The 107,768-nt window shown below is 39.2% G+C and overlaps 2 protein-coding genes across 12 annotated transcripts; one reads left to right on the forward strand and one right to left on the reverse strand.

Moving 5' to 3' along the window:
* The first annotated feature begins 3,985 nt into the window (after nt 1–3,985).
* apbb2b (amyloid beta (A4) precursor protein-binding, family B, member 2b) lies at nt 3,986–69,094 on the forward strand. Of its 11 annotated transcripts, XM_036582915.1 has the most exons (21): nt 3,986–4,001; nt 4,202–4,272; nt 22,622–22,689; nt 28,627–28,720; nt 30,638–30,691; nt 31,314–32,315; nt 41,502–41,719; nt 43,037–43,225; nt 44,774–44,848; nt 46,752–46,805; nt 48,972–49,057; nt 49,165–49,225; nt 51,959–52,105; nt 53,740–53,867; nt 59,086–59,091; nt 59,428–59,542; nt 60,614–60,701; nt 62,399–62,482; nt 62,571–62,686; nt 62,870–63,049; nt 64,758–64,928. In XM_036582915.1, the coding sequence occupies exons 6-21, from the start codon at nt 31,316–31,318 to the stop codon at nt 64,926–64,928; spliced, it is 2,718 nt and encodes a 905-aa protein (XP_036438808.1). In that variant the 5' UTR covers nt 3,986–4,001; nt 4,202–4,272; nt 22,622–22,689; nt 28,627–28,720; nt 30,638–30,691; nt 31,314–31,315. The 11 variants fall into 11 exon arrangements, with proteins under 11 accessions (XP_036438808.1, XP_036438807.1, XP_036438810.1 ...); XM_036582914.1 differs by lacking the exon at nt 3,986–4,001 and having other exon boundaries at nt 4,103–4,272; nt 64,758–69,094; XM_036582917.1 differs by lacking the exon at nt 3,986–4,001 and having other exon boundaries at nt 4,103–4,272; nt 62,402–62,482; nt 64,758–69,094.
* A 2,667-nt stretch (nt 69,095–71,761) lies between these two features.
* Nucleotides 71,762–104,071, reverse strand: LOC118816805 (putative methyltransferase NSUN7). The gene is made up of 13 exons (XM_036583400.1): nt 103,987–104,071; nt 99,365–99,685; nt 93,154–93,212; nt 92,928–93,064; nt 90,929–91,081; nt 88,908–89,091; nt 85,577–85,790; nt 84,356–84,499; nt 84,159–84,260; nt 82,881–82,998; nt 76,253–76,355; nt 72,474–72,744; nt 71,762–71,832 (listed from the first exon to the last, which is right to left on the reverse strand). The coding sequence occupies exons 1-13, from the start codon at nt 104,069–104,071 to the stop codon at nt 71,762–71,764; spliced, it is 1,962 nt and encodes a 653-aa protein (XP_036439293.1).
* Nucleotides 104,072–107,768: the final 3,697 nt, after the last annotated feature.

Below are 107,768 nucleotides of genomic sequence, written 5' to 3' on the forward strand. Positions count from 1 at the left end.
CATCTCCCATTTGTCCCACAGGGAACCACCTCGCTATTATACATAAATAAATGAGGGAGCTTTGATATAAACTTTGAGCGGATGTTTATTTTCATTTTTTTCAGTGTTGAGTCCTTTGTCTGCAGGGGTAGTTTTAATGATTCTAGGCAAAAGACAGAAATGGCGCCCTCCTGTATGCACATTTTAAATGGGTTTAGACTCTATTCTGCAGAGTGGCTGCAAAAAAGTGGAAGCTTGGCATGAAATTATCTTTAATCTGATTGATGTATCTAATATTTCTCATTTTAAGATTATTATAAGAATATTATAAGATTATTTAACCTATTTCTAGACTTGCTTGTTTAGGAAGTACACTTGAAACTACCAAAATTATCGCCAATAAAAACAGAGATTGAGTGCAGAGTAATGCACAGGTAAAGTAATGAGATGACATTTTCCATTTTGAGTGATTACCCCACCACTGGAGCTGTCTACTGTAGGGACCAAAAGCCTGAGACTGCATTGAAAATCTGGGGCCTTTTTACATTTAAACTTGGAAATAAACAAGGGAGCATTTCAGAATTGAGGAAAATTTAAAACAAATGAACAAGAACAGCTATGACAAATAAAATGAAGAAGAAATATTCATTTCTGTTTCTAGGTCACTACTCACAGTAAATTTGTGACACTGATCATGTTAAGGCGTACGTACAAAAAGGTCAGATTTTTTTGTCTTATCTCGTCCAGTGAAGCTCATGTTCAGACAACTCTCAGGAGGATTTGATCTACTTATCAGAGGCTTTTGCACAAGCTTGTGGGGTCCATGCCAGCTCCAGTGCACACTGTCATTAAAGCAAAAGGAGGACCTATTAAATACTAAGAAATCCTGAAATTCATGTTAAAATTTCATAGATTCTGCTTTTCATTTAAATTGTTATGCTGATAATAGAGTTTGTCATAAAAAGTGTATTAAACTAGAAAGGAATGCAAAAAATAAGCACTTTCACTAATGGCCTCAGCAGTGTTGCTGGAGTTTTTAAACACTGTGTCCACTCACTGTCCACTCTATTAGACACTCCTACCTTGTTGGTCCACCTTGTAGATGTAAAGTCAGAGACAGTAGCTCATCTATTGCTGCACAGATTGAGTTGGTCATCCTTTAGTCCTTCATTAGTGGTCACAGGACACTGTTGGCTGGATATTTTTGGTTGGTGGACTATTCTCAGTCCAGCAGTGACACTGAGGTGTTTAAAACTCCAGCAGCACTGCTGTGTCTGATCCACTCAGACCAGCACAACACACACTAACACACCACCACCACGTCAGTGTTACTGCAGTGCTGAGAATGATCCACCACCCAAATAGTACCTGCTCTGTGGTGGTCCTGGGGGGTCCTGACCACTGAAGAACAGGGTAAAAGGGGACTAACAAAGTATGCAGAGAAACAGATGGACTACAGTCTGTAATTGTAGAACTACAGAGTGCACCTATATAGTAAGTGGAGCTGATAAAATGGACAAAGAGTGTAGAAACAAGGAGTTGGACTGAAGTGACCGCTCAGTGAATAAGTGGAGTCCAATTACGGCCAAGAAGGAGACAGAAAAGAGAAGAACTCATCTAGTCCATCATGAAAAAAAGAAAAGCTGTGGAATAGAGAAATCCTCAGCTATTAATAAGAACATCATTAGAGGAGGCAGATGAATAATATAGTGAAGTATGAGGGTTTATGTAAGTGCAGGAATTCAGTGTACCCCTCAGTGTGAACTGAACTCGCCTCTTGTAGTCTGAGGTCAGGGGTCATACACACACACACTCACACACACACTCACACAAAGTCCTGCTTCAGACCCCCAGCTGTGAACAACCCAGACAGAGCAGAAGTTAAAGAGCACAGATGGTTACTGATACAGACCCCCCCTTGTACACCCCCAAATTCCTTCACTCTCCTACAGTCCAGGAATAGTTCCAGCTCCACAAATCCTTTTTTTAAATGTAATGTTTTTCTCTTGTTTGGTTTTACATACCAAAAAACATCATTTTTACATAAGCATTTCCAACATCTATTTCCTTTAGAAGTAAACAGCTGCTTTTCTGATGAACAGGCTGTTTGATATATTATCAAATAGTCTCTCTTCTGATTGACTGCCTGTACTGAGCCTCGTTCGAAAAGCAGAACAGGCCGAAACACTCCTTACAACTTCAGTGTGAATGGGTGGGGCTAAACTGCTGTATTCTATATAAACGTTTTTGTTGGTTTTCGTGACGTAACAAAAACAGTGAATTCAAAATGAGCTGTTTTTGCAGCTGCGTTTCCTGTATGGTCAGGGGAGTGAATGGTACATTTTAACATTTCTACAATGTTTACATACTATATCAAACAAAAAAGTGAGAACAGAACTTCTGTTTCATGTACACACAAGTTTGTATTCCTATCTTTGTGGGATCTTTCCACTGAGTTATATATTACTGTAGCTAAATGCGGCTCTACGACACCTAAACCTAAACCTAACCCTAAACTTTAACCTCAGGAACCAAAATGAAATTGGCTCTTTTACTGAATTAAAAATTATATAGCACCATAAAGGGTTCTTCTACTGTTATGATGACAAGCATGTAACAATAGAAGAACCCTTTTTGGTGCTATATAGAACCGCTTTCAAAAAGGATCTATATAGAATCATATATAATACATTCTCCATCAATCTGTAGAACCTTTTCACCATGCAACCCTTTAAGCATGCATATGGTTCTTTGGGTATTCATGGTCCTATATAGAACCATTGTCTGTCATTGACCATCTCTCTTTATCTAAATCTATTAACATATACATAAATAAATATATATGCAATAAATATGTATAAATACACACATTTATAATGTACAACCTTCTTTAAAACCTTTTCCCAAAAGAAAAAGATTTTTTTTTATGATCAGAAGTTCAGAAGCTTCCTTAAAACTGTTTAAGAAGTAGATGAAATGATTAGATATGTAATTCCTGATGCCTAAGATGTTGATTTTTGGTAGTTTTGATGGTCTAAAACCTTTTTTATCCATTTACAGCAGAGAGGTACATGCAGGGTGTTCTAAGGCAAAATAGTCACCAAAGAAAACTTTTGCCACTATTTTATCATAAGCATTATTACACATTAGGACTCAGAAGACACGACATTGTGACCTCTGGTTCCCATCACCACCACTGTAAAGAAATCAGTCTGTTCCTCCACAATGAAGCATTTCACATCAGACTGCTCTGAAAGACTCTGTGTTTTGGAAGCTCGTTTCTGCCACTGGAGAAAAGTATAGATTTTTAGTATATTTTATGTAAGTCGTAATGATGAGAAAGATTTACATAATTAAGATATAGCGTCTCATAATTTTGACTTCTTATGTCCCATTAGTGAGGTCATATCTCATAATTATGACGACATCTCAATTATGACTCACTTTCTCATAAGTATGTCTTAGTATTTTAAATATGACTTGCTATCTCATAATTATGACTTAGCATGTCAATTATGACTCAATAATGACTTACTTATTAACTTTCTATCGCAGTATCATAATTATGAGAAAAATGTCTCATTATGAGACAGTAAGTAATTATTATGAGGTATTAAGTCAAAGTTATGAAATAGGATTTCATTATTATGAGATATCAAGTCATACATATGAGAAAGTCATAATAATTTTATGTAATAAAAACGGAACATTTTCTCATGATCATAACTCACTAAATGACTATGAAACGGGTTTCCATATTGTTTACACCCCAGCGTCTGAACTGTGCGGTTTTAAAAAGTGGGCGGAATTCCTCTTTCAGTTTATTATATTCACTCAGCTTCGTCACGCGCTCTCTCCGCTGTGGGAAACAGAGGGGAGCGCGCGCTTCCTGCGGCTCGCGAGCGACATCTGGAATGGGAGGAGAAGACGAGAGAGAGAGAGAGAGAGAGAGGTAGAGAGAGAAGTAGAGGGAGTGGGAGAGAGAGGGAGGTAGAGAGAGAAGTAGAGGGAGTGGGAGAGAGGTAGAGAGAGAAGTAGAGGGAGTGTGTGAGAGAGAGAGAGGTAGAGAGAGAAGTATAGGGAGCGGGAGAGAGAGGGAGGTAGAGAGAGAAGTAGAGGGAGTGGAAGAGAGAGAGAGAGGTAGAGAGAGAAGTATAGGGAGCGGGAGAGAGAGGGAGGTAGAGAGAGAAGTATAGGGAGTGGGAGAGAGAGAGAGAGGTAGAGAGAGAAGTAGAGGGAGTGGGAGAGAGGGAGGTCGAAGAGAAAAAGGGAGCAGCGGCGCCGACACCTGAGGTAAGCGCTGTGGTATGTTACGAATTTCTCTCGAACGTGAGAACGTCGGCGTGTTTTGTAAAACGCCGTTTCGTTCTAAAGCCGTTAACTTTTTGTAACGGTTAAAAAGTGGAGGCCGTTCGGCCGAGGCGAGACCACGCACAGAGGGAGAGATCTGGGGGGCTGTTTAGTTAGTTAGCTCCTGACGAACCGCGGCGACTCCGTGTCCATTCCTGGCTTTCTGTGCTCGTTCATTTCATCTTCACCCCGTTATCGGCTAAAAATGACACAAACAGTGTCTCCACACTGTTTAGTGGCCGGTCCGCTTGGTTTCACTCTCTCTGACAGGAACGTTTAAACCATTTCAATGACCCAAAACCAGCTGGAGTTGCTCGGTCACTTGCTGGTCCGGACGGGTTTGGCTCCTTCGTCTTCAAAAACGGGCTTTAAATGTCGCCTGTGTGACTGGTAATAGTCATATTTCTGTCACATACCACCACATTTCTGTCATATTTCGCGTTTCTTGCTGTTTCTGAGGTAATTTATCACTCAGACCCCCGAGGTTGGCTACGTATTCGCCAGCTTCTTGTTCGAATTATCCCGTTCCACCTTAAATAGTGCAGCAGTTACGTTCTGACCGGAGTGGTTTAAATGTTCCGAGGCGCCAGAATGGAACTGCTGCACCATTTAAGGTGGAACGGGATAATTGGAACTAGACGCTGACTTCAGTTTGGTCGTCCTTCGTCTCGTTGTGGGCGAAGCCTCCAACGTTAGCCCCCCGCCTGAGGCTAAGCTACCGCTGAAGTCAAAGCCAATGGGAATCAATATCTGTTGGCTTCTCCTCTCAAATGCGACGAGGCGATTTTGCGGAGGCTTTTTATGTTAATTATTTGTCATATTTGTGCAGAAATATCAGTGCTGCCGGGTCGCGCAGTTTGTTGTTTGTGTCGTTAGCCTGCCCGAGAGCCGCATTGGCGAGGGAGAGTTTTATTACGCCCCGTGCTGCGGCACCACCATGGCCGCAGTCGCAGACCTATTTTTACTGTATAAATCCCGCTCAGTTTCACTGTTTGCACCTTGTCACCTGCTGCCAGGGCCTCAGTCACATTTCTAATAACGAAACACTGAATGCACTGGCTTTTTAGGCGCCTGGTGCGATAGTGAGGCTCGCAGTCCAGCGCGTTAGCTCCACTCCAGACAGAGTCAGGCTTGTGTGGGCCAGCGTCGCCACTGCACTCATTCTGCAAGACGTTTCTTCTCTTCGTCTTTTCCACGGCCAAATTGCTTCCAGACCGATCAAACTGACCGCTGGCATGTGAGGGTAATCGGTGTGTGTGAGTTGGTGTGCATGTTCAGGCTCATTTAACCGTGTGTTCGCAGTGGTCTGTGAGATAAGGGATGTGTGAGCTTCACTCAGGGGCCTGAATGTAATTCACTGCTCATGAACCACATCAGACCTGTGCACTGGTAGAAGTCATGTAGACCTTATCATCATCATCACTTCGACTGTTAAATTGGCAGCATGTGTTCAGTTATGTTTTTATTTATGCTGATTATAGAATCTGATATCTTTATTCTGGATCTTACTACTGGACTTGACGTTTAAAAGGGGAGCTCCACAGATTTTTCAGAATTTTTACATAGGTAAATGGTTAAGATGTAAACAAAGTCATTCAGAGTGGTTTGATCTGAAATACTCTGGTCTGGAAAAAACTTGCAGAGTCAGAGTTGTTCACAGTGATGGTGATGGGAACCATAAGCTCTTTCTCAGAAAGTTATTACATGAAATGGTTAGATATATTCTACCTGACACATTGTTTTGTGAAATTTATTTTTTGCTTAAAACACATTTTAACCCATTTGTTTAATCCAGGCCATGTGGAGGGGTACATGCAGGGTGTTGTAAGGCAAAAATAGTCCCCAAAGAAAACATTTTTTTCAAATGAATGACTATTTTACCATCATTAACGTTACATATAAAAACTCAGAGGACGTGTAGGTTCACTGGTGGCTTTGGATAGTAAATAAATGGCTGTATTTGTGTTGTAGAGATTGTGACCCCTGGTTCCTATCACCACCACTGGAAAGAAATCAGTACCTGTAGGTTTCCCTACAAAATTTATTTCACATCAGACCACTGTGAGAGACTCTGTTTACATCTCAAGGACTGAATTATTCAGATAATTTTAAAAATTGGTGGAATCCCCCTTTAAGGTGCAAGATTGCCAAGTTAAAACATCAAATGGGAAATGAGTAGGGGTGTAAGAGTCCATCTGATATTCAGTTTAATATTCAATATTTGATGTGTTAAGTTTCTTGATTCTGTAGAGCTCTCACCATGTGTTACACAGATTGGTTTATCTCAAAAGAAATACACATTTTTGTTCAAAACAAAAGGTCTATATATGTTCTACAGTGATAGTCTGATGCTAAGCTTTAACTACAACAAAGTTACTGTTGCATTTTTTTCATGCTGTACTGAAATTGTTATACCTTAGAAGTGAGACCATAACCACGAACCCAGGTGTATAGATTTCTAACAGATGTACCCTTGAAGGGCTTTGTGTCATTTATGTACAGCAGTGTCGAGCTCTTTTTCTTGGAGTCCACATGAAACACATCACTGTGTACACCATCACAGACGAATAACATGGATGTGAAAATATCTGCAGTCACCACAAACAGACATAGCACATAAAGGTAAAGCGAAAATGAAAGAAGCAAAGCAATAACTGAATGAGACAGGACTGGGCACTGATTGTGCATCTTTATGCAGTTATGTTTTGGCTGTGGGACAGTCACTGTGCTCATGGAAACAGGCCTGGGATGATAATTAAGTTTATCCACTGCTGGCCAGTGTTAAAAATCTCTACGAACCACATGAAGATACATAAACACAAGCTGCCCCAAAGCTAGACCTGCAGTACATGTTAATGTAGGACAGAGGTTGACCTATGATCTCACTGTGGGGCATCGGACAGCGGATATAATCGCTGGTGGGTGAGAGAGTGATGTGTGCTTTATTTATAGTATGTTTGTATAATGATATGCAGTAAATCAGAGGCAGTTTTGCACTGTTAAAGGCTGTTGAAAGTTTGCTTGGTGTATTATGATGTGTGCCTTGCAGCCTTGAGCTCTCTCTCTCTTTCTCTCTCTCTCTCTCTCTCTCTCTCTCTCTCTCTCTCTCTCTCGCTCTCTCTTTCTCTTGAAATTTACTGTCTCAGCCCGTTGCGCAACATCCCTACTGGCATGCTGGATTTATTCTTCTTTCCTTTTTGGCCCGGTATTGTGAAAAATAGCGTCTGCGTCCAGGATAAGGCTTTGCTCAAGCTCCATTCAGGACAGTAGATCTGCTGGGACTGCTGGAACACGGGAAGTGTTCTGGAATGTTGGGCCGGGAGCTCTTCTGTCCTAAACGGCTGTTCAGAATTCCGATGATGAACAGTCGGTGTAGTTCAAGTGTCACGGTTTGTGGGTCGTATAAACCGTGCCAGACCAGGAACTTTTTTGAGGAAGGGATTTGTGCAGGCAAGACAGACCTGAATGATGACGATAGCTCGTTAAAAATTGTGCACGTCAGTGCCGTCTCCTAGTCTCAAACTCAGAGATGAGGTCTAAGTCTCAAAGGCAAAAATGGGATCGTGGCTGCTTTTTACAACATTCTTACAGTGTTTGTTTGTAGACAGTTTGTAGGGAGAGAGGAGTGGAGTGGTTGAACTTGTTATATAGTAGTTGTTACATTGGACATGGAACTGAATGATGTTGTGTATGGTGCTGTCAGGCCACTTATTTTTGCTCTTTTTTATTATGTCTTGTAGAGTAAAATTCTCATCTAATCAAGTCATTCCTCATCAATAGTATGAGCTCCTGTGGAAATATTAGTGGTATGTAGATGTTCCGGTTATGTAAAATTGCCATAACAGTAACTTTGACACTGTTTGGCAAAAACTTTGAAGTATGAAAGAATAATTACATTGTTGTTAGCAAGTAGATTTGTGTAAATGTGTTATATTCAGAAAACATAAAATAAAACTATTCTATTCTATTCTATTGTAGACTTATCTGTTCTATTCTATATTGTATTTAAACTATTTTCATTCTTCAGCTAACACAAATATATAGAACTGCTATACAACCAGCAAAGAATGTGTCCAGTGTGTTGAAACAAACTCTGCATCTCTGTTCTTCAGTTGCATGAGTTAAACATTAGCAATGGGATTTGATTCTACAGAACACTTAGAAGTATTTTAGCCCCAGACTTTTGGCAGAATATGTGGGAACATTGTGCAGATTTTAGGCTGTTCAGAGTTCTGATAACATGAAATGTGGCTGTTCTGCAGTGGGCTATTACACATAACATTACATGCCCCTTGGAACAAGTGCTACGTTCTGCAGATGGGAGAGAGCTTCCTACTGAGAGTGTTTCAGAAATGACTGCGGTGGGGGTCATTCAGCACACACCAGTGCAGAGGTAGTGGCCTGTAGAGAATCTACAGATGATGTTGCTGACTGGCACTATTGGCAGTGCAGTAGTGAGTGTATGATTGTGCACTTCCACATTGTCATCTCACTGACATTCTACTCAGCGATCTTTCAAGAGGTTCCAAATGGGGGTTTTCATTATCCTAACCGTTGAGAAACATTGGCTTTGGTTGTCATTGTGGTTGATGGCATACAAAGCCAGACTGTATGTCTGCCTTTTAGGAGATAGCACTGACGCTAACAGGCTAAATTTAAGCATCTTTTCACAAAGATGAATATGTTTGAAAATTATTCATTATTCATTATTATTTAGAAATGGAAAAGGGGAATCATTTAGCCATTATGGGTTAAACCTGTACGTTTTTGTGCTGGATGTTGAGGTTGAAGCTGATGGGCTAATGGGCTAAAACCAGAGCTAACCCGTGCAGCATTAGATGAGGGATTCTTTGCTGTGCTTCCTCAGACTATTCAGTCACAGTTGGCCTTGACAGAAAGTATTTGACAACATTACCTTGACAACACACTGATGTTCTGACTAGTAGGAAGGTAAAGTTTGTTTCTGTTCCTGACTTACCCACATATAATGCCAGCAATGCAGAAGGTCAATTGAAGTAACATTTATTTTTGTACAGAATGTTTTAATCACAAATGCAAGAAAAACCCTCAAACTGCAGCCCTGACAGAGAAATAAAATTTAGTTGTAGTACTATATTGCCTCCAAAGAGATAGGATGAAGGGTTAGATTGCATGCCTGGCAAAGACCTACGAAGGCAGGATTAAATGTTTGTCAGTGTCTGTATTCTATGATATTTCTTTGGAGAAGCTCTGTAAAAGGTTTTGCCGTGAGCACAAGAAGAACGAAAAGCCCAAAACAGTTCTGCCTAGATGTGTTTCTTTTAACGTTAGTTAAAACATGCTTGAACAACAACAGGTTTGGCTCATGAATAGGATGCGTGTTTTGAATTTGGTCAGACTACCCACAGATATCTGGCACAGTACCTTCGTCTTAGTGTTGCTGTGTATGTTTTAGGTAGGGGACATGATGTCATCGCTAATAGCAGCATCCTCTAAGGTTACGGTGTGTGTGTGTGTGTGTGTGTGGTGATGGTTTGTATTCCAGAATGTGCTGTGTGCCATGTCTCCATCTCACTGTTTAAGGGTCTGGAGTTGCTGACTTGGGAAAAAGTGAGTCAGAGAGAGAGAGAGAGAGAGAGTGAGAGAAAGAGAGAGAGAGAGAGAGAGAGAGAAGGAGGAGGGGCTGTGGAAAGACTGCAGTGTTTGGATGAAGGACTAAAACACTATGGTCTGTAATCTTTTAGAGGGACCAAACTCACTGTTGACTGCTTACATTGTTAAGGATTAGGCATAACACTGTTATTACACCACAAGCCTTCAGGGTGTAAATCAGCTGTGGTGCATTTACTCAAGTGTGGAACCTGTTTCCACAGCCCTAATCTTACAGGGGCATTTCAGCCTAATACTAGAGTTTAATATGCTTTTGGCATTTTATGCAGTATTCTGTAGCACAGCATTATATACCCCAGCCTTATAGGTCTGACAGAGTTCATTAATTTATATCGTTTTTCATTCATCAATGTTCTCTCACTACAGTACCCAGCATGCTTTACATAAATACATTGTATAATCCCTGCAGAGCTCACTCAGTCCTGACTGCTGGCCTGGCCACTGATCTATAGGCTAAAAAACAACCAAAATTGTAAAGAAAATAGCAATTCTGCCTTCAGGTAAAATGTCTAGATAGCCTGCTGCCTAGCTAGCTTTGGCTTTTAGCTCGTCCTCCTCATCTGATGAGTAATTTCTGTCCTTCAAGTAATCCCTTCTCTCCACTGTAATAATGATTTGAAGACAGTTACTAGTTTTATGGCTGCAATAAGATATTCAGCATCCTAGCAGTAACATTAGCTATCTTCATTCGTCCTGCATCTAACAGCTACAACAAAAAAATTTAAACAGCCCGTCCCCAGAAATCCACCCTAAGCAGTTCTTGCTTTTCGGTTGTTTCTCCTATCTTCAAAATACATCCTCAGTAAGGGGGATTCTCTCTATAGGGAATAAAGCTGTACCACTGTAGGATGCGAGTAAGCAGGTGTGGTTATCATCAAATTTGTCATGTTGGCCGGAGTGTTTTTTTATTTTTAACCAAGCCACAGGGAGCAGAAATGTAACTTATGATTGGTATAATCAGTAAGATTTACGTCAAAATGTCAGGGTACAGGCCTCCTGCACTGTTACACCTTGTCCTAAGAACAGACATCAAACGTCGTGTTGTGAAACCTTCAGTCTGCACTAGAAACGTCAATGGTGTGTGTCAAGTCAAAACATAAACAAACCATGGACCTCTGAGAGTAGCCACTTCACTGATGGAGCTGTCCAGCTGTGGTTTTGGAATATTGATTTAATAGAGTATGTAATGGGTTGTGTTTCATCCCAACGTTTAAGATCAGTAGTCTAAATAACATAGTTGAAATAGCTCAATACCACCCTGGTGTTGGGCAGCTCGGTAGAGATCTGCTTTCCTGTGAGAGTCCCATGGGACTCACTACAGTATCTTCATATTCAGTGTCACACGTGAGAATGGACAGTTAACCAGCACATTGTGGGCGGGAGCAGGACTACACATACGTGTAAAGAAGTCCCGTAAATGAATGAATGGCCTAAATAAAATAACAATCACTTAGTAATTGTCATATATAAATCATATCTAACAGTAGAATAACACAAAGTAATAAACCAATTTTAAATGGAAGTTCTAAACTAGTTCTATATAGAAGCAGCCAATCATGTGAATTTCTTTCTAGTAGGCTGCAGAAACTGTGGACCTTTATACAGTCAGACAACCACAGTTACAGAAAATCCTCTTAATAAATCAAATACGCCACACTGAAGCTGACTAAAGGCAAGTCTGTCATGTGGCAGTAATTTTCATTCGTGACTAACACAGATGGAGACCAGTTATACAGGTCTGCGGGTGGGAGCGGGAATGGGACAAATGGTGAAGATTTTCTGCAAGAGCGGTGGGAGCAAGACGAAATCGAGCAGGGCTAAAAAATGGTACCATGCAGACCTCTGCAGCTCGAGATGTATCTGCTAACTTCTGCCTGCTAACTAGCTAAGTACCTGTTCACCTCTAATGCTGGCAGTTTCCCTCCAAACTGTTTACTGGAAAGGTTGTAGAGATCCAAGTTTTCTCTCTGAATGAGTTTCTCCTCTTCCATTTCGAGGTGAAATGGCAGAGCAATGTGACGCGTCAAAATTAGAAATGGAGCGCCACATCACAACGCGCTCTGCCGCTCGTAGCTGGTGTTGATTATAATGGGAGCGTTTTGGTTATGTCGCCACTTTATTAAAACCCTTTACCATTCCTCTGCGGTACAGTTACTGTAGCTGAGACTGTAGCTCATCTGTTGAAGCACAGTTTGTGTTAGCCATCCTCTAGACTATATCAGCGGTCAGTTTCTGACCATAGAGCCTCTCTTAGTTGGATATTTGTGAGTGATAGGCTGCTGTCAATAAAGCAGTGACACGAACTCTGGTGTGGTGTGCTGCGGTAGTGAAAGCTATCCGCTTTTGGCGCCTTATGTGGGGTTGCGTGATTGGTTCATTTTGAATTGTAACTGCTTCGACTTATCACGTCACTTGCCTTTTTAAGTTTCATGGTAGCGGGAAAGGGTTGTTGTGGACTAAAAAGTGCTGTTCTTGAGTGTTTGCATCCAAAGAAAATAATAAAAAGCAGCAAAAAGGTGAAGTTAGTACATACCATTCTGCAAACCTGCATGCAGAAAGTGATGTGTAGAATTGCACAACTGATCCACGGTTCGGATGGAATTCTTGTGTGTGAAAGCAAACCTGCGATAGTGAGCCCCTCCCCACAAATGAGCCCAGAATCGGTCATGGGTATGGACTCAGGACAAGTGTAAAAAGAAAAATATGTCCATAGAGGAAGATGCTAGGGTTGGATATTGGAGGGGTAAAAAAAGAGGGAACCTGATTCAATCTGGTAATAAATCTAGCCTGAAATAGCACACATTCACACTGTGTGATGTGATGTTGTTAGCTCTGTATTCCTGTGGGGTCTTTGAGCAGATTGAGCATGATAGCCTGCTTTTAGATGCTCAACTGAACAACACCGTTATCGGAGTCATATCGGAAAAGATGAAGTGGTATCACGTCATCTCTAACCAGCACCACCCACACTGCCGTGCTTCTGCAATGTCGGTATTACTGCAGTGTCATTCAGTTTTTCAGCAATCAGGTTTAAGCCTCTTTCACTGTACGTGGTTATTTTTGCTCCTGTGAGCTCTGAATGTGCAGGGTTAGTGTGTTAATGTATTTTTCATGTAGAAATAATGTACACTTTTGTGACTAATTAATTCAGTGCATTCTTTTTTCAGTTTGATGTAAGATCAGTATTAGTGGTTGCAGATCACTCAATTCAAGGCTCGCAGCTCTGCACGAAGTCTGGTAGTGATTTAGATCATGATGTCATTTCAGCTGTTTGGATTTTACTGCCCTGAGGAGGCTGCTGTCGTCTTCAGAGCTTTGGTCCGTGTGTGTGTGTGTGTGTGTGTGTGTGTGTGTGTGTGTGTGTGTGTGTGTGATCGTCACACTCCGCTCATCTGATCAAGTGTTGCTTCTGGCTTGACTCAGGCTTATGAAACTGCTGTTTCATTCCCTCCGTGTGTGTGTGTGTGTGTGTCTTGCCTGCTGTTTTTTTTTCCCAGCCTAACAATAGGATGGTTGTATTGTCCTGTTCTCTTTCTGTCTCTCGTTTTCTTTGTTTCTCTCTCTTTCTCTGTAGGTTTCTCCCCTTCTCTCTCTCTTTTCTCTGTTCTCTGTGCTAATAGCATTTTAAGTGGTTTAATTCAACACAAAATTTTAGTTTAGAAGTGCAAAAGCAACATTTTACATCAATTCAAACTTTAAACACTTCACATCAACTTCTGATCTGTTCCACTTTATACAGTGTATCTCTCTCTCACTTTCTCTCTCTCTCTCTCTGTTTCTGTGTTTCTCTTTCTCTCTGTGTTGCTATTGGAAGCAGACAACCTTGTGGTCTGTTTTCATAAAGGAAGAAGGAACCTCTTTCATTTGGATCCATGGTGTGTGTGTATGTGTGTGTGCCTGAGCCACATGCAGCATGTGTATGGAGTTTTTGGCTCCAGCTGACTGTAAATAAGTTAGTAGGTTAACAGACATGCTGTCTTTGAAGATGTACACTAAGGATGTACAGTGATATTTGAACAATGACAATGTTTGTTTGGCCTGTTTTAAAGCTCTGATTATTCAATCAATCATTAAAATAATCAGGATAGTGAGAGCCCTAAACACTCTTTTTTATAGGTCTGCTGCACGTCCTCGATTCTGCCTTTTCTCTCTGTGCAGTTTTCACTTATAATTTGTGTTCGGCCTTCTCTCTGCATTATTTCTTTTTCAGGCCTTCTGCACCACTGTCTGTCTCTCTCTGTTTTTCTCGCTGTCTCTCTGTATTTGTCTCTCTCTCTCTCTCTCTCTCTCTCTCTCTCTCTCTCTCTCTCCCCCTCTTACTTTATCCTCAGTTGACCTTCTCTCCGTACTGTAAATAACTGACTGTGTTTGCTTGTTTTTTTTTCAGACCCCATCAACCGTGGAGGTGGGATCTCATTTTCTTCAAACACAAATGCGCACACGCACACACACACACACACACACAGTGACACACTAAACCTTTTTGACAGAAGAGTCGTCCTCGGCCCAGACTCTCCTCTCATCAGCACATTTTCCTCTTCTCGTCTTTTCTTCTTGATCTTCTGCTTCTTGTTTTTTCTCTCTCAGTTTGCATCAGATTGCATCTCATTTTTCCACTGGTGCTGTTTTTTTCTGTGTGTGTGTGTTTCATGGCTGTCAGATATGGTTGGTGATTGCTGGATGTTTATGATAATTTCTCATGTCTCAGAGATGTAGTGTCAAGACAGCTGACAGCTTCAACTTGCAGTCATGAGTGTGTGTGTGTGTGTGTGTGTGTGTTTGTGTGCTTGTGTGTGTGTGTGTCTCTGTATCATGTCTGATAAATATTCATATCCGTCACATACAGAGAGAGGATTTGACAGTCAAACATGCAGCTGAAGATCCAGCTCTTTCAGATCATGTATCTTTTCTGTGTATTATTAACCCCAGTGACTTGGTTTGCGTTTGACAGTGTATTGTTGGAGCGCTCTTTTTTCCAGAGGCTGCCACGTACCATCACATTACACGATACAGAAGCTTCAGCACCGTCTGCCAGACACTGCTTTTCAGAGTCTTATTCAAATGCACTCACAATTAGTCTCTAGGGCTGTCACTAGTGATTAGTAATGAAGTAATCTGTTGCTAAATTTGATGATTATTTCAGTTGTAAAAACAATAAACTGCACTTAAGAATGGACTGAACAATAACAAACCATTCATAGCGTTTCATAGATTCCTGATTCAAAGATAAATAAGGAAGCCTTACAGAAAATGTTACAGAAATGCATATAAATGGGTGTGTCCATAACTTCTTACTGTAAGAAAGAGCAATAGGAGACTTTATTAAAGAGAATATACATTGTCATCATACAAATTGCCAACAAATCATCGCTGATTCGAACCCTTTAATGCCAAAGGCAAAACTCTTGTCTACTGTCCACTAAGACGAATATTCATAGATTCAGATTTTTTTGTTTCACACCCTGGTATTTTGAGAAAGAAAACATAATTTTTCACGTTTGTCATTTGTACATGTCAAAACTAATAGAGAAATGTCAGAAGTGCAGCCCTGCCGATTCAGAATGTAAAGTAGCAGTAATAACTCTCAACTCCGGGTGAAATGGTGTCAGTTAGATTCCTGTCCCAGTCGGTTTTCAGGATTCCGCCCCACTTTCTGCACCAGTCTGAATACAGAAGAGTTGCACGGCCTCCCTCGGAGGAAGGCCAGTGTCTGAGCGCAGTTCACTCAGGTCTGTGTTTGTCAGAGGAAAGGCTGCTAACAATGACCTCGTCCTGTCGTCCTCTATCTTTTTATAGGACTGTCGTATTTGCCACACATTCACACTGTTTCTCTCTGTCTTGTCTCTGTTGATTTTTCTCACCCCTTTTTGTCTCAGCTCTCTGCCTGTTATCTGCATGTGTACAACGAACAGGGGCTGTTTAATTAGTGTACCTTCCGTCCTCTAGTTTGAGCGTGTGTGTGTGTTTGTGCATAAACTTGGCCTATTTGTGTCATGAAAGGCAGAGACTACAGCTCATGTTTACTGCTACAGCGTCCGCTCCATGTATTGTTCAGTGTTCCGGCTCCAGCTTCCAGATCCTGGTTCTGTTTGCTGGTCTGTTGGTTATTTAGCACATGTTTTTTATGGATTATGCCTCTTTCATACAAAAATATTTCACCTGAATGAGCTCCAATGCAAAGATACTCAAGGGCAGCATTGGAATTTGGAGGAATATTAGTGATGATCTTCTGGTAACCTTCAACTGTAGACTTCATTCAGATATTCATCGTAAGACTTATTATTCAGCAATTACTGTAAAATATTCAGTAAATGATATGCATGTTATAGGAGTGAGGAATTGAAGTGTTGACCCACATACAGAGCTTTGCAGTTTAAGGGGGTTAAATTAAAAACCCTGTACTGCACAAATGCCATTACATCATAGCATGGCGTGCAGCGTAAAACAATTAGATTGTGCAGTGTGGATTTGTGAATACTTTGGTGGTTGCACTGAAAAAAAGATGCATTTAATTTATTTGATTAAAATGTGTGCTTTTATTGTATGAATGCAGGAACACATACAGTTTTGTCTTTGATATTACTTTTACTGGCAATTGTGTAATAAATTTTAAGTGGAAAAGCAGCACATTTGACTCAATGCAGTACTTTTTTAATTGTCTCAGTGTCAATTGTTGCTGTAGCACACTGATGCCGAGGGTTGCTTTTGTCTGCTTAAGACTAGTAAGTTGAAGGGTAGCAGTTTTGACCCCATAAAAACAAAACTCTGGCTCATCGTAAACCAGAAGAGTAAAGGCTGCCATACACAGGAAGCATCATCCAAAAAAATTGTTTTTAATGAAGGTACTTTTGTCACTTTTGTCAACATTGAATGCCACCAGTTGACACCCAGCTCTGAAGGCCTCAGAGTGCTAGTCATCAACTTACTATTACTTTGTTATATTAAAGGTTCTGCTTTCAACATTTTAAACATTAACATAGCAACGAAGAACTATTTTCTTTGTAAAGACATAGTAGAGTAATGGTGTCCTGAGCAAAGAAGTCACACCCCATGTGTATGCGTTGTATTTGGTTCAGCCGCGCATGCATGATAGTCTCGCCTTTTAAAAACGTCCCCCGCGTTTTATTTTGCCTTTCCCAAGAAACAAAGACAGTGACTGCCCACATGATTGTATTGTCCATTGTGTATGCAAGATAGCGGAGTGCAAAGGTAAATGTTGAGGTGAAAGCCACCTTCCAAATATTGCTCCACCGAATATTCCTCGAAGCGACAAGGCTGAAGTCAGCTTCCTATTCAAATTTTCCCGTTCCACTTTAAATTGTGCAGCAATTCCATTCTGCGCCTGAGGTGCCTGAATGTAACTGCTGCACCATTTAAAGTAAGACTTCAGCTTCACTGAGAGAGTTGAAAGACATGAAAAGGGATGAGGAGGTTGCTCTGTTTCTGCTTGACAGCTGGGCAACATTATCTTATTTTGGTTGTTTTACAGAACCAGCAGGTCAGTACTGTTTTGTCTGTTCGCTAATGTTTGTGATAGCAACTGTTTAGCTTTGTAACAGCAGTTGTAGCAACAATTTGCTAACCTACAACCTAGCTTATGTTAGTTTTATTACTTGCTGTGTGGTTGTTCACTCTAACGTTATATCACGGTATTTGTCCATACAATGTATGCAGAGGGTTTTATGGCTACGAAGATCTAAAAAAAGAAGTTTGCTAGCTCAGTGTCATTCACCGAGGAGCTTGAGAAGGAGCGCTGAAAGGAGGGATGTATTTGTTTTGCTATTGAGTTCAAATAACAGTCTGATTTTAAATTATGTCTGATTTCAGTCTGAGTTCAAATAACAATCAGATATTCTTAAAGAAACAAGTTTACTTTGTTTAGTTTGTGAGCTTATTTTTTCTTTCATTACACTAAATATCCAGTATATATTTTCATTGATGGTATTGACACTTGTTGGAATAGGCTGAGTCTACACAGGATTCACATTGAACTCCCTCAATGAAGCCAGGAAGCTGATCGATTTAGTAGAAAGAAACACCCAGAGCAGCCTGTATTATTTCATCTTGTATCTTTTAGCTAGAAAACAGTGAGTTTGTGAACAGTTTGTTAGTTGATACCAAACAAAATACCAAGCATATTAAATTTTACAGTGTTAGATGAAAGCTTGAGTTTGAGCTTCAGCTCACATGTAGAACATTTAGTGGTTCTCTCTCTCTGATGTGCTCTGTGTGCTCTAGCTGCGCTGCGTTCTGTCTGCTATGTGATGCTGCTCGGCACTTCCCGTCTGGTATGTTGGAGCCTTAAAGGCCAAAACAGATTTCCTTTACTGTTCCATTTTGCAGTGCGAGCTCATTCAGAGCGCAGTTCTGATCTGTGACCACTTATTATTTTGTTTAATCAGAGTAATGATAAAATATGACTCATCTGTGACTCATATTCCTATTTATGGGGTTTCTTGATGAAAAAGGTAGTTTGTGATGCAAACTAAATAAAAGTCTACATATTTTCATGTTTGTTAAATTGCATTTTTAACATATTTATTGATTAATGGCGAAGAGCAGATTAAACAGCTGAAACAGCCACATTTTTGTGTTGGCCTTAAAGCAGCTGCAGTCACGGCAGATTGTGGAATCTTTTCGTTTCTATCAGAAATCTGGACGCGGCCTGTGATTATAACATCAGCAAGGATTTTATCACTACCTTGGCTCCTGAACAAACAGCAGTAAATTAGTTTTGACAGTGTTGGAACATTAGCTGCGACTTTGCAGAAGAGCCTTGGAAGCAAAGTAAAGAAGCGTGTTTCCTGTGTGTGTGTGTGTGTGTGTGTGTGTGTGTGTGTGTGTGTGTGTGTTTATGTGAGAGAAAGAGGGAGAGACAGACTGCTCCGGACGTTCTTCAGTAGTGACCGTGCTTTAATTAGATCCTTAGTCTTTAACTAACCTCTTTACTGACGCCTGGCCTCTCTCTCTCTCTCTCTTCCTCTCCCTCTCCCTCTCCATCTCTCTCTCGCTGTATTTCACTGGCCAGAATAGGAAATGGCTTTTGGTCTCGTTACCGCTCCTGTGCTGTAGCCTCCGGCTTGGTGTGTGTGTGTGTGTGTGTCTGTCAGTGAGAGAGATTTTTTTCCTTTTTCTTTTGATCTTTTTTCCTTTCAAAATGTCAGCAACAAAGACATCAGTTCATATATGGGCCAAATTTTGTGTCTAAATTTGAGTTACTGTGATCATTGAAATGGCAGCTATTGCAGGATGACTGTCAGCAGTCTGTTTAACATATTGGGATTCTAAGGCCTGATCCCATTTCTTATTTTTACCCCTACCCCTTTTTTATGAGTGTTGGTTTGGCCCTTGGAACTGAGTTACAAGGGCTAGTGGTTGAAACCTTCCTTACGAAATGAGAAAACCCTCAAATAAAGAAGAACATTACTTCATTAACAGGCTACTAGTGCTGCTCTGTAGGCGACCCTGCCAGTCTGCAGTGAGGAGCGGTGAAGTTCAGCAACCTCACTGCTGGGCTTTAGTTAAATTTAGGGAGTCATATGCCTTCAGAGAGGGGGAGGACAATTATTATCGCCCACCTCTAATTCTTTGGTGATATGAAGCCTACTCGCCAGCATAAAGTATAAAACAAACATAAGAAATCTCTAGTAGTGTGCTGATGTCTCAGTAGCTAGCTAGCTAAATTTCCTCTTCCACCTTAAATGGTGCAGCAGTTGTGATGCCTCAGGCACCAGAATGTAACTGCTGCTCTATTTAAGGTGGAACAGGAGATTTAGCTAGCTAGCTATCGAGACATCAGCACACTACTAGCAATTTCTAATGCTTGTTATGAAGAAAAGGACTGTAATACATTGGAACGACATTAAACTAATATAGTACCATGTTTATGGTATCTTATAACAGAGAAAATTCTCACATTTGAGGGTTTTTTTGGTCGCTTGTGCAGCCATCTTGCTTATTTCTCATAACACTCTGTTTGGAGTGAGCCTCTGAAAAAACTTCTGTTTGCCTGTAGCCATGTAGCCCTAACACTTCGCCCTCCCTCTCTATCTCAGCAAAAATCGGGACACCGTACCCCTAGACATGAACACGCAAAACGAAAGGGAAAGGGCTAAGTGGTAGGGGCAAGAGCTGAAATGGGATTGGGCCTAAATCTTCATCAGGATCAGGAACTACTGAAACTGGTTTTACTAAGTATGTAATAAACATCCATTCTGCAGTGCTCTTTTAGTAGGTACCAGTACTGGGCTGTATGTGGCAATACCACCCATACCGGTAGTGCTGCTTCAGATTGTTTTGAAAGAACAGTCCAAAATATAGTAAAACTAAATGAACTCAAAAAAAGTATGAATTATGTCCGGTGAAGGTTAAAATACTGTGTAAGATTCTCTTTTGTGTCATTTTAAGAGCAGAAAACTAAACAAAACAATCCAATCAAAACAAGACATTCTTTGGTCAGAGCAAGGATTTATTAACTTTTTTAAACGCAAACTTAAATATTATCTGTCTTCATACAAGGATACTATCTTAACTTCATATCATACAGTATTACATTGATCAGTATTGCCCAGCACTATTGGATTCTGTCGTACTGTCTCCTGTAAAAGTCTCTGTTGTTGCAGCATGGAAAGCTAGTGTGTCTGTTTAAGTGTTTCCTGATTCCCTTTAAAAGCTTCTACTCAACAGCTGGGCCTCAGCTTTTCTGCCTTCAGCAGCACTTCAAGTTTAGTTGATTTGACTACATTTTACACTCAGAAGGGCCTGAATGTGGGTCGACACCTCAATTCTTCACAAATTAGAAACTTGCATATTGCAAGTATTTATAGCAGTTGTCAAGTCTGTGGTATAATCATCAGCTGATGTTTCTGATGAAACTACAGAGGCAGTAACACTGAATCAGCACAGACTAGAACTTTTTGTAATATGAGGTTTCGTCCTGAAACAGTGAAGAACACTAGGACTGTCACGAGTAAATGATTAAACTCGATTACTCAATTTAAAAAATCACCAGTTAAAATGTACCTTCCTGATAAATGGCTAATGATTAGCTTTGCATGATGAAAATGCACCTCCATACTGATGTAATTGATAGTGGCCTAAAGAACTGCAGTGAGTTGACCATTAGGATGAGGACGTATCATAGCACTGACCTTCACAGGCTCACATTCCAGCTCCAAACACGAGAGCTTATGTCATCGTAAGAAAACAAACAGATCTCTCTCTCTCTCTCTCTCTCTCTCTCTCTCTCTCGCTTTTTGTTGAGTTCAGCACTTTTCTCTCTGATCAGCAGCAGAGCAGAAGAGACCCTCTGCCCCGTTTGGGAGTGTATTGAAGCTCGGCGTTTGTGTGTGAGCGAGGGAGAGAGAGTAGAGGAGACCACCACAGTGTATCCCAACTCACACACGCACGCTGTTTGTACAGATGTGTTGGTTGAAGGCCATAATGCTGTTAGAGTTTCATTCCATTTTTTTCCTTCCATCTCTTCCAGAAACAATTTCTCTCTCTCTCTCTCTCTCTCACTCTCACTCACTCTCTCTCTCTCTCTCTCTCTCTCTCTCTCTCTCTCTGTGTTTGTGAGTCTCGTCTCTGATGCTGATTTGACAGAGTGCCGCAGACCGCGTCTCTGAAATGATCCCCATGTGTGCGTGCTTGGCCTCCGCAGTCTTTCCCTGCATTTTATTTTCACTGCTGTTGCTCTGGAAAAACAAAATGCATTTTATATTTGATATAAAAGAAGAACGAAAAGATGAGTGTTGATAATTCTGTTAGTACAGGTTTCTTCAGTTCAGATTTTGCTGTTGACCTGTCTGTTTCTTTTGGTGTTGTTTGTGCTTCACATTGAAATACAGTGCAATGTGGAAAAATTACTGTGAATTGCTGACAGCAGTTTCTGCAGTAATTCACTGGCTGTGTTTACATGCAATGATTTTTGCCAATCCGATTGAATACATTCCGATTACAGATTAAGACTGAGGTGTTAATATGCTCACTCTATTCAACAATCTGATAGAAAATCTTTGTTTACATGTGCAGTAAGTGAAGTGAAGTAATCCGATCCAAAATGACGCGCATGCGTGGAGTACCACTTAGTGTAAACATTACCATGACAATGAACATCATCACTGTTTATCATTCACACCATGAAATGAACATCACATTACAGCAATTACTGCATATATACCAGTCATTTAGACTACAAAGCCGGAAGTAACTAAATGCATATGAATTATAATATTACAGGATGAATTGAAACACAAAATACCTTCTTGGTTTGAATCTCGAAACATGTCAAATGCATGCAAATGTATCTTATAGAAATAACGTTGAAAGAACGTTGTGAAGTGAACTGTAGAATTAAAAATAAAAGCAAATTATCAAAACTGTTCAAAGTACTGCTGATTTTCCCAATACCAGTCAGTTTCCCAATATGCTATGCAAATGGCAGTTAATTACTATGAAGTCACCATCACTTTGACAAGAAGCTTGGCCTATTTCTCCCAGAATGCACCATTTTTTTACAGCAGTCTGCAGTAGTATATAGTATTTAAGGAATACAGTAGATTACTGCAGTGTTTCTGTTGTAACAGAGACACACACACATTTTGTCTTGATTGACTGAATTGAGCCATAATCTCTCTTTCAGGTCCTTTTCAGTGGCGTAGTGAAGATTTCCAGTGGAGTGGTGACAGACCTTTCAACCTGAAAGTACAGGTGAGCTCTTTTTTTCTACAGATGGGGTGTGTGTGTGTATGTGTGTGTGTGAGAGAGAGAGAGAGAGAGAGAGAGAGAGAGAAAAGCAGAAAGAAAGCTGGAGGCTGGGTGTGTGTGGAGTTTTCTCCCTGTGTAGAGTAATTAAGGCTTTCCAAAACAGACATGCCAGGAATTTTTCAGCTCTGCCTCAAATTCCTGCAGCTTTTTTTTTCCCTGAAGAGAAGTGTGGCTGTGACAAAAGTGCAAACTGCTATTTGTGAGGTATGTGAGTATATGTGTGTGTGTGTGTGTGTGTGTGTGTGTGTGTGTGTGTGTAAGCGTGTTTATGTGTAAAGCAGCGTTATTATCATTAAGGAAAACTATTACAAAAATGAGAACCAGCAGTGAAAAGATGCACGACAGTCTTCAAGAATGGCTAAAGTAGATCTATAATGTCCACTAAAACACAAAAGAAAAAAACAGAATTGCAGCAAAGCTAAAACAGCAGGCGTAATCTGAACGAAACTACAGTCGAATTTGTCTTGGTTTCTGACTAAAGCAGATGTGTACTTGTAGGCAGTGATGTTAAAAGGGAGCAATGCTAAGACTGAATAATGAAACCATGCTGTGATACGCTGACTGCCAGGCATAAAGACACAGGAAACCACCTTTGAGCTTTTAGTGACTCCTTAATGCACTGGTGGAGCCTGTATAACGGTTGTGTTTCCAATGTAATAAATCTAGCTGAGAGTGTTTATATAAAAATTATGCATTTTGATACTTAACCTTGTTAAATACCTGCTCTCACATCTTAAAAGTAAAACTGAAACAAAGTAAAAACAAAACTGAAACTCCTGCTTCTCAGAAAGTTCAACCAAACTGAACCTAATAGTGCAGCCTGAAAATGAACTGAAACTGAAATCAAAAACTGAAATTGAAAAACCAAATCAAAGGGCTCCCGAGTGGCGCAACCGTCTAAGCGTTGGAGATCATCAGGAGATCGCGAGTTCGATCCCTGGTGATGCTACAGCCATCCGTAGCCGGGAGTCCGAGAGAGCACAATTGGCCTCTCTCTCTCTGGGTGGGCGATGCTAGTCAGCGCAGGCGTCTGTTAGCTGACGTAACAGATCTGGCGGTTGGCGCTTTCCTCCGAGCGCGTTCGGCTGTCCAGTGACGTTGCGTGAGCGGCAGTTCGAAAAGAAGCGGTGGTTGGCTTCACAGGTCTCGGAGGAAGCCTGTGTTAGCCTTCACCCTCCTAGCGTTGATAGCATCGTGTGATTGGGGGAGTCCTAACTAGCGGGTGGAATTGGAGACGACTAAATTGGGGAGAAAATCGGGTAAAATTAAAAGAAAAACCAAATCAAAACAAATGAAAAATTCCAAACTACAGTATCTTTTGTTACACAATGCAGTAAAATTCAGTATCATGATTTTTCCAGATATATTGACATTTAAACCTTAATACGGTTTACGGTCCAGTGTGTCTTTACTGCTACTCTATGCTGAAAAGTTTTGCATTTGAATGTTTGAAATGTGGCAAGTGGTTCTATATGAATGTTAGATTAACACAGTTGCTGTGTATATGTACTTCGTTTGACAATAATTGTGCACATGCAGCACATTTTAGTCAAGTGTAACTGAGTGACACATTTAAATCATGTAAATTGAAAGCAGTGTATGCTAAGAGAATGTTTTAATAGGACGGTTTTTGTTTGGTTTTGCTTCTCAAGAAGATGCGCCAAAAATAAATGTTATACAGTACTTAGAATTACATACATGTATTTCATGTCTGAAGCAAAGTAAACGATATTGCAGTTAGTTCTGTCAGTACTGTTAAGAGTACAGATCAGTATTGTGACAGCAGTACTGGTTTAGATTGTGTTTCACCCTCGACTAAAATGGCAGAAGTAAGAAAAGCTTAGTGTGCTTAATTATTCCTGCTGCCCTGCCTTCAAGGCCATCCGGCCTCCTCTGTGGAGCTTTGTCTACGTTCATGTGTTATTACACCCCGAGTCTGTTTTCGATGGACAGTGCAGATAAGCAGTGCAAACAGACATTGGAAATAACATATTTTGAACACTGTGGAAGAATCACCACTGGGCTTGTGCAGCCGTTGCTCAAGTGCTGACCTAGAAAGGATGGAAGCATTCTAAAACTATGGGATTTTTTCTAGTTTATGTCAAACCAAGACTGAAAGTGTGGAAAATATACAACAAGCCTGGCAGTAAACCTAGCAGTGCAAGTAACTGTAGGGTCATTTTAGGCTTTACGTTGAAGTAATTCTTTGAATTTACTTGATTCAAATGTGTACATAATTTCCACAAGAATAAGTACTTCATAATATTGTTTCAGTTTTCTTACTTTTGGCAATAGTCGTGTTGATGTCAATTTTTTATTCACATGAACATGATGTACAGATTTAAACTAAGCACATTCAGTACATCACTGTTTTCAGTGTGTTTGTTGCCCTCAAGAGTGGAAGCAGCTTGTGCTCTTTGTTGGCTGTTATGCAGTTTGGTATAGTTTTGTCAGTGAACTCTGCTTTGACTGAGCAAAGTTACACAATATTTTCAAAGATACAGTAAATTAAATATGCCAGCTTCACTCATAGGTTGCTTATTATTGACTTGTTGCTGGGCCCACGACTTATTACAGCATTATATTAAGTAGCCACAAGTTTCAGCCTACTGACTAGTAGACAGTCCATTTTCTCAGCTCATGTGCTGCATATAGCCTTCATTTCTAGCAATGTTTAAGTAATGCTGAATTCTCAATAGAGTGTTAGATTTTGACAAGCTTAAACAAAGACTTCAGTCAAATGCTGCTAATGTTGCTAACCATGAATAATGTCAGTAGCCACCACTAAGCTTTAGGCAAATGACAGGAAGCTAATTGGTGGCTACTATTACTTCCATTCATTGTCAGCTGTGTTAGCATGTTCAGTCAAGCTGTACCTTTATGGAAAACCTCTATTTAGCGTCTAAGTAATATGGAAATGTTATGTCAGCAGAGAGTTTCATTACAAAGGGATCAGAGTTGTGAAAAGGCTTTGTTCATTTGCAGCTTAACAGCTAACCTGCAAATTTCTGTTGAGTGTGTTAATCTGGCTATATTTCTCTGTAGCTGTTGTCCCCCTCCTCCTTGGAATCTTTTAAAACTCACACACACACTAATTGCAAATGCTCAGCAGTATTTTGCAACTTTCCTCAGGACATTATGTAAAATCTTTAAGCTGTGTTATTTAGGCTGTTCGTTGTTTGAGGCTCAGATCACTGCAGTGCTCATTTGAGAAGAGCAATCAATCGCATTCTTCTCACTGCATCATGCAGTCTTAGCAAAAAGGGTTCTACATAGCAGTGGTTCTCAAACAGATGGTCCATGTTTTTGCTATATCTCTATGCATTGCAGGTTGGGTTGGAGCAAAAATGTGGTCCCTGTCTGGGGGTCCCTAAGGACCAGTTTGAGAACCACTGCTAAATAGAACCCTTTTTGAGGACCACCGCTATATAGTAAAGAAATGTTCTGTAACTTGTAACTAAGCAGAACTTGGCATTTTTAGGTAAACAACAGATATTACATCATTTAGAAGAACTATTTAACCATGCAATGAATCACTTATGCATTCAAATGTTTTTATGAGAGTGGGAAGTAGTTTTGAAATGTAGTTTAAGGTGTAATGGGCATGACCCAATTAAACATCAGATGACCACTATTTACAATAATTATGATCATTTTTTGGATATATCTATCATATCAGTGCTTACACCGTCATAGTAGTAGCCCTTGCTTTATAGATAGAGCCATAGAAATGACACAAAATCAGGTTCAGCTCAGCATTTTAATACTTCAGTGTTCAGGATCAACATGAATATTGTATTGTTTTGAGTCATTAATTAGCAACCAGTACTTCGGGAAGTGAAAGCTTCTGAACCAATCAGATAGTGCTGTGAATTGTGATATGAATTTGATAAAGTTATTGTCATGTGTACAGTCTGTTTTGCAGAGAAAAAAACCTCCATATTTTTGTCATTCTTTGTCAATTGTTTGACATCAAAACAAAAGCAAAAACTCAGAAGAGCAGTCTCAAACCTGTTGATATAGAATAACATCAAATTTAAATGCAATTAATTAGATAATGAACTAGGTAATCAAGTAATTGTGTAGTGGCATTTTAGCAGTAAAGCACTTTAACAAAAAAGCTCCATAGTTTTAAAGCAGAGTTCCACCAATGTTAAAAAATTTCTCCATAATTCAGTGGTTGAAAAAAAAGTCATTCAGAGTGGTTTGATGTGAAGTGATTAACTGTAGAGAAACTTACAGACGCAGAATTCTTTACAGTGGTGCTGATAGGAACCAGGGGTTTTGATGTCTAAACTGCAGACACAGCCATTTTATTGATTATCCAAAATGACAAGTGAACCTACATGTGTCTTTTCATATGTAATGTCGATAAAGGTGAAATAGTTGTAAATCTGAAAAAAGAAGTTTTCTTTGAGGACTATTTTGCCTTACAACACCATGTATAAACATCTCCGCTATGAATGGATTTAAAAAATAAATGTTTTAGGCCAAAATCTTGTCTCAAAACTATGAAAAACTATTAGAGCTAACTATAAAACAAAGTCACAGGCAGCATATTCATATCTGTTTGTGTGCCAACTTTCTTTCAAGTAGCTTTTAGTGAGATTAAATACTTTACACTGTGAACATATCTGATTGGGCAAGTGTCACACCCACTGGCCGTTCCTTCATTCAGAGATCAGCTTCTCCGGAGTATTGAGAGCTGACTCCTCCCGCACTCACACATCTGCCTACAATCTGCTCATCAGCCTCTCTTTATAACCAGGACTCTCACTCTGCCTGCTTGCGAGGTATTGCCACTCTCAGTGACTTTATTGAGCCGTGATCCTGTGTTTTTGGTATTTTCTGTTTTTTTGACTCTTTGCCTGTCTCTACTCTGATTTTTGCTCTGTGGATTCTGTTTATTAAAGATTCTCAGCATTTGCATCTCACTACCCTGTCCGAGTGTTACAAGCAAGTTTCTGTAGAATCCAGCATTTCATCTCTAAATTACTTTGTTTACATCTCAACTATTTAATTACGTGGAAGAATCTGTGAAAAAAAATAAAGATCAGTTCACACACATATGGCACCATCCAGACAAAACAGCATGGGTGATATTGCATTGAATAAACGAGAAAGATAAGAGGGTAGAACAGAAAGAGAACAAGAAACATGTTCTTAAGTTGTACAAGATATGAATACATATTGTATAGAGTGAAGAATGAGAGAGAAGAAGAGAGATATAGGACTGTGAGAAATTAAGACAGGATGACAGAGGCTGAAAGAGGCTGAGAGACGATGGTGAAGGAGGTTAACCACAAGTTGGACATCTCCAATTAAGGTTCACCACACACACACACTAACCTTTGGTCCCGTTTGTTGGCTGCCTCTCTCCTTTTTTCCTTTTTTTCTGGGTTTGTTGACACAGTCTTACTTGAGGACGAGTTAAGAGTATTTGCTTTCAAATAGTTTCAGGCATGGGGCAACTGTTTATTGTTTGAATGTGTTTGAATGTGAATTACAATCCAATTTACCTGCTATTTTATTGTCGCTGAAGTGTGTGTGTGTGTGTGTGTTTATGTGTGTATGTGTGTGTGTGTGTGTGTGTGTGTGTGTGTGTGTGTGTGTGTGTGTATTTCCACCCCAGCTATTTTTGTTTATAATCTCCAGATACATATTCTCACTGCAAGCTGTTTACAGGCACAGTGGGAGATCTCCAAGCACGCACACACACACTTAATGTTTTCTTCCAGTATGTTAAACAGACAAAGCCTGTTGTGCTGCAGTGTTGAAGCCAGCCTGTTTTTTTTTTTCTTTTTTCCTTTTTTTTTTGCTCTTGTTAGCATTTCAGAGCACATTAGCAATAAGACAATTTTCTGCTTGTTCACCAACCAGAGGTGGAGCGTTCTCTTGGCTCGCTGTGATTGGCCGGGACTCTGATGATGGCCCCAGAGGCTCTGTGGAAAGACCCACAATCCTCGGCTCTCTGGTGAGTACGGAAAAGTGACACAGCTTGTTTATCATAAGTGTATGCGTGATGTTAAGTGAGATATGTTGGTCATGGAAACCCCACACACTGCAGATTTCTCTGTTTTGTCTGCTTTGAACAAACCTGTCTCAGATCACGTAACTGTCACGCCCTTCATATCACTGTAACAAAGCCATGTAACTCTGAAATGGTATTTTATTGTAGAAGAAAAAAGGTTCTTAAATTTGCTGCACATGAATGTAACAACGTTTTATTTCACACAATGTTAAGAGCAACTGGCATTTTCAAATGGTGTAAAAAACTGAAAAAATTAGGGGTTTTGTACATGACAAGGACAACCTGATGAAGCCCAAGGAAAAAGATAAAAACATATCAGGTCTTTAGGACTGAGAATGAGAGTTATTGTTGTTGTTGATTCTCAGCCGTGGGTAGTAATGTACTACATTTACACTCAAGTTGTGTTTTGAATATATTACACTTGTACAAGTCAGTTCAATAGAGGAAACTTTATACTCTTGCTTGAGTGTACTTTTAAGGAATAATACTTTTACCCCCTAACCTTCTAGGGATGTACACGGGTACTCAAGTACTTGGTTAACTGTGTGAGGTGCCTGTATTCGAATACTGAAATCACTACTCAGGTGTTCATTGTGTTTTGGCAAAGGGAGACAAAGAAAGTATGCAGGCCAACAATTCAGTGATTTTATTTTTTAAGAGTACTCTAAACTTGACCATTTTGCTTGTATTTGTGAGTAAATGTATACGCTTATATAGGTACTTTTTATATATTCAAGGAAAGTTTTCCATACAAGCTACCAAATCCAAACGTCACATCAGTGTTCAAGGCAGGAAGTGCTTAAGCCTCGAAAAAGACTTTAACTCTCTTGAAAACGATAATATGTAAAGTTTGGGAGGTTACAGATACTGAAAATGAACCATTGTTATATTTATAATGCACTTAATTTCTGGCTCTTCTGCAACAAGACACAAGTGTCGTTTGTTGAGTGTAAAATAAAGGGGCGCATGACTGTGAAATTAAGGAACACACAAGTTGTCCCAGGCGAGTTTGTTTCTGTCTTATGGAAAACATTATTGCTTCTCATGCTGTTGTGTGTATGAGTGTGTTAGTTGGTACATTTTAGTATTTGTTGTTGCTTAGTGGTCAGTTTGGTAGTTGCCTTTGAATTTCATTTTGTAACCATTGCGCACATGCCCTCATGTTTGTTCAGGGCTCTGTACACGTTTGTCCGTTTACTCAAGTAATTACTTAGATGACTACTTTTACTTTTATGGTAATTATTATTTTAAAGTAGCAGTAAATGTGCATGATTGCTGACAGTTGCTGAAGCAACTGCACATCAGAGTAATATTCATCTGATGAGTACAACAGTGTATTTGCTAGCTTCATGCATCATTGGGTTTATAGCCACAGTGCAAACATACCAGCCAAAATTGAGCACTACTGATCTGTGTAATGTAATTTAAGACACTGTACTTATCGAGGCGTGTCTTCAGTCCACCCAAGGGGCGTGTGTTCCCAGGCACAAACATCTGGTTCACTCCTCAGCTTCAAAATATCTCTCTGACACACACACACACACACACACACACACACACATATATAAACATAGACCTAGTTATAGATATAGTACAAAGTCTGAATAACTTGGAGAGAAATTTGGACTGTGCCTCTATATTAAAACAGGACGAAATGAGCAGTTGATGTCCATGTGGCATTTAAAGGGGGTTCAGAAAATTCTCATTTAATATGTAGCACTGTAATAAACCAGAATCCTTGTTTTTGTGCAGTAGGTTTACCCTTATGTGCGTTATTGCACATCTTTTTTAATGTCATAGTCACAGGTACAAACATCTGCAGCAGATATTATACGTTCTTTAATGTTTTCTTTCTCATAGATTTGCAGCAACAGCCTCTGTTGAAAAAACATACCACAACAAAACTCCTCCAAGGTGAGCACACCCTTTCTTTTTCTCTTTGTTCATGCCTCTGTGTCAGTTTCTGTCTGTCTTTATATAGAACTTGCATATGAATTCACTCCAAGCATGCCAATTCATTTGTTCATTTTCTCCTAGCAATTGTATTTCTTTCTGTGAAACTCAGTTTGAATAATTTGTGTAGAACATTCGCAAAATGCCATTGATGTCTCTCCACCACCATGATTCAATTTCAGGTTTGATTTCCATCAAAACCCGTAACATCTGTGCTGTCAATCGGCTTCAGTTCCCTCCAAATAAATTAGATTTTAAGCAGAGTAATTCAGTTTTCTCCTCCCAGATGAAGAGTATTGTGCAGTACAGCAGGACCACTGGCTGTCAGAGTGTTCCATGTATTTACTGTATGAATTGGCTTGTGGCTGGGATCAGAGTTGCTGCATGTTTTTGGCATATTAACTCATCTAAGAACAGCTCTATAGGTTGTTATCTGCTTTAAATGCACTTACACAGTTGTATAGTCTGAGTATTGTTTTGAATGTTATACTTCCAGATCTGCCTCTTTAAGTGATTTATATTTTATAACAAAAAGGTCTTCTTTACATTTAATGTTTACTGATGCTTTTTTCTCTCTCTTCAGCCATGATGTCAGTCTGCGTGCCCTCCCCATGTAACTCCTCCCCTTCTGTGGATGTGGCCAATCACAATGGACCCTCTGCGACTCCGCCCACTTCCCTTAGTCTACTCTCCTCCCACAACCAGCTGCTTAGCGGCGATGTCGTCAAACAGGGCCAGGCCACGCCCCCAAAGTGTCGTAAGAAGTATGCACTGACAAGCATTCAGAGCGCTATGGGCCTGAGTGATGGCCCCGCCCCACCTGCTTCATCATCATCCACCTCCTCCTTCACAGCTTCTGCAGCCAACCTGAAACTGGCGAAAAACGGAGCCAACCAGATGCGCAAAGCAGCCGAACTGCACGACCAAAACAAAAACACGACCAATGAGGACGAGGTTGGAAACACAACAGCAGACTCTGAGCTTATTGTAGACCACGAGCTGCATGCTGACCTGGATTTAAGCATTGACAGCCGAACAGAGCTTGACCACACTCAAACTGATGACTCTGACAGTATTAGCGAGCTAGCTAAAGAGGACACAAGCGACTTTGTTAACGACGATGATGCTATTGAGGAGGATCAAGTTCAGGACTCCAACACAAACCCGTTTGAGGAGGATTCTGACGATCTGCTCATTCTGTCAGAAAAAACGGAGCTCACCCTCGACAGGAAGTCGCCGCAGTTCCGAAAGGCCAAGAGCCTCCTGGAGTCGCATGTTGATGACCTGACACTGGATGAGCCAAGTGCGGAGGATGATGATATCACTGAACCGCTGTTGAAAGAGCAGAAGAACCCCAGTCCTCCGTCACCAAGGAAACAGCGCAGCCCTGAAGACACGCCCCTGCTCTCCGTCGGGTCCTCCTCTGCCTCCTCCTCCCCTGAGACGAAGAAAGACAGGCCTCGGACGGGTGCCAAGACGGACCGTGCTTTGAACCGCATTCAGAACCTTCCACACAGTGACGAAGAGTCCAGCTGGACTACTCTGTCCCAAGACAGCGCATCACTGGGCTCGCCAGAGGAGAACGGTCAGTGCTTAGATTCTGTTGGTGTGATGGTGGTTTTCCTTTTGACTGGAATTTGGTGGTTACTTCAGTCGGTGATAGGGTTGCACAATACATGGTTTGTTAAGTGTTATTGTGATATGCAGAAAGCTGCAACACACAGTTGAGCCCTGTAATCAATCACAGTGTTTTTTCTGTGTGCTGTAAGCATCCTCACCAGTCACAGCTCCAGATGAGTGTTTCTTTTGCCATTTTGATGAATCAAGTTCATGTAATGCAACAGAAGAAAGTGATCTTGGTCAAAAAATGCAAGCCAGTTTTTCACCACCATATTATAAATTTGCCAATATGTTTTTAATGTGAATTACAAGTGACTGTTTTCAGCCCACCTCCCTTAATCACTGTTATTATGTCTGTCAATAGTTCAACTAAGGCCGTCTAGTAGAAGCCAGACCACTTCTGCTAACAGATGAAAAAGTTCAGTACCGCAAAAGAAAATTTACAACCCTGTTTCCAAAAAAATTCGGACACTCTGCAAAATATAAATAAAAACAGAATGCAATGATGTGCCTATATTTAATTACAAATTCCTTTGTTCCTTAAGTATAGGGTTTAAACGATTTGCACATCATTGTGCTCTGTTTTTATTTACATTTTGCAGAGTGTCCCAACTTTTTTGGGAAAAAAAAGAATTGAAAGCATTATTTATTCTTATTCGAAAATAAACTGGCTTAACAAGATGGTTCAGTGTAGACATATAAATATTGGACATTTATTTATCTTTACACTTAATGTCTTATCACAAATCTAAGCACTGCACAGTCCTGTTTAGTCTGTTATCGAATGCTCTTCAGCCATGTTAAGCTGAAGGTAACTAGTTAGCTAACTGATTTTAACATTCTTCAGTGTGATTTATCCTTATTCTTAATACTGAATAAGCCATTCACGTCTGTTGTGTAGATCTGAAGAGTTTTTAATTTTAGGAGGGGGGGTCTCCTGCCCACAGACAATTCTGAGGAAGAATCCCTCCACTCTCCGAAACACAGCACAGCAACAGATCACAGTCATGAGTTGGCCATCCCACAGACATAGTATTTATTTTTTAGATGCCAGTCAGAACTAAGATAACGTTACTGAAAAGTGAAAAGAGAGCCATGTTTTGTGAACAAAAGTCATGTTTTGTATTGATTTTTCCTCAAAAGCTTTTGAATAATGAGTGAAGAAAGTTTAATGTGTAAATTATCATTGCTGCGACTAAGACAATGATTTTGTGTTCAGTTCGTATCTGAAACTGATGTAGAACATGTTGATTTTTGTAGACTTTCATAATGAGAGCTGAGTTACCATCTACAGATTACACTCCAAGTGGCGATCATTGGGGTCCAAGCATGTCATTACATTTTATGGTGGACAGAGTTTTTAGAATGGCCTCTATTTATATTAGATGTTGGGTCTCAAAAGGAGATGTCTGACTGCCATCGCTGTTCTTACCGCAGATTTCGGTGGAGTTTTTCTTTCACTTGGCAGAGGAAGCAGCACTTAGAGACAATTGTGACTGGCTGCAAGGCGTGTCCATCATAATTTTGCCAACGGTCAATTAATAGTAGTAATCACAATATGTAGCAGTATGATCACAATGTGGGTTTTTTGACCAGCTGTAGTTGGTGTGTACAGAACTTTTATTCTTGGATGAACTGTGAGAACTAAAGCACAGCAGGTGGTGTGCATGTGTGTATGTCTTTCCTTACCCTGTGATAGTTTAACTTGTGTCAGATGGTGTGAACCTGAGCATGGTTTACCTCTGTACCTAAGTGTATTTGCCTGGTACTTAGTGAGCTGTTTGGGTTTCACCTTGACCAAAGTATGTGATGTTATAAGATACTCCAGCTTGTGTGAAGATGTATGGTTTTGTCTTTGGATGAACCAGGAGGGCTGTGGCAGTCCAGTTGTTTGCTTAGGCTGACGGATCTCACACCTGCGCTTATCTACAGCCCTGAGTTTACCATTTCTCAGTCTGTATCACCCCACCGCCCCCCTCCCCCCCCCACCGCCCCCCACTCACAAAGAATCTCAGACTGAGAGTGACTGATCTAGGAGCAGGCTTTCGCTGTTTAGCATTTTTTTTCAGTATCACAGCTTTTCTACAGAACTGCCATGTTTTACACAGTTTTTGTTAGATCATCAACAGCTCCAGGTTGTTCCTGGAGACAGAGTTGGAAAAATCATGAACACACAAGTTTTACTGCAAATTATTCCTTCCAGAAAAAAAACTTTTTTCTTTATCTAGTGAAGTTTACACGTCATATATCTCACACCAGTCTTTTTTCAACACTCAAAAAAACACTCAATTCAACACTCAAAAAAATTCTCCTTACTTTTACATATTTATCAAATGCTTATATTTATGAAGTAGACAATCATTCACAACAGTCTTTCCTCTTACATATTTAACAAGTGCTTTTATCCAGAGCACTTTACTGTGGCAGGCAAATCAAATATTAGAAGTCTTATTGGTATGTTAGTTTAGTTTCCCCGTGCTCACAGGTACAGAGCAGATGTGTTATTCAGTGCGCTCCACTGACTCTGCAGAAGCCTTGATCTCACCAGAAATAAGCTATCATGTGCATTAAGACAGAACTGCCAACACTGCTGTTATTTTATATAAATATAAAAATATTATATAATAATAGTATAATAATAGAATATAGATACTTGGGTTATTCTCACAAACATGACAAATATTTCTTTCTTTGAAATACAGCATAAAAAACAGTGATGTTTGGTTTAATAATTAAAAAAAACTTACTGATTTTAATGATTTTAAATTGCTTTTAGCTACATTTTCCAATTTAGGTGAACAATTTCTTATTACCAAAACACAGTAAGCTTTGAGGGAATATCCATAATCTTTTGTGTGCAACCTTTCTTTTTACAAGCTGTATATTCTTGTGAGAAGTATGTCAAAGCTAATATAGTATATATATGCTAGTATATATACACAAGTTAGTACAGATACAGATTGCAAAATACAGTGTTTTGCAATTTTAGCTCATTACTGCAACACATTGACAGCTGTTGAGGTTTTTGATTTTACCTGTTTACAAGGAAATCATTGAAGTTAAGAAATTCAATTGTTGAAAAGAAATAATACAACATTTTTTGGAATCAAAAAAGTGAAACTGATAAATATTGGTAATGAGAAACACATATGGAGACACACTGCAATAATGAGAAATAGGAATAAAAAATAGAAAGACAAAAATGAGCTCCACAAACGTTTTGCGGTGCCATATAGAGCTCCAGTTGAGCTGCTGAATTGTACGAGTGTTGTTTATCTGGGTGATGCTTATGACAATCAAGTATTTATGGACATGTTTTGAGGCACTTTTGCAAGAATGACCTATTTGGGCTTCCTGTATACTTTCTTTATCTAGCCATACTATTTTCAAATCCCAAATTATAAACCCACAGTATAAACTGTACAGATTTTTTTCTCCTAGCCCTAGTCTGGGGCGTGGATATAAATAAACCCTTCGATGCACGCAAAGTAGAATCCTCGTGTTTCCATTATTTAGTCCAGCACCTCTTTATTGAACCTCTTAGACTGCAGGAGTATTATTTAGTTGTTAATCTTAAAGCTTGTTTTTCAGTAACTCATGGATTATTTAGAAATTATTATACAGGTTATGTAGCTACAACACTGAGGTACAGATGGGTGGGCCCACATATGGGACTTCTGCAATTTAAGGGATTTTAACCCACCTAGTACTCATGTTCTTAGTGTCTCCTTTTGAGTCTTGGTTACACTCAGTGTTTGTTTCTCATACTCTTACAGAGTTTTACATTTTGAGATTTGGTTCATCTCAGTGCTTCTTCCTCATGTTCTTAGAGAGTTTTTACCGTAACAAAGGAGAATCCTTGTAAAAGTGTATCAGTAGAGACAGCACGATACCAGTTCTTCATTTCTGATACCAATACTGATATTGAAACTTCGAGTATTGGCCAATACTGATATTCTTCTTAAAAAGTACTAAGCTTTAAAATGAGCTGTTTTTAAATGAAGCACTTCACTTAAAATGTGCATCTAAAGTAGACTATCATACTCAAACTACTCAATCACTCTGCAACCCCGCAGGAAGAACTACACAGTTAACATCACACAATGTAAACCTTTATATTTTCAGGCTAGATTTGTTACAGGATTGAATCAGATTCATTATTTTTCCCTCTAATATCCCACCTAGCATTTTCTGCTGATGTTGGCCTGATATCTGGTATCACATCGGTGTCATGTGTCATTTAAATGTTATGCACTCCAGAGTGGATTCAGTGCTACATTTAAACACTCTTCAATAAGTAAACTTTGCTGTTTGCCAATGTTTGACTGGTATCACTTGCAGCTGCCAGAGGATTTGTGGGTTTCGGGGTGAGCGCCAGGCTGTGGCAGACCAGGTATGGACTCACAGGTGTGTGTCAGGTTGAGAACAGGTGTGAACAGCCCTCACACACAGATGTTAGTCAGTCTTGACAGTGTAGAGAAGTACATCTGGCTGTCTCTCTCTCTCTTAGTCTTGATTTCTGTCTTCCTCTCCCTCTTCTCTCTCTTTCTCTGTCTTTCGTGGTCACATGTCTCTGCACTGGGTGATACTGCAGGGAAGATGATCTTGAGGTTGCCGGGGCGACCAAATGTTCAGAAGGGAGGGGAGGGGTTTGTGTTTCCGGCTCAGCCAATCACACGCCCAGACCAGACAGGAAGCGGCTGTCTGTCTTCCTGCTTGATTTAGAGAGAGAATAAACAACAAACAAGTACAGAGCAGAGACCGACACTTCCCCTCCCTCCCTCTCTCGCTCTCTCTCTCCCTCTCTGTTGCTGTCTTTCCCCTTTTTCAGCCTCCCTCAGTCTACCTTTCCTCTTTCTCTCTCTCCACTCTCTCTCTCTTCGCTCTTTTTCTCTCCACTCTCTCCTCTCTCTCTCTTTTCTCTCTCTCTGCTCTCTCTCTCTCTCTCTCTCTCTCTGATCTTCATGCGGTCTGCTGGTTTTGATGCTGTTCAGTTATTCAGTCATGATGCTGGGTAAAGACTACATGTTGGCTATTGTCATAGTGAATTACGAGGGTAGGTACTGTGTGTGTGTGAGTGTGTGTATAAGAGCGTAGATGATGCTAAGCTTGTGCAGATAGCATCGTCTGTCTTTATGCATGCACAAGGAGTCAGCCAGAGGTGAGGAGAGAGGAGGGGATGAAAAGAGGGAGGACGACAAATGGGTGTCATAAATGTGTGAGCAGAATGCAGAAACTTTGAGCTTCATGTGTGTTCATGATCGTTAGCGTGGTGTGTGTGTGCGGTTTACAGCTGTGGAATAGCTCCCTGATCCCCTCCCCCTCTGGCTCGCGCTTCATAGACTGCAGAGAGAGAGAGAGGGAGAGAGAGATGAAGAAGAAAGGAAAACAGAAAATGGGACGTATGGTGGTGTTTTTCCGCATGCTAAAATATCAAGATCTCTCTATTTTTGTCTGGCTTTCTCTCTGCCTCTCTCTCGATTCAGTGATGGGGCGACAGCTCCGTCTGAGTCAGACTCTAAATCACAGGTCAGCCTGACTCTGTGTGTGTGTTGTTCTCATGTTGTCTTTGAATGTGCTTAATGTGTGAAGGTCATGTTCTCTCTGCGACGTGTGGCCATCAGAATGATGCGTGAGAAAGCAACTATGGTGACCCAGTTATGCACCGGGGACTACAAATCCCATGATGCATCTTATCCCAGCTCACTCCCAGACATACCAGACATATCCCATACTGCACTTGTTCTTTATATTTTACCAGACACTACTGAGATCACAAATAATTGACCTCTATATGATCCACCCACGAATACATAGTGTTGTTGTCGAGACTGTTAGAGGCAAGTCAAGACCAAGACTTGGCAGTAGTCAGGTCCGAGAGCAAGACCAGGAGTGGACGTGACCAAGTCAACACTAAGACCAGATAACTACACACACACAAAAAGAAATTAGTTTGCTATTCATTTATAAATGATAGATATTATTATATTAAAAACATTAGCCTATCAACCAGTCTTAGTCCAATCCTGCATTCCAACTATTTAAAACTTTCTGTATTTGTTTAATACTTCAATATTAAAAAATTAACCGAAACAAAAAAGTTACAAGTCTTCCTCACTCCAAAGCTGAGGCAAGACCTGAGGAAAAAAATAACGTTGACACAGAGTCTGAGACTATTATGATCTCCACATTGGGATCCCATTCAACATAATGAGAAATTGTAGCGAGCAACAGTTTTTGTGAAATTGCCCAAATTTAGAATGTGTTATTAATTTCAAATTATGTTGATTTTGTATGGTGATAATGCATATTTTAAATTCTCCTATTGGTCCCTCTTACAATAAGAAAGCAGACAGACCACCTATGTGTTCATTTTTTATTTTTTAGCCTATTTAAAAAAAATATATATCACTTGATTACTAATATAATCAACAGTGACGTTTCTTCTACAACAATAAAAAGTTCAGCAGATTGCATTTTAAACTGTCAACTCTGAACTCCAATCTAAAGTCATTAGATTGAATGGCAGTGCTCTGCATAGCTTGTCCAATTTTACAGCAGTAGATACGAAAGATACAGTTTGATATTTGAACAATTTCTCATTGGAAATGGAATCATTCTACAAAAAACAAACCATCCTTTGATGTCTTCCCAGCATAAACCACTTGGATGTTCAAAGTCTAAAAGATAAATCAGAATCATCAGGATATATTTTATTAATTCATGTTCTGAGGTCTAAGTTTTGTGCTTATTTTACCAGTTTATGGTTTTTGGCCGACTTATGTTTGTTTATAAGAACTGTTAACTCTCTCTGATACTGATGATGCAGCACTTTGGACTGGGTTAAGCAGACGTTAATTGAGTTATGTGTTCATTTTCTGTTGTGTTTTAGGGAACTCACTGTTTGCTCATTTTCACCTTCTGCTACAGAATCATGTTGTTACAGAAACCAAAATATTAATTGATAACTTTTGAGATCTGTTTGCTCGTAGCTTCAGTGCTGTTTCCATTATTTAGTCCAGCACCTGTTTATTGAACCTCTTAGACTGCAGGAGCATTATTTAGTTGTTAATCTTAAAGCTTATTATTCAGTAACTCATGAATTATTTAGAAATTATTATACAAGTTATGTAGCTACAACACTGAGGGACAGATGGGTGGGCCCACATATGGGTCTCTTGCAGTTTAAGGGATTTTAACCCACCTAGTACTGAGTTGATACTTGGTTCTTCTCAGTAGTTCTTCCTCATGTTCTTAGTTTCTCCTTTTGAAACTTGGTTACACTCAGTGTTTTTTCCTCATACTCTTACAGAGTTTTACATTTTGAGATTTGGTTCATCTCATTGCTTCTTCCTCATGTTCTTAGAGTTTTTACCGTAATGGTCTCCCTTGAAATTTTCGTTAGGGGTCTGGACCCAGATTTCTGTAAAGCTGCTTTGGGACAATGCTGTAAAAAGATAAAATTGTAAAATAAAAATGGATTAAACTTAACAAATAGATCTGATCTGACCTTACATGATGGAACGTAATAAAGACAATGCAATAAATATATTTATTTCACTTGGTTAAATAAGAATGGTGAATAAAATTCCTCTGCTCCTGGATACATGGACCCTCTCAGACATGTTAGTGTTTTTAGTCATTCATATGCTCCTGCCAGGAAACACATCCTCCCTGAGCTTGTCAAGACTAGAGACATTCCTCTTTAGTGTGCGTATCTGATCAAACTGCAGAAGTTTATGTGGTGAGCATAGTGTGTGTGTCATTGTGGTTCGTTAGTAGAGTAGTGCTCATTGTGTGAGTAATACATTTACTAACAAATGAAATCCCTTTGAGAATCCTCAGCTGCTCGTGGGAAGACTGACATGAAGCATATGCATGCTGAGCATGTGAGTGTATAACAGCCACACATTTGCTGATATTTGTGGAAGCCAAATGTTTAAGGCTGACCTTGGCTTTTTAAACCCCTTAAACTCAAACAGAGCCAAATGTGGGCCCACATTTACAGTGTACATTGTCAACGTTCTGCATATTACATGCGATATTACATGGTCACCATGAGTTGTTACACTCCTACGTACTGGATTATTCATCTATCCATGCTCCACCATCCTAAACTTTCATACTTTTCATACAGACACAAATAAACATTTGAACTCAATAACAAACTGAATGATATTTTTGCCATGTTATTCAATATGGCAACAGATTATAAAAGAACATACTACAAAAGAATGTATTTGTGGGCGGAGCATGGATAGGCCAGTTTACAACAGTTACTGAATAATAAGTCTTAAAGTCAACTAGGCCTAGACGATGTCTACAAGTAATAATTACAACATGTACCATTCTAGAGAATCTATTGCTCTCAGTCAGAGTGAATCATAACATATTTTCCTCCTGTGCTGTAGTATGTTTGTGTGCGTAATGCAGTATCAGAGAGTCTCTGCACTAATTGAGCATTTCTCTTGATGTTAGGGGAGGCGAAATATTAATAATTAATAATAATAATTAATAATTAATAATATTGGTTAATATTATTCTCCCTGCCCACTGGTGCACAATGTTGTAAACAAAAAACAGATGTTGATAGAGGATTAAAACAGACTTTGATAGAGGGTTAAGAGCAAAACAATTTTGATTTCTGGGTGACTTTAAAGTTAACACCTTAATAATAAGCATTCAGTTTAAGGTTTCAACCACATGAACCCAACAAATCTGATACTGGGCCCAGAAAAATGAAAGAAAATCACTTTCTATCCCTAGATAAAATGTGCACAAGGCACCCTTTCTTTTTGGATTCACCATGTTTTGTTTAGTTTTTTTTCTCCAGAGCAAGCAGACTCAATCAGAGTGCAGTTCAGATTTGCATATGCTTATTATTGTTTTGTTCAATCAGAAAAACAATAAAGTGTGACTGATGTGTGGCTTACTCATGTACTACCTAAAAATCTCTGAATTTTCAGCCTTGTTAGAGCATATTGTTTACATACACAAATGAACACAACATCATTTAGAAATCACATTATAAACAGCAAAAAGTAGATAGAACTGCATAAATAGCCAGGTTTTTGCATTAGCTTTAAAGGGTTAAAGCAGATATTGGAACCCATTTCAGCTGGTTTCTGACTGTGTGTGTGTATGTTTGCAGATATCTGGGGGGAGCAGTCGTTCCAGACAGATCCTGATCTGCCCCCAGGATGGAAGATGATGACGGACATGGCTGGCATTTATTACTGGCACATTCCCACAGGCACCACACAGTGGGAGAGACCAGGGCCGTGCCACCCTGCACCAACCGGCCCTAATCACGACACACGCAAGCACTCGCTGGGCTCTCTCTCCCCCTCACCCACTCCTGACCATGAGGTCAGACTTTAACACATACATATTGTACACTAGCCATTGTGATTCTGAAGACACCTTGCCATTTTTCTTGCTGTTCAGAAAAAAATTGTTAACATAAAACAGCTACTCGTGAATACTCAATAATATAAGTATATATATGTTTGGGCTTTATGTTGACCAAAGTGTCTATTCTCTATTCTTATCTTACTGATAATGTTTACAGAAGCATGTTGGATGTTAATGTCTGAGGAATCAAAGGTCATGGCCATTCAGCATAGGTTTTTTGGACTTTTTTGGAGATTTCTCCAGATTCTCTGAATCTTTTAATAATGTTGTGGAGTGTAGATGGTGAAATTCCTAAATTCCTTACAATTTGTGTTAAGAAACGTTCTTAAACTGTTGGACTGTTTGCTCACATAGTGGCAACGGAGCCTTTTGTGAATGCTTCTTTATATCCAATCATGATAGCATCACCCATTACCTATTCACTAGTTTACCTGTGAAAAGTTTCAAAACGGATGTTTCGGTAATTCCACAACATCCCAGTCTTACCTTGCCCCTGTCTCAGTTTTTTGGAATGTTTTCCAGGCATCAAATTTGATATGGTAAAATATTAAATATCGCTTTCTGTTTTTATTTCATTTTACCTACTGTCCCACCTTGAAATTGGGATTGTATTTTTGAATCATTGTTGCCTGGTTATTCACATCACAATGGGTGATATGTTTACAAGACGCCAGTAAAAATGTAGCACTGCACTTCCTCACTTTCATAACAACATACATATTACATTCATAGTACACTGTAAAAAAATTAAAAGGTCAGGTCAACTTGAAATTATAAGTCATGCTGCCTTTATAAATAAGAATATGTTCTTAAAAATTAATAAAAGTCATTGTAATACGCATCTTAAGTTAGCTCAGCAAACAGCTTAAATTCTATTTGACTAAAATTTCTAGTTGACCAAACATTTAAAAGGATCTTGTACTATTTTGCAACATTTAACAGGACTTTGTACTATTTTGCAAATATATCATGTTTTGTTTTTTACGTTATTACATGGTGCATGACAAGAAATTTCATTTTTGTAAAAGGAAATGTTCTTGTTTTTCTTAATTTATATAATTTATGTTATTTATTATTACTAATTCTTTGCAGTGTTTATTAATACTACATAAATTTCACATCATGCTGTGTGTCGGTATATTTTGTATTGTGGGATGATCCCAACAGTGTAAGAGTATGCACTGTCTTTTTCTCACATTAAACTAGATACATTTGCCATTTCGTTTTTGTAGCTTTACTCAGTTTTCTCTCTCTTCCTTTGTCTTGTTCCAGGGGTCTCATGCTGAGGTGTTTTTTGGAGCATCCTGTCGTTCTGGAAGCACCACGTCGGACAGCTCAACGGATCCTGTCCCTCTCGCCCCCTCGTCCTGTCTGGACCCAGCACCTCTCCTCTCCTCTAACTCCTCCTCTTCCTCCGAGGCCAACGTTCCTTCCTGTGGATTCGTCAATAGCTGCTATTTTGTGAGTCCATCCTTACACACATACACAGTTACATACTGTATCCCCTTCACATTGCATTACCTCCCGGATCTTTGCAGTCCGCTTTCAGACAGTACTTCCTACTGAAAATCTACCAAGCTCACAGTCTGTCTTCTCAATGCCATTAGAACATTAGGAGAGGATAGCAACTTTGTGTGATGGAGTCATTATAGAATAACCCATAAATCTACAGTGTGTAATCATGAAGATAATCTCATTCGAGAATCCAGTCCTGCAGCCTAAGCGCTCATTTTTTAAACCTCTATTCTAAAAGATATGTTGATGCTGATTTACCAGGTTAATCTCACCAGACAAAAAAGTTTCATCAGTCTTTTGCATCATTTCTTTAATACGTGGTTACAAGTCCTCATGTTTTTTTCACCTCAACCTGTTACATTTGAAGGTTTATGTACTAAAACCAATTATAATTCCTTTTTATATGACCACTTTCCAACTTCAGTTTTTTTCCGTAGCGTTTAAGAGGCTGTTTTTGTTACTTTGCCTTTAAGACTGAAATATGTAAATGACTTCTGTTCTAATAAGGGCTGCCCTGTATTATACCTTTTTCAAAAAGTATTATAGGCTGACACTCCTGAAACTGGGTGGAAATGAATGTATGTAAACATGTTGGTTTTCAAGACTTAACCAAACAGTGAATTCAGTCTGAAATAGGACTGTCTTGAGACTGTGATCTTTACCAGGTAGTGTTTTCATTAAGGCAACTGATGGGTAAACCAAGTGTTAGAGAAGAAATGAAGCATGCAATTAATTTTTCGTCTGGGGATCATATGCTCATTATTGTTAATGACTTCTGGTGACAAAGAAAAAGACTGTTGCTAATGTTCATATTTTACTTCTTATTAAAATATGCAGACATTAGGCAATTAGTATTAGCATTAGTACAACAAAGTACAACATGCACGTCTACATGTCTAAAAGTATCCATATACACTTTATAATTAGCAAATTCAGCTACTTTCAAGTGTACTCAGTGCTAATATAATCTCCATAGGAAAGCCTTGCCAATAGATTGGCACTCTTAAACAGCTGTACATAAGCCTAAAGTCACCATGACCAATGCCATGCGTCAGCTAGACGGGTGTAAAGCCCATCAGCACTCAATCAGTACTTGACCTCACTCATGCTCGTGTCTGAATGCAATCAAATCCTCACAGCAATGTTCCAACATCTAGTGTAAAGTCGTCTCAGAAGAGTAGAGGCTGTTACTGCAGTAAAGGGGGGGCACTAATTCTCTATTAATACTCCCTATTGATTTTTGAAGAAATGTTGGATGAACAGGTGTCTACAAACTGAGACACGCAGTGCACATTTGTGAACTAGCCTAATAAACATTCTTTATAATACTAAATGAACAGAAATCAGGAACGACAGTTGTAGTTGAAAATACCATTGTTTGAAGTCTAATGTGAACCAGTACATTATTTGAGTCAATGTCAGGTCTGCAAGTTAAGGGCTTTGTTGACATATTCCCTCCTTTGATTAAATTAATGAGAAACTGTTTGTGTCTAGCCTCGATCCTCATCGCTGCAGATCCTGCCAGAGAAAGACAGACACACTGAAACACACCATCGAGAGGAGGACAAGGTAATGTCTCTCTCACTTTCTCTCCCCCGCTCTCAAATCTCTGTAAAAAGGATTTTTTAGAGTGGTTCTGCTCTCCTCTCCTTTCCTTTCCTCTCCTCTTGTCTCTTCTCTCTGTTGATGTGTTGTTCAATAGTGGGTAGTTGGATGTAGATTAAGTGCAAAAATGTGTGAATTGAAATCCATCAATAATGTGACTGATCAACCCAGCTAATGGAGCAAGCTGTCTACATCCACACTGCATCTAACCTAATCACAACTATACACACTCGTGCACACTGCATATAACTTAATTATAATAGAGCTGCAATGATTAGTTGACAATATATATATAGCCATATTTTATTTACTATCCAGAACCACCAGTGAACCTACATGTGTCTTCAGAGTTTTATATGTGATGTTGATGACGGAAAAATAGTTGAAAATCTGAAAAAATGGAAAATAGTTTACCTTACAATACCCTGCGTGTCCCTCTTCGCCAGGATGGATTTTAAAATACACATTTTCACCAAAACCTTAGTTCAGATTTATCATAAAGCAATGTCTTCGTATGATGTGAACAATTTTGAATGTGTGCATTCCTCTAGAACAGAGCATTTCACATCAAACTAGTCTAAATGTCTGTTTACATCTTAATGATTTCAGTATGCAGAAATTTTGAGTCGTCAGTGGAGTTCCCCTAATTAGGGAGTGCCTATGGGGTGTCTGTGTATAATGCTATGTAATACGACATTTCTGACGACATAGCGTGACTGATGGAGAAGCATACTATCCATGTTGTTATTTATGGTGCCACCACCTTTTTTTCACAATAACTGTTTCACACCGGTTTCTAAGTAACAACTTACTAAACACAGCAGTTTCTGCTTTAGTATATGTAAAAACAGAATATAAATGCTTTAGATAATTTCTCTAAGTTAATATTTTATCTGCTCGTTTGGTCAGATTCTGAAGAAGAGTGTGACAGCAGGCCTACATCAAATTCCAGCAAGTTTTAAGCAAGTTTTTTGCTTGGCAGCTGTGATGGGGGAACAACTAAACAGAATTGAAATTAACCAGAAAACGAATATAATACAATTCAGCGAACAACATGGGCTGTAAAACACGTTACATACTGACTGGAACAAAATGATATTTAGGCTAATCTGGATAGTACAGAAAAGTGGAGCTGAACCTGATATTGCAACCTGATATTGCATCTCTAACACAAAACGCTACTACTTTTTGGTGAAAAGAACTACCAGTACTAAGCAAATGTTCAGGCCTTTTATGCCTTACTTTTATTCTTTTATTTTTTTTGCAGAACTGTTGTATAAAAGCAATAGAAGACTTAAGAGGTCTTGTTCAAATAACAAAACAGCTCTGATTATCCAGGGTACTTGCCTTCGGCTCATACCTGTGACTGAATCACGGCCATAATGTTATTTGTGATAACACACTCCCGCTCGCGTGCTATTGCTTAAATAGCTGATGGTATTTTACCCAGAGTGTGATATAGAATACAGTCTTTGTAGACTGCCTCAGGGTATACAGGCTTTTAAGCAACACTTGAGTCAGATATGTTTACCTCAGTTCTTTTAAAATACTCAGGGCTTTGAGTATTAGACACAGGTTCTCTCGGTCTGCAGTATAACCTCAAAAATGTGAACTAGACATAGGAACACACACACACACACACACACACACACACACACACCCTTGCTGAGTGATCTAACAGCCCTGTCTTGTCTTTCTTCTGCCCCTCCCCACCTTGCCTCCTCTTCTTTCACTTTTGTGTGTATATATCTGTCTGTGTGTGTCTGTGTGTGTGTGCGTGTGCATGTTGGCATGGGTGTGTGGGTTTGTGTGTTTGTGTGTGTGTGTGTGTGTGTGTGTGTGTGTGTGTTTAAATAACTGTGTGTAGAAACAGCCCTGGAGTGATTTTGCAGTGGGAAAAATTGATAGTGAGATCTGGAAGGTTAGTATAAGAGGCAGCTCCATAGTCACCAGCAGAACACACACACACCACAGCGGCTCCAGCAGCAGAATGGCTCCGAGTGTGACCGACATTACAGAAGATTCCGACACTCAGTTCCAAAATATTTCCAGCATTTAAACAAGCAGACCGCATTCTTTATTTAGCCTGCCTTCAATTCACACACCAATAATAAACTCCAAAGTCCTTAATAACATAGCAAATTGATTCTTAACTGGAAGTTCCTCCGTTTAACTGTTTAAATCGTAATGATCACCGAAATAGTAATGCATTGAATTTACTTGATATATATATATATATATATATATATATATATATATATGCAATGTTAATTATGTTATGTTATAAATTATTATATATATAGATGGATGGATAGATAAATATATTCTGTCCACATGCATAAAATGTATTACACGGTGATCAGTCTTTTTGTTTACTTTTGGCAATAATTGTGTTCATGTAGTATATTTAATTCTTGTGGAAATTATGTATACATTTTATACAAGTTAAAAAAATTAGTGCATTACTCTTTTCAGTATGGGTCCTCACTTCAATTACCGTCTTATAACTAAATAACTTGCATGTTTACTAGTAGTTATCAAATAATTTATAGTAGTTACTGAATAACTGAACAAGTTTTATATTGATAACTAAATAGCAAGTCCTCAGTGTGAAGGAATAACAGAGATATGTGATAGTAATTTTAGTTTTTGAACATAATTAAATCAGTAAAATGTCATGCTGGAGTGACCAGAGTTAGCATTACAAATTATTAATTACTTCTCTTAAACTGTAAGGGAATTACTTTACTTATTACTTCCTGGAAAATGTATTCTCATTAGTTCTTATTTTACTTGTGCTTTACTCCCTAAAACCATGTCAATCTGTACCAGCTGAAAAGTACATGGGAAAAACAGCACTTTCATTACTTATTTCATAAGAAGAAGCTAATCATTGAAAACATCATTTTCAAGGCATGCCACTATCTGGCTTTGAACAAGACACAGCTAGTTATGCTTGATACAATTATGAATTAGAAATGGTGCCAAAACAGCCACTTCCTGCACTGATACACAATTAAATTTACACAGTTGTCAAATTACGTACAAGGACAGGTGTAGATAATCTATATAGATGAAACTTATGATTTAAATGCAGCATGTGTAGTTAATAGGGTTCTCCTAAAGACATACGAGTAAAACAAGTAACTGAGTTAGTAACTATAATGTGATTGTACAGGAAAAAGCTATCACAAACCTGCTTTGATAAGGACCAAGTCCAACCGTATTGCAGTCAGGTGTATTAGGCATTAAGCCATTCTGCTGTTCAGGCTCTGTGGTGTGAAACCATCCTGCTTTGTGGCTTTGTCACTTAATATCCTACCTTTAACCTCTCGCCCCAGCTTCTGCCTGCACCTGCCTGACATGAGCACTCTGGCTTCCATGGAAACGCCCTCGCTCATCCTTTTCTTTTTTATCTTTTTTTCGCCCTATTGGAAGATGAACGTACAGCAGGCTGAGTTCCTTTAGTCCATGCCATCTGTTTTAACCCTTAGAAGTTTTATTATACGATTCAAATGTGAAGTACATACTTAATTATATAGTGAGTTACATTTACATTCAGTGTACATTGTGTCGACAGATTTAAGTCTACACTAATGGCCTTTATCAGTTTGTTTCAGTGTCAACAAATGACAAAAATGTGGCAAAAATATAAAAGATTGTTTTTATTTTGCAAACACAAATGTGGTATCAATTAAAAGCACTTTGCACAAAACATTTTCACTTTTTTCAATGAGCTAGGACTAAAAAATCATTTGTATAAAGTTACAAGTTGCTTTTTATATTAAAGACTTCCAGCAATGCTTTTGTTATAGTAAAAGCCACAACTTCTAAGGGTTAAAGCTTTTCTTCTTTCATGCTTTACGATTCAGTTCGCTCTGTTTCTTATGGCAACTCCTGCAAATTACATGTGTGATTGTTGTAATTACATCTGAAATTAGGTTTTGCTGAGCATGCCCTCAGAATGGACACACACAGAACATTCAGGTCTCTGCACTCAGCATGCTGGCTCTGAGCTCTAACATTAATAAATTTGAAATGTGGGTTTGGATCTTTACTGTTATTTCTGTCTGTCTCTCTCTCTCAGGATCTTCAGGCTGCTACAGTGAACCCTGACCCCAGTCTGAAGGAGTTTGAAGGAGCTACTCTGCGCTACGCCTCCCTCAAGCTACGGTGTGTGTGTGTGTGTGTGGGCACGAAGGTTTGGCCATGTATGCACGACTGCAGTCGTAATTAAGGAAAGAGAGGTGGTTAAAGTGTTGTGTATGTGTGTGTTGTAGACATCCTGCTCCTGTAGAAGAAGAAGACTCCAGCAGCATTAACAGTGACCCCGAAGCCAAGGTGAAACACACATACAGAGACACAGACACACACACGCGCAATAAAGGCTTAACCTCGACTCACACAGGATGAATACTCATAAACAGGATTGAAAATAAACCAGTCTGTAACGCCCTCACTCAGATTTCACTCAGTAACAGCTCATGCTGCCAGTATAAACATAATACAACCAAGCATAAATAGGTCTTGACAAATCTAATTTAGCTGCAAAACAAGAAGACAAATTATCCCTCCTCATTTAAATGTATTTTTCCTGTTACAAGCTCTGATTCTACTTACTTCTCACCCTCTGCCCCAATGAAAAGAATGCTGACCCTTTTTCTGATTGAATATTAACTTCAACTGTGTAGGCGTATGACTTAAATACAGAGTATAAAGGAGATGGCAAGACTTTTCTAATTATAACAGGAAAACACCTACGTCTGCGTTATGAGAGAACATATACTATATCGGCTTTAAACCATTACTTGATGAGATTTACACAACAACGTCTGATTTCCATTTAAAATATGAAATAATATTAAAATGTTTATTGTTATACCTATGTTTTGTAGGTGCTGTGAAATTACAGATTTTACTTACCATGTTAGCATATTAATAAAGAAAAGTACTTAAGCAAGAGTACATTTACAAGTAAGTTGTTAAAAACTAAAGTAATTAATTGGAGTTACTTTTCTGTCTGTTTGCAATCACAGCCTGAGTTGGCCTGGTTGTATGCTTGGAAATAACCTTTGCATTCAAAATGAAAATTTTACAGAAAGAAAAGTCTGAGTCCGAGACAGATCACAGTATCTGCTGTATGTGCAGAGTAGAACCGAAGATTTTTGTGTGCAGTGCATCCTGTAGTTTATCAGATAAATGATTGTTTACTGCCTGTTTGTTCCTGTATGTATACTGATCGTGGTAGATCAGAGCCCAGCCCCTCTTTTCAGAGTCCAAATCAGCACAGAATAGCTGAGAAGATCTACAGGGCCATCTGGTGGCTAAATGAAGATCTGCACAGCAGTTGTGGGAAAATCTGCTTGTGAATATTGTGATGATAATAGTGGAGAATAAAGTGGGGATGTGTATATATTTATGAACATTTATAAAAAAACAAGCTTTTTTAAATGTATAGACGTAACAGAAATACATATTGGTCCTTCAGCCCTAATAGAGACTGTCAATAATGGACAAAGAGGCTAAAATGTGAAAGATTCTTTCAGCCTTTATTGTTCGGTCTTAAGTCTTATTATCTAGTTACTACTATGAATTATTTAGTTACTACTAGAGCATTGATATGTATGTTAATGTAGTTATGAGAGTGAGGAATTAAAGTGTGGCCCCAGATTCAGGGACCTGAAGTTTAAAGGGTTCACGGAAACAAAAAGAGATGTTAATGATGATGATAAATGTGAATTAAATCATTTTTAAGCTAGGGGTGTGTACGACATACGTCATACTAGGAGATTTAAAGGAATTCCACTTATCTTACAATGTACTAAATTCCTCAATTCCAGCCCTCGATTTGTCCCACTTTTCAGTATTACATCACTGTTGGGAAGTCTGCCTTTAAATATTTCACCACTTCCCCCCCTCTCGATCTCTCTCCCTCCTTTCTTTCTGTCTCTTTCACTCAGCCCTGGTGCTCAGTCACAAGCAGTTAGAATCAAGCCGAAACAAGATGACAACCTTCTGCCTATTATTAATCACACTCTCTGTCTGTCCTCCCTCTCTTTCGGTCCCACACACACACAGGCGGTGAGTCAAGCCTGGAGGGGTTTAATCTTGCATCGTGTCAGAAGTGAAGAAAGGATGAAAGATAGATGACTCTCAGGGCTCCAAGTGCAATGAGGAGGGAAGGATAGAATGCTAGGCCAAAGGAGAGCAAGAAGTGCTAAACAAACCATTATATTCCAGAAAAACATCATATGAACCAGAGCCCCCCCCACAGCCCCCACTAATGGTTTATACTTGATACACTGTGAAAAATGATTCAATGTTTTAACTTAAAAAAGCAAGTAACCTGGTTGCCTTACATTTTTGAGATCACTGAACTTCAAATAATAAGTTAACAGAATGTAAAACAGATTATTTTTTCTCTTAACTTGTATAAGAAGTTCAATAACCTCATAATTTTAAGGCAATCAGGTTAATTACTTTTTTAAGTTAAAACACAATCATTTTTTATAATGTGTGATTGGCAAAGGTTTTACACTTCGGTAGATATTATTGAGTATTTCGAGTTTGATTGTGAAGGAATTGCAGCCTTAAGTGGCAGAAATTAGTATTTACTAATGCAATAATAAGGTATTATTTACATACTGAATTTCTGTCACTTTGCTCTTGCAACGTAACATACATATTTCTTTTGCCTAGTATGTAGTGTATAATACAATCCCAATGAAAAAAAAATGGGACAGTTGGTAAAATGTAAATAAAATCAGAAAGCTGTGATTTATAGATTGTGTAAAATACACTTTCACAACTACAACAGTTCTACAACTACATTGTGTTTGTGCAATTAAATTAAAGGTATTGTGTTCTAGTTTGTAAAGCTGCTAATCGTCAACCTGTTTGGTATTTGTTGACACTTATTGTATTTGCTCCCTAAATCACTTTACTGTATTGCTGAATCTGCTTCGATTGTTGCTATAAAATGGAATATATGAGCAGCCTAAGTAGGAACACTTTAATACATATAATGAGAGTGTAGGTGTGCTAAACTAAGAAGTGTGTGTTTGTGTATTGCAGTGTTTTGCAGTGCGCTCTCTGGGCTGGGTTGAGATGGCTGAAGAGGACTTGGCTCCGGGGAAAAGCAGTGTGGCTGTTAATAACTGCATCCGCCAACTTTCCTACTGCAAGAACGATATCAGAGATACAGTCGGCATCTGGGGAGAGGTGACGCACGCACACGCACACGCACACACACACACACACACACACACACACACACACACACACAAATATGCAAATATACCCATACACACACTGTTTTTATACATAGCCAAGAAAATATATGGGGTCATGAATAAACCCTGTATGTAGCACAATAATAATTTGTCCCATATTTATTATATACTGTACTGTACAAATGTATTAGGCACCTAAGCAGAAAACCAATTTGAATTTCAGTTTAAACTGGTCTGTAATTTTGTTTTTAGTTTAGAAAAACTGGGCAGTAAGTTTGTTTTTAGTCTAGAAAAATCACCTTTTAAAAATAGAAAGAATACAAGAACATTAATGCAGTTAAAAGTATTTAATAGCTTATGAACTTGTTAGAATGAGAGATTTCTCATTGATGCCCCTATCTTTCATATTGATTTGTTCAATTTTAATACCAGCTAACATGATTTAATTTAACAAAGCATTAATAAGTCAAACCAGGTATTGGATTATAACTACAGATAATACTGGGCTGCCATGATGAGAGGTTTAGAAGTGGTTAACATGCACATTAACAAACACAGAATTGCTTCTTGGTGTATTGATGTTATTGTATTTATCATAACAATACTGTTTTCCAAAAGAATTAATGCTTTACTACACTGGGCTGGGTTTCCCAAAAGCATCTTAGCACAAAGATGATTCTTAAATGGTAGAGTGAGCATCACAGTGAACAATTTCTCCAACAGTTAAGATGCTTTTAGGAAACTGGGCCCAAATAATAGGTTTTTAATATAGTTGTAAGTTTTAATACTCCCTGTCAAAGTATAAATTTGCCTTGAATTTTGCACAAGCCACATTTTAGATCTTATTTTCCCCAATATATTAAACTCATTAAATAAACAGTGGTGTGTTGTCTGTAGAGGATGGGTCAACTTTTTTTCATCTAGGAAATCAACAAAACAAATAATTTGAGCAGGAGCGTGCAGATAAGACTATAATAGCAGGTGCCTGAAACTGTGTATGTGAGCATCTTCATGCAACAATAATTTGTCCTGTATGTATTGTAGGTATATAAGTACCCCATATGTAATAAGAATTTTCTACATTTAACTGTAAATCTAACCTGACCTCAACCTCAGTAACCAAAAAAGAAATTAATTTGCTATTTCAGTTTCAAGCAATGAAACATAGTTTTTGTAAAAAGACTTTACAAATTCAGGAGCGTTTCGTTGATCCTGTAAGTTGGTCCTGTTTCTCTGGTTCTTCTACAAAGTCAGGACATTTTTGTTCTGACAAGCGCACAAACACACACTTGTTCCTGTGCCCTGTGTTTTGTTCTGGGAAAAAAGAGAACTGCAGAATTACTAAGCAAGAGAAAGCTGGATGAAAGAGGTGGAAAAAAGAGAGAGAAATGAAGGAAAAACAACTATAAAGGGAGCAAGTAGGGAGAGATGAGAGTGTGCGAGACAGAGGAAGAGAGAGAGTGTAATGTGTTGTGACAGTACGGAGGGAGTTCATCTCTCGTCTTCATTAGCTTTTTTCTTTTGTATCACTTATTCAGCATTCGTCACTCACACTAACACATGCATGCACACATACAGGCCTTTCCTGAGACCTTCTCTTTTGCTCTGTGTGCTTGCATGCAGGGGAAGGATATGTATCTGATTCTGGAGAATAACATGCTGAATCTAGTCGACCCAATGGACCGCAGTGTTCTTCACTCTCAGCCAATCGCAAGCATCCGTGTTTGGGGTGTAGGCCGGGACAACGGCAGGTAAGAGATGTCTGGCCCATTACTGACAGTTTTGTGCAGGTGACAGATCAGCAGTAATTCTACTGATCTACTTTCACTTTTTCATTTCCCGCTTTTAAATGTTAAAATATCCAAGATTTTAACTGTTTAAAAAATACCTGCAAGGCTATCAGTATTTAAATGAAAGCTTTTAGGTAATGTTTGAAGTAAAATGTTTGATGGCTACATACATTCCATACCGTCTTCTCAAGTATTAGGGATGTGCATTCTAATTTTGATATTTAAGTATCTGGTTAACCACAGTGAAGGAAGAAACACCAGTTTGCCAGATATAATGTATGGCTGGAGGCTTACAGAAATTGAGTACTACACAGAGAAATACACTTGTTTAAAACATGTTTTATTATTCAAAAACAGCTGAGGGTTGGATGAGTAACGGATGAGTAACGAATTGCTGGATGAGTAACGGATTGTTTTTGGACCAAGTTAACATCAGCTGAAGTAGCTAGCCTATATAGTGATACAGTCACACTGTTTCTGCCTTCTCATTTAGACTTTAACAGCGCGTCCTTGGCAACTCATCCACATTCTGGCGCTTGTGTTTCACAGTAGCAAAGTACCACATAATCACTTGCAAAACAGTTGCTTCACTGAATTGTTAGCCTGTATATTTTCTCTTCCCATGATGAAACTTAGCTAGCTTTCTGCCTAATGTTACATTATTGCAAACTGACAAAGAAAGTGTTTGCATTTATTAAAAACAGTTTGAAAAGGTTGGTGTCCTTAAACTTTTACTTTTAACTGGCATTGTAACAGACGTAATTACCTCCTGGTTTCAGTAATGTTACAGCATAGAAAAAACAGGGGATGGAAAATTCAGTGGGGCAGTTATTTTTGCAAGGAGTAGATCCCCTACCTGTGGAGCACAACAAAGATTATTTATGTTGTTTTCTGTGCCGGTCTAGCTATACATCACACAGATGCAGCATTGTCAGGTACAATTAGGTCAGAAACACACCTCACACCTTATAAGGAGCTGTTTTCTGGTGAATTATAACTAGAATTTTGTAAAATCAGCTTAAACATGTTTTTATACTCTTTGTTAAAACTAGGGATGTATGTATTGTATCAGATATCAGTTTCAGTAGATAATGGCTTTTAAAACATTAAGGGCATTGGACAGATGTTTAGATTTGATTGATATTTCAAACTAATATATATGTGTTTTACTCCAGAAAAGCAGAATGTTTAGGTGACCATGTAAAATTTAGGCTACTTCACTAAATTGTCTGGATTTTACACATTTTACTGCAATTATAACCCTGTAGAAATAAAAGTTATATTTCTCTGCAATGCTGCTCCAGGTGAGTTTAGTCCCAATTTTCTCAGGTGCCCAAAACTTTTGCACAGTACTGAATGTTATTACTGTTATTAAGTGCTGTCAACTCGTTTCTGACTCCTGACAACCATATGGATAGTGTGTCTCCAGAATATCTGGTCTTGAGGCTTCTCAATGGCTGGCTCGTGATTCCTTTAATTTTATCCATCCATCTTGTAGCTGGTCTTTCTCTTTTACCTTTAACTCTTCCAAGCGTAATGGTCTTTTCCAATGAATTGGTTCTTCACTGAATGTGTCTAAAGTAAGAGGTCTCACTTTGGTTATCTGGCCTTGCAGTGAGACTTGATTTGGTCTAGGATCCATTTGTTTGTTTTCTTCGCCGTCCAAGGTACTCTTGAAGGTCTTCGCCAACATAAGAGTTCAAAGGCATCCATATTTTTCCTGAATGTACATGAAACATATTGAATATTGGCCCATGATTCAAATGTTGCTGCATCCCTGTTAAAAAGCTTGGTTTGCATTGTTTTGATCAAAATAATTAACTTTTGTTGGATTATCTGAATATTTTGATTCATCAAGGGTCATTTGCATATTGCAGCCCTCTCTAGTGTTAGAATTACAAAGGCAAATATCACAATAACGGTTAACAAACAGTAGATTAATGAATGAATTAAGCACCCGTGCATTCTACACTATACGGCAAAGGATTTAATCTCAGCGGAAGCTGTTAATGCATACAGATGTCCGTTCTTCACTAAAGGTCACTCTGATGAGCGCAGAGTGCTGGATTCTCCACAGTGAAAGGAGGACACGATAAAAGATTGATGATGGAGAGACGAATGGTTTGATGAAAGTTTAATCCAGTGAAATGGGGAGTGCCTCTGTGTGCACGCTTTTGTGTGTGTGTGTGTGTGTGTGTGTGAGTGTGAGGTTCTCCCAACAGCTCTGTATCGATCTCTCTGACACTCTAGCTGGAGGGGCAGTAACTTTTACCGCTGTAATCCCGGGCTGTGTGTGTGTTTGGTGCGGATGTGGCAGCGTGCTACACTTTATCATCCCTCCTGCTGAATCACACTTTTTTCTCCTCAGCAGCTGCCTGCGGTTCTGCCATCAGGCCAGCAGAGGGGGCTGTTTACACAGTATTTTTATTCTTACAGTAAATCCTGAAATGACCACAGCCACTTTCTGCTTTGTAGAATATCGGATTAGCCTGCACTCCGCAGTGTGTGTGTGTCTGTGTCTGTGTGACATCACCAGACTCTTCTACGATAATACACCCCCAAACCCAATGCATAACATTTTTCCTTCTCAACGTCCTCAGGTTACCGTAGCGACGAGTTGAGCAGCAAGGGGAGGGGACAGGGGAAGCAGGGATTGGACATTAGAGTGGGAGAGAGAGATAGAGAGAGAGAGAATGAGGGAAAGAGAGCAAAAGAGAGATAGAGGAGGAGTGCAGCAAGGTGAAGCATGTTTGCAGAGGAGTGGAAGAGGAAAAGAGGCAGATTAGAATGAATTTAAAACATAGATCGCTCTACAAACGCTTAGATGTAAGTGTTCTGTTTCTGTTCTCTCTCACCCTCTATTTCTCTCTCTCTCTTTGTCCGTCCATCCTTTCGTTCATTCCCTTCATCCCTTTTTCTGTCTCTCTCCCTCTGTCTCACTCACTTGCTGAAATACCTTGTGCTTTAATGAGTGTAGAGTGTCAGCCATTTTTAAACCTACTGAATGAATTGAGTAAACCAAGACAGCAAACTGAAGTTTTTCAGTCACATGGTCAGAGTTTTCTCTTCACTCGTCCAAAAGCCAATAGTGTGGTTTTAGTAAATTGCTCTGTATGAGTGTTGTAGCATGTGTGAGCCGTTTGTGTGTGTGTGTGTGACCGAGCTCGTTCTGCTGAAGATGTGAAGGAGTGTGAGATTTCTCAGGAACAGCAGCATAAGCGAGAGCAGACAGAGAGAAGAAAGACAGAGACTGATAGATATATTTAGAAGAAATGCTTTCTGTATTGTTTTTTCTGCACTAGTATGCATGTGTGCACGTGCCTGTTCATATTTAAAATTGGTCACAGCTGCAAGTGATTTATCATAAAGCCGCCTCAGCTTTAAAGTGCATAGTGTTCATGCAAATAAGCCATTCTGATGTCTCTCTCTCTTTCCCTCTCTTACACACACAGACACAAATGTCATTTGCGTAATCTTTAGGGGTTCCTCAGGGTTCTGTACTTGGCCCTTTTGAGTCATTTTTTGTCACCGAGGCTCAGTTCAGAAAGACATAAGCTCTCCTTGCATAAACTCATCAGCCTCAGTTTTGTGCTTGACAAATAGGATTTGCACAGGGCTGCATTTGGAAGATTTTAAAAGGCATCTTGTTTTCTGAGAAACGTTTTAAGTGCATCTTATCCCCTCTTCAGTCAGCACTCAATGATAGATAAGAGAGACCTTGAGTGAAGTCAAGTAGCACCAAATGTGAATTAATTTATTTATGAATGTTACACCCACTTCTTCATGGTTACATTCTGAATTTGTAACATGATCACATTGTCACCTGGTGTTTACTAAGGCTGAGAGTATCAATTATAGTAATAATGAAGTAATCTGTTGATGGCAACTGATGTACAAATGGACTTACCCCTTAAAGACTCATACAAAAACATTGCTATTTCTGCCATTTATTTTTTTAATCATATGATTTCTTAAAGCTATTGTTGTATTTATTTGATATGTAAAGAACATGATCCAACTAAGGGTGGGTGATATGGCAAAAATATTATCACAATACTTTATATCACAATACTTAAAGACATTTTCACGATACACGATATGCATCACAATGTTTCTGTTTTTTTCGAAGCTAAATCTGCAACATTTATAATAAACCTACTGGGGTTTTTCTTCAGTCTTTTACAAGATGCACTGCACAAAATCTGATTAAACAGGACTAATTATGCTTACTTTGTAACGAAGCATATTTGACAGTATCCACAAAATATATGTTCTTAATGTGTTGTGACGTAATTTATTTAGCTTATGATAAATCTTTGTCATATTACCCACCCTTAGATCTAAAAAGTCAAAAAGATGTAGAAATTTTATTTAGTTTGTCTCACGGACTATATTTTTTTTGAACATGAAAAACTCATAAATAAGACTATGAGTCATGCGAGTCGCATTTCATTGTTATTGTGATTAAACAAAACAATAAGTACTCATGCAAAAGTGAGCTTTTGTGTTTGGTTGGAAATGATCGCAGTTCAACCAGCAATAATGGAAGCCTCGTGCATCTTTTATACTGTGATAGGAAACAAGGTCGATCACAGAAAGTGCTGATTCTACACACTGATACATTTTACTATGACCAGTGTGGATATGCACCAGCTGTAAATCTTTTGGCGGCAGATTTAAAAGGGTTTACGGGGCCGTCGCCAAATTTTCCTACGAAGTGCTCGATTCAATAGGGTTGAATGAACAGTGCATAGTGGACTGTGCATAGTCTTTTCCAGATATTTTATTGGGTAAACAAGGAAGCCTTTAAAAAGACTTAATTGATTATATAAAACAACTTTGTGGCATACAGTGCATCTATGAATTGCATATGATAAATCCCTAATTAGCATGCTGTTATATGTTCAAGGACACGTATCTCTTGCAAACGGCAACCTTGACATTTTAGGGTGTTGGGTACATCATGTGAAATCACATTAATGACATGCTGCTTTTACACACACCCTTATACCCTGAGGCTTGTTCAATAACTGTTTGTTATAAGGTCACTTGGAGTGATTCCCGTTCTACATGTGGGATATAGTAAGTGTATGTGTTATGAGATGGTAGATAGTTCATTGCTCTTCTCTTAAAACCTCGTTCTCCTTTTGTTCACTCTCCACTGCTGTCCTGGACTCAGAGAGAGGTAACGTTTCCTCTGCTGCCCTCAGTTCACTCTTTCCTTATCTCTTTTCATTTGTTTTATCTGCACACATTCAGCTGTTTGGTGTACCCCTTCAAACCACATACATACATACGCAAAATATACCTGCAGAATTTGAGCATGCGTCGTATGTCTATGTGTCTGTGTGTGTATGTGGTGTGGTCTCATGTTTTTGTTGTTGTATTGATTTTTCTCTGCTTGTCCTAAAGGCCAATTCATTTGTCTTTATGGCCTTTGGTTGCTGTTTTGAACCCACACACTGCACCCAGCATCATTCTTTGTTTGTCTAAATCATTGCTGTTGTTTCTTTTTTTCTAGGGATTTTGCATATGTAGCTCGGGATAAGGACACTCGGATATTAAAATGTCATGTTTTCCGCTGTGACACGCCTGCCAAAGCCATCGCCACCAGTCTGCATGAGATCTGCTCTCGGGTGAGACACCGACCCAGACACCTCTACACACACTTCAGGACTCTACAGCTGCTCTACACCAACTCTCATCTTATCCGTCTACACTTAAACCTCCCTTCAGAACTTGAATATTGTTGGTTTTAGAACAAAACCTTGTGTCTCTAAAACGATAGCTTTACAGAAGAGGGAAAAAAACATTCTCATTCTCAAGTACAGGATTTTATTACAAGTTAATTTGGACCTTTTAAATGAACACAGCCATTCATGATGAAATCTTTCACAATGTACAGTTTGGGCACATTTTTTTATTTTTTTCTGCCCTATTCTACCCAAAGTCTGACTCATAGTTAATACAACACAGTTCTAGCCATCTTTTTATGTCTCTGGACTGTACAGAACTCTTTTAAATTCTGCATTTTGCCCAAATCAAGACAGAGACCCATGAGAGTGCCTTGCAGTGGCAAACAGAAGGCTTTTGATTAAAGACATGTATAATTGATGCTGCTCTCTTGTGAATTGAGAGTTAGAGAGAGGCTTATGCCTTTGTCTTTAGCTTTCACTCTGAGTAGATCAAGTCTGTTTTTGTGCTATTTTTTGATCCTGTGTATTAGAGAAGGTCAGATATGCAATTCACTGAGCATACATGAATTGGATCATATGTTGCAGGTCCACTATGAATTAGTCAGGATATGATTTTTTTTTAAATAAGAATTAGAGCATATTTTAGGTCCAGCGTGAATTAGTCAGGTGTGTACTTATTTTACTGTGAATTAAATTGTGTTTGCAGTCCGGTGTAAATTAATTAGGGGTGCACTTATTTCGATGTGAATTGTGTTTTTGTTTTTGTGAATAGTCAGGTGTTTACTTGTTGTGTTGTGTATTAACCCCTTAAATGGCCAGGGCCCACTGGCGTGCCCAAAGTTTTATTACACACTACTGTAACCTAAAAATAGCTCAGCTAGTTTGCAGTGAAGTTCATGTAGTTACTGAATAGTAGACTTAGTATGTAATAAGCCTGGGAATTTAAGCGGTTGTGTTTTGGACCCAGTATGGGTTGTTCAGTTGTGTAATCATGTCAATGATGTGTGTTAGATCATGGCGGAGCGTAAGAATGCCAAAGCTATGGCTGGAGGATCACTGCAGGACAGGAGCCACGCAGGACTTGATGTCCCACTGCAAGGTAACACACCAGAAAACGTTTTGTTTATGAATGTGAGAGTGTAGATGGCAGAGGAATGGAATGATATGAAAATTTCCCATCATGATATCAAAAAGCAGCAGTTTTCAGTTTAATTATGGTATTGTTGAAATTACCTTTTTAAAAAGCATCATTACCCAGATATCACACAGGTGGACTTTGAATTGATTCTTTCACATTTGTTTATAAAGCCCCAGTCACATCAAAAAGCCAATTCACTTCATTTGTAAAGGATACAGGAACACAAAAAGCAATTTAGTTCTGGTAACAGTTCATTTCAGGTGTTTTAAGTTCATGTAGGTGGACTTTTAAAAGAAATTCAAAAATTAAATTCCTGAGTTGTAAATAAAGTCATTCAGAGTGGTGAAATGATGTATTGTAAACTTGCTGACTCAAATTTCTTTACAGTAGTACTAGTGGCAAGTTCCAGGGGTTGCACTGTCTACAGTAGTATAGAATACAACTTTATTGTCCAACAGTGTTGGAAATTTGTCTTGCCACAATTGAAGCATCATACAACATTATTCTGCCACTATACAATCATAGTACAACAAGTACAAACATTCTCAACAAACAATATACACACATCAGTCCTTACATGCTAAGAATAATTCAGAATGATTCAGCAGGTTAATGGCAGTGAGAATAAAAGATTTTTCTTATTTATGGGCACCCTAAAGTGTCGTCCCGAAGGCAACAGCTCAAACTCATTGTGAAGAGGATGGCATGGGACTTGGCACTATAACAAGAGCTTTCCTATATAGAGCCGCCCTTTACAGCTCATCAAGCTGCTTCCGCTGCCTTGCTACAGGTCTGCCAGCCAGTATAATGATCCTGGCAAGCTTGCTTTTATCTGTAGCAGTTAGGTTCCCAAACCAGGCTGTAATATAACAACAAGTTTTATAATATAAAAACAAGAATATCTTCCACCAAACTAATGCAGGAAAGGCGTTTTCACTTATGTTTTTACTCACTTCAAAGCCTTTGAGTCTCCTAATTAAAAACAAACTTGGATTAACTCACTTGAAAATATTGCAAATGGATGCATGAATGGAAGTCCATTTTTGGGCAAAAACCTATCTTAAAACTTTAGTAAAATAATGTGTAAGGCATCAGGCAGCTTATTCACATCCATTTCATGCAATGACATCTTTGTAAGAAACCTTTTAGAGGCATTAAACACTTCCCATGTTTGGTTCCTATCATTTGACTTCAGACCACTTCTGAATGAATGTATCTTAACAATATAATTATGCTGAAACTTTGTCAATGGAATTTAAGTGTGCAAATCTGCATACTGCAAAAATCTGAGCCAAAAGAAAACAAGAGGGTGAGCTACAGGATCTGTTCTCTCAAAAAAACAAATGTGGAGGGAACTACTGCTCAGACAGCAGTTCCAAAAAAAGAATCTAATCCAGTGTTAGCTGTTTTAGATTAGCTGTTAGTTCACCGAGCTATATCTCCGTTCACCTCAGCAGAAGAAGTCAGAGGCAATAGTTTGATGGAACTGCAGCTTAACACCAATAGATTGATTTTAATTTTACAACTTGTCAGCACTGTTTTTTAATCTTTAGATTACTAATGTGTAATTGTGTTTTCCCGCAGTAAAACTAGTAACTGTGCCATCCCTATATGCACGTGTGTTTGTTAGTTAATGGGACATGTTCTGTCTTTCTTAGCAGAGTTTCCCACACCAAAAACCGAACTGGTACAGAAGTTTCAGGTGTTATACATTGGTATGATGCCAGTAGCCAGACCCATAGGTAAGTTACACTCTTAATTGCTCTCTCTCCACACAAAAACAAACATGCACACACTTGCTCACTCCAATCATGTGGCTTGTATTTTTAGGCATGGACGTTCTCAACAGTGCAGTGGATAGTCTGATGACATCATCAGCCCGAGACGAGTGGACTCCAGTGATGCTGAATGTAGCTGATGCGACTGTCACAGTCATCAAGGAGAAGGCAATAACATTATTTATTTAAACATTAAGCCGACTTTCTCACCAAAAAATTGTGTTCATACTTCTGTTATTTTAAATTGTGTATGAATACTTGAACCTTTTGTCCCCAAAGTCATCACAAAGACATTATTCACAACAATAGAAAGGATGTGTATTAGACTAATGACGTCATTTCACATATCAGGAGGAAGAGGAAGTCCTTGTGGAGTGCCGCGTTCGCTTCCTGTCGTTCATGGGCGTGGGCAGAGATGTGCACACCTTTGCCTTCATCATGGACACAGGCAACCAGCATTTTGAGTGTCATGTGTTTTGGTGTGAGCCCAACGCCGGCAGCGTGTCAGAAGCTGTACAGGCTGCATGCATGGTCAGTATCTGGATACTAAGTCAAATCCTGTCTATGCTTTTAACCCCAACCCTTAACCTGAAAATAAGAAAAAAATGTATGTTATATAAGGGAAATATAAGGAATTCATATGGTTCCATTTTTTTGATACAGTACAGTGTTTCCCACAAATTTGATATGTACTTCAGTATAGAGGATGGTGGAGGCATAAATAAATAAATAACAAAATACACAATTTTTTTAACAATGACTGCACTCTACTATTACAAATACTCACAGTTTTTTTACAAGACTGTGTTGATATGTCAGTTACAACAAATATTAACAACACTAAGACTCTTATTTACAGGCTTAGCCCCTTACATAGAGAGGGCTCACCAGAGGGCCCACTTCTATAACCAAAGAATAGCTCAGCCAGTTTGCACCGAAGTCGCTGTAGTTACTGAACAATAAGTCTTAATATGTTATACGCTTGCGATATTAAGGGGTTAATTTATGTCTTTAGAGCAGTGGTCAGCAAACCTTCTCCTGGAGATCTTGTGCAGAGTTTACTTCCAGCTGGCATCTGATGTTCCCTTACCCTAACACTAATGCATCTGATCCAGCCAGTCAAGGGCTTTCTGCTTCAGTAGGTTGCACTACTGCCTATCAGCCATTTTTATATATTCTGGCAGGGGAATAACAGTGAACAGAAGTGTTTTCTGATTGAGAAACAAATCATTATTGCTGGCAAAACGTTTAAATGTCTAAATGAAAACACAATCTAGACTCGAATGATGTCTTTTACTCAAATATTAACCGCTAACGTGACTAAGATGCTCATCTTTAAGATACAGTTATTTCTTCTGACTGTGGCCAAAGTATACCTGGGCACTCCACCAAGGTATAACATACGTGTGGGAAACTGCAGCACTCAGATCAAGTCATGGATGTCAAAGATTAGATTAGTTCAAGATATCCAACTTGTGTTTAGTAATATGTCTTTGAAAAGGCAGAAAACAGCCTTTAGAGAGATGCTATAAAGTGACAGTTTAGCATCAATAAAAAATCTAATTTACACAACTTTCCCCTTAGTCAATCTGCTGAGACATGTTGGGTGTCCAGTTTACCTATTTAGTTTTGCACTGAGTTACATTGAGCTACCCTGCAAAGTCTATTAAGCAAGTCAGTTTGAGATTACTTAAAGAGAATTTTCACGATTTTTTTTTCTGCATACTGCAAATGTCTCATGCAGTCATTGATTTGTAAGCAAAGTCATTCAGAGTGGTTTGATGTGAAATGGATCAATGTAGAGAAAAGTTGATTTTTTATTTACAGTGTTGGTGATTGGAACCAGGGGTCGCACTGCTTACAACACAAATATAACCATTATATTTACTCTCCAAAATATCCAGTGAACCTACACGTGTGTTCTGAGTTGTTCTATATAATATTGATAATGATAAAACTGTAGTAAATCTGTCTGATGATTTAGGCATACAGGTTGCACTGGTTGAGTATGAGCTATCATTACTTGTTAACTACATTAGCTGCGGAGCTCCCGTACAAAACTAAATAGAAAAACTTCACCAGATATGTTTTAACTTATTGAAACAATTTTCGTATTACCCCAAATGTTGTCATTTTGGGTTTTATTCCTTTTAAGAATAGTTTAAATATATCTAAACCACAGTTTGGTCAAAAATCATCCTCTCACCTCCTCTCCTTCTCTCTTCTCTTCACTCTGCAGTTGAGATATCAGAAGTGCTTGGTTGCTCGCCCGCCATCTCAGAAGGCTTGCTCACAGGTACCCCCTTCAGACTCCGTGACGCGTCGCGTCTCCACCAGCGTTAAGCGCGGCGTTTTGTCCCTCATCGACACCCTCAAGCAGAAGAGACCAGTCACTGAGCTGCCTCAATAATCACACACACATTCACAGACACACACACACACATTCTTGCCTACGCTCACATACTCATGCATTCAGTCAACATGCCTGGACCCCCGCAAATGTGCTCTGCATTGGGGAGCTGAAGAGGAAGATTTAACAAAGAATGGAAGATGTCTAACAGAAAATGTGTTGATGCCAAGCAAAGACTCAAAACACACTCTTCTACACGCACACACACACACACACAAGCACACAGACACTTAGGGTTGGTTTTCCAGTTGGAGATTAAGTCCAGTCCAGGGGCTGTATTACAAAAACATCCTAAAACTTTAGTCCTCATTTTCTGCAAGTTCATATTACAGAAGTAAATCTTAATTTGTTTAGAAACATCTCACAACATCTTATCTCAAGTTAGTAGAACTACTCCTATAAGACTCCTTTGTTGTCTGTAGTTAGGAAAAGATATTGAACTTAGGAACTATTACTCTGTAATAGCTACTGTCCTAAATTCAGTCCTAACTGAAGTTGTCATGGTGACTAAACAGAAGAGTTAGGATGTTTCTGTAACGCAGCGTCAGGCCTACATTTTACTTTCAATGGGGAATCTCTATTCAGAATGCTGTGTAGTCCAGGAATAGGCTTAACCCTACATGCACACCTCTGATCCTTCATCATATCTAGCTTGTTGTGGATCCGCCTCCTGTATCATGGACTGTCAGTCATGACCTTAATCTGCATGATTAGCCACACCTCTTCAGCATGACACAGAACAGGCTCCGCCCATCTACAGAAACTGAATACTGGGGCCTTCGTGGATCTGATATTCTAGAAAGATCAAAGTGTGTGTGTGTGTGTGTGTGTGTGTGTATGCGTGGGATTCTCCAGACAGATCAAATCCGACTGCTTAACCTCACTAGAGCTTCCTCTGTACAATCCCAGCTGGCCGTAGTAGGTGCATGAATGCGTGTGTGTGTATGTATATGTGTACTGTATATGTGTAAATTGCTGCTGCTTCATCAGAACTTCTAAAGCATCTTTAGAGGACCTCTGAACTCCTACACAAAGCATGTGTGTGGTTTTTTTTTCTACTTCTTGTGTCACTGCCTTCATCATCATCGGTGAAAGGGTGGACAGTGGTGTGGGGAAGTCCGTTCCCAGCAGGTAGAGGAGAAAAATAATTTTTCCCTTTGTTTCTGGCAGCAGTGTGTCATATTGACTTAGTATCCCAGAACAGTGACTGATATTCTTAAAATTTAGACGTAGTGTCTTGAAATAATGAATTAAATTTTTAAAAAGAAGTTATTTTGGGAGTGATAAACCATTATTAGGAGATACTTAAGTCATTTGACAAAGCAAGTCAGTATTTTGAGATATTAAGTCAATATTTACAGAACATAAGTCACTGTTTTAAGATTATAGGTCAATATTTCAAGAAAATGAGTCATTATTTCAAGATACTAAGTCAATATTTTGTCATATTGGTACCAGAAACACAGGCCAATTTTTCTCCTCTGACTGGCTGGAATGGGCTTCCATACAGAGAGGATGAATGGACGGACGTATTTAAGCGAACAAACGTCAGAAACTTGTGCCGCTGTGATGCTGAGCATTAAATGTGTAAATACAGATCGAAGCTTTCACCAAAAAGACAGAGTAATATAGAGACGCTGTTGTTTTTTTAATGGGACTGTATTGACAGCCCGTTTGCTGGACTCACCTCAGCACTGCTGACTCGGAGCTGTGGAAAGAAATGTGTAACGTACGCCCCCCACTGAACTTGAAACACACACCCACACATAATCCTCTTGATGGATCAGACACCTTGACGCCTACCCAGGCGACAAAAGGGGTCGCCCTGTGGATTTGTCTGATTCGGAATCTGTGGATGTGCTTATTTTATATTTCCACAGTGAAGCTGCCTTCACAATTCCGTTCGAGCAGAGACGGCTTAAAGAATGCTCGAACGGATACTAATATGATGAGGTGAACTACGGAACCCATCTTTGAGCTGGACAGTTTGTTTGCATGGGGATGGACTCAAGCCCAAACATCCTGCGCCCTCCCTTTAACTCCTTATACTTGCTTGGGGCAGATGAGAAATCAGTGAGATCATTGTTGAGGGACAAACACTCTGGATCTAAAGGAACTCCTCAACTGAGCAGTGCTTCCAGGTGAGCGGGCGTGTTGAACTGTGCTCTAAAAGTGGAACTGTGCTAAAACTGTTTCAGCTCTACGCCTTTGTCCTCATTTCGGCCATCGTTTTCATTGTCTGGATCGACCAGCTTCTCACTCAACATACATGCATCTGTGAACTTGCTGCACTCTGGGGTTTGTAGTTTCCTCCTGCCTTGTTGGCTGTAGTCCTAATCTTGTCGCTCCCTCACAGTGGGGTTCCAAGCAGTCATCTGTGTGTGTGTATGTGTGTGTACAGTATCTATATATAACATTTTTGCGAACACTTATCACGTTATAAGCTATCTTTTATTTTTCGAATTTGAGATTCTCTTATTTTGTCATAGTTTCTTTTTTCTGATATTATTTTGCCTTGGCATGTCTTGTGAACACATTCTGGCCAAATGTATAAAATCCATTGTATGTGTTGTAGATAAACCAATGGACAAAAGCAAAGAGATGAAAAAGAGCGAAAGACAGATGAATTTATTTTATGGTTGGCTGTAGGAGAGGAGGTTATGAACCGTAAGTGTCTAATCTATGCATTCTTTTAGCTCTGAGGACAATTAGGGGGAAAGTGAGAAATAAAAAAGACACATTGCCTTGCATGTCCTGGGACAATTTCAGAAGAAGAAGAAAAAGACGTACTGAACAGAAATGATATTTTTTATTTTATTTATTCTATTTTATATCGGTATATACTGGTTTCATTGTAATCTATTCTGTGCTCAGACATTCTCTTCACCGTTGCTCACATTAAACAAATCACTCCATATTTCTGAAGAACAAAAGAAGAAGGAAAAAAAAGACAACCTTAAAATCCACAATCCTTGTACAGTTGCCCTGGTTAATCCTGTGAAAGTTGATGTTCACTTACAGAAGCTGCCACTGTTACCATAAAACCTGTAGGACAAATACACTAATAAGATGCCAATATTTGAGCCATTTTTGCCAACAAATGCAAGAAATTTAAGAAAGTACATTGCCAGATGTTTTCCAGAGGGGGAAAAATGTGAAAATGCCATACAGATGTTTCTCACCTACCTGTTAAAATGTATTGGTTTAAGATCTATATATATATATTAATCTATGACCCTCTTAGACCACCCTACTTCACATTTTCTGAATTGAGGGTGTATTGGAGTATTGTGTATACATTGATTCTGTGTGACTTTAAATTAGGGAAGCACAGATGTGAGAATTGTGGGCCAATGTTGATATCCAAAATTTTTCATATACATATCTGTTGATGCCAAAGCTAATACCGTTACATATTTATAAAAGGTAGAAATTGGCATTACAACTACATAAATTAGTGCTATAGAGAAATATAATATTACTGCAGGATAATGCAGACATTTGTGCACAGCAACCCAAAGTTGCTTGAATATTCTGCTCTTCCAGAGTACAATAAAAACGGCTTCAAATGTCTGCGTGAAATATCAGTGAAACCTAAACATGCTGATAATTTGCTGTTTTTTTTTAAAAACAATTATCTGCCAATACTGTTACCATTACATGTATGCCAACTTTAAATCATTTTCTTTTGTGCATCAAGCACACCCTCAATTCCAGCACTGATGTGAAGGCGAGATTTTTAATCTGTTGATGTTTATAAGAATAAGAATTTTACCTTTTACTTGTACCCCCCCTTTTTTAAGTATTGTTTTATATAGTTCTTGTATGTCAGATTCGTTCAGCCTGTACATTTCAGTGTTATTAATGAGCCTTTTTCCGTTCTTTTTAGTGTACTCTGTAGGCTGAGAGTTGGTCAGGTGCACATGGAGCATGCGAGTACAGAGATCAGGAGAGTCCTGTGCAGATTCATAGGATTATTCCCCTCTTTCAAGGCAGGGCAGTGGCTTTCTTCTTCAAATCTGGTAGAGATCTCAGTTATGGGTCAAACACACAAACACAAACACTTACGTACTTGTGGAAACGTTGGCTTCTTCTGCTCTACACTAATTTGTACACCATATTAAATGTAATCTGTTGTGAGAATAAACGGCATATCAAAATAATCACCCATTCCTTTCACTTTATTCATGTATTGTATTTTCACTGATGTGTGTGTGATAGTAGCATCTTTACTGTACATCTGAGACCAGTGAATAGATTAAATAGATGTGCATACTGAGGCAGCATTAGATTTTTTGCCATCAGATTACAACTGTAGAGCAGTGCAGCCTGTTCTTACCTCCAAGAAATCCAGCATTATTGTATATGAATAACACTGACTGTTATTGTTAACGCTCCACTTAGCACTAGTGAATACAGCTGTGCTTTTCTTATATTCTTGGTTTTACAATGAGGAATCAACTCTATGACCAGAGTATTTTCATTCTTTCTGATGCTCAATTGCACTCATTGCCTCCTGTGGTGATAATGGTTCTATTAAAATGTTCTAGCAGTGCTGCATGTTCTTTCAAGCATCGGTTAATGCTGGTGAGAGCCATCTATTAAACACAGCCTAGATGAACAGGTTCAGAGGCAGAATGGCTGGTATAAGAGACTGAAATGAGTTTTTCTACCTTTATTACCTTTATGATGGAGATATAAACCCAGATATATACCTTCTGTTGTTCAGTTACAAGGTAGCTTTGTGCAGATCTGAAAGGTCCAGAGTTACCCTTGAAGGGCCAGTTTCATAGAAAACCACATTTCCAAAGCTTTTTTGTAATCCTGAACAAGATATTGTCATCTTGGAATTAAAATGTATAATATATCCATAATATATTTATCTGTGTTTGGTGCAGTTTTGAGACAGTTTTGAGGATCAAAATAGCAAAAGCTTGCTGAGCTTGACCACATAGGTAAAACGTGAATTTTGATTGGTTATCCCACATTCATTGGCCGTACCTAATTGCTGATACAGACAGAACCTTATAATGTCATTTTCAATAACGAGCCTTTTACTCTTTTACTTTTGACTTTATGATGCTTGTAGCACCCCAGCAACAACAATCAGCTATAAATGAATAAATATATGTACATAATCTCAACAAAAAATGTGAGAACCTTATAATTCTAAGCCCACTATAGATTTGCTACACCTTTATACTGGTATTGGTGTCACACAACAATAAGTTTTGGCAGTGTAGGTATTTGATAAAAACTAGCTGGGTGTTCTAGATTATTTAAAAAGTTCAAAATACATAAAAATAAACAATCAGTACATTTCCTCTGTTTTCTGTTGTATCAAAATTTACACTATTTTATAAGGATGATTTGGTGTCATTTTAAGGGATGAAAGCAGAACATGACAGTCTAATTAAAACTAGCTGTTTCAGGTTTATGAGGCGTTATTTTAGCCTAGTGTACTCAGGAAACTTTTACTTTATTAATTCAAACTTTAATATTATCTCATATCAAGATTTCCATGAAAATATAATGGAAACTACGCTTCCAAAATGGTCTATTTTGAATGAACGCATTTACATATAACCACACATTCGGTGTAGCTCCACCCATTCACGTTGAAGTGCTGCAGATTGTTGTTACTGCAGACAGTCTGTAACAGAGTTATTGGTGGGGAAATGATTAAATGTTGTGCTGTTCCTGGCTGTCGGGAAATGTATGACTACCGCATTTTAAGACTCCACACATCCAAAATTAGTGGCTAAAGTTTTTTTTTGTCGACATTCAATAGGATTTGTACCTGGCCATTACAGCCTAAACTGCTTTTTGAACATAGTGTGACAAATGTCACTCTCCCAACTTTACTTGTGACTATTTTTGGTATGGGAAACAGCGCACATGTTAAAAGAGTACTTAAGAGAAAATAATAACATACTACCAAAGATGTAGAATATGGGTCAACAAAATTATAGTGTACGCAAAGCAAATGTGTGCAGATCATTTCTGTTCTGCACTTCTAGAGGAGTGTAGAAATGCTTTGGTGTCATTGTGAGTGCATTGAATTAGTTTAGATCAGTGTTACTAAGACTTCTGTGGAATGTCATGGAACCAAACAGTTGTGTTGTATTTGAAGGTACATAGTATATCCTTTCTCAACGCTACACTGCCAAAAAATGATCTCGGCAAGTGAAATTATTTTAAATCTAGTTAATATATCAAATACTTCTCACTTTGAGATATTTGTAATTTCATGGAATTGTATCCCATTGAAATCAAGAAACAATACCTGCAATATGTCTTACAACAAGCAAAATGTCTGCCAATAGAATAAGACAGTTTCTCTAGATAAAATTACGTATAATATTTGCTTTGTTTTCTAACGCTTTGCAAGGTGCATCTGTTCTCAAAGCAAGGAAAAGTACCTTGTAACGTCCTGTGAGGCTTCAGAGCAGGATTTGTATAAAGCACTGTTTGAGCTGAATTAGTTTTACGTTAATTTTGTAAAGTAATTTGTAAGAAGTCTGCCTGGTTTACACAACTATCTGCAGATGAAATGTCAGTTCTTTTAACTGGGTTTATTACCAGGACTTATGAACCAGGCCCGTTGTGTATTCAATTTGTTATTACACCACTGTCTGTTGGAACAGGACTACTATTAATTCGTACTGAATAAAATGATGCATCTTTTTGATAATCATGTAATACACAATAGTAATACCTCCCAAGGTTAATGTAGCTTGAATTGGGCTTAATGTTGGAATTTGTTCTTGGTGAGATCATTTCCTTGAGGTCAGCGTCAAGGTCTCACACCTGACCTTACAGAGTCTCGACTCTCAGAACGGCTGGTGGGCAGCAAGAGCCCGCTGGAGAGATAAGAACCAGTGGACGAGGAAGTGGAAGAGGACTGCAGAAGATGGGAGGATAAATTGGAGGAAAGGAGTGTGCGACCGCTCGCAGAGATGGGTGGAAGTACCCCCCACATTGATCTGACCACTTCCTGCTTTAGTTTAATCACCCCATTCAGGTCCATTGCTGCTGGTTGGGGGCCAAGCAGTTCCTGCAAAGTCTCCTGCTGAGGTCTTCTTCTACTGTGCAGCTTTTGGGGCTCGCTCTTTGACAGTCGGGACTTCAGAGCAACTGGTCTTGTGGCTGGAGGGGGTGCCGGTGTTAGTGGGTGGTCGGTAGTAGCCAGTGGTGCGAGAGTGTGTGTTCTTACACGGGCCTGTCTGTGTGTCACTCGTCTCTTGCGTGATTGCCGTGATCTGTGTGCCTTTGTTGCATGACTGCGAGATTTAGATTTGTTTTTTCTTTGTTTTGTTCTCCGAGCTTTAGATTGATGCCTGTGACCTTTCGTTTGCTTACTTACGGCGTCATTTGTTACAGAGTTGTCCACGTCTGGTTCAGTGCTAAGCTGATTTAGAGCAGTGGAAGCTTGATCTAGAGCAACAGAAGCTTGATTAAGAGTTGTAGAAACTTCATTTACAACAGTGGAAGAGCGACACGAGTCACTGGACTCATCACCTGTTAAGTTACTAAAATACATACTGCCAGTTCTGATGTGGACAGCAGTAGCCATAGGTGACTGTTCATACACTCTGTCAGGGACACTGAGGTCATTTAGAAGTCCAGTGGTGACTGCAATGGCAGGTGGAAGGGGGTAGAGGGGAGGAAGAGGCACTGCTGCTCCTTTTCGTCTCTCTCTCTTTTTTCGCTTGACTTGGTCGGAAGGTTGTGGGGCTATCAGGTCACCCAGTAGCCCTTTGGCCGCTGCACGCGCCAATATGTCCTGCACGGTTTCTGGTTCTGCTGGTTCCTGCTGTTAGAGCATAAACATACAGAGCACTTGTGATTAATTTGTAGTGGAGTTAAGAAGTGGTTAACAGCAGAGGGAGATTCTCAGACTCTTCTAGGCCTTCAGAGAAGTCCTAATGATTTAAACGAACTAAAAAATCCATATCTATGATTTTTTAGTCTTTTATTCAATAGAATCCTGCTTGTATTTGAAAGAGCTAAATTCTTGAAATGCCTGGCGAAGAATTGGCTAATCAAGAATTGTTTTCCTCCATTGAATCTAACAGAAAATCGTTTTATCATAGAACTTGGTTTGTTCCTCACCAACACTTATGGTCCGAATTGAAGGCCCAGCTCAAATAGTTCCAGTTCACTGCTGGTTAACTGGACTGAAAACCGACAACAAACAGCATTTTTCTAGAATGTAAATCTTGCATAAGTTTGATGCACTTTGTCCTGCCCAAGCAGTTTGAACAAAACAAAAAAGCGAGCGAAAGCCGACCTAGCAAGCATATGTCTATTGTTCGGCTCAGCTAGTTTAGAGACCCTCCCTTATAGCATGTTTTCCGAAATGGACCACAGTATGGAAGGATTTACGACTTTAAGCTAAGACATACTTTCTATCTTATTTTTATTTTCATTTGACCTTTCCTGGATTATTAAAGTAACACTCAAACTTGGAACTTTTATTAAACAAATACAATAGTGACTGATTTGGTGCTGCTGTTGTTCTTACAGGTCCGTATAGTAGTGTATCTTAGAAGAATGTTATTAACCCATGTATGTTGGGGGTTAAACCCTGGAGCAAGAACGTTTAGTTTTTTTACTTGTGCCTTGATTCTTTGGAAATTAACTGGTACAAAATAACTGTATGTATCACTTAAAAAAATACTTGATATTTCTGTTTTTTCCTACATTCTGTGAAAGATGCTGTTCAGTTTTCAGTTTTGTTCTCTACCATTTCAAATCCCTGATTCAGAGCCACAAACTGGTGCACATAGTCTTTTTGTGAATGTGGAAGGTTTACTGACAAAGCATAGTAGACTCATATGGTGCTCTTACACACCCATTTTCTCATGTGCATGGCAACTTGTAGGCGGTATGATGGTTATTTTTGGTTTGTGCGTGTGTAGATTCTGATCTGGTCAGACAACAGAATTTATTATTTATAGAGAGGCAGCGCTGCACTTCCAGAATTTAGGACAGCAAGGACTAAACTTGAGCTCCACTTGTATAAGGTGGCCAGATATTCTATAGTCCAATACAGAACAAAGGATGGCCTAGATGTAATGATCTAATATAGCCAAGGCATTATTAGAGATAAAAATAAGTTAAATATATACTAAATCATAATTTATAGGGTCCTTGCTTTGAGAGGTGACCATGCCAAACACTAACCCCTTTTACTGTATTTTTTGTTGCATTTTTTTATTTATTATTTATTTATTTTATTTTTCATTTCTTTTGAAGTGAACCTGAAAGATTTAGATCTACCTTGAGTCTAATGTTTAAGAAACTTTAATAATTTAAATATTTCTAAAAGCCTATAATCAGAAAATGCTGTCCCATGTTTTCATGTCACTACCAAAACAAAGACTCAGTCCATAGGCAGAGCCTTATTTTAGCCACACCCCTGTATTTTAGAACAGGAAGTGAGGCTGAATCCTCTGTCCCACATGGCCACATGGGGAGCAGTTAGATCCCACTGTTTTGAAGCAAATGTGTCCCAAAGTCACTACCGAAACACGTATTTTCTACAATTAAGTAAACTTTTTTTTGTGTTTTAATGAAAAATGTTATGATTTTATGTGTAAACTGTTAAAAGTTGTGTTTGCTAGTCAGGTACTGGCTAGAGTTTTTTAATTCTGTTCAAAATTAGCTAAAATTGTTAATACTGAAACATCTGGTAGTGTTATGATTTTGTTAGCGACAAAATTGAATGTTTCGAGGATTTTAGTCTGAAGTCCAAGTGAGTTCAAGATCTGAAATGTTTTGAATTCAGTAGAATGATCCATATAGAGGAGATGCTATACATGAACACTTAAATAGGCGACCCACTGACATGCCAGTAATCATCTGTAATCAGTAATCACCGTACACCCTGATACAGCCTTTCTGTATCAGAACCCCCGTTCACACTCAGCATTAATGTGTATTGGGTGATCCAATCATAAGTGGACAGTGCTAAGTACACTTGTAATGTACAGGCTAAAGTGCACTGATGCATCCCGGACAGCAATGAACGACCACCTTGATTAACTGCGGCATCACAGCACAGACCTATTGTATCTATGTAATCAAGAGGCAATGATATATAAAATATACATTGATCAGGCATAACATTATGACCACCTCCTTGTTTCTGCGCTCATTGTCCATTTTATCAGCTCCACTTACTATATAGGTGCACTTTGTAGTTCTACAGTTACAGACTGTAGTCCATCTGTTTCTCTGCACACTTTGTTGGCCCCCTTTTACCCTGTTCTTCAGTGGTCAGGACCCCCATGGACCCTCACAGAGCATGTACTATTTGGGTGGTGGATCATTCTCAGCACAGCAGTAACACTGACATGGTGGTGGTGTGTTAGTGTGTGTTGTGCTGGTACGAGTGGATCAGACACAGCAGTGGTGGTGGAGTTTTTAAACACTGTGTCCACTCACTGTCCACTCTATTAGACACTCCTACCTTGTCAGTCCGCCCTGTAGATGTAAAGTCAGAGACGATAGCTCATCTTGTATAGTAGTCCTTGATCAGTGGTCACAGGACGCTGTTGACTGGATATTTTTGGTTGGTGGACTATTCTCAGTCCAGCAGTGACACTGAGGTGTTTAAAAACTCCAGCAGCTCTGCTGTGTCTGATCCACTCAGACCAGCGCAACACCCACTAACACACCACCACCACATCAGTGTTATTGCAGTGCTGAGAATGATACAACACTCAAATAATACCTGCTCTGTGAGGGTCCATGGGGGTCCTGACCACTGAAGAACAGGGTAAAAGGGGGCTAACAAAGTATGCAGAGAAACAGATGGACTACAGTCTGTAATTGTAGAACTACAAAGTGCACCTATATAGTAAGTGGAGCTGATAAAATGGACAACGAGCGTAGAAACAAGATATAATCATAGTGTTATGCCTGATCGGTGTATGTGTAGACGAGTAAACCAGTTCAGTGGGAGATGCTGTTCTGCCATGACAATTGACAGAAAGCTCGCTGGCAGTACAAGACAGCTTGGCTAGGCTTGCACCCCTTGCTGTGACGCTCAGAATGCTGCGCGCACTGTGTTATGATTTGCATCATGACACATTTTAGAATGCAGCAATGCGCAAACCTGTGTTTGCATAACTTGAACCGTTTATATTCTCAAACTTGTGTGAAGTATGTTTCTTAAGTTTTCACTGGAGACCCTGGAAATGCTAGTTAATAAAGAGCTTTACATCTTGCCGCCCTGTCATGATCAGATCACTCAAGATGGATGTCAGTACCAAGTGTGAACTGAGCCTTAGACAAACACATTCACAAACACGTACATCTCGCTTCAGCACACAGATGAAGCAGCCGTCAGTGGAGTCCGACTCCTCCAGTCTGAAGAACTTCTCCTCTGCCTCCTCCCTCCATCCTGTAGACACTATCCTGAAGGATCAGAATACACTCAGTACTAGAGTTTTGTTCCTGTTCTTGAACCACAAAGAGAAACACACAGGCTTACAGAGTACATTAGAATTTTACAACAGTAGGATTTAGTTTTTATCTAGGATTGAGAATTGTTGGCCTGGTGATTTCCATAAGGACCACAGAGAGAAAGGGAAAGGAGGAGGGCTAAAGAATGGCAGTAGGTGGTCCGACGGAAGTTCAGAGTACATCCACCACATCTGTAGTCGATGTTAAGTTACCACAGACAATAAGTCTAACAAATTTACTCTGTATTAAGAAAATAACAGAAAATCTATGTACTCAAAACAGAACCTAGAAGCGAATGGGCCATGGCTGAAGTGCAGTCATTACTTTCTAACAACACAGGTGTGAGAATGAGAGCATGTATTAAAGCTGTTCTTATTCAGTTTTATCCATTTCTCGATAACAGTAACAAAGGTTTTAGAATAATGGAGCAGCATAGCAAAAAAGCAGTTCCAGTTACTTCTGGTTTCCTTAAAGTAATTATTATATTAGCGGTTATATTAATGGTATTATTAGCGGTTATCCATCTACTGGTTTTTTGTGAATTTTAAAAATGTGCAAAAAAAGTGAATGGAAAAAGCCAGAACCCAAATATCGCAGTAGAGTTTTATACTAGGACGAGGTGGGAAAGTCAGAATATGGCTAAAGCTGGAACACGAAACAGAGTAATGGAAAAGGGTTTTTTTCAAATAAACAATGATGTAACAAGCTGTAAGTGAGAAACTACTGGCCCTACAGATGGTCCAGTCATGGTCCATTTGAGGGGTGCTTTCAACTCTCTAAAATTCTTAGTCAAAAGCTCCTTTGAAAAATGACCCTTCACAATGTGCTCCCAGAATTGTGTGGTGCGTTTGTGTTCCCAGATGCAAGGTAGACATCGTTGGGGTGGCACGGAGATTTCAGGCCTCATTAGGTGGGCCATTACAAACAACACGGCCATAAAAAGATGGCAAATGGCTGTAAATTATAGTCGCCTACGTCATCTAAAGTTTCTGCACACAACTGTAGTGGATAGAAACAACTTAATTTGCATTTTTTTCTGCTAAAATTTCATAAATGCGCAGAACACTTAAAACGTTTGAATGAAAACCCGGCCTATGATGATCAGGTAGGACCTGTAAAAAGTCAATCTGTGCCACTACAGTGGCAACATATTACAACAAATTCTTCCCGTTCCACCTTTGAAAGAACAAACTATACAGATTTACCTCTTGATGTACAAATACCTTTGAATGTGGAATTCATGGACGTTTTCTACAAAAACACACATTTTGCATGACTGGTAGAAATGAGCAGCTCTCCCTTACCTTCAATTATAAACTCTTGCAGCCCTCCAATTGGCCACAGCGCTGATAGTTTTTAATAATATATTCAAATAAAAGATTTTTTTAAAGATCTTTATCAGATTAACTAGGACACTGTTACGACACTGTTTTTTATGACTCTGTGTTGAGCTCCTAGCGAGCAATGAGGGGTGAAAGGTGATGGGTGAGGACCCCTGCTTTGAAATCTATCTACGCCTCTCCACATAGACAACTGCAGCGAAATAAAAAGAACTGCAGTTTTCTTAATATCAAACAATTGAATACAACTTCCAGAATAAAAACAGCATTCAAAGGTGTGATTTGTAGTATTTTTAGTGTAAAATTATTTTTAGTTCCAAAATGAACAGATTTACAGTTTCAGAATTAACTAAAATGATCAACATAATATGAAGAAATACCAGTTTTGGTGTTACTTCAAAGATGTCTGTGTATCATGTTGCAAAGATATCAGCACCTCTCTCGTAATACCACTTTGTACTTAAAGAGGCGATAGTGAGTCACTGTAGCATCCAGTAAACACAGTAGCTGCGTTCCAAAGCCAGGGCTGCAACCGAGGTAGGGCGGGTCCTCGGTAGGACCGCCCTATGAAGACTCCACCGTAGTAGTCTAGTGGTCACACAAATGGAACAGAGGCTGTGGGATGACGTCACCAGAAAGGTCCCGCCTCTTGCAATTGCGGTGAGAAACTTGTGAGAGAACCCGCTGCATTGTGTTTGTTGCTATGGTAGCTAATACGGCAACAAGCTTATGTAGTACGATAAACTATACATATATATATATATATATATATATATATATATATATATATATATATATATGATTAAAATATGATATATGGGTGAATGGTTTAATTAATCAATCAGTTTATAAGCTCATAAAGTCAAATTCAAAGTCCTGAACAACTTACATTTTAAAACAAGCTCTGCTCCAGTGGCTTCGTTTTCCGTTGATTTCGTGATGCTGTTTTTTTTTCCTTCGCTTTGTTTGTGCACACAGAACTGTGGGTAACCAAAGACTCGTAAGGATACATCAGATGCATCCTCAAAATCACTCAGAATGTAGGCGCATTTCTAGGCTGTGTACGAAAGGACCTTCACTTTGGAACGGCCTGAGAAATGCAGCCTACCTTGGCTGCAGCCTAGGCTTTGGAATGCAGCTGATGATGGCTGGAGCTCTTGGCAAGCAACCATTATCACCACTGCAATCCACTCTCGGCACAAAACCACTTCTGGCAGCAAATAAAAAACGTAAATAGAGAAAAAAAAAGTATTAATAGCTCTTGATGAGTAAAGGGATGAAATTTGATGCTGAACCTGTAACATTTCTTCTAGACTGGTAGGTAAACATGTTTGAAGGGGGATATGATAGGGGTGGACACCACAACTTTCTGGTGATATGTTGCCCCATTTGTTTGGAGTGTGGAGTATGAATTCGACAGGTTGCGTCATCTTACATATAGTTCACTCCTTTAAACACTTTGACTTACTCAGCTACAAAGACAAAAATACAGTTCTCTTCCAGTTTCATAAATCATACATATTTTATTTCAAAATATATCCCATCAACATTATTAAAGAACTGAGGGATCTCTAAAACCAGCAGAAAATGTATTGTATGGCTACTGCGAGAAGGAGACGTGTGTTTTGAGTTTACAGTTCTTTTCTATGTACAGGATATGTCTCCAAAATGATGCTCATGGTAGTGGACTGTGTGCTACAGACATAGATTAGGTTGTAAAATGCTGGAGTTTTCCTTTGAAGAGATGATGGAGAGGACAGAATGGAGAACAGCCTGCCATACAAAATCATGAATTACACAGCCAACATGAATCTAGCCAAGCCAGCCTGCATATGTGCTCATTAATGACAAACAGATCCTGCTCACTTGCTTTTATCAAAATATGCAAACCTCAAAAGGCAGAGACTTGTAGGAATGGACTCTTTTGGTCCATTATTTGTGGAAACTGTAAGTCACTGTAGTAAGAAGCATAGAGCAAATGCTGGCTTCATCATTACGTCCGCACTTCTCCATGGTGGACATATATATTTATGTGTGTGTGTGTGTGTATTAAATAGGTAGATAATTGCAGTATGGGGTGTTAAAGGCTTGTGGTTAATACAGATCTTTAGAACTGCAACATATTATTTACTGGATTACAGGACTTGCTGTTGCCATGGTTACGGACACTTTTCAATCATTGGAAGTAGTGGTGTGTGACAGGAGGGATTTCGTTCTCAAACAGTGTGTGGAAGCTTTGATAGAGAAGGTTAGAGGAATAGTCTGTTCGAGATAGGCAGGTCTATTTGGGATTACTAAACTATGACCAAGTCGTCACTAAAGCAGCTGTGTGATTTAGATATGCAGTTTTCACAATGTAAATTGGTGAGATATAAACTTCATTAGCTATATTAGCCTCGTAGCTCCAGTGCAAAACTAAAAAGTACTTTAGTCACCATTAGGGGAAAGATCTATGCAAGCCCAGTATGCATTTTTCAAACAAAGACGATTTTATCGCAGTGGAACTTTCACATCAAGTCCAATGTGTTTTTTTTTAAAGGAAAAAGGGAAAGAAGAGAAAGAAAAAAAATATTCCTTGAGTACGATGATTCCCCGGTCTTTCAGCTAAAGTTCACTATAAAGACCTCCCAGGACCACCACAGAGCAGGTACTATTTGGGTGGTGGATCATTCTCAGCACTGCAGTAACACTGATGTGGTGGTGGTGTGTTAGTGTGTGTTGTGCTGGTCTGAGTGGATCAGACACAGCAGTGCTGCTGGAGTTTTAAACACCTCAGTGTCACTGCTGGACTGAGAATAGTCCACCAACCAAAAATATCCAGCCAACAGTGTCCTGTGACCACTGATGAATGATCCACCACCCAAATAATACCTGCTCTATGGTGGTCCTGTGGGGGTCCTGATCATTGAAGAACAGGGTACAAGGGGGCTAAGAAGTATTTGGAAGACTACAGTCTGTAACTGTAGAAGTACAAAGTGCACTTAACTGGTTAAGTGGAGCTGATAAAATAGACAAATAGTGTAAATACAACAACGTGGTTTCAATGTTATGGTTATCAGTGTATAGTCAACGTTTTGCTTTTGTGGTCAGCCACAGGCAAGGTGTGCACATGTTGACACATGTTGACGAAGCTCCGGTCAGCCTGATTTTTAACACATTTACAGATAATCAAGCTGGCCCTTGATTAAACATTTTACAGAGCGTTGCAGCCCATCAGTTTCTGACTCCCGTACTCAGTTTCATTTTGGTGGAAGATTCTCATAGACGGTACTATAGTGAGCATGACGAACACCAACTTGCCAACTTTAGTAAGGAAAATCGTTAGAAACTTACCAACCCATTATCAGACAGAAATAAAAAAAATGATGTTAAACTCAACACACAACTGCTTACCTCACACTAACTGCTGTTAGTTACTAATAACAACTGCGTACCACAGGGGCAAAAGCCTATTTAACCAGAAACCTTGTACAGTCCTAACTGCAGGTGTCCAGAGTGAATGGTTTAAGGTTGCAATCTTCTTGTCGCTTTTTCATCATTATGCAGTAATATTTCTTCACCACCACAAACAACTACTACCTGAGTGCCCTAGGAGCTAGCACAGCTCAGCTTCCCATAGTCAGGAGAAACAGCAGAGTAAGCTAATGTGTTTATATATTGATGTTGAAGTGTTTCCGTGCCTTTCTGCTCGACCAATGGCGGCATGCAGCAGTGTAAATGCTGTCATCATGATAGCGCCGGTCAAAAATTTCTGTGTCCGTCTCTTTAATTAATTTAAGTTAGAGAAAAAAGCCATAGGCCTTTTCCCATGATGATCTTACATTCTGGAATAATTTCGAATGCTTTATCTTCCGGCCGTAAAAAATCTCAGTGTGAATATACTTTAAGGTGGAAAATCTGGCTAGTTCACACTCATTGTCATGGTCATAAGCACAGTTCATTACACCATTTTAAAGGACAAAAATGCTGTTTCCATGCTTCCAGGTGTTCCAGTCTTTGAAGCAAGATTGCAAGTTCACTCCCTGGTGATTCCACATTCATCTGTGGCCTGGAGTCCTAGAAAGCATCATTTGCCTCAACATAGTGTTAGCCAACACGGGCTTACTAGAATTGGCATTTAGCTTTCTCCTCCAAGCATGTTCAGTGATGTTACATTAGCAGTAGTTTGAAAAGATGTGCTGGCTGCTATCACCTGACTTGGCTTGGTAGCAATGACTACATTTACGTGCACTTAGTAATCCAATCATAATCAGATTTCTGCATTTATCTGATTATTCAAGTGGTCATGTAAACAGCAAACTCCAATGTCTTAGATTAGAGTAAGTCCTAGAAATCCAATTATGCAGTCCAATAAAGAGCTGGATTTTAGCTCAGTGATCTGATTTCTCAGCACATGTATGCCCTTATTCTGATTTCTTTCTATTATTTCAGTCACAAATGTTCAAAAACAGACCACAGTACCGGAAATAAGCAAGCGGCGTTTAACACAGCACCTGCAAGATGGCAACAAACCACTTTTGGATTGACGCTGAAACCAAATACATGCTTGACGAAATGAAGGATTGAAATCTAATTATAAATAATATATTATTTTCTAGATGATGTATATTCACATATTCCATGAAATGACTCAATGTTTAAAAATAAAAGAAGCTGTAGTGTGATGTTTGAGTTTTATGCTACATTTACTAAATTTATTGGCTGGTTGCAAAGCAGAAATCCGATTACTGCCTGACTCATGTAGACCCGGAGATTTTCCATTATCTGATTACTCAAGTGCATGTAAACGCAATTAACGGGTTACTGACAAAATCTGATTTTCTGCAGCTATCAGATTATTAAGTGCATGTAAACACATTCATTGTGTGATATAGGGAGACCTAACTAGCAGATGGAACTGGCTACGACTAAAATATAAAAAATCTTGTTTACCTGAAATCTTTGATTGAAGTATACTGATGTTTGACCACTTATAAACTTCTGTGTTTTGATTATATCACTGTGCATCAGTGAGCAGGGAAGGTCATATCAACACATACGTCACAGTATGGAAGGAGAACGTGCCATGATTTTTGCAATTCATGTTGACTATAGATAGAGGCAGTGTGTGTGTGTGTGTGTGTGTGTGTGTGTGTACCTGAATGGCCGTAGCTTTGGCCTAATGATTGCCTTCTCAAGTGCTCTCTTCACCAATGATTCATTTTCTTCTGCGTACACTGAGCATGTGCAGTAGACCACAGCATGCACCTTGGGAACTGTAGTTCAGGAGATGTGGCGAACAAGAAAATTTCAGTTTAACATAGCTGCAGATACTTATGTGGATACTACTGATGCATTTTTTATGTCTTTAATGAAAGAAAGTGTACAAAGGGTATAAAAATATGAATACAGTATGAGAAACTCAGTTACTATCTACAAAGCTTAAGTACAAGCTGTGGCCTTTTTTTTTAGAAGACAGTGTTAGTGGAAAATGGCCTGAGAAAATAGGACGAGAGAATCACTCTGGGGTAAAAGTGTGATTCAGAATGTCTCCCATGCATACACACCCCCACACAGTGAAAAGTATTTGATGAAAAATCACTCTTGCATTGCAGAGTGAAAATGTAATAGCTCTGGCTTCTTATATACGCATGTGTGAGGTTATTGCACAATAGTCTGATACTGCCACTTGGGCCACCAGGAGGTGCCGTGAGCAGTGATGGGTAACTAGATCCCATCGTGGTGGTATTAAACACCTCAGAAAGGGACACTTCAGGATCCTGTTCATACCAGCAGGAGTAACATATTCTTGGTCTATACTATGGTTTGGTTTTTTTGCTTTGGCTTGTTTAATTTTGCCACTGATTGTTTTTAAACTAGATCAGATTCTAGTTATCACTGTGTTGCTAAGTGGCTACTACCTTTCAAACAAAATTACTTTCACAGAAACAATGCATTATCCCAGTTGAATAATCACTTAATGTGTCTAGTTTGTTGGTCATGTAATGTTTTATAATACTAAACTAAAACTGGCCTTGAAAGGTTTTGTTATGCAAGACAGATGCAGTATCACAGTGAAGGCCTTTACACACTGACCACGATTTATTCAGAGGGCAGTAAATGAATTTGAGTGCGTGACTGCATGTCAAATGCGATTTTCCAGATGGTGAAAATGTGACATTATTTTCTTCACCCTCTTTTCGATTTTTGAGAACCTTCACCTGTGACAAAAACTCACTGACCAATCACATATATTTTGCATTTTTGCTTCATTGTTTTTCGTATCTCATTCCGTGTGTAATGGCCTTAACTGTCATAATAGCTACAGTTAGGGTTTTGCTGGTTTAAGTAATAAAGCCCTGTTTTGTGCTTGTGTGGTGTGTATTGAGGGTGTGTGCTTGCTTGTATCCTACATGAGTGAATGCGTGTGTCTTACATGTTAGTGCATGACTAAGGTCTTGCATCTGTTTAGAAACCAGTGAGTCCAGTTTGGTGTCCGAGATGGTGCCCTTAGACAGATCCTGCAGCAGTTCCCTGTCTGGTGAGAACAGTTACTGTTACTTACAGTCACTCTCTTCGTAGATAGCGGAATTCTTAACCATCCATATGTATTGGTTTTCTCATTTTCCGTACCTCCGTCCTCATGCAGGATGTGTTCTACAGGGTTGCTAAGCCCAGACGCTGTACATCGCGGCAGCAGTAGAATGACCCGAACCGTCTGAATGCGTGAGTCCCATTCATTCAGCTCAGCAAACTCATCTGAGAGAAACTGCACATCTTCACACACAGATACCTCACTAATTAGACAGGCTTGGGGTTCCCACTGCCAGAAAATTGATTACGCTGGTTGATTTAAGCTGTATTTTAACCATAGGAGCTAAAGCATGAAATCAAAATCATACACACATGTCAGCCAATCATGTGGCAGGAGCACAATGCATATAATTATGCAGATACACAACAAGAGCTTCTGTTAATGTTCACATCAAATATCAAAATGGGAAAAAAATTGGACCTTAGTAACTTTGAGTGTGGTGTGGTTGTTGGGAACTGCTGACCTCCTGGAATTTTAACACACAACAGTTTACGCAAAAACATCTAGTGAGGGTCAGTTTTGTGTACAGAAATGCCTTGTTAATGAGAGGAGAATGGCCAGCTGATAGAAAGGCAAAAATTCTAATAGAAACTCTAATAACCACTCTTTATAACAGCAGTGATCGGAAAAGCATCTTTTGAGGTGGATGGGCTACAACAGCAGAAGACCAAATCCACTCCTCTCAGCCAAGAACAGGAATCCAAGATTATGATGACCACAGGCTGATTGAAAGTGGACAGAAAAAGATTTTTTTTAAAAAGTTGCCTGGTCTGAATTTATGCTGTGACTTGCAGCTTGTAGGGTCAAAATTTGCCATGAATAGCATTAATCCATGGACCCAACCTGCATCCAACAGTTCAAGCTGCTGCTGGTGGTGTAAGGGTGTGGGGAATGTTTTCATGGCACACATTTAGCCCCCTAATACCAAACAAGCATGGTTTTTAATTTCACAGCCTATCTGAGAATTGTTTTGTATTGTTATTGTAAATTTATGCATCTTCTAAAGGCTACTTCCAGTATGATAATGTGCTTAGGGTTTATTAGCATGATCCTAATAAAGTGGCCAATGAGCATGTACTGCCCATATAGGCTATGAATTCTAGCATAACCAGAATACAGACAAATTTTATGAACTTCATGAAGTTTTGTCTCAATATCTTAATGATAGAGAGATGAAATCTTTGGTAAAAAAAAAAAAAGAACAAGCCATAACAGCCAAAAGATCAGCCATAACGAGTGAACTCTGAATGCTCTCTCACTTTTGCAGCCAATGGTGGAGATTGTAGATTGTAGCCCCTCCCTGTGGGCGGGATCAGCAGGAAGCCCACAGATGTGGACACGAACATCACAGGCAGAAGCGAGGACCGCTACATGTGCTACAGTTTGAGCAGAGAAGGACCCCACCATCAGAATATCAGTATCTTTCGCCAACAGGGGGCGGACCGCACTCACAGCCAGACTGCGGACCTTAGCCTTTAAGAAACAAACACAAACATATACATTCAACACACTCAGTGGAAACAGAGAAGTTTACATATTTGTGGGCAGGAAAAATATGAACGTATGTATGTGAGGGCAATGCAAGTGATTCATATTGACTGTCCACTTCATTAGAAACCCCTATCTTGCACTTCCAATCGTTAACCAAAGATTTACCCTATAACTCCGCTAAGCCACAGGGCTGATCACGGGAAGATGTTTCAAACCATTTTGGGTCACTTCAGCGACAATTACCTTAATGTCTACGAAATATAGTCATAATATCATGACTATGTTTTGTGCCAGCTGTCCACGCCCCCTCCCTAAATATAGCAATGTTTAATCCAGAAATTGTTTTTAATCCTTAAAAACTTCTTTAAAAATTCTGCTGCTAGCTTAACGCTAATTTCCATTAGCCTGTCAATGGGAATTCACATGTAATTTTAGCATCAAGCTAATAATTGTGTGTTAATGTTTTTTTAGCACACTCTACCTTAAACATGGACATTTATAGCTTGTAACAGACAATCAAGTAAAGTGCTTGTTGTGTACAATGATGATGATGATCTTGCTCTATTCTTCTTCTAAAGGCAGCCATAAATTAAAATAAATAAAATGTTAATAATTGTTAATAATTACTGTTTATTAGCCATTTATGAAGCCCATAGCAATTCACACAGCAACATTCCATCACAAGAATGCAATTTTGAAATGTCATGCTTTAAAAGATCCCATATTTAGTTACAGAGCTTCTGATACTCATACAAATGCACACAAATGCATTATGTGTATGAGTGTATATGTGCATTTGTGCTGAGCATGATTCTGTGTATGTTTATCTGACGTTTGTGAATCTGTAATATGGTAGGTCAAAAATTCAAAACAGAAATGTAAAAAAAGCAGTTTAATATTTTGCACTGTCAGTTTTCACTTTGGGAGGGCTGACATTACTTTTCAGGACGGCTCTGAAAAAGATTCAAAGTCTCAGGCCTGTTACTGTCCAGGATCTGATCACTGCCTTGTTTATCTTTCCCCCACCTACAGGTAGAAGCGAGAATCTGCTGAATTTATACGATCAGATAAGGAACTCTCTTACAGGAGAGATCAAAGGCAAAAGGGGCTTCGCCAGTAAGCTGAGCAGTAGGCTGTCAGCCGACGACCCAGTGACTGTGTGGACAAGCCTATAAGACATCACCAGCTACAAGAAGCCATCCCTCTCAGACAATGCAGGACAAGCTGAACACAGGTTTTAAAAAGCCCACCTCTCCAGCTCTGATTCACATCTCATACAAACCAAACAACAAACATCAGCACCCCTTCCCCATACTTTAACTCCCACCCAGTGCACTGAAAATCTTTGAGGAGAACCTTCCAGACACTTAAGGTCAGAAAGGCACCAGGTCCAGACTGTGTTTCACCTTCCTGATCTGGCTGACCAACTCATCTCACCTGTTGTAACATAGATCTTTAACATATCCTTGAAGATATGTGAAGAACCTTCTTGCTTCAAATGCTCCACAGTTATACCCATCCCCAAAAAAGCAGCCATCACAGGACTGGATGACTATGGGCCCATTGTTCTGACATCTGTAGTCATTAAAACTAGATACTGGTGTTAGCACACTTGAAGGACATCACACCCTCAACCCCACATGGAACCCACTGCAGTTTGCCTATCAGGCCAACAAGTCCATGGATGATGGATCTTCATCTGACAGCTGATCAACAATGGTCTTGTCCAGGATAATGGTATTGAATGGCATGCTGTAGTCTAATGAACAACAGCAAGGTACCCAGCTGATCCAGTCGTAAGTGGATAGTGCTAACTACAGGTTTGAACAGGGTTCAGTGAGTCTTACAGAGGCACTGTCATCCTATCATTCCTACACCCTTCCAAGGTGGTCAGAGATGCATATGACTGCGTAACATTAGTAGTGTGAACGCTGAAGTCACTGCATCCCTGCCTACGTTAAAGCTAATGCGTGGGAATACTGGTGAAACCATGTTAAAGAGTGAAAATCTAACAAAGGAGATGGGAATGTATTTAGCTCATAAGCTAACATATCCTTGTTTCTGCAAGTGTCCATTTTATCAGCCCTACTTACTATATAGGAGGACTTTGTAGTTCTACAATTACAGACTGTAGTCCATCTGTTTCTCTGCATACTTTGTTAGCCCCCTTTCACGCTGTTCTTCAATGGTCAGGACCCCCACAGGACCACCGCAGAGCAGGTATTATTTGGGTGGTGGATCATTCTCAGCACTGCAGTGACACTGACGTGGTGGTGTGTTAGTGTGTGTGTTGTGGTACAAGTGGATCAGACACAGCAGAATACCTGCTCTGTGGGGTTCCTGACCATTGAATAACAGATGAAAAGACACCAGAAACAGTGGACATGGCTAGAACAGCATTGTGTTTCTGAAATTCATTTGCGATTCAAGGGTGAAAAACTCTGTGGGGATGTGTTTAGTAATGGGTTTTGGTAGCAAGCAGCAGAATGTACATGCACACATTTAGTTTAAACCCAGTGAAAACACTGGAGCTGCAGATATTACATGTATAATTTACAGCTGCAGGTTGTAAACAGTGTCCATTTATGGTGCCTCTACATCAGTGGAGTAAACGGAGCAAAAACAGAACAAAAGGATCAAGCTTATTTTAGCTGATACATGATGCAACGACCCCTTAAACGGCCAGGGCCAGCAGGAGGGCCCAAGGTCTTATTACACACTTCTATAACCGAAGAATAATTTAACCATGAATCCCTGTAGTTACTGAATAATAAGCCTTAGTATGTAATAAGCCTAGGATTTTAAGGGGTTAAAATATGCTGGGGTCGTCCCTTAATTTATTATCACTGATTGTAAAAATGTACATGTTATGAATTTAAAATTCCTGTCTATCTAAAAAATCTCCTTTGAGTCTGCATAAAATGTTTACAAATCACTGCTTTCAGTTTTTATTTTTATTTTATTTGACTTTTTGGGAATTTGTGATGAAGGTTTGTAATAGTTGTGTGTATGTATATGTGTGTGTGTGTGTGTGTGTGTGTGTGTGTTTGTGTGTGTGTGTGTGTGTGTGGTGTGGTGTCTTATAAGTTTGAGTCTGACCTGTATTATGAGAGCATGCTCTGTCATCAGTAAAGTCTCGTCCAGCTGTTGTCGAGCCTGCTGGGAAAACAGCAGTACGTCGGGACAGTGCAGGTCTTTACAGAATGCTTTTCCCTTCAGACGACTTTGAGGGTCCACCTCGAAGAAGCCTGCTGCTCTCAGGGTCTCACACACTTCCTCCATACTGTGGAGACAGGTTGTGCATACACACACAAGCTCACACACACAAACACAAGTGCTTGTTAAATGTGCATCTACAGGGCTGTACATGAACTATTTTGAGCAGGTAGCATTAGTTTGAGGAAGGTTGTTCGAGTTATGGCTCAAATTGAAGCACTGTCGATCTAAAATAAAAACACATAGTAATACTAAAAAGCACTGTAATTTTTGTAACAGTACAGTATGTAAAAGATTTGAATTTCAACACTCATTTTGTGATTTTATTATTATTCTCCACAATAATAAATATTCTCCATAATAATTCAGATTCCCCCTTAAATGGGCGCTGTTAGCCCTCAAATAGCATTTCTGTGCCTCTTTAATCTCTTTCTGCAGGCCCCCTAGTGGCTATTCCACTGCCAGAATGCAAATGGATTTGGATATTGTTAATTAATATAATCAAATAAAATACTTCTCCCTTCAACTCTGTTATCCAATTAACTAAGGTACTGCTGGCTCTGAAATGTTGTGACTCTGTATTGAGCTGCTAGCGAGCAATGAGGGGTGAAGGGGGAGGAGTGAGGACCGCAAGCTGTGAAAACAATTCAAGCCTCTCTGCAAACATGACTGCGCTGAGATAAAACAGCACAACTGCAGTAAAAAATCTCCCATAATAAAAAAAAACATTTAAACACAAAAACAACTCTTGAACCCACACCAGCACTACATGGTTGCTATATGGTCACAGATTTCAAAACAGGAATCAAAATAGTTTATTATCTAAAGTTAATGTTATTTTATAAGTGTGTTTTAACTTGAAAACAGTTAGGTATTCAGACCTTAGATATTGACAAGAATTATGCTATGATCTATTTAAACTCAAGGCATTAACTAAGATAGTGTTAAGCTAAATACATCTCCCCTAAAATTGGGAGGTGTCTGTCCCAACCCCTAACCACTAAACCTGTGAAAGTAATACTTACAGTTTTTGTACCTTTTTAAATTTTTCTTAGAGTGAGGTTGAAAGATTTTGATTTATCATGAGTTTGTATTTATTAAAACTTACTTAATTTAGAAATTACTGTCCCACATTTTTAGTGTCACTAACGAAACACAGAGTTTAGTCTGTGGGTGGAGACTTATATTAGCCACACCCCTGTATTTTAGAGCAGGAAGTGAGACTGCATCCCTGTCCCTCATGGCCACATGATGAGCAGCTAGATTCCATTGTTTTGAAGTAAATGTGTCCAAAAGTCTGAAAATCGGTGTGTAACATTAAGAATTGTCACTAGCGAAACACATATTTTCTGCAATTCAGTAAAGTTTTTTGTTATTTTAGATGAACAGCTGTTCAAAGCTATGTTTGCTAGTCATATACTGGCTAGTGTTTTTATTAAGTTCTGCTCAAAATTAGCAAACTTGTCACTACCACATCAGTCACTACTGAAACATTTGGTAAAGTTTAAGTAGAGTTCTGATTGTATTGGTAGTGACAAACCAGAGTGTTTAATCATTTGTTTTAATAAAATAAACATAAGGATTTTAGTCTAAAGTTCAAGTCATTAGAAGTTCAAAATTAGTTTTCTTCTCTGACTTTAAACCAGTTTGTCGGAATGATCCATAAAGGTTAAGATAGCAGGTGCCTCAGCCTCTAAATCCAAGGCCTGATTCATTTTTCCAGCAGACGAACAGTGAAATCCCAAATTGTATCTGGCTTTAGATATGGCATTTTGGGCATTTTGTACTTTGTGAAGCCCTTTGCTTAAAGACATTTGGTTTCATTCTACAGTATTTGAACTAAACCTGTGTAACAGTATTGTCACATTGTACCATCCTGGTAATATAGTAAAATGGTAGCGCACCTGGTCTTAAGTGTGTTGACCCAGGCACACAGTGGTAGTTTATGTTTTCTCTGGTGTTTTTCTCTCACACTCTTCGGCAAGATGTCATCGATAGACAGCAGGTTTTGCTTGATTCTACATCGAGCCAACGAAGCTGCAAGCTTAGTCCTGAAACTGACACAAACACACACGGACAGGAAAAAAGTTTTCAATTGGCTTCATTAAAAGGATTTAACTTATGATTTTTGATTATTAATGTTTTAACTTATGATTTTTGATTATTAATGTTTGAGCACTTTCCATAAGTACAAGACAGTCCAGTACATGCTAACATGCAAAAATCTTAAACTATGAGAGCCCCTGTCAACATTGGGATTTCAAATGTTTAAAATTGTGTTTTAATACTAAAGATATGCTGCAAACAAAACACATTTACCAGTGTTATATGTAAGAAATATATATAACAGAATACAATTTAATAGAAGATAAAGGCTCCAAAAATTCAGAGCTGCTGTCAGCTCAGACCTTTTGAGCGTGTCAGAAATGATGGAGTTGGCACACGCAGCAGGCAGGATCGGAGTGGTTGAGCCCTACATGTTTTATTTTGAAGAACGAGAGTCCTAGAAGAACATTAGACCACTTCGCTCTTCTCCACCGCAGTAAAAAGTGTAATAGAGATCTAATTACATTTTGCACACCTAAAAAAGATGGTTCTTCAAGGGTTCTTTAGTTATGTCAATTGCTCTTTTTAGAACCATGAGTTCTATAAGCTGCCCTGTGATGGACTGGCGACCTGTCCAGGGTGTATTCTGCCTTCCGCCCGATGACAGCTGGTATAGGCTCCAGCACCCCCTACCCCGAACCACCCCCCACTCCACGACCCAGAAGGATAAGCGGTTTAGTTGATGTGTGTGTGTGTGTGTGTGTGTGTGTGAGTTCTATAAGCATTTATGCTTAAATGGTTCTTGGCATGGTGGAAGCGTTCTTCAGACTGATGGAAAATGTGTTGCATGTGATTCTATATGAAACCTGAAAAGGGTTCTGTAGAGCACCAAAAAGGTTTCTTGACATTGTAACAATAGCAGAAGACTTTTTGGTGCTATGTAAAACGTTTTCAGCAAGGTTCTATATAGAACCATTTACAACACATTCTCCCTCAATCTGAGGAATCATTTCACCATGAAAAAAAAACATTTAAGCATGCAAATGGTTCCATATACAGCTCATGGTTCCATATAGAACCACTGCTTTTACCAAAATACCCTTGAAGAACCATCTTTTTTAAGTGTGTAGCTAACGTTTGAGAACTCAGGCTTTCTTCTTATGACTGTAGATCACAGACATATCATGTCTGATATTTGAATGTTCAGCAGCAACAATATGTCTGTAACCAACAGTTAGCTAATGAACTGCTAACACGCCTGTCAAGTACAATTGCGGAGAAACTCTGCGAGGGTAGCTAATGTATCACTTTATTCCTTCATTTAAGGTGGACCGTTAGCGATTGTGCTCTTGCAAATGCAGTTAATAGCTTATAGTCAGATCCTGCAACAGGTGGCTAACGCAAGTAGGAAGCAGTGTCTTTCTACACTACAAACAACGATGTAATAAACCATCATAACAAGCACCATTAACAATTTTAGAAATGCTTAAATAATGCACTTCCTGGGCGGTTCGTCCGGGACTCAGAGTAGCAGGAGAGAATCACTTTATGTGAGGAAGAGGAACACGAGAAGCTGACATATACAGATTGATAACACTGATTGGTACTTTGGCAGATCTGATGTGACCTTTGCCACATTGGGTCCCACTAAACTAAAACCCAACCGAAAAAAACAGCAGAAAAAAGAAAAAAATCTCTCAACAGAAAAGACCAACATTGTTCTTTCTCTGTGAAAACATCACAAAAACTGTAGGATCAAGCAAACGAGTCGACAGAGGCTTTAGATTAGCGTACAATATACGTCTTATAGTAGAATTTAGAATACAGTTAGAATTCAGTGATTATTTTTGTATAAACCTGAAAAGGCTGTTCTCCACCCGTCTCACTTCCTCTATAGGCCCCTCCCCTTCTCCAGTCAGTGGCTCTCTGGGCTGGAACTTCCTGTCCTGGAGGTCGTATAGCATGACCACCACGAGGGACGTGAGGTCATCTGGCTAAACGTACAGAACATAAACATTCCCTGAAGGCCATGGTGTAATTCAGAGATGATTTCAGGCAGCAGTCAAGGTAAAGGCAAACTTACCGTTTGCTGAGATGGGTAGAAGCAGCTGTCAATCAGCATGTCTTCTAGCAGCTCCTGGACTGTGAGAAGATGATAGCAGAAATTTAGCTGCTACTGAATATGCAACAGAACTGCCTGTTTTCTAGTAAGGGCATGGGGACATTTGCATTTGACACACTTGACTATTTTCAGCTACAAATGGTGCAGGAGAAAAAAGTGTATTTGTACATTTTTATAGATAAGAGTGGGACTGGTTTTTAGACCAGGACTTACATGATGCAGCCCACTATGTTGGACTTTTTCCTGCCACATTCCGCTATGCTGGTTCCTTGGCTTGCTGCTTTTACCCAATTTACCTATTTTTTCATTCACCCCAAATGTTGTTAACCAGCCAAAATATGTTTGGGATCCAAACTTTGCTTCCTTAGTTTAGAACTGGTGGTACTAGGCTAACATTGCTAACACAAGAAATCAGTAGTCACCCGAATAACTCAAATTGTTTCTATAAAAATACATCCCCAAAACTCCTTTCAATCCACTCAAACCGCATCGAGGTCTTCATTAAGGTTTCACAGACTTGTCGATGAGGTTTAGGACATAGTATGACTTACTGTGCTCTTTAATAATGAACCAACCATTGCAGACATCACCAGGGCCGACATTCACAAAGCAGGACTGATCTTGCATCAGATTCCTGCGTATTTATGTCACAAATATTGATTTTAGATCAGCACTTTTACTCCTCAGATCGCCTGTGAATAAAGACCCTGTTATTTAATGTGGCTGCCTGCAGTTTTGTTCATTTTCATAGTTCACAGTACGTCAAACGGTGTCCTAAACCACATCGACAAGTCTGTGTGAATCTAATGAAGATCTGGATGAGGTTTGAGCTGGTTGAGAGAAGTTTTGGTGATGTAATTTTACAGCAACGAATTGGGCTATTTGGGTGACTTGAGTTCTATTGTTTGTTAGCAATATCTCAGCTGATCGACTACATCTGGGGTGGAAAACTGTGTTAATTAGATTTTTTTCCAAACCATATTCCTATAATGTAACATGCAATCCTGCAATGAGACTAAAATGCAGCCGTAAGCTTTTTATGCTTTCATAATTTTTCAGAATGCATCAATCATTAGAAAGTTACCTTGTGCAATTTCACTAGCAAGTGAGCCACTTTAGCAAGTAATCTTAGAGCGCCGTATTGTTTAAATTTTGCCTTCACACAACTTAGCAAGATTTGTCCAGCCCACTTGAGGGCCACATCCTTAGGTTTGTTCTGGCTCAGTATACAGCTGGATCCTCGGCCCAGATCTGGCCCACACACTGTAACTTGAGTGGAACTAATGAATGTGGCCCAAATCTGGCTCAAACCCACAAATGTAAGTCATTTTCTCTTTTGAAAAAATAACAATAACCAACGTATTATCTAAGTTTAATCTCGTTCCATTGTATTATGGTCCTTTTCTTCATAACAAGCTTAAAAAATCAATAGTAGTATGCTGATGTCTTGGTAGCTATAGCTAGCTAGTTTTCCCCTTCCACCTTGCAGTGGAAGCAGTGCAGCACTTCTGACGCCTCAGGCACCGTGATGTAACTGCTGCACCATTTAAGGTGGAACAGGAAATTTTGAACAAGAAGCTGAAGAATAGCTGACTTCAGCTTTCATAACACTGCAGAATTAGGGGTGGGTGATAATAAATAATTGTCCCCCTTCTTTGAAGGCATATGATTCCCTAAATGTGACTGAAGCCCAGCAGTGAGGTTGCTGAACTTTACCCTCCTCTGCTATCACTGCAGACTGGCAGGGTCTCCTACAGAGCAGCACCAGTAGCCTTAATGAAGTAATGCTCTTCTTTATTTGAGGGTCCCGTTTCATAGGGGAAGATTTCAACCATTACCCCTTTGTAACTCAGTTCTAAGGGGCAAAGTGGCGCTCAAAAACAACGGGTAGAGGTAAAAATGGGATTGGGCCTTGGTTCCTCTCAGTGTTTCTTCCTCACGCTCTTTTTAGTCTTAGTTTTCCTCAGTATTTCTTCTTCATGCTCTTTGGAGTTTCTTCTTTTGAGTCTTGATTCCTTTCAGCATTTTTTCCTCATGAACTCAGAGTCATGGTTCCTCTTAGTGTTTCTCTCTCATTCTCGTAATAAGGTTTTTATTTAAGTCTTGGCTCCTCTGTGTTTCTTCCGTCTGCAGCATTCTCATTAGTGTTCTAGACCCACAGTTCTGGGAAGCCGCTTTACTGTAAATGCTGTACAATTCAAACTGAATTGTAATTTTTGATTTAGATTTATCTGAACTTTTGCATCAGTGATTACAGAGATGTCATTAGACAAAAATCTGTAAGGCTCTTGAGCCTTTATAGGAATGCTCATGTTTCACAGTAAATGTCATGGTCAGAACGAATGAAAGCTAGTGGGGACCACTTAGCTACACCCTAGATATTCATGACTTCCTGTAATTCACTCATAGATCTATTAGCATTTCTAAGGTACATTATTCCTTCAAAAATCTGAATATATTAGTCAGCTGATATTTGGAGCCACCAGACAAATAGGAATTCAGTGTGCTGTGCAAAACATCAAAAAGCTTCCTCAAGCTGAAATGCCGGAGAAAGCAAATTTAGGAGAGAGAGAGAGAGAGAGGGAAGGAGCGAGGGAGGGAGGGATGCAGAAGAGAGGGGAGCTGAGGTGATAAGCCCGGGCATGGAAACATGCAGATTTAGGCAGGAGCATCCCAAATGACTTATGCTGTTCAATAATGCAGAGGAAGATGGAGGGAGAGCTAAGAGATGAAAAGAGAGAGAAGGGGAAGGGAGGGGGCGAAGGAAGGATGGATGAGAGAGCATAGATAGGCTGGCTACGGGACTTTGATCCAACACAAAACTGAGACTGCTTAGCGCTTCTGTCCTTATTAGGGTGGGCAGTTTGTAAAAATTAAAATTTAAATATTCACATTAAACAGTCACTGTAGGGAGTTTCATTTAGATCTGAAACAAACGCTTCCCCAAAATCTGAACACTGCAAATAATTATACGAGTTATGGAGGCTAGTGGTATTTAGCATCATGCAACTGACTGATTAATCCTTTATTGTCACACCTCATGTTGGTGGTAATTGCTTTTGGTGCTACAAGATGTAGTTCAGCTTTATTGTAGCACATAAACATACAACATAATACATACACAGTAAATAATATACAATACAGTTTAGCATTTAGCAACATTTAGCATAGAAGATTCATTGAAAATTACACAGTAGTTTTGTTGTGTGTTCTTATAAGGGTTGGAGACCTTATAGACAGACTATAATGACATACGCCACTCAGAAGGGTTTAGTAACTTCACCACAGTAGGAAAAAAGCTGTTCTTAAAGCTCAATGTCTTCATTTTTAAAGATCTTTTACACCTTGGGGGAGAAAGTAGTTAGAAAAGATGGTATGCTGGATGAGCAAATTCTGCAATTATGCTTTTTGTTCACTTAAGAGTGCGCTGAGTATAAACAGAGTCGACTGATTGAAGCGATATTTCAATTATCTTTGAAGCTTTACTGACAATGCCTGGCAGTTTATTACGAGTCTTGATGCCTATATTCCTATACCAAACCATAATAGCTGACATAAGAACACTTGATAATGAACAAATAAAATTTATCCAACTGATCTTGTTTGTATTTTTTTAATTGTCTCAAACAGAACATTGGCTCAGATTCTTTGAAGATTTGATCAGAATTAATGCTCCACTTCACAGAATCACTAATGTAAAAATGTTTACAACAGATATTGACTGTCCCAAAATCTGCACTGGAGTTTTTACTAAAGCAATAAACATAAGAGCTGCGTGTTACAGCGACTTTATCATGGAGAAGGGTGTTCTTAGGCATGATGGGAAGCGCAGTGCCTAAAACCCCCCTCCAGCTTACTCAAGGAAGAAGTATTCTGCCAAGAAATGCAGTTCCAGAGTATGATATCATTGCTAAGCAACCATGAGGAGAAGAATGTTTGATCTCCCATCACTGTATGCTGCAGTTACTTCATTAACTATTTTACTTTTTGTTGTATAATAATGAACATATGATAACACAGCACTGTTTAATGCTAAAACCTTCGCTTTATAAGCACTTTTTGGCCACCAAATTACCAGTCTTATTTTGCACCAATCCAGTGGTGCCCATCTTCCCACACTGGGGCTGAATCTCAAATAACGCCCTGCTCCCTACATAGTGCACTACATAGGAATTTAAATACTGGATCCTGCAATCCAGCAGTGCATGATACTGCTAAAAGAATAGTCATTTGGGATTTAGCCACATCCATACTCTACAAATAGTGGACTGTTTCTCTGTAGAAGCTAGAATTTCAAAATTTGCAGAGAACACTATTTAGGGAGTAGGTAGCCATTCAGGATTCAGCCTGGGCCAAACTTTATATTGCAGTTTTACAGTGAATCATAAGTACTTCAGCTAATTCAAGCCTGTGATATTAATGTTGGAGCTCTTTAGGCTGTTTGCTGGCTTTTAGCCTGTTGGCTAGATGACCAGCCTAGTTCTAGTTAAGAAAATAAGATTTTAATCCTCTCAGTTTAAACAAAAAATGGGTTCTTACTTCATCAGTACACTCAGTGCTCCATGCAAGCAGCACTAGAGTTCAGTTGTTGTGAGGCTGTCAAAGGTGTGCATATATCATGTTTTTTCAACGGCTTCAAACGAGGCTCAGCCAATCAGATTTTAGGATTGGAACTATCCGTTTTATAAATTCTGTTCTTCTATAATCCTCAAATGATCTCCACTGTTTTGATGTATTAAGCTGGAGGTCACTGTTAGCAAACCACGTTACTGATAGTTTTGCTAACAGGTCTCATTATTATCTACAGTAAGGCCTGTTTCGGTGGTATCGTCTGCATATTTTACAGTTTAAATGAGATAATGCTAAGAGGTTATGTTAATGTTAGTGAGCTTAGCAGGTTGGTAGGGCTTTTCTTTTGATCTGACACTGAGCCTCTTTAGCATTCCAGTCCTTTCCTTTGGATGGAGTTATTTTGTAAAAAAAAAATAAATAAATAAATAAAAATATAGCATGTGTTTTACTTACACACAATCACTGTAACCTATTTCGTGTATGTTCTAAATGAACACTATTTTTATATTACTAATGATCCAAGTTGTGAAGCTTGGATGAGTTGAGCTCATGCTAACTGGTTAAAGATATCTTACATTACTGTTAGCAAGCTTAGCATTTTGATAAGGTTTTTTCCTTGGATTTGACACAAAACTGCTGAGCACCTCTGTCTTCCACTCCTTTTCTTCTTCCAAATGTAAAATTTCAGTCAGTGCATTGTGTCAGGGATATTTTAGTATGAATACTTCTCCAAAAGCCAATGTTGCTTATTATGCTAGTAATAAAAGGCAGGTGCCAGTTAGCATTTTGCATTTACACTCATTCTGACTGCGTCCTGTTTTACACTATCGGCAGCCAGACTGTTTTTTATAAGTCTAGCACAGGAGGAGAAAGTTGCTTGATTTGTTATGAGGTGGACGAGAAGCGAAGCAGTGAGCTTATGGCTGAGTTTGTGATGCGCATTGGAAAGTAACAGCCCCTGATTTCACATGCAGCCCACTCCAGTGCCCTGTGCTTACACTGCACCACCCAATAATTCATGTGCAGAGCTGAGCTTAGCAAGCAGGGCGACACCTGTGAACACTCCTAATCTCCAAATTGGTGGGAGATGTTAGTGACAGACAGACTGGACACATTTATTATTAAGTTTGTAGCTAAACTGCCCCTCTCTCTCTCTCTCTCTCTCTCCCTCTCACTTTCTGTGGGTGGTATAGTAAAATCACTAGGCCAACAGATTTCAGTCCCAGTCTCAACTTAGATCTTACTGTTCTAAAATTTTTTGAAGGATGAAATGTATTATTTATTTTCTCTGTACTAAATATACAGAGATACTCTGTGCTAAATGTATAGGCTACTTATGACCTTGGTACTAACTGCATAGGCTACTTATGATCTTTGTACTAAACGTAAAGGCTACTTATGATCTCTGTACTAAATATATACATACACACACACACACACACACACACACACACACACTCACACACACACACACACACTAAGTATATATGTTATTGATGATACTAGCACTAAATGTTTGAATATCTATAGAATATGTATAGGCTACTTATCTTAAATGAATGGATGATTGTATAATATCTACCTGAGGTTAGTTACTTACATTTTAGGGCACTGAATGCCAGCTCATATGCCCACAGCTCGTTCTGCTTTGCATTGGAATAGTCTCCATAAATCTCATCCTCAGTGTGGGTGTGAGCAGTGGGGGAGTACTTGATGACTCTGTGAGCGAGCGGCTTCTCCACGTGGGCCGTTTGGAAGACGTGGGCTGCGTGAGAGTACACACAGTCAGGAAATCCCAGCCTGGCTCTTTCTCTCTCAGCCACAGACCTGCTCCCTACTGAGGGAGCTTTTGAAATGGCCTTCAGAGGGTGAGTGCCAGCCTCTTCAGCAGACAGAGTGCGCAGTGGGAATGCAGGGCTGTCTGGGGGAGATGGAGTGCTCACTTTCAGGAGAAATACTCTCGTCAACGGACGAGCTCTGATCCAGCAAGCTCAGTGCTGTCATGTCACGTAGTGTTGACTCCAGCTTTGGACTGAGGGGTCAGTTAACTGAGCACAAACACACACACACACACTGTCACTGCGCAGTCATTGTTTGCAAAAGTTTAGGCACCCCTTGTCATGTTTCCAATTCCATGTTTTGTTAATCTGAAAATAAGTGCTAGTCCTCTACAGATATCAGACACCTGCACATTTTAATGCACAACCACTGTTTTTATGATGAGTTTAACATTCTGGGGAAAAATGATGCATAAAATGTGGCCTCTGCAAATAAATTTAAATGAATAGAAATTGAGCATTAAAAGTTGCAGGAAATGTTATATTTAAGTTTACTTTAGAGGATGTGTTAGCTCATTTTATTTCAAATCAACAAAATGTAATCTGCCAGGGGGTGTGTAAACCGCACACAACAGTATGTACACATACACACACTACAGACACAGGTTATACACCAGACGTCATTATTATATTTAAACGTATAAAATGCCAGTTGCCTTTTACACTGTGTAAACATTTCATGATAAATGGAACAATAAAAATGGTCCAAAATTACTAGGAATAAAGTCTCTTTACATTAATATACAGTCCAAAAACATGCAGTCAGGCTGATTGGACATCCTAAATTGCCCCTAGGTGTGAGTGTGTGTGTGTGAATGTGTATGTCTGTCTGTCTGCCCTGCGATGGACTGGCGACCTGTCCAGGGTGTATCCTGCCTTCCGCCCAATGACAGCTGGGATAGGCTCCAGCACCCCACCGCGACCCAGAAGGATAAGCGGTTTAGATGATGGATGGATGGATGGTAAGCATGTTTTTTTTTTTTACCATTTTGGAGATACAATGATAAAATTTGGAATAGCTGGTCCTTTTAATAATTACTTTTATTTTATTTAATAATAATCTATGCAGTGTACATTGAAGTACAATCAACTAGACACTATAAGATATTTTACGATGTTTTATTCAATATTTCAAACTTTTGTGAGCATCAAGAAGTTATTAAATAACATACTGTAAGTGCCCATTTACAGTAATTCCTTGTATTCTGTCTGAAGATATAATCAGCACTTTTTAAATGTGAGACATTCTGGATGCTAATTTTATTAGAACTTCATTCTCCATGAAATCATCTACAGCTCTGTTCATCATTGTGGAAACTTTGCTCAATTTCTTTTTTTTTAGCTGTAATTTGATTTCACAGAAAAAGAGACATGTGCATACAGTCATATGCAAAAGTTTCGGTGCCCTGGTCAAATGGGATGTTTTTTTATTTTTTTTAAAGTGAAAATAAGTTACATATAACACATCCTCTACAGAGAAAACACTTTATTGTACATTTTAATGCACACTTTATTTGCAGCATTTAACATATTGAAAAACGAACAAACAAAAAAAATGGCAAAAGTTACAGCACATTTTAAATGTTATGTTTTTTCTTTCCAATATGTTAAACCAATAGATAGAAATCAGACATTAAATGTGCAGCAAACATCATCATTGCATCATCATTCTATATCATCACATCACTGTCACAATAAAACCTCACATCGTACCATACAAACTGGCAACTATACAGTTGCTGCTATCTACTATATTGAAACGTTCATATTTTATAATGGGAATTAATGTGACAGGATTTTTTGGAGCATTTACGTTGGTCTGTTGCCATGAAATTTTAACACAATGCAAAGGACAACTTTCAAATTATGCAAAAAAGTAAACATATTGAGATATAAAGTTTTGTCACGACTGCAATAATATACTAAACTCATGCACAGATGTGGTTTAGCTTTACAGTAGATGAACACTGTTCCTGAAGGGTTTTAACCCTCATTTTCACCTACTGAACTTCACATATCTACACATACTTAGCATAAACATTAACATAAAAAAAAGAAAGTTAAACTGACCTTGTAAAGAGCCCACAGCTGCCGGAGCACTGAAGCTGAGCTGAAAAGAGCCAGTAACAATGAGATGCTAAAGATGACACCCTTCTCTCTCTGTTTCACACACACACACACACACACACAGTGAGGTCAGGTGTCATGCTGACAACAAACACACCACTGTCAACATCTGATAAGGCGTAAACCTCCTCTTAACTCATGTCACTCACTTATCAGTCACCTCATCACACACACACACACACACAGCGCTGTTCTCCTTCAGTGGAATATATAAACTCCATACTTAGAACTGTCTTACTGTTTCTTACCCAAACCTAAGTATTTTGGATCCACTGTAAAACATAATAATTGCATAAAACTTAAACATAAAGTGATTTTTTTTTGGTTTACTTTTCTAATGTGTTAAAATTACTAATACAAATCTAGCAATACATACTATTTCTTGTCTAATCCTTAGTTACTTAAATGTAGTTAAGATCAGTTCATTTGGATCAGTCCTACAGACTGAAGAGTGTTTTGCCCAGGTAGCTTCCCAGCATTCTTAGCAGTTTTGTTGGTTTCTCTTAATTAACTGTAATTATTCAAAATTTTAAAATAACTCTCTTTGCAAACTCACCCCGCACTTTGATATAATACATGGTAACTATGTACAAAACTATATAACTTTAAATAACTATAAAGTTATTTAAGCTTGAAACTGTTAAGTAACTTAATTTTTTTGAGGCATTAAGTTTGCGTGATATTTTTAATCAAAATCAACTAATTTAAGCTTACAGTGTGAAGGGGGGCACTTTAATGACTGATTATATTTGGCCACTTCATTTGTCTTTGGTTGATCGGATGGCTGTTTGATCATTAAAGTGCAAATGCAATCAAGACGGACTGCTATCCAATCACTCAGACCACTTCAGAATGCGGTCTGAGACGCAACTGAGCCAACTGTAAACGTATCTGCTTCTTCAAGAGTGAACACAATCTATCCTCCTATCAAACAGAACTGAGTCAGCATAGCTATTAGCTGTTGCTAAAGGGCAACCTTGAGTCCAGTGCAAAGTTCTGCCTACTCTTCAATTAATTAGATTAACTTGAATAAAATATTATTCCTTGTGCAATGGCATCAAGTGAAGCAAGAGAATATCACATATCACAAAATATTTAGCAAAGAGAGCTATATTTATAAATGAGGAATAAAAGAGTTAATTCATTTTAATTTTTGGACATTAGACTCTTCAGTCTGTAGGACATACTCAGATCAACTGATCTTTGCTACATTTCCAGAAGTAACTAAGGCTTATACAAGAAATAGTATGTGGTACTTGATTTGTATTAGTAATTAAAAAAAAATAGGTTTTTGCAATTATTATGCTTTACAGTGTACACAAATGAATAATGCTGTGTTTATATCACAAGCCTATTTTTTGCTCAGATCTGGTCTTTTTGCCTTGATTGTGCACATTTTATGACTCACATGTGCACATCCTAATCACACACACATTTTCTAAGTTGCTTATCCTCCAGGGCCACAAAAGCCTATCCCAGCACTCATTGGACAGAAGGCAGGAAACACCCTGGACAGGTCATCACAGGGCAGACACAACACATTCACACCCTCACCAAGTTACCTGACTGCATGTCTTTGGACTCCATTTAGAAAACTCAGGCCCTTCTGTGAGGCGACAGCGCTACCCACTGCGCCGCCGTGACGCCACATCCTAACCAATAATCACACATCACGTGAATGATGCATCATGAACAGTGATGAATTAACTGGCAAAGCCAGATACTTTAATGCTTCTGCAGAGTTTAAAAGCAGAAACTTCATGTTAGCTGCTGGTGCACTGTGAACATGGGATAACAATGGAAATACCTGCCAAAAGAATTCTAATCTGACCGTTCTCATTCAGGTCGCATGGTCAGGAAGCAGATATGTATCTTATAAGACCTCAAATGAAAATGGCTCAGCTCTGATTTGAAAAGATCACATTTGTGTGTCCATGCAGCTCTGAAAATATCAGATCTGGATCACATGGAGGCAAAAAAACCTAATTTATAATGTGACCTTTTCCTTGCAGTTCTAAAATGCAGCAGCATCATCTTTGGCTATTCCAAATCAGAAGCTACCGCATACAGCAGAGGAAAATGAGCATATAATACATGAACAGCAGCAGATTGGATCTCCTCTCTCCAACATGGGCCCATTCACACCTGATATTAACATACATGTGGAGTAATTTGACCTCTAATGGACATTGAGACATATAGTCATCAACATCTGACATTTCCATGTGTTTTAAATGTGCCTCTAGTAAACACTTACGATCAGTGTTTTTAACTGGCGGAAGGGTGCTGCGCACGTTTACTACATCACTCTCTCGCTGCGTCTCATCCTTGTTCATCAACATGTATGGGCAGCTACAAACATTTCGATTACACTGAACCGCTAACCTAACTTCTAAACAAACAGGAAAAGAGACTAAATGAGCTATGTTGTTATATGTGTCCAACTTGGCAGGGCCAGATCATGGTCTCACAAGGCCTTTGGGGGCAAGCGTCTTTGGAGGCCCCCCAGTAACACAAAAATGAAAAAAACGAAAAATATCTTGCGTTTGTTTATTTGAACAGTGTTAGAAAAAATACATTATCTCTCAGTTGATTTGCTATAGCCAATTATTTCCTGCACAGTTATATTTCCACATATTTTGTAGGGGCAGGTTACGGGAGAGGGGCCTTTATTTCATTTATTCAGTTATTACATATTTGTAGGCTATTCATATTTTTTGTGTCTGCCATACTCGGAGTCGCCTCTGGCCTCAGGGTCTGAGGCCTGTCGAGTCAGATGTCCCTGGGCACTGTCCCCACTGGCTTGGTCAGTACTCTGTCCCTGCCTCTTGAAGCTGGTTTGAGTGATTAGATCACAATGTGTCTCCATAACTCATCAAATCCTGGGTTAATGGCAGGCGCGAACAGGGCTGGAATTGAATTAATGTGTGATTTTATTGGACTTTAGCTGATTGGATAGCTTTTTGATCACTGAAGGCAGAGTGAGAATGCAACCAAGATGCATTGGGTATGGGCTGCAAGCCGATTGCTCAAACCACTTCAGGACTGCAGCACAGGACTTCAGGAAATCTTCGGAGACATCAGCACTGATGTGAAGCAGTACAGGAGTCTGTGTGATTGTAAGTAGAGCTTATTTAAAGCACACAGCTGTAACAGTAGTAGTAATGGGACACTGACCCATAACCCTAGCCTCTCATCCGAAACCTCCTCATCTGTGACCCTCTGTGGCTCATCGGACTCTTTCAGACCCAATTAGCCATGTCCTTCCATCCATCATGTCTGAATGATTCATGTTTTGGGTGCAGGTGTAGGCCTGGGGGATTTGAACACTGAGTCAGTTCTCGCCAAGTTGAGCTAGGCTGGTAACTACTGACAGTTGCTAGTTTTTGATGACACAGACTTATAAATCCTAAAAAATCCTAGCAAAAAATAGTTAAGGCTAGTTATCCAACTAACGTTAGCTAAGTACTATGCTGCATTAGCCAGCTAGCAAATCAGCTATGCTCTTACATTAATGTTAGCAATTAGCCAGCTTCACTCAGCTGTTAACCACAAGATACTGAAATTGTTTATGGCCTAAACAGTTGCTGCTGATTATAACTGTTTGAATGTATAGTTTCTCTGCTGAAAACACAGCACAGACCAGTATGAATTCCATGTGGTCTAAGCTGGATGATGCTGGTCTAGTGCTGGTTTAGCTGGTCACCCAGCATGATCATGCTGGTTGGCCAGCATACCAGCATCCAAACACAACATATGCTGCTTTTGCAGGTGCCCAGCCATGCTGGTCTATGCTGTTATTTCTAGCAGGGTTAACCTTTCCTTATACTTTTGTCTGAGCTTATAGACCCTCAGCGCCTTGCTCACACGGAATCAAATTTCCCAGCGAAGAGCATCTTCACATTCTTCTTGTTTTAATGCGACACCCACACTGTGAATAAGCTGTCTGCGCTAAGCTGTTCCTGGCTATCAGGAGGCAAATGGATTAATAGCTTTCCAAAAGATCCTAAATGAGTGACTAGAGTTTATATTTTCTGTGGTTACTACAGTTTATTCTACCAGTTCAACCAGTTAATTTACATATATCCAGTGGTGAACCTTCAGGGCTTTTAGGCGTTCAGAGAAGACCAATGAGTACACTCTCAATAACAAATTAAACTAAACTGTCACTGGGGCAGTACCCCTCTTTTCACTGGGGTGGTACCCTCAAGAGTACATCTCAGTACCTTTAATCAGGGAACATAACTGTTTCATAATCCATTGAAATCATATTTTCTAAGTTGTATTGACTCCACACACCAGGCTTTTTATTTTATTGTTCTGTATTAAAACGTTAGGTTATGAAAAGGTACAAATGTGTACTTTTCCACTAGGAAAAAAGTATTTAAGGTACACAATTGGACCTTAAAACCACTGTTATACCTTTGAGGGAACATTTACATTGTTTGTACCTTGATGAACAAAAAATGTACCTGCACAGAACCTTTATTATCTAACAGTGTACTGTTAGAAATAGAATACATACATGTTTAGTTCATTTTTATATAATACCCTCTGCAAGGGAATTCATTTCATAATCTCTGCAAGTACTGTTGTACTACTCTCATTTCATTTTTAAGTGTTAGCTGGGGAAAATAGATAGCTGTGCTAACTAGGTAGATATAGCCAAGCAAACTCTCCCATTGGTTAGGACTTCAGGGGCTGAACTGAAAGCCTAATGTGTCAGATTAACACTAGTGGCAGCAAAAATCAACCAGTCACATTTTGCTGTAAAGTGGATGGGACCAATTCTGTGAGAAAAACATTACTCTATTTTTTCTGTTTTTGTATATGATGACAAAGAATAAGTGGACAGCAGGGAAAAATCAAAATAGAAGAAAAATATAGGATCCAGGCCTTTTAAACAGTACTGGCTGACCGGTTGTTAGTAAGCTCCTCCCTTGTTTGGCCCTCATTGCTTCCTTGCACCATTAGCTGTGACCTGATTGGTGCTACGAGGTGTCAGTGATGGTAATTTGAATCGTAGCACTTACAGTGTTGTTTCTGGGTAGGAGGAAGAGACGCTAGCAACAGGGAACGACGACTGCTGAATTAGTAACAGCACAGCCCGTGAATGTGTGTTAAATTAATAATGCCCTGTCTGGAGGAACACGGGCTTTTTCCTCATTAACCCACATCTCAATGCAGGTCGGTGGATTCGGGGCGTCAGTGGTCATCCATCTTGCCTTTAGTCTTGCTACGCTCTCATTACTCATTCTGCTGAGGTCTGGGAGAATGGAGGGATCATCTGGTATCTATGTATCCCTTTAACACTGAGAGCAATGTCACTGGTGAAAGACATTGATTTTAAAGGGGTCAAATCTATGGATAGTTTTGTCCCAGCCAAATTCCCAATGAACACCTACAGTTTTAAAGGGCCCATTACATAGAAAACAGATTTTTCCTTTTTTTGATGTACTATGTAAATGATTTAAGCAGTGTACAACATACTGTTCACTCCCTAGTCTGTTTAGTCGATTAACGAAAACTAAGCTGCAAAGCAACTTGTTTTGAATTCATGGCTATGATGTCACAACCATGAACACTTTGCATATTACTGCCCATTCAGCCTACAGGAGCTTAGCTGCCCATGTGTGTTGAAGTGATGTACAGTGTTATTACTGCACAAAGTCTACAGCAGAGTCATTGGGTAAAAGATGTATGAAAAAGAGGCTGTCAGGTAGCAGATTAACCTTTCAAGAGATCCACGCTTCTTAAAGGAGTGGCTGAAGTTATTTTACCCGCAATTCCTGAGAATTTCAGTGCAACCTTAACAGTTAGTCAAGACTGCTTTTTGAATGCGGTGCAATAGTGGGCAGCCAATCAGAAATCAGACCAGAGATAATTCTTTTTTTTTCTCCTAACTCAGTAATGCTACTTCTTTCAATTTTAAAGAGCCCCTGCATTCAAAAATGTGTTGTTTAAATGATTAACTTATTTTTGATGACTTATTATAGATATATTGACAGTAACAACCATTGAAATAAACATCTCTGTGAA

The sequence above is a fragment of the Colossoma macropomum genome, unplaced genomic scaffold, assembly GCF_904425465.1.
Source record: "Colossoma macropomum unplaced genomic scaffold, Colossoma_macropomum, whole genome shotgun sequence".
NCBI classification, from domain to species: Eukaryota; Metazoa; Chordata; class Actinopteri; order Characiformes; family Serrasalmidae; genus Colossoma; species Colossoma macropomum.

Bases quoted from the DNA above. Each gene is read 5' to 3' on its own strand.
- apbb2b (XM_036582915.1), top strand. From the start codon at position 31,316: ATGATGTCAGTCTGCGTGCCCTCCCCATGTAACTCCTCCCCTTCTGTG. The intron at 49,226-51,958 runs GTGAAACACACA...TGTGTATTGCAG, and splicing joins ACAGTGACCCCGAAGCCAAG to TGTTTTGCAGTGCGCTCTCT. The intron at 60,702-62,398 runs GTAACACACCAG...TGTCTTTCTTAG, and splicing joins ACTTGATGTCCCACTGCAAG to CAGAGTTTCCCACACCAAAA.
- LOC118816805 (XM_036583400.1), bottom strand. From the start codon at position 104,071: ATGTTGATGAACAAGGATGAGACGCAGCGAGAGAGTGATGTAGTAAAC. The intron at 84,261-84,355 runs GTACGGAAAATG...TGTTCTCACCAG, and splicing joins CATCCTGCATGAGGACGGAG to ACAGGGAACTGCTGCAGGAT. The intron at 76,356-82,880 runs GTACACACACAC...CTGATCCTTCAG, and splicing joins CCAAAGCTACGGCCATTCAG to GATAGTGTCTACAGGATGGA.